The sequence below is a fragment of the Chlamydotis macqueenii genome, chromosome 16, assembly GCF_036417535.1.
Source record: "Chlamydotis macqueenii isolate bChlMac1 chromosome 16, bChlMac1.mat, whole genome shotgun sequence".
Lineage (NCBI taxonomy): Eukaryota > Metazoa > Chordata > Aves > Otidiformes > Otididae > Chlamydotis > Chlamydotis macqueenii.
The window spans coordinates 9,517,929-9,637,673 of record NC_141571.1 but is presented as its reverse complement, the minus strand read 5'-3'; the positions used below and the strand labels follow the sequence as shown (position 1 = coordinate 9,637,673).

Here is a 119,745-nt window from a genome sequence, read left to right as displayed (position 1 = left end):
GGGACTGTACAGGATAGAGCTTGATAATGAGCTGTGGAGTGTTATGTACAGTTCTTGTTAGCGCACAGGGAAATTATTATAGCCTCAAGCTTTTCAACAGGCTGGCTTGGAAAGAGCTGGTTTCCAGTTTGTGGCTATCGTATAGGACCTCGGGGAACAACAGTCATGGCTGAACTGGTCCTGTAAGCTCAGAGTTGAAGACCTTTGAGAAGTCAGCTTAAGGGAAAGGAAACGTGCTTAGTCCTTATCAAATTACTGAGGTAATGAATTAAACTGAGAAGTCTGATGGCAGTTTGTAATAAGGCTAGCAATAGCACTTAAAAATTAGGATAGTTAGAGAAGTATACTTTCCCTAATGTTATTCACTTCCTTAGTAAGAGGGAAATAAGGACAAAGGAACATAGCAGCAGTTTTTCCTCGTGCCCGCGCAGTACTTTGATTTGTACACTTGCATTACTGTGCCTGCCACGTACTCTGCTCATACCCGTGGAGTTCCATGCCTCCAACTCCCACCTTAGCCATTATCACAGCTTTATTGTAAAACCTGAGTGGTCTTTTATTGCATGAAAGGCCTTATCCGTAAATGGAATCACTGGAATCCTATGGGTTCTGCCACGACTGAATGATGATTATCCTAACAGGATAGTTATTTCATCAGATGAGTAAAATAAAATATATGTTTCGAACAACCACAAGAAATAAGGATCCTAAACACTTCAAAGAGGTCTATTTCTTGTGGAGGTTTCAATACTTGTATGTAAAGGTTAAAGCTGCCACTGCCCTGCGTGCAATACGGTATGTTAGATACTGTGGTCTCTAGTGTATTTTTCCCATGATGCAGTTTCAAGTACAGGTTTATATATATAACCATGAATGATTATTTTTATTTTTTTACATTCTGAAATGATACATGTTCTTAGCATTTGGGTTTTTGTTTGTTTTCCTCTGCTGTTATACTCAGACATGTAATTGTAGCCATATTACAATGTGTAAAGCGATTTCTGTGTTATCTGAGTCTTTCTAGTCAATTTGGTAATAGTCAATTTTGTAATAAAATAAAGATTTTTATTTTTTTTTCTGTAAATAGTCTTTCATAGTTTACTGTAAAGTGTTTGTAGCATTACAAAAATCTTGTCTTTCATGGAAACTTCTTGCAAAATTTGGTGCGATACTTTCATCCCTCTGCTGAATATCCTCATTGAGCTTGAACTTGAAATTCTACAAAACCAAGTTACTGTAATTCAACACTGAATAAGTTCTGCCTTATGATACCCTCAGCTTGCTTGATTGTGTGGGATTGCTGGGAACACGCAAAGCCCAGCTCCTGGCAGGAGGGTACGGCGGGCAGTGCCTGGCGCAGGACCAGGCCGGTGAGGTGGATCGGGTTAGTAAGTGCAGGGGAGTTAAGCCCTGCAGCACAGAGTTTTGATGCCAAACTCCTTTTCTGCTATTAATCTCGTCATTCCTTCAACCCAGGCTAGCCCTAGTATTCAGGAATGTGTTAAACCCACGCCTACAGTCCCTTTCCCTCTGTACACTCCCATCAGACCTCAGTGGATGCTGATGTTAGGAGGCTTTCTGCATCCATTGCACAGTCAGAACACGTTCCCCCGCACCATGCACAGCACTGAGGTCTCCAGGGATGGGATTGTTACATTTCTCTGCCGTTATGACAAGATAAAATCAATATGAAGTTTTGAGGAAGGATGAAAATAGTTTGAACCTTCACAGGATCAAAAGAAATGATGTATATTTAAAAAAAAAAAGCCATCCGCCCAGCACTGTGACTGACAGCCTGATGGTTACGCGAAGAGCAAATCTGACAGTTATCAAAACCGTGCTGTCCTTGCCAAGTCCAGGCTGCCTCAGGCTGAGTGAATGATGGTGTAAGAAAAATCGTACAGCACTATGTGAGGATGTCGCTTTTCTGAAAATCATATTGCAGTGTGTGCTTTGGAGCGGCTGTCGTTTGTGCTGCTGAGATTGATCCCACAGCTGGGAGCAATGGGTCCCAGTGCCCAGGGAGGGTGGGCTGGGAGACCGTAGGAGCTGAACGGATCCCCGGCGAGCTTTGGCAGCTCACGCTGAGGTGCAAGACTGTGTGGGGAGATCTACCCAAACTGCTACAACAATAACATACACTAAGTCTCTTCTTATAGTATTGTAAACTGATATTACTCCGCTAGAGCCAATGGAGTTGTGCCAACGTCAAACAAGTGTTAGCAGAACGTCAGGACTATCGTTCAATTCCAGGCAAATCACGCTGCTCACAAATGTTCAATGATTTAACTTTTAAAGACAACCAAAGAGAAGAGGTGTTATCTAGCTGAACTGACCTTGACAGCCTAGTTATCAGCTATTTCAAAATCCTTTATTGCTTCTGTGTAGTAAATCACAGGTTCGTGCTTTCTGGACTGCTTATTATTTTCCCTGTTTAAATTTAGTGCACTCAAAGATCTATACAAGTGTTGCTCTGAGTAAGGTTTTGACCAAGTCTATACACGCTGAGGTACAAATGTGTGCTGTCTGCTGGATTTGTAAAAGTACAATAACCACTGACCTGGAAAATTTTGTTCCGGAAGCTTTGTAGATTTTCAAGTTCCTGAAGTTTTCAAAGAACTTCATTAATCTGCTACCTCAAAGTAAATGTCCAAAACAATTTACTTAGGAAATAGGTAATTATCAAACTACACAGATAACGAATGACCAAGCCAGCCTTTCACATTAAGAAACCCATAGGGCTTTCTTTTTCTCATATTTCAGAAGTATGAAAACCAGCATGGTGCTTCTGAGATTAATAAATGTCTATGAAACCTTTCGCCTATTGTCAGCTGGATAAATTCAGTTCAGGTTTTTGCTTCTTTGAAACGATTTACTCATTGAGAATTACTTATTAAAAAGACAATGACAACACAACTTCCCTGTTATCATTTCCTACAGTTACTCCTCGGAGGAAGATAGTTGGATGGTAAAATGACTTGAACTAATTGGCTGCCACATTAACTTTCTCAACAAGGAAGTGAACAAGGTTTACCCATCCAAAAGGAAATTAATTCTGTTCAGGCTTTAGGCATGTTAGTGGGAATGATACAGACAAAGTTGGAGCCAACTAATCTGTGGGTTTTTTATGAATAAAGAATGCCAGTTTTCGGGACTGACAATCTGGCATTTTTCATATATGTTCTGTTCTTTATAAGCTGGCTGTTACATGGTATGCTCTGAGTCAGTCTCTGCATACGCCTTTCAGTGCCCTGATTAGATGACAGATAATGTGTCTTCTTCCATGCTGAGAAGGATCTTTGTTCTCAACAGCTAGAGGTAGAATTCACAGCTGTGTCAATGCTGACTTTAACTGATGGGGCAAAATAACTCAGGCTCTGAAAAATTAATTCTGCAAAATGTTCATAGCTAACGTTCATTTCAGAACAAATTTTAGGAGAACAACTCAGCACATGCTTAATTTCAAATACGTGAAAATCATATCGACCTCAGTGGGACTGCATGTGCATGTGTGGGGTTTTCAATGAATGATCACTTTTTATAAAAGGAGAAAGTTTAACAATTTCCAGCATGTCATTTGTGGCACAGATATTCAACATTCATGTAAGGGCTGTAACTTTAAAAGAAAAAGCTGCCTTTTTACTTCAGGTAATTGAAACAAAGGGCCTATTGAGATTGAAATTGCAAGCAGTTTCATTAATCTGTTACCCTGGATGTGTGTGTTGTTCTGATAACTCGTGGATTGATATACCATAGTGTGGGTGGCTGCATTCAAATTTTTTGGATGTGTCCTTCCAGGCATGGCTTGGGAAAAAGTACGAATATGATATTACGAAACTGAGCATTATGTTTATTCACTTACATTTATTCTTGTGTATTTCTCAGTATCAGCTTTCAAGAGAGTAAAAAACAAAATTGTTTTGTCACAGAAAGAGCACACGACCAGACCTTTCTGCTGATACCTCCGACTCTCCCCTCTCTGTGCTGTCGCTCAGGGCTGCGGTCCCACTGCCTTAAATCCCGTTGGTACACAGAGGTGTAAACCAGGAATACATGTGTTGACATTGGAAAATGTAAACTAACATTAAACTGGTATGAGCCACTGTGCTGAGAATCGGTACAATCCTTTGGGCAGGGAGGTGTAACTGGTATGGATGAAGACCACACTTAGGATCTGGTTCAATGTTACAGTGCACTTTTTCCAAGACAGCCCAACTCTCTGTGTGAATATTACTGTTGACTTCTTTCTTGTGTGTTTAACCAGAAGTGCATTAACACCTCGTACAATACCTATCTGAACCTTATCTTCTATATTCCCATATTCTTCTTCGCTAGCAGAAGGAGGACTACATTGACTTTCAACCCTTGTCCATAGTTTTTGTCTCAGCTGTATGATCAGCAGCCTGTGGCTTTGGAACAACATAAAAAAAAAAAGTTAAACTTAAGCTCTAGTATTTGGAACCAGAAGGAGTTTTAGAAATCTTTACATTGCGGGGTTTGGATGGCACTGGGCACTTATGGAGCAATCCTCCTCCTGACAAGGAAAGCAACAATGAGACTTCTTTATGAGACAAAATATTTTTCTCCAAGGGACAATGTCAAAACAAGTGTGGAATGGAATGCATTTTATAATCAGGGTAAATTACACTTTGCTTTCTTGGGCATGTTCCTCTCGACAAGTTCAAACTTTTTGCCTGTAATTGTTGAGTGCGTTGAACGAACTCCAGGTGCTGCATGTCAGAGGAGAAGGGAAGGCAGCGGAGGCAGCCGCTGGCAAGGAGCACAACAAGGCAATAAAGGGGAACTCTGCGTACAAGAGTTACCCCTTGGTCTTCCCAAATTGGTATGCATGTTTATGATACTTTACACTCTGCTATCAACTTAGGTGCCCAGAAACTTGACAGTAAATCACACAAATCACATCTGATTCGTCCCGCTATTGAGCTGTGTTCTGCATAAAAACAGGAGATAGGAGACAAGCAGGGGAATGCGGCAGGTCTCGCTTACCTTGAACTAAAGAGTATCCTCAATGTCAGGTGGACTTCCAGCAGCACAGAGTTGGCTCAGGATGAAGAAAGGAAAAATGTTCTCTAAATTTAATGGAAATAATGGAAGGAAGTCTTGGAAAAACTCATACCTCAGGCAGTATGAATTGCACTTACCTAAACTTTCAAGTTCCCACGAAAAAAACCCTTATTGTTGTCTCAGTTACACCAATGGGAATCACAAATAGTTTTGCAGATGAAGTCAATGCCTGAATCAAGCTCAGTCTCGCTTGGTTCAGGGCAAAGGTACCCACATATCTGATCAGGGATTGAGCCAACTCGATCCATGGGCAAAGGCCATCCTCTGTCCTAAAACTGGGAGCTGCTTTGGTGGCTTCACAGGAACATTCATCCACAAGTTGCAGATACCCAACTGCACTTTGACAACACACTCATTTAGTTGAGGTTGCAAGTTGATAGGATTGAACTGGCTGTCCTCTATAAAGGACAGGAGAAGGCCTCAGCTAGGATCCAAATTTTAATAATTTTAAAGAGGACCTGCAGAGCACAGGTAGAACAAGGAAGACTTTGGAAGCAAAACTCTGAGCAGAAAGACATGAAGACAGCTGAGTTCATACACATCTTTTGCTTAGTTCAGGAGATGACAAGTTTTTGTACTCTAAAACAATCCTGTCTTCCCTCTGGCTGTGTTTGAAAGTCAGAGCAATAGAAAAGAAAAGCTTTAAATATACATTACTTCTTGTGACACACATTCAGTGTCTCATTTCAATGCAAGTGAAAAGCTTCAAAGCACACTCCACTAAAAAAAAATAAATAAAAAAAACCAACAACAACAACAACACCAAAGACAGCAAAACAGGAGATATCTTGTACGCGGTCACTGAGCACACTGATATAAATTTCTCAAGTAATTGGACACCCTGGACATATTATTAAATTCTTATTGGGAGCTTCCACTATAGTTTCTCTCTTTTAATAAGTGTACAAGAGGTTGGAATGCCACAGAAAGGTAGTTTGAATCATTAAAGACTAAACCCCGGAGCATCTTGGATTTTCTACCTGGTGGAAGCAGGTTCTACAGCTTGTAGAACTGCGAAATCTTTAAATAACTTCAAAGAAGACAAAATTAACTGCTACTTTTTTTTAAAAAAAGTGACTGCACATACTTGAATTGCTAATGACATCTCATCCACACCAATATAGCTTTCCTATATCAAGTAGTATGGTAATTCTGGGTGCTAACTGTAATTTCTAGCTTTGAAAAGTTTGAAGATTTTCTGCTTTAAAATTAAATTTAAACCAATGCTCTGTTTAAATATTTTTGCAGGATTAATCAGACATATTTTCTCATAACAGTGTTTCACTGATGACACTTTTTCAAAAATCACAGTGAATGAAGCATTTGTGTATGTGCTTATTAAAAAATTCAGAAGCCTATAATGAAGCATGGATAACATCTCTAAACATAGTTAGTAAAAACTCAGGGTATTTTCTAAGCAAGGCTAGTTACCAAATAAAATTCTTTATGAAATGGAGTTTCTGATAAAAAAAAAAATCACTATTACATTTTAGTACAAATCTGTCTTCAGTAAGTGAGGAAGTGAGGAAGAGATTATTTGTGAGGTGATAAGTAAAGGAATTTGGGGGTGTTTGTTTCTAGTAAGTACATTGTCAGTACAATGGTGTCTGACATTTAGCTTTGAAGAACAAAGACAAATCATTGAAGGAACAGAAATGTGCTGGGTTGTCATTAAGGAAGCTGTTAAAAAGTCACATTTTGATACAGGTCAAAAGTATACCTCCCTGAAGAGAAGCCTTAGAATAAACATTGGACTTTTACAATGAAAAAGATAATTTCTGAATGACGGATTTAGTGAAAAGGTGTTACTATTCTAAACAACAAGGATCCAAGTACACCTTGCTATTAATGGCAACCAACTCAACTCAAAAGAGTACTCTCTACAAATGTTCAATAAACATGATGTATCCATTCCAAAGTTTGAATAAAATAAATAAATATTAATTAGACTAAGAATAACTATATTATTTTTTCTCACCAACTCCTAGAAAAGAGGCAAATTGAAAGATACGTTACTCAAGACATGATGGGAATTCGGCTCCGTAAGATATCAGACATTTGCTCTTCCTAAGGAAATTTAATATTTTGAAGTTCACATCTAAGCTCTTTCTCTTGAAAGCACTGATAAAAAGTGCAGACTGAGAGAAATACTTGCAGTGAAGTAAAATATTGCTTTATCAGCTTTATTAAATCCAGAAGCAGTGCTGCATCTTTGTGGAGGCTTCTGCTCAGCCTACCTGTCTATGAAATACCTATTTACACCCAGATTGAAAAAGACTTTTCAGGGAGAGAACGTGCCACAGAGTTACAAGAAGAATGCAGACCCATAACTGTAAGGATTTTTTCTTTTTTTCTTGAGGCCTCTTTATAAATGATGCTTTCACCATTGACTTAGACATCCAGGGCTTCAATTACATTAACCAGTTGTCAATGAGAGTTAAACTCTGCAATCTCTTGGAAGGGACTTGTCTCTAGAAGCCATTCACATCAATTCGAAAGAACAGATAGGGTAGTTGTGTGAATTTTTTTAGGTGTGGTTAGCTAGCCTGCAATAAAAGCCTTGCGGAGATTGCACCCCACGGGAGCTTTGTGGGTTCACAGACCAATTATGGGCTGTTGTCCTCCACCCCTCTCATGACCGTGTATCCTCATGTCTCTCAACCGTGAGACTTTGATTCAAACAAAACCCTTTTTTGCAGGGTTGGTTTTAGTAGGATCAGAGAGCTGCTCTGACTCACCTCTTGGCTAAAAAATTGCTGGAGTCAACAGTAGGAAGGTAGGATGAATATGTATCTGGGGAGTGACACCACAAAGCTGGAAAGGGCAAGACCACTCTTTCTGAGCTGCAGCATGGCTTTGTATTGGTCAAAGGAACCACGAACCTGTAGTTGCACAGATCCACCTGGGGAGTGTTTCCCAAGATCACTGTCAAGAGAAATATGGGTGCAAATCATTTAGTTTGAGATGCAGACTCTCAGGTTCTTAAATATTTAGGTGAAATTAAGCCTTCTAAATCCAGGAGGATTTTTTTTTTCTAAATGCAAAGTTTCACTTTGGATATGCAAGAACTGAAGGGAACTTTCCTTCTGTTTTGAACAAATCAGAAAATAAGAATTGCAAAAGATGTCCTTGTTGCTGAACCGTGGCAAAACAAATTCCAGCAAAGCAGCACACTCAGAGGGAAGTCTGGCAACTAAAGCATGGGAAGATGTGCTTGAGGACATTTTCCAGGAAGCAAGGTAGCTTCAAATACAGTTGATTCATAACTCTTGCAAAGTTTTTCTTGCCCAAAGGTAGAATTGAAAGAAAAACTAGACCAGTTCATTGCTTGAGGAATCAAAGAGTGAGCCGTGAGTCAACAGTGTGCAGATATTCACCATTCACTGTGAGGCGAGGGGAAGTTTTATTTATGTGTAGATACAAATTAATGCAACAAGTACATAAAAATAGCATATTATTCTACCTGCAGGTGGAGATGTGCGGGAGGGATATGGCTGATGCCAAATATTTGATCTCTGCTTTGCTCCAACAACAGGGTTCTGGCAGGTGCCCTTAGAAAAACAGAGCACACATTTTTCTGCATACTGAATAGCCCCTCGGGAAGCCACTGTTTCCTCAGAGCCCCTCTTGGGTTGTGATTGGCACCCACTGCACTTCACTGGAAAAGCCAACAGATTTTTGAGGGTGTGAAGAGCATTGTGCTATATATAGAAGTCAATGGGACCCAGGGAAAAACAATAGAAGGAGCAACTGCTAGTTCTGGTGAAAATCAGAGCTTCTGGGCCAATAAACAAAGGTGTGAATTCTGCGTAATGGAAATAACATGCTCACAAGGGCTGTTAAAGTAGAGGGTGTTCAGACAGATCACACAGCAATCACGAACATGCCTGTCTCAACAGCCAGAGACCAGGTACAGGAACGATGGAGATTGTGAAAGGAAACGGATATTGTGTTTGGCTGCCTGAGCGCTCGTGTTGGGGCAGAGCCGGCGAGCGGGGCAGCCTCAGCCGGGCTCTGCGCTCCCACAGCTCCCTATCACCCAGCAGCGGCACGTCCGGGGGCAGGACGCCCCGGGAAAGGGACACGGGTGCAGGATCTGCACAGCACAAACACGCAGGGGCAGTTAAACTGCCGAGAAACGTGCTTGTACGGTCATAATGAAATGCACTATTCAAAGCATGAACATCTGCTTTCTTCTCAGCCCTTCCCTAACGAACTCATGGGATGCTCAAAATTTTACAACAAAGTGGCCGTGCAGCCCTGTGAAGCCACATGCCTAACGCTGGCCACGCTCACACTCCTTCACTTGTTATTCTTCTTTCTGAAGGGATGTTGTGCTTCTGTGCAATGTGTCTTGAAGCTGACACCTCCTGTTCTTTACACCTTGCATAGGGCTGGTGCCTTTTATTGCAGCTGAAGGAGAATGGGAACTAGGTTTGCTTTTTTTTGGACAATCTTGACATTCCAAATTTTTTTTTTTGTTCAGAAAATAAAAAGAAATGAAATGGAATTAAATAAAATGCAATTAAATTAACTTTAAAGTTTGGGAGAGAGAAAATACTTTGGGGTGAATGCAAGAATTATGCTTTGAGAAAAGGAATCTTTTAGAAAACTTGGAATTGTTTTTAAGCAATAACAAAGCTGTTAGAAGAAATTATGCCAGGATAAAGATTTTTCTTTCAGTGAAGCTCCTAACTGGTAGGTTTCAACATTATTATGTCAGCAACTCTTAATTTTCATTTTGAAAGAGTATTTCATGAAAGCTGCCTTAATCTCATGGCATATTTTGATTTTAAGAAAGCAGTTTCCTCTTCAAACACCTTCAGGCACAGCACCATCAGGCACAATTCAGCAACATCAAATTGTGTAAAGTTGCTCTGGGTACAAAGTGTCCAAGAAACACTTGAGTCTGCTTTTAAAACAAACCCTTTCCCCCAAAGACTTATAAATCTTTGCAAGCTGTATGGTAAGCACTCCTTTACTCCTTGCTTAATGACTGCAGCATGAGTGATAGCCATCTAAAATTTTACAGATGCTGATTAAACTATGAATATTTTGTGTGTGAAAAGACCAGGTACGTTATACACCTCCACAGATATGTTCTTGGTGTACTTCGTTCCTTCTGCACCAAACTTCTGATTGACTGAATAGGCAACTTGTCTCATGAAACCTTTCTCAGTTCGTACAGTGGAGAAGATCCTAGTGAAACACAGTCTGTGATCAGATGCAGAAAAGTTTGTTAACCATGCTTGTCAGATGTATGCAAGGCTTCACACAAACACTGAGTTAGCAGGAAAAAAATATTCATTGACTTGAGCAATGGTACTCGTCAGAAAACTTTACACTGGACTGCTGTTGAAGGTTGCATCTTTTTTTGGTGTGTGGATAACACTTAAGTCTTCAGAAATATGCAGCCATTGCTCCTTTTCCTACGTGCATCTTCACACAGAATCAACTAGTTTATTTTCAGTTGCTAATCCAGAGCTCCAGTTTTGCTTATATGATACCTGGCATGCAGGACCGTACTTTAGTTAGGCAGTGACATTCACAGAGGAAACTTGTCCTCCAAACCATCCCTGAGCTTGTCTACAACTTCGCAGTATTCTTAGCTTGCATAGAAATCATAGGTATTATATTATTAGTGACTTAAAGCAGGTAGGTATTTTCAAAGCCCAGGTAACTGCATTTGACTCAAAGTCTGTACTTGTTCAGAAGCAGGCAGACTCCGTCTCCTTTGATTCCTCCCAAAGTCCTGTCCCCTCATTTCCTGCTGCACCTTCCCAGATTTATCTCTCGCAATTGGATAGAAATGTAGGATCCATCAATTCTCACCCTCAGAGCTTATCTCAGCCTGTCAGACACCTTTCTCCTTTGCCCCTGGGTAATCCCCACACGCGTGTTTTGCCTAACTACCCACTTTCCAGCATTCCCCGGGCTGTTTTCTCAGCCTGCACCATATCTTCCTTGAGACAAGATGAGCAAAACCAGACAGCGCAACGAAGATAACACATTCAGCCCATGCCCGTGACTGGACCATCAAATTATGGCCAGAAGGCTCGTTTTAGCACAGTTATTGCCCCAACAAGCCTGTGTAGAGAGAGACTGCAAAAGAATATGAACCTGTTGCTATTGATGAATGACATCCTGTAACTGGGTTAAAAAAAAAAAATAAAATAAAAAAGGGAATGTGCCACATAGCATCTCTTTTGATCTTTTTCAAGGAGAGGAAAAATTTGTAGAATATGTCTAGACAAAGTGATGACTCATAATCTCTGCACTGTCCTGCAACTGCTGGGGCACACAGAGTATAGCCAGTATGACTCCTTTCTTCTGGGCCCTCTCTGCTTTTTGTTTTTGTCACTGTTTCTTCCTTCCTGTGGAAGGGCATGGAGAAAAATTAGTCAGGAGGGATCTGGAACAGCTCTTATGCCAAATATTTGTGCTATTGAGCACATCCCAGAAAGAGATTTAACTACTTCACTGTTAATCCCTGAAAGTTCAGACAATAATGAATCAGTTGTACGAGAACTATTACTAATGTAGCCTGTTTCTCAATGGATTTGGGTCCCATGCTTGACTGAGTTTTAAAAGAGAGGCATGATTCAAAGTGTAAGTACTGCCATTGAGATGAAATACCTTCGGGTGGCCTGCAACTGAATAAACACAGAAGGTGCTGTAGTGGCATTAACTTTTGGGTGAAAGTCTAACTATCACAGATTCTTATTTACAGGAGATAAGGGCTGCCGACTGGAAAGCCAGACAATGACCTGTGCATCTCAGCTGCATGGAGAAGTCATGAGACTTTATACTGGATTTTCAATGTATTTTTAATGTTGAGCTTATTGTGATGTTGCTAGCGCTCGTAGCTCCTTTAAAATTCCCATGTGAGAAGGCTAGGTTGAATGAGCTGGGGTGGTGTACATTTCCTCTCCAGCAAAAATGCCCACATTTGTTAGGTCTTCTTCACTAAACTGGTTTGACTTGTGCTAAATGTTTTCCTAAAATAACACGTGACGCTACTTAGTGTCACCTGCTGAATTCTTTTGTCCTAAGAGGCTTATTTCAAAACTCTTATACTGAGTGAGTCAACCTCGGAGTCAACTGTGAAGGAAGACCTGAAGGAAGATATGCCTGCCAATGGCATCTCTGGAACATTTCCTGCAGCTGCTTTCAGCTCCAGCTGGAGGAAGTCTTTTTCTCATGTCAACAATTTGCTGCTTAGTTGTGCTTTGCTAATTGGCCTGAGAGTTTTATGGCAATTTCTCTTTCATTTATCTGATGTTGTTTCCCCTGTGCTGATGGCAAGCAGTTCTTCAGGCATGGAGAACAACTTTTTGGTTAGTGTTTATATACTGCAGTGTTCAATCCTGTCTTTCTTGAATGCTGAAAATATTTGTCAACTTTCTTGTAAGTTGGGAAGTGTCCAAAAAATGTATGTTTGAGTCCTAAGTGGAATATCTTCTGGAAAACAGGTAGGTTCTCAGATACATCAGCACATGCCAAACTAGGGATTACTGCAGTCACAGGATTAATACTGGCACCTTCATAACATAAAAATTGAAATATAATACTCTTTTTTTTTTGGTGTAGAATTGACTTAAGAGTTGCTTTGTATTCATTTTGACTATAGTTAATTAAATGCAGTAAAACATCCTTGAACTTCATTTCAATTAATAAGCTGAAAAGTAGAAAAAAAAAACTTTACTATATATTAATTTGGAAATATTACCAAAAGAGAGATTACAGATAGAGTAGATGATGCTCACCTGCTTTTTTAACACAAGGTTTATTCTATAGCATCTGAGGAGCTAGCAAGTGAGTATCAGGGATCAGTGCCTCCAAGGCTCACAGAGTTAGTATAGTATGTGTTTTTTACTAAAAGAATTAAAGTTTTATCAGGATTGGACTTTTGTGTGCCTATTTTTGGCATCCTTCAGCTGAAAAATGCACTGACTGAACTTGCACTCTTGATGGTGTTTTACTATTAATAGAAAAAGAGTTTAATAAGTAACCAGTCTCACAGTGCGTGATAATACATTCCTACATTCCCACTTCTTTGCAATCCGCTTCTGTGAACTTTATGACTTGATGCCCACTTAAAAAACAATCGAAGGCTCTGCCAGGATGCCTGAGCAAGACGGAGCAGGTGCCTGCAGCACTGCTGGCAGCACCGCGATGACTCAGCCGTGCCGCGTACGGGAGCGCAGCCCGGGCTGGCTGCTCTCGCGGTGGCAAACTTCCCCCTGGCCGGTGACCGAGCGGCCACAGCCCGAATATTCAGAACTGTGGCCAAATTGCCACAAGCTTCCTGCCTCAACTTGCCTGTTGATGCAGGAGAGGAGCAGCACAGGGCTGCTGAGAGGATTTCTCCCAGGGACCGGGGTTGCAGGGGCAAGTGGCAGATACAGGATCAAAAGTCCCAGCTGCACAATTCTTCCAGACTCCCTAATATTAGCATGTTAGGAGCTGGTTTGAGTTTGAAAAGCAGGTAAGAGTCATAATTTAAGAGGAAATAAAGGATCCAGATCATTTTAAGCTGCCTTGCTGCACAAAGAATGTGGGTCATGCTCATAAACCAAAGATGCTACCAGGAGTTACAGTGCAGCAAGTGGGAGTCAGTGCACAGGTAGCCCTCTGACCTCGGAAGAAAGGAAGAAAAATAGTAGGAAAACCAGGCCAGGAGAGCTGCATTTCTTTCAGAGCAATATATGACACTCTCATGTCTAATGGTATTTTTACTTGAAAGGTTAAGTGAGAAACAAGAATGGAGTGTTTGCTACTCTGTTCCAAGAACAATATTTGAACTAATCCAGCAACTTTGATCATCTGACTACACATTATGTTTATTTGTAAAAATGTTAACATTTTTCAAGACCCATGCGGATTTCCCCTCCTTTTGATCTCTCTACATCCCCAGTTTTCCTGTAAGGTTAGAGGGATTAATCCATATTTATGTTCACATAAGAAATAAAGTATCCTTTGTTTTTTAATTTTCCAAACTGGGCAGGATTAAGACACAAATAATGAAAACATTCAGAATAACTGGTTTCTCTTCCCTGCTCTTACAAGTTAAACATTCCTTCTGACAGGCACTCTCAGAGCAAAACTTCCACTAGCTCTTATCAGGTCAGAGCACACTGACACCATCCCTTGGGTAAAGGTGAAAAGGCTCTCACAGCCAGAAGAGTGGGAGCACAAGATTTGGGGTGTCTGTGTCTCAGGGCTAGGCTGGACCAGAATTAATCGGCTGACAGTATAAAAAGTAAATAGATGTAGATTAGGACTTTCCTTGGCTAGCTCATATGAACTCTGTCTGCAATCAGTTAAGCAGGAGTGGATGTAGCCCTCGCTCAGAGGAGTGATGGACAGCCCCAGCCTGTTCTGAGCCAGCCCAGAGGACCACAACTCTCAGTGGGAAAGTTAGTGCAAGTTATATTTTAGTAAAATGTGAAAAAAAAGGAATGTCGCTACGTGCTGTTCTTTGAAAAGTGTTTTTCAGTAATTTTCTCGGTTTTCCACTTATGGCTTAGTTGATGGTTTATTATTAAAGAAAATTGATCAAGCTCAAGGAAATGTTTGTGGTCATTGTCACTAGCCCCAGCAGAAGGAGGTTTGAGTTACTATATTTGCTCCATATGCTAAAGATTCTTTACATGTACTTTGATTTAAAGCTTCTGTCTCCCTTAATTGTATACCTCCATCTTATCGCAACACTCAGCATCCCGGATGTACAACATTACTTTCTTGGTTTTGATGGTAAAAGGGGTAAAAGGCTGGCTGTGCTGGAAATTATATTTTCTGTTTTCTAGATAGACATTGTTAAAGCTCCATTAGTCTTCACCTCAAGTGTCTTATTCTAGAAGAGTAACTATCATTCATGTCTATGTTAATTGCTTGCTTTTCTCAGCTAGAACTGCTAATAATGACAGTTGTGGACACCTTGTCCAGGGAGGCTTGACTCAAGACAACTTTCTTCCTGCCCAGAGGTCTAACCGGCCACAAAAACATGAAAGTCTTCACAGCCACTGTTTTTCCTTTGCATGCCAATGTTTTGCAGAACTGTTATAAAAATTATCTCCCACAACCATTTATTCATGAATTCCCTACAATTTTACTGAGAATTTTCTGCTAGAACTGGTTCTGTGTCAAACCTTTTTCTCTTTCACTCTCTCTCTCTCTCTCACCCAAAGAAGAAGCACCCTAAATCCTATATCCTAAACTCTGAGCTTGGTTTTGTGTTTTTAATTTTTCTCCCCAACACCCATTCTGTCTACGTGTTGCAGAAAGTCTTCCAAATCCGGGTTTGTTGCAGCCAACAAAAGCATTGGATAGTCAGTGGTGCGGAAAAGTCGAGCTGATGTTTTCTTTAATTATCTTGGGCAATCTGTTAGAAAAAAAAGCTAGTAGAAAATTATGATCTGCTCAAAGGAACTTATTGTAAAAGCTTGTCCCTCCTTCTTACCAGCAATGAACTGCATGATCTGAACTGGAATATACTCATCTCAGAGAATGGATGAGTGAGTTTGCTGGGATTATCAAGCTTGCTTATGAGTAAGAGCACTGTCCTTGCTTTCAGCAATCGTTGATCTAAAGGAAAACAGTTTGCTTCTCATTCTTTATCTTTTATTAGACACTATTAAGGGTGGAAAATTCCATTGGAATTTGAGGCCTCAGGAACCCTGTGCTAGTTCCATGGTAGTGTTACAGCCCATTTTACCAGCTGGGCAGTCCATAAGAGCTGTAAAATTAACTAGCTGATGCAGAACGTACACAAAGAACTATTTTTTTTTCAAGACACGGCTTTTCTAAACAATGTTTTCAGCAGAATTCTCTTTCACAACCAGTCTCAATCTTTAGGTATGCAACTCGGCCTACAACTTGTAGGCAGTATCTAGACCATCAAGACAATTAAAAGAGTACTCAGTCTTGTCTTGGAAACATCTTTTCTTGGGGGCAATTTGGGACCACACAGGGAGCAGGTTGCAGGCTGGCTCAATCGCATGGGCAGAAGCAGCAGCCCAGTCCTGGCTGCTGCCTGCTCAAGCCTTTTCCCAGCATGTCCTTAAGAATTTGCTGAGTGAATTAACTGCACATAGACTGAGAATCCAGTGCTTCCAGGAAAGCATTGAGTTTTGGGAAAACATGAAATATAGTCATGTTATACATGCACAGCAAACCTAGATCACACTGGGTCTACTATGTGCGTGCAGAGCAAATATACAGCATGAATCCCGTATGTGATAAGGGAAAGGCCAAAGAGTGCAGCCTATCCCACACCGACGTGAGTACGTGACCCACTCTGCCCTGCCGGAAAATGTGGGCACTGCTGCTTGAGGTGAAAAACATCCCTGTATTTTTCCTATGAGCTTTAACACCAGTCATCAGCTAAATGACAACAGTTTTTAATTTTTCTTTTTAACTGGAAATTCAGAGAAAAATACATATAATAGAGGTTTGTTCCCCTCTGTAAACTTTCAGGTTAAGTGCTCAATTAAAAGGTCAAATTATCCAAATAGAAAACTGAAGTGTCAGGCAATAATTGTCTACTGGACTCCGTTACCTGAAGAGTTCATTGCACACTGACCTCGTTTAAATATTACACAAACTAGTGGTACGTGTGATACTTCCTACCAGTTATTTATAACTCTTACAAATCCGGAGTTAGGTAAATATCAAGATCACTCTTCCAAAGTGTTTTACATGAAACTGGAGGATCGACAAAGACAATAAAGATGCTCTTAGAACTCCCGACCAAAATTTTCCTAGAATAAGAAAGCTTTCAGTGTCTAGTTGCAGCATTCAATAGCCTTTTGGGTATGTCCAGAAAAAGATATTGGAGCTCATTTTCAAAAATGAAGAAGGAAATATACTTGAAGGTAGTCTACTGACTAAATGTTTCTCCAGTAGAAGTAGCAGTTTTTGTTGGCTACATCTAAACTGCAGGGCAGGCGGTGACTACATTTGCCTGGAACATCCTATGGCTCCTTTTTGTACCATACCCCAGGGAAACTGGGACCAGGGTGAAAAGTGTTGTGCAAAGATCTCATCCTGACATGGACCTGGAATGCACTTGTACATCTAAGCTGGGGCCATTCTTCTTCTCTCTGACATGAATCAGAGTGCCAAGGTTGTGCACACCATCACCTGCAAAACACAACAGTATTTCTGTAACATTCTTGTTATTAATCTTCATGCACATTAAAGGTGGTTTCCAAAGCTTACTAAAGTTGGTGGGTTCCTTTCTGTTGGGTTTGAACAGGCTTAGATGAGGCCTGAAATTATTCTGTCTTTTGCACTCGGCAACCCTGACGGTGCCACATGATACACAGATCCCCTTTCTCTTCTTTCTTGTGTGTCCCCTCTGACTGAAGTCACATGCTAATGGCAAAAACATTAACCACTATGTTCTCTTTAAACCCAGCTCACTATCAGCAGCAGGGAGGCCATAACCTGGTGTTTTCTGGGAGATGTGGTCTATTTCTGATAAGGGCTATCTAATCACTTCACAAAGTTGAAAAGAGATAGTACGGACAAAAAAAAAAACTGTGAAATATGTATTACTTCTCTTTCTTTTAGAAATCCTGGGCACTGTAAGCACACATCATCTAAATACAATGATAAAAAGGTTTCCTGAGTCATCGGTTGGATTTGTTGTGAGACCTGAGTGAGTTAGCACTGACATATGAGTCACATTAAATCATTAACCCCACCTGAAAATGTCAGCATGGACTCTATGACCCCAGGGAACAAATTTAACAACACAAAAACTTGATCTGAAAAAAGCTAACTTTAGAATGAGACTAGTTCAGACCAAACACTGCCAGTTGCGTGGCTTGAAAGACAACCTGAGTCATGTCACGGCTTACACACCGTGGGGCCATGGCTGGACAAGACAGAGAGGTAGATGCATCTTCAGAAATTTTCTCATGCCTAAATTGGACTTTTTGTTCAAAATGAGAAGAAAGGAATCAAGCCAGAATAGGAAATAGTTTGGCTGCCCAAGGAATTCATCATAACAGCTGGCACATTCATGTCATGTCCAGTCTATGCCAAAGACAGAAATTTGATAGTCAGTTAAAGAAATGTTTGTCACTCTTAATTAGCCAATTGTAAAAGAAAAATCTTAGCTTCTCCTGGGTTTTTTGTTGTACTTTTTGATTTAAAAGGCAATTGAAATGATTACGTGCTGTGGGAGAACATAATTTTTTTAGGGTTTTATGTGTATGTCCTTGACCTGATGATACCTAGATGTTATTTTCACAGCTATGACTTATGATTTTACTACAGATGCTAAAAACAGACCCAGCCATGAGTACGTCATGACAAGAACAGCTCTTTTGCAGCCAAACTCTCCGTTCAGTCACCACAGTCACCACAGTTTGCCTATTTTAATAGCGCAAGGGAAACAGTGTGCATTGTAGCAGCATGAAGAAAAACCAGAGTGCTTAAAAAGACGAGTCTTTTTCTGGAGTTAGCAATTAAATAGTAGAAATGTCACTTCCAGTTTGAGTTGTGCAAACGTGCACATACATGTGCAATTAATCAGACAAGTTTGTTCTTCATTGAAGGCAAAAGAAAGCAAATAGGAAATACCTTTGCAGGAGGGAGGAAGTGGCTGGAAGTACAAATGTAGGGTTACAAGACACGAGACTGCATGACATTACCCCATTTTGAGTCACAGAAATGTTCAGAAACTTAAAAATGAGGTTGATTACCTTGTGACACCTGCTGTCGGTGAGGAAAAGGCAAGGCAGGAGATGGCTTGTTTTCTGGCAATGGAAGTTGCAGGACACAGATGTCAGAAACAGCTGTGTAAAGTATGTCCTGAACCTCAGCCCCCTGCTGACACTCGGGTTTGAGGACAGATTAGGCAAACTCAGTTTCAGACTATCCTATACCAGATGCCAAATGAGTCAAAATCCCATGGCAAGGTAGCCTCTGCCAAATTCCCAGGCAGTCCAAGTCTCTGTTTCCAATAATCCTGAGTCTGACATTTCAGACAGCCTTTAGCTTGGTGTCAAGGATAGCATATGGCTGAAAGGTGGTTTCTGTTGGGGAAATTATGCAAATCATACTGGCTTGGAAAAACTTTGGTGGTTTTAACAGGACTTCACTTGAGGCATTGAGTTCTTTCTAATCCAGAATTCATAAACTAACTGCAAAACAATTACACAAAAATAAACAGAGTGGACAGCTACAAACCAGACCAAACAGGATTGCAAAGACAAACTTCCAAAGTCATACCTGCAGGATGAGTTGAAAAAGCCAGAAATCCCCATGCTCAGATTCTAATCACTGTAATGCCCTCCAGGAATTTGAACCTCGATTGGAAGAAAATATCAAATAATGGACAAAATTGAAGCTTGCTGGAATAATGGAACTTTTTAGTGGATACAATACTCTCATTTGGTGGAAATAATACAAAAGAAAATGGCTGCTTGCTAGGAATGCTCTTCTTTACTATAGTCACCTAGATGCCATCTAAATTATTGAACAATCAGACTATTGAATCATCAAAATTACTATTCCAGGTGAGACCTGTGGTCAGTCAATGACCTTGCTGCATCCAGAAGTAATCCAAAACCTTCAAAGCAAGGCAGGTGAAAGATGGTTGTACCCAGGTACCAAACACATTGTTCCTTACTAGGGCTCTCTTAATCTCTAGTAAGAGATAGTCTTAAATCCTAAAATGCTTTGTTTAACTCTATTTCAAGAACACATCAGCAATAACCATTGTTATCCAGGATTTTTTTTTTATATGGCAGCCAATCTCCTTTGAAGGTTTCTCAAACCTTAGCTTCATACGTGCTGTGGTTCAACCTTTGCCATTTGTAATCATCACTATGTTCACAAACACATCAGCATTTGAAAAATGGAGATGCCAAGCCTAAAAGTGTGAGGTGTGAAGTCATGAGGGAGATAGGTGTGGCAGGAGAACAGTGTTTACCAAACTGATAAACTCTACCACTTATCAGAGATATAAAGCATGACACAGCTATGTATATCTGAAGTAGTACTCTAATGATTAAATCCAAAAAAAACCCAAGTTCATAAGAAATGCTAGTTGTGATGGCTCACCTCATGACATGTGTAGCTGACCTTACTGATAAGATTGATGGGGAAAGTGAAATGCAAACCAGACGCAGTGTTCCAGGCACGCCCCACTGAGTCACTGTTGCAGCAGACAACTTCAATGAGAAATGCTGATTGCCAGTTTTCCATTCTTTCCCCAGATATTGCTTCCTTAACATCACCTATTACAAATCTCTCTTATGCAGTTGAACATATGAATGTACTTCTCTGAACAGCTCCTTCCTGCCCATCACCTGCCCGCAGCTCTCACGGTGCCGGTGAAGTGCCACCATGCCACTCAAGTGAGAGCTTGGCCTCCAAGAATCCCCATTTGTAATTCAGAGAGATCATGCTCCTTCCAGCTGCCTACATCGTTCACTTCTAACTAGTGAGGCACATATTTTCCCAAATTCATTTTCAGAATTTGCAGTAGTTGCACTTAATAGCAGCATTGCCAGACCACAGGCTCCCATTGACTCAGGGCATTCTTGTGTAAGTACGAACAAGTGCAAGAGTTACATATCTGTCATTGCAGCAGTCGTAAAGAGAATGACCTTTTGTCTGGCTCAAATGTTTAGGTCTTGCTCTGCAATGTGTGGGCTCAGCCAATTTGTAAACAGATGAATACAAAGTGATTCCAGTAAGGTTACACAGGTGAAAGTGTACTAAGTGTGAGCATCTAGCCAAAATCATCCTATGTTTCATAGGGATTAAGGCAAATTATTTTCAGCAGGTAACTCTTATACTGTCAAATAAAGTGGGAGGGAATTTTTTCTTAGATGTGGATGAAACTACTTACATCCTATGAACAATTTTGGCAGGGAAAAAATAGTAGGGAAAAGTATCCCAATAAATTGAGAGGTTTTGTTTTCATTTTGTAAATTCTTGACATCAGTTTTATTAAAATGAAGTAGAGTGGGTTATGTAATGCAAAGTTTCTGATCAAATAAAATTATCCAGATGACCTGGCTCATTTGAGGATTTCTTTTTCACTTTTTTGAGAAATATTTTCATTTTGAGTCAACTGTGAGTAATTTTTGCACTTGTTGAACTGCAACGTTCCTTGTTAAGTGTTAAGAGATGTTTCACAGATCAGCTGTGAACACATGACAGAACTATGCAGAAAAAGGGATTCTTATCTTTTAGTCTAATGTTCCAAATGAAAAACTTTGCTATCTGAAGGCATTTTGTCTTACTGGGAACATCTGTGACCATCCACAATAGCGCTGAGTGGGTTGAACTGCTCAGATGCGGAAATACGAGCATCTGCAACCCAAAGTATCAGCACCCGGGTGTGGTTTTACCTGTTCAGGAAGGCTGGGGCGGTGAGAGAGCAGTGAAGCTCAGCTCCAAAGCAGATGTCAGACTGTAAAACCTCTCGAGCGGACGCTGCCTTCCGCATCGCCGGGGCTGCTCCGTTGCTGCCTCTCTCGGTCCCAGCCGCCGCGCCGAGCGCGATTGGCGGCTGCCATCTGCCGTAAGGCAGCAGCATCCCTTGGCGCTGGGCCTCCTCTCCCCGCTTTTGCTGTCAGACCGGGGAACATGTTCCCAGCAGGGTGAATTCATCCCCGTTCTTACATTTCAGAATGGCTGCAGTATGGAAGTTGTGGGCTTTTACATATTTTTTGCTTTGTCTTATGCGTTATGCATATAGTCTCATGCATCATCTCCCTAACTGATAATTTAAGAAAAAAAAAAAACAAAAAAAAATCAAACAAACCACACTGCTACAAAAGTAGCATGCATAATTCTGTAATTTGATTATAGTTTACAAACAAAATCTATAGGGTAAATTAGCTCCTATATGTGAATGGATTATGCCAGTAACAGCAGCAGCCTCATCTGTGCCCTTGTTCTATATAACAAAAAAAAAAAAAAAAAAAGAGTCCAGTGTCTCCTTAAAAAATACTGCTTAAAGAAGTTAAAATTTTTAATGTTGTAAGTTTTTCAGACAGCAGTTCTGGACTTGCATTCCCCCGCCCTTTATGCCATATAGACACCAGCCCAACATTGCTTCCTACTGCGTTCAATCTTAGGGACTAAAGGCGATGAAAGAACTGAGCAGAGGGCAATAAAAGGTGTAAAGCAGGCAACAAGCCTCTTATAATTGTTAAAAACATGCCAAAGGTTGTCAGCTTCCATAAGCAAATATTCTTACTACCAGCTGGAGAAGCTTACTAACAGGAAGATGCTGAAGTCTCTGCAGTGGAAGAGGCATTAGTTAGTGAAGAATTAATTTCTTGTCTGTTCCTCAGCAAGAATCCTAGGTGAAAGCTTGTCTCTCTGTCACAGTCTGTAAGTACCCAGAAGTCAAAAAGTAGTGCACCTTGGTGCACAAAGGGCTTTTTTCCTGTTTGTTACAATAGAGCTATAGAAAGCTTGGCTTTAGTGTTAGTTTTGCTTAATTGAGGTGATTTCTTACTGGCCCTGACTCACCTGACAATGACTCACCTTCTTCAAGGTAAACTTTCATTTTATGGAATTAGCAGGAAAAAATGATGTGGAGAACAGCCACCACTCATTGCAGTGCTGTAAAGAGCCTATGAAGAAGCAATTTAGAGGATAAAGAATAGTTCACACTAGGAAAAAAAAAAACAAAACAGACCTAATTAATGCAAAACCCATGCTTTGACTTAGAGAACTATGTAGAGACAACCAATATGAAAAGGCATAAATAGCAAAGACTAACAAATTCATAATTTGACTTATAGCCTAAGCACACAAAAGGCTTTTAAATATATATCAAGCTGCACTCATAAAAACAAGTAAACCTGCTTGGGATCTCTTTGGAATGAAGGTGACAGTTACACATTTAGCCTTTATGCATCATGTCCAAATGAGCAAAGTAGAGAAAGGCCCAGGAATAACACTTGAAATGAACTGGAGCTTGAGCGAAAAATAAATTTTAAAAGAACTTCTCATGTTTAAGCACCAGAGGAAGAGTTGGGTGGTTTGTGGTTATCAGAGGAGGATTAAATTAAAATAAATCATGGAGTGAGAAGACATATCTTGAGTCTTTATTAGAAGAAATAAGAGAAAGTTGTCAATAAAACGATCTCTTACACATCTCTTGCCCTTAAGCTACTCCTATAAAGAGCAGGTTGAGAGAAAAAATTGGTAGATGAGTCAAATATTTGCACTCTGTATCTCATATTTTTAAGATACGTAAGGAAATCCTCTTAATTTAATATCTTAAAGCTGGACTGTCTATTTTCTACCTTATGGTTTCCTCATTTCATAATGAGGAAAATACCAGCAACTTTTTTGAAGGGTTTGGGGTCTCCTGAAAGAACGTGCTGTGCGGGCTGGCTCCTACTGCCACATCCAGGCACGCGTCCCCCATTCCCTTTGTGTACAAATGGAGGCCACCTGGGAGCCAGGACGGACCTCCGGTCTGCGTGGGGACACAGCACAGTGCCACCCAGTTTAGTCACAACCAGAGGCAGGGCTGGACGCTGGTGCAGAACAACTCCTAGCTCTGCAAACAGCCCCATCTGGGAGCAGCCCCAGTAAAAGCTGTGCAACTGTGCGGCCAAGAAATGAGAAACAGACTCTTCTAAATTCAGAATTGCTGTGTTTGCACCACACCATCTCGCAAATCTACCTTTGTATAGTTCCTATTGTGCTGAAGTTCTCTGGCAACAACCCACGCTTTGTTGTTGTGTGTTTTTTTTAAGTACAGTTGCTTCCACGTAGTTATATCTTTACTCACGTAGCCTTAGCTATCAATGGTAGCACTGAGGTGCAGCCAGATACACATCAGGGTTCACGGGAAGGTAGGAGGATGTCCTGTCCTGAGCTCACGTGGACTGATTCATTGTACGTGGTGTTGCTGGCCAAGACATTCTGGCCGTTTCCAGGTATCAGTTCATGTTTATTGCCAGGGAAGGGCTAACTCACCTTGCTTGAAATCAGCTGTGGCTGGATCTGTGCTGCTCACATTTCACCTCCACACTGGAGGACTGAGGTAATGGAGGCATTCACTGTGTACTCCCAACCCGAGCCAGGACTGAAGCTGGCCAGGAGGCACGCTTTTGCACCCAGAAGGCATTCCCTCTGGCACCATTCCCAAAGGCAAAGTGCAATCACTCTGCACTAAAAAGACAGATAGGTGCTTTCACCCAACCTACATTTGCTTCTGGGTTTTGTTTGTCTGATCTATAATTTGCTTACTTTTGTAAGCGTTACTCATTCAGCTATCACTTGGATTGTTTTGTTGTGTTTCCTCAGTGTTGATTTGTAGAGACATGCAAGGCTTTGTGATACTATAGGAACCTTGACAATATTGGCTAGAGATATATAATTGGAGAGAATCTTAAAGTTTAGGATGTTACAGACTCATGAGATGCAAGGGAAGGTCATTTTGGTCATACATCCATATAATGAGCTAGTTCCAAACAGCCTGACCGCAAAAGGTGTGTTTTCTAAATACCACACAGTCCCCTGTTCTGCACTAGAAAAACCTCTGTCACAGTGATACCAGCACCTCTAGTCCAGTTGCTGGTGTACTCCAGAACACATTGACAGATTGACGCAACATCTGAATTCAAAACCCTCTGATGCCTAGCAGGCAATTTGTTTAGCTGCTCTCTTTCTTATGCACAGCTCTCACTTTCACTTTTGAGAATGTACAGTTTTAAATACTAAATTTAGTTATGAAGTTACTATCTGGCAACATTATCATCTTCAAAAATGTATAATATTACTAAATTTGAGTATTACTGATTTTACTGATAATGAGTTACTGTTAGACTTGAAGCCTCTTGAATTGCACTATGAATTCTGAATATTTGATGACTCCTCTTTGCCTCCTTCTTATGTGTTTTTTTTTCACTTTGATAATTACTTTAAAAAACCCAAACATATAAAAATATTTCTAAATGCATTCAAACACAAGAAATTAAAACAAGCACCACTGAATCAATAAAACTATGAAATCCCGACATGCGTGTCCTATTTTTTTTTGTACATGAAACAACTGGTTTCATGAACCAGGAGGATTTACAAGAAGTCCTCCCATGCGGCCTGAAATTCCTGCTTTGTTTCTCCCAGCCCACTTGTGTCATATTCGCTATCTGCTGAGCTCATCTACTGACGCAATGTCAGTGACTTCCCTGGAACTGTGCTGAACAACGGGCTTGCTCTGTTTAAAGCTGGGAGTTATCCTGAAATAAAGCTTGAGCTTGTAGCAATCAAGAACTTGCTGAGCAATACGGCAGGGTCAGAAAGTTTAACTGAAGTGCTGAGGTGATTATTTCAGAAAGCGAAAGGGGCAGCGCAGGAGCTGGCAGAGGTCATATCTGATATGTCAGTGGGAGCTCATCTCTGGTGGTAGCAATAAAATTATGTAATATCCTTTATACTTCACAGCCACTCACTGAAATTAATGTTTCCTTGCATAGCTTAAAGCTTTTACCTCTTCAGTGTACTAAAGGTCGGGCTATCCATGCTTATGTTTTCACTTGACAGAAGTTTAGCAAATAATACTTTTCCAGGAAGCAAAATTGGCTCCAGCTGTCCTATTCCTGCAGTGACCTGAGGGCCCTCTCCTGCGCTGAAGAGGAACATTAACTGCAGACTGTGGCAGCTGTGGGAGCTCACAACTGGAGCGGTGCGTAGAGTTTTCCCAGATAACGCCCTGTGAGCAGGAAGCATCAAAACAAGGTGCTCAAGAGGCCAGTCAATATTGTTTTCTTGGGAGAAGTCCAAAGAGAAGAAAATAAGAGAAGGTTTGGAGATTTTCCTCAGCCCAAAGCCATGAGGGCAGCTGCTGGTGAAGCAGAGGTTTAAAATCCGCACCATGGTAGAAAGGCTGCTGACACTGCTGACACTGCTTCACCTTCATGGCAGTTGGCACCAGGTATTTGCCATGCCAAAACTTGACGGTGGGGCCCTGCCCTCTGCCTGAAAGCCAGCGCTTACCCCCAGGTCAGCCCACCCCATCACCCGCTGGTACCATCCTAACCTCACGCCTCACTCCTCCTCAGGACAGAAAAGCGTCATAGATGTGATCCGTATGGATCAAGCACCCTCTTAAAGATAATTACTTCTCTTACTGCTAATGCTGATGCAGGTTCATGCTGATTGTGACCAGACCAGTTTCTTACTAAAGTGAAGAATGAAATACATGGTCTACAATAAGCCTTTTTTTTTTTCCCTACTCTTTGTTTTTAGTGAGCCAAGCCCCTCGCATTTTATATTTCAGGCTTGGGAAGAGGAAGGGTGATAGACTGATGGGGGGGTGGGGGAGTACAACCAGCAGGCATCAAAGTCAGGACAGCTGGCAGAAGCTGTGACACAGCCCTTGCAGAAGCTATATTAACGAAGTGAAATATTTAACATAGTATTGTTATAATCAGTGCATATTTGATGGAAACATAAAATGCTCATACAGGAGAGTGATTGTGGTTCAAATGCCTGTCCCACCCACTAAGGCACGATGTATACAATAAGTCTCTGTTTCAATCCTGACACAGCAACCTTTTCTAGAAGCTCCCACATGAAGAAATAGCTGGTATATATTTTGCAATTCTCTCATTTTTTAAAAAAATAGTGAGAGCAGAAACCTGTTTTTTGTGATGGGGAAGGAAAGACCATAACAGATTACCAGCTCTTCCTACATCAACACTGTGAACCACAGTCAGTGTCTGGAGAAACTAGAGGTTGCAAGACACAGTTTGAAAAATCATGTTCAGGCTCTCTCTGGTAAGCAGCACGAGCAAATGTTTCTCATTTAGCACAGCGTTTCAGCCGAAGTGCATGAGCCAAACTCTGCTTTCACATTAGCGTGAATCTGGAGGGATTCCGCTGGGTTTGCGGAGTTATTTCAGAGCGCAGCAGCTCGTGGTCGCTGCCGAGAGCTACGGGGAGCATGGTAATAATTACTGATGATTCTGCTTCCCCAGAGCTCCCCGCGCTGAAGCAATTATTCTCTCCTTTTCATTACCCATTCAGACCACATTGGCTAAATACAAGACAGATTCAACAATTAACATGGACTCCGTAAGAGGTAGTGGGGAAAACATACTTGCTGAAAACATAATTCTTCAGTAATCACTAGGAATTGCTAACTGTAAAGGAGCCAGATCCAATAAGGCTTAAAACACAAGCAGAACTTAAGCAGAAACAGTTTTTCCTGTAACTCTGAGTTTCATTTCAGTTTTGGAGGCATATGAGTTCAAATGTGCTTTTCTTTGTCTAGTTCAAAACAGCACCTGCTCTCGAAAGGATGGGGATGTTTGCATTGCTGGTGTGATGTTGACTCCTCCTCTGCACCATCTTTCAAGCCCACATCTGTCCAAAGGATCATGGATTTCATTCCAGGGATCGAGTGTCCAGGAATGTCAGCATCTTATTTTGGGGTACATCAGCTGTTGAAGCCCTGAGTCTGTAACAACATTAATCATTGTGCTGCCTCTGAATTTCTGGAAACCTACTCTATGGTGGGTCAGTGAAGTGATATATTGATCTGATAAATCCGACTCTCAGAGATCTCAGTTGAAGTTTCCTGGAAATGCAAGGTTCCGTCTGAAGAGCTGCTGTGTTTGCCATCTGCCATCTTTTCTGAAGTGTCAGATGGGACAGAGTCTTTCACTTCTGAAATGAATGTCTCAGAGTGCAAAAGCTCTCGCTGCTGGAACAGCCTTCCCTGACACATGGTATTAAATGATCCATTTGGCCAACTTTTTCACTGGGAAAATTCCCACTAGGATATTCAGATGATATTAAATGTGGTTTGGATGTTCTGATGAAGCTGAAACCACAGAACAGGGGAAAGGGAGATGTTTGTGTAGCTCCTGATGAATTTATTGAGTTTCCATGAGAAACAACTCTATGTCACCAACTCCATTTACTCTGGTGTCTGCTTCCTTTGAGGGCTGGCTGGAACCAAATCATCTACTTCACACTTGCAACCCTGCTGGATTCCTTGTACCTCAGGCTGTTTCTCTGACCAAAGAAGGCAGAAATGTACCCAATTTACCCTTTCACCAGTCTTCTTGGACAGGAATGAAACTGAACTCAATGAACTTGGAATTTTTCACTGTACACAAAGCATCTTTTATTTCACAACTCGTCCCTGTTTCTGGCTGTTACTCAGCCATCAGTGCAGGGCAAGCCCTGCAGACCTCAGAGGCCGGTGTGTCACCCCTCGGGCAGTCGGTCCAAACCTGCCTGGGTGCCGAGGGCAGGCGGGTCCGGCCTGTGGCTGGCCTGGCTCAGGGGTTTAGGTAGCCCACACAGCTCTCCCCACCCGGGATCTGGGGTAAATTGAGCTATGCAAGTGTTGTGCTGGTTTTCCCTCATCGAAAGAAGAAGGAAGTCCATGACTCACTTCATCCATCCTCTTGGGAGTGAAATGGGAAAGGCTGACTCAAAGTTTCATTTGTATTTTGTCTGAAACTGCCAGAATTTGACTAGAGTTATGCCTATTTTTTTTTCCTCAGCTCTTCTCCTGCAGTTTCCTTCTCTCAGCTCTCTCTAGTGTTGCTAAGGGTGTATTGCTGCTCATCCCTCCGGCTCTGCTAAATAAACCTTGACGGGAACAGCCGGATGGAAGTCCTCACCTTAAATTAACACACCACCCCCTTTCAAGACTACATACAGCAAAAGGGGATGCAAATATAGACCAATATTAGTCCGCTCTTCAATTGTCAATATTTGAATGGTGTTGGCTCTCATTCTGGCTAATCATATATAATTGTTGGGAGCTCTGTGCCATCAACGAAGAGGAAGTTTTATGCAGCTGTCAGATGCACAAGCTGAGAATTTCCTGCAGCGGAGAAAGATTTATTTGGTGATAGTTTCATTATAGATCTTAGATAGAAAAAAAAATCATTTTGTTCACTGAAAAATCATGAAAGAAAACGTTCAGTTTCCTCTGCTTTGGAAAGGATTCTCGTCTATGGCCATCATCCTCTGTCCACTGCCACCCAGCTAAATAATTCCTGAGCACAAAGTAAAATAAAACTCACGGTGTGCACCTCTGGTCTGTCCTTCATCAACACATGGGATGTCTTTGAAATGGCTGTAAAACAATAATAAAACTGAGCTGAAATGTGCCTCAAAGAACGGACGGATAATTGTCCATTAGGATCGCATAACTGGGAAAAATTAAATTGGTATAAACCTCACTCTGATCTCTCTAATTTAATAAGGTTACACCAGTGTAATCAAGAAGAGTATCTCGGCAACTGCACATCAAATTAGCTCTCAGTATAATTGCACTGATGTTGGAGGAGGCACAGCAGAAAGACATTTCCTCTGATATTTGCTGTGGTTATTTCTGCTGTTGGAAGTGCTGCCAAACCAGGTCAGAGAAGGATGAGCTCTGAGGAGGAGGGGAGGGAGGAACGGCTTTGATCACCACACGAATAGCCTTGATACTGCAGAAAGACACACGGGGACACAGAGAGTATTCACATCTCCTGGTCGCAGGTATCCAACTCCATTGCCAAAATTCAGGGATCAGACTTGAGAGAGACAGGCACTGGGACGGATGTCACAACCACCTCCTGATTTGTCCAGGTGAACACAGATTCACATCGCAGCCTATGTAGCATCCAAAGGAGATTTGTCCCCTCGCTTAAGCACTTATGTTAATGCCCCAAGCTAGGCAGTGACCTTTTCTTTCAAAAGTATCTAAATTATTGCTGCTCAGTTCAAGTCATGAAGGGGAAAAAATGCCTGGATGAATACTGGCAAACACAATTCTGTGGAAAATAAAGTGTACAAACATCCTTCAGTAATACTACCATCTGTTTGGGCTCATTTCTAAGAATAGCCTTTTTTGAGGAAAAGGTATTTTTATTTTTATATTCACAGCACATGCCATAAGGTGAAGTATATGATAGTCCAAATTATTTTTTATGATGCATTTTAAGTTTTTAAGACTGAATTTGATGACTTTTTAAAAGCAAGTAGCTCCACAGAAAGCAAAATATGGTGCAAAGATGTACTGAATCTTGAAGACATTTTCTTAAAGAAATGAAGTATTTCTGGGATGGAATATTTATGTTTTGCATTTCAAAATTATTTCATTATAATAATTAAACCCAAGGAGAAAGATCAAAAAAATACAAAAAACAATGAATGAAAACTAGTCCAGAGTCACTGAATGGGTGACTGGTTTCACAGTCGGGTCGGTGTGTTGTGCCTTAGCCCACAGATAAGTTTTGTTGCCACCACCCCATGTGCCATCCAGAGAATATTCCCAAAATCAAATTCTTTCTTTGGACAGGATTATGAGACTGAACTTGTGCGGTATCATCCGAGCTTGTAAGCAAAGATTTGCAATATCTAAGGTGAGAAAGTAAGGAAAAAATTATAAAGCTGCTTGACCTCATGCTTGAAGACCTGAGGGAGTCAGAACACCCACTCATCCTCCCATGTACTTCTGAGGTGGTGGACGTAATGAGAAGCTCTATTTTCATGCTTACAGTTTTTTTCATCATCCTCTGAAGCATCTCACACCATTCACAGCCAGCACATCACCCTTGTTACAGATCTATTTATTTATCATGGCTAATAACAGAATTATATTTAAAACCGTAAAGCAACACAGAAATAAAAGTGCCACCTGAATGATATGAGCAAGTATATAGGGACAAAGATTGCAGGGATTGCAATTGTATTCCAATTTATTTGAATCTTGAGACACATACTGTGCAGACAACACACTACTTGAAACAAGCTGATTAATATATTTGAACATTTGAAGCTGGCAGTCAAGTGATCTGTGTACACCAGGCTTGGATGAAAGGCAGCCTAAAGAGAGCTTCTGGGAACCCCCGGCCTCGGGATATTTCATTAATAATTAAGGAGAAGCTGACACTGTGCTTTTAGTCTCCTCACCTCACGACAGCGTTAACAGCTGTGCTGGGGAGGAGCCCTGCGGCAGGGGCTCCAGCCGGTCCCCAAACTGGTTTATGGCATTGCCCTGTGTAAGCCTTTCACAAGTCTTTGCTGTCGCTTCCTCAAACTATAAAATAAGGAATTTTTTTTTTTTGGTATTACGACAGTCTGTGAGAACTCCAGTTCCTGAAACCAAGTTTTATAGGCTGAGGTGGTGTGAAAACTCAGAACAAAAAGCCTTTCCCTGCTCCAGACACCCCCAGTCTGAGCGTGGGCTCAGTGACTCACGTAAGGGAGCAGTAAACGGTGACAAAAGTTTCAAAATACAAACACTTAGTCAGTTTACACATTATGGAATATTAAGATGCACTTTGACTACAGCACATAGTCATGTCATAAAATATACTCTGTTTTTTTCTGCCATTGTGAGAAAAATCTGTATTTGGAAGAGGTTTTTAGGTGTTCAGCACAACGTTGCAATTTCCACCAACAAAGGGTCTGTGCTGGGCTGCCCCAAACCCAGAAGGTCAAGTACGCATTTAATCAGGTTTGGGTGGCCAGAGCGCCCAAGAACAGAAAATATTTCAAGCAGGGCTGGGAAGGTGGACTACTCCACCCTTCTGTGTGTTTGCGCCCAGTGTTTGTCAGCACTCCTCGGGCTGATTACGGGAGGCAGGGGCTGGGGCAGAGCCGCCGGGGCTGGGCGAGCAGCACCTCGCCGGGACCAGCTCCGGCTCCAGGGACACCGGGCACCCCGGCCACCCTCCCCAGGTAACTCCTGCTGCTGCTGTTGGTTTGGCTTTTCTTGGGTTTTGCTTTTGCTCTTCCTCTGCTGCCACTTCTGTCCCATGCTTAGGTAGAGTCCTGCACGTGCTAAATGATGTTAGGAGCTCCTGCAAGCGCTTGGCTTACTTTGTTTGGGCTCTGAAGTGCCCGGCATAAATTTTGCCTTTTGGTGCACTGGCTTTTTCTGCAAAAGGACACAAGAATAAAAAGATCAGCTTTCTGACCAGCTAGGTTGGGATTGTTCGCCTTCGTGCCATTGTTGAACTGTTCCCTCCCTGAAAGCCCAGGGTGTGAATGTTTGAGCTATTTTGCTTCTCCCGTTTGGTTACAATGCAGAGTGGCTGAAAGAATTGTACTAAAACCTGGCCCTGGAGCCTTAAGGACTGTAATTCTGCATGTCCTGGATGCACGGCCAGCTGCCAGGTCGCTATTCAAATTGTTCTTGGGTGTTTCTTGTTTGCCCTGGGTGAGTCATCTCAACCCTTCCTTCTCCTGCCCCTTCACTGCTGTCTGTCATGTGTCCATTCCTCCTCCTTAGCCACTGACAGTGCTCAGATGCGTTTGTCCCCTGGTTTCTTCATATCCAACACGTGTCTGAGTTGAGAGCTGCACTGAAGGAAGGTAAGGAGACTTTCTAAACCCCTATCCTATTATGAGCCCTTCCCTGGCTCCACGTCAAGCACAGCAGGAGCTTCTGCCTTTCTAGCTGGACACCAATCGACATGTCCCCATGCTCAGCTCTTTTCCAAGAGGCAGGATAAGGGACAGGGATGTACTAAAAAGGATCTAGTCTTTGCCCTGCGGCCACAAGGCAGGCACGTTTTGCCTGAATTAATGCGTGCTAGGTCCTTCCTCCACCTCTGGAATACACATGAGTTTACTTAAGTCTCTCCCCACCACCTGCAGAGTGGCCATATCTATAATGAAACAAGATGCAAAGAAAACTAAGTAAGGTTGGTTATTTTCTCTGATATTTAAGTACAACATATGGCAAGTTTTAGTGAGGAATTAATTGTGTACTTTTTTATTAATAGGCACTGTGACACAGGTGATTGCAATATTCTAGGTTCTAGGTTGGCCAATACATTAGAAAGGTCAGGCTTATCTGGCTTTAGCCAGAGTACGCAGTAGATCACGGATTTTGTTGTAATTTTCTTTCATAGTTTTCAAAGCTTTTGCCACTCTGCCAAGACCAAAACAATGATTTTTGAGAATGAGAGAAAAAGGAGGATTTTACCAAGCCTGGATCTCATGCTTGGAGCACACTACAGTTCATACAATGTTAAAAAAATATATTAAAAAATACAATTTTCTTTTGGATTATTCTCTGCATTGCAATAGAAACAGTGAAGCATAATTTGGGAAAGGAACTGTTTCGGAGCCGTGTCTGATCTGGAGGCTGGTAGTTCATGTTCCTTTCTAAACCAGTCAGGCTGCATTCCAGCTGGTCTGAATGAGCCCCCTGCGAGGATAATATCCTTGAAACTTAATCAAAAAATCTGTGTCTAGAAAGGAAGCCTAAGGATGGGAATGAGCTTACTCCAGTTTCTCTCGACTTAATCTTATTTTGAAAAAAGTATTCTTGCATCAGGATCATCTCTTTTCCCCTCTCGACCCTCTAAAATTGTCTTGTCTCTGTAAAAGTTCAAACCTCCTTTCACAAAATAGACATCTTGACACCTCCCAGGTTTGGTGGAGGTTTGCTCCATGCTCACAGCTTACTGCAGAGCCCGGCTCTGTGCTTTTCAGACATAGAACAAAGGGCACAAATAGGTCCTGCCTGGTGGTTGTACCACTAATAGATAACCATGATTAATAACCGAAAGAATGAAACCACCCAATGGAGAGACCAAGCCAGCATCACAAGAGACAGCGTAGGGTTCACAGCTGGACCAAGGTCCTCAGTCATTTCTGTGTCTGATTCTGCCCACCAGGAACAGGTGCGTGGCCAGATCCTGACTGCTCCCCAATACTTGCTTTTTTCAGGCAAGTCATGCACACTGGGAGCCTTCAGCATCTTTTGAAAACCCATTTGCTTGTGTGAGGACTTTATCTTTGGGCAGTGCACGTTCAAAGTGATGGTCTTCACAAACTCATTGGTGAAAAAAGGCACCAAATAAGAGCCTCGCAGGAACCCCTTATTTTTCTTAAAACTTTCTCGGCTCCACATTTCATAATTTTAGCTTGAAGAGAAGGTGTTTCAAACGAGACAAAACTTGATGTGTTAGTATAAACTAGAATCCTGAGCACTTTAGGGAAAACTTGACCGTTTCATGTTAATGACTGAGCTGGAGCAGAGCTCATTTATGTAAATCTAGAGGCACATATGGGCGCAGTCAGATGCAATTGCCTCTGCAGCAGCAATTCCTGGATGCAAAGGCAGAAGTGAATAGCTGTGACACTACTTGCTTGACAACTTGAAATTCTGCCAATTTGATACCATTTTGCATTTTCTGCTGATACTCAGTTTTGTCTATAGGTGGCAGTGACCTTTCATTTTTTCTGCAAAATAGGGCAGAAGCAAGCATGTATCTGTATCTTCCTAATTTTACTAAAGGATCTGGGCCAGGACTGTGAGGCTGTGCCATGGATTGAGCTCTGCACCCAGAGGAACGGCCGCAGACTTGTCACTGCTCTTCAGTAGCCACTTTGCCCCAGAGCACACCAAATGTGCGGTTGTAATACCGCTCATACAATGCAAAATCCAATGCAATACAATAATCAATTACTGTTGCAAGGATGGAAGACGTCTGAAGACATATTACATATGTACATGGTGGAGAATTGTGTTCGGTGTTTTGGGATCATATTCTGAGAGGGTTAGGTAGCAAGCTTGGCCCATTTTTGGCAAAAATAGCCTCCAAGTCTTATCTCTTATGAAAGAGAGGGTTCTGGTGAGTGAAAATATTTTAAAATTCCACATGACCACTGTGTGTGTTTTATTTCAGTGAGAATTATAAACTTGATTGTAGAAGATGAGTAATCTCTCCTAGACCAAAATACGCCAGGGATCAGAGCCGGCGATCTCTGCTCTGTATCTGTTAAAGATAACTTACTTGGCATGAGCAGAGCTGCATCAACAGGAAAAAAGAATTGAGGATCAACCTACAAACCATTGTAAAAAAAAAAAAAAGCATTAGCTTCTCTCCCTCCCCGCAGATATGTACTGATTTTACAGCATATGTGAAAAAGGAAGCACACAACCTGCAAATATTCCATCCTCTGCTTAAGTTGTCTCCTGGCATAAACCAGGTGGCCTGGTGAATGGAAAACAAAAGTAAACCCTCCAGATTCAACCAGATACTAAATTTACCATCAAGACTAAGCAGCAGGATTTGAATCTTGTTTTCTCCTCTTCCGATAGGATAATAGTTAAAGTTGCTAGGAAACAGAATTACATAGCAAGGACAAGAGGCCATTGTACATCCGTGGAGAAACGTTGGTTGTTTTCCACCATAAATCAGAAGTTCTGATTTATAGTGGAAATATCAGCTGAGAAGATAAAATCCCTGTGAAATAACTCTGCACTCTGAAATCAAGGCTCATTCCTACAGCCACTGTTTATGCAGCAGTTCTCAGCAGCGCACGACTGCAGTTCATGTTTCAACATCGGTGGAGGCCGTTCGGTGTCCAGCACAGCACTGGGCCCTTAGCAGAGAACAATAACCATCCCTGGAGAGAGGCCCGGCTTGGATTTCGCGCCAGCTAGGATGCAGCATAAAATAGAAACCAGATCTGGACAATTCCTGTAAAGCAAAGGTTTGTAGATTGGGGTTAGCAAAAAACCACAACAGCTTGAGCTCTGTAAACAGTAACTGGAAGCAGGCACTTGGGGCTGTGGGCTGAAAGGAGAGCTGCCCCCACCTCTTGCATTCAAATTCTAGTGCACATGATTTAGCAAAACTACTCTTTTCTTTATTTTCTCCAATAGCTAAGGGTTGTTTAATTAAAACACTACGGAAGTTGCTGTCATCCATACCTCACTGATTCATAGAGGCGTAAACCAGAGCAGTAATAAAACAGAAGGGCCCTTGGTACCCGTGCCGCCGTGCAGGACATCCAACAGGATGAGCGCTGGGGCTGGGGCTGGCTGCACCTCCCCACCCTCCTCTCTTTGGAGACCTTCCTCTTTCAAGGTGTGGCTCCAAATAGTCTCTACTTAGTGTTTATTTGTGTAGCTTTAAGAGTATATATACATTTATATATCCTGAGCCAAAGTCAATAGGAAGCTTCCTCTTGACTTCAGTCTGGTTTGCCCTTCAGCCATGTTGCAGGGAGCATGTTTGGCCCCCAAGAATTTACAGTCATAAAGCATAGTGAGTTCAGAGGGTACATAAATGTATTTTAAATTCAGGGGAAAAGAAAAGAAAAAAAATTAAACAAAATAAAACCCCCAAGCTTTAAGTAAGGAGAAAAGAAAAGAAAAAAAAATAAACAAAATAAAACCCCCAAGTTTTATCTGTAGTTATACACAGGAAAGAGGCTAAAATTGAAACAAACACATTGCTCCTGAGAAAAAGTGTTTAAAGAAATCAGAACAGTTTCACTGACTGTTAAATTATCTGATGTACCAACAGTAATTCAGTAGATAAGATTATGCCTGGATCAAAGTAGGTATGAACATTAGAAAGCCATTTTAAGCTGTCCAGCTTGGGTACCAGTAGTGCTGCACCTGCGGGAACACAAGATGCTCCCAAACGCATCCAGGAGCACAGGTGAACGCCGTGGTGGCTGGTTCGTGGTGTCTCCGACTTGCTGCAGCCACAATCCTGGCAGCGCTTGGACCAGCCATGGAAAGGCAGCTCAGTTACACCTGTGAGCTGTAGTTGAAGCTGTCTGCAGGCCAAATACCTGCACAGCGACAGGAGAGAATTTTCCCCAGGGGATTTGTTGCATGTAACTTCAGGACATGCATGTTCAGAGTTTACATGCATGATTTATTTACAAGCTGCCCCTTTTCTCTCTTCTTTTTTTTTTTTTTAAATTAAAACCAAACAAAAATATGAACCCTCACCAAGCTGCTGTCATTTATTCATATATTCTGGTCTTTTTCGCTTTATTCTGCTCTAACTCCATGTTACAATCTACTGAGCCCTGATAAATGATGCAGGTGTGATTGTATCCAGTTCTCCTCAACAAACAAGAAAAGTTTGTTAGCTTGTACCATTTTTAGGGAGCAGCTGTGAGCCCCTGTGCATACCTGGGTTTGAGTAAGCCCGGCTGGTGCAGGCTGATGACCAGAGCAGGTGCCTTTGGGAAAGCAGGTGGTGATAATAGGAATTTAAACAGCCTGTTGAAGTCTGTCACCATTGGCTGTCTCTTGATTTGAATTAGGCAGCAAATGTGTATTAATGAGAAAGAAAGGGTTATTTGGTTTTTTTTCCCCACTCCTCTATCTTACAGGAGCCATGGGGAATACAGTGAGTGTCCCGGAGGAGGCTGAAGAAGACAACACATGCACAGGGAAGAGCTATCAGGTAACCCAGAGCTGCCCACTCTCGCCTTCCCTGGCTATTGCACATTGCTGCCACTACTTTCCAAATCCCATTATGTACCCGCTTCTAAGAACTGTATTATTTGCTATTTCAGCCTCTATCTGAACCTCCTGATAATATTAAAAATGGATCTGTGGCATTTGTTCGGACTCATTCTCCTGCAGTAAATGGTGAAGGTATGTCCTGGGGAAGGGTGGCATGTTTGCACTTCTTTTGCCTCCAGATAGGCAGAGAGAGGTTTTTGCTGAAACAACAGTAAATGTTGTTATGTGGTCTCAAATTAAAAGATGAACCCGTGTTTCAGCTCTTATTTGTGAATCAGTATATGTGGTTTTTCAGAAGCCTGAAAACTTAAAGATAACAAAGAGAAAAATGGGAAAAATACTGCCAAAGTCCTCTGGAAGCTGTTTGTTTAATTGTTCTAAGAATTTGGTTTTGCATCTTGTCCACAAAATGTGCTTTAGTAGACTGAAGCTTTTGGTTAGCGTGAAGTGTTATAGTGCAGGACTGGGTTGGCACTGGTCCCTCTCAGGATGCTGCACAAACTTCAGGGTGTCCTGTGATAAGCTGCTTCTGCTTGGGCACTGGTGGAAATAGTGCCTCTCACAAGCCTTGGAGGAACAATTGCTGCCCAGAGCACAAATTTGGGCTCTTGAAAAGAGTATAATGCAGGAACAGCACTGATGCAAGGATCTCACCTCTTAGTGAGGTTCTGCATTTGAGGGGACACAATGAAATGTTGTTTTGCAGAATGGAATGGGAGAGCAGTTCATGCGTTGGAAGGAGAGCAAGTTGTCTTTAAATAACGTCATGGCATCTCTGCTGCTAGCAGAGTGTTACCAGGTGATAATGTTGTGCTCAAGTGCCAGACTGAAATACCCACTGGTGTGGAAAGTGAGAGTCTGGAGGGGATGTAGGAGACTGTTAAAAAAATAAAAAAATAAAAAAATAAAAATTAAAAAAAAAACAACAACAAGGGGACTTAATGTATTGAAAACGTATGCAGGCTAGAAACTAAATTTGTTGAGCTTTAAACTATCCCCCAACTACTGTGCAGGAGTAACCTTGTGAGGCAAATGTTTGTGCTGTTGCCAGGCTGCTTTGCTTTGCCAAACCCGTTCTCTGGTCACAGGGAGCACAACTCTGGGACTATACAGAACATGGGCTGTTGTATGGAGAGCTGCTCTGATTTTCTCTTTATATAAGAAATCAACAATGTGCTCTCAACTTAAGGGTCCAAATTGCCTAATAATGTTGCCTAAAGATAAGCTGGTTTCAAAAAATGAAATAACTTTAAAAATAAAATAAAATCTATATCGTGGCTATGTGTTCTCATCCATGAGACTGTAAAGTCTTAGAAACCATCTCTGCACATTTCTTTATAAAACCAGATTTCTGATCCTTTCAGTAGCAATTTTAACAAATGACATGATAGAAATGTGAACGCCTTTTGGTTCATTTAAACATTTCCATCTCGTTTGCTGATTTCTGGTCCTATGTACATTGCTTTGACTTCAATGGTACCCAAAATTATTTGTTAACAATGAAATAAGTATAGCGATATTTTTTCTGTCCTGTTTGTTGTTTAGACAAAGTGATTGGCTGGGAAAAGTACTGTAACGTGGTAGGCATTATACCTGCAGTGATGTTTTTGTAACATGATTGCCTCCGGACCTGAGGTTTTGCAGTGAAATTCCACTTCTGATCCTGAGCTGGGGCCTTTCACGTAGAGAAATCTACATTGCTCTCGTTTTAGAGGTAGCAGACCTTCTTGAAGAGAGCAGAGCACGTCTAATCTGCAGCAAGATCTTAGTAAACAGAATTTAACTGGCAACTGCCTGCGTTTGAGTTCTAGAGGATTTAGGTTATATTACAGTAATTTATAGAGTTAGATAAGTGACAACAGGGAATGCAGCATGGCTGACAACATTATTACCAAGAGGTCAGTCCTATTTACTGGAATTTATTCAAACTGCGTCACAAGGCTGATGTTGCAGCCCTGACCACCTCTCTCCTGTTAGAGGAAGTATTGGATATTACTCAACTACTGCCAGGGCAAGAGGAGCGTGCTGGCAGGGAACGATGGCTTGTTTCTCTATACACTAAAGGAATAAAATAAACTGTGGGTGTTAGTGTAGCAGTTGAGTAGTTGGTGGGGGTATGGGAGATCACTACTCAGTAAGTGCACCCCATTTCTGACCCATTTGGGTGGTGGTTTTCCAGTGATTGCCCCGGGGGAAGGCTGGACCCTGAGCTCCCCATGGAAAGGTGCCTGCCAGCAGCTGAGCCCACTTCAGTGTTGACATCTTGAAAATCTGGTGTGAACTACGTGGCCTGAGCGTTACAAATTTGGTTCCAAATAGTTTTTAAGTTACCTCCACATACCCATGGGCAATTGCTCTCATCCACAGATGTCTCTCTCCTCACCTTTCAGCACCTCATTAATTTTTCCTTCCACCTCTTGTTGGCTTCAGACCCTTTCCAAGCAGCATTCAGTCAGCACTCGTTCGGAGCAGTGTTGCTTCAGTCCACATCTCCGCAGATCTAGCTGTGTTAATGTTATCAGTGTTTTCCTTGCGTTGGACTTCTCTCTGTTTGCAGAATACAATAAAAATCAACGTTTCTCTGCAAGGAAAGAAAATATTCTTTCCTTTTATTAAGAGAACCCTCTCAGCCTGTTACATCCAGTCAAAAAATCTAAGCTTGGACAAAAATAATCAAAGACTGGCATGAAAATATGCAGATGGTACTGATTACAGTTCAGAATCTCTGTTCCACGGCTGATTTCCTAATGCCATCTAGCTACAATATGTCAGTTCAAACGGTTGCCTACTAGAAAATAGAAGCTGTGTGTTTCTGCTTGTGTAAACCAGCGGAGTTCTGGGAAGTAAATAAAAGCCAGATGATTTACACTGCACTGTCAGAAGACCTAGAAAATAAGTGTATGTTTTACTCTTAATATATAAAATGAAGCATATGGCATTCTTTTTCTTAAATGGATTACTTAATTAATGTAATAACTAAATCAGTTTAAGTAGCAAGTTGAAAAATTGGACTGTCCTGTGTTGATATTACTCACATTCTAACTTTATTTATGTTTTAAAAGAGGTTAAAATCATTAACTATTTAGATACCACTGAAATGTCACTGGCTTATGTAATGAAGGTATCAGGGAAATCAAAGTGCAAGTGGTGTTATTCCTATAGAAAATGTAGTTGATAGTATTTCTGAAGTTAAATAATGCAAGAAGTAGTACTGTAATCTATTTTACGGTCATAAAGTGATCACTTCTGGAGATGACAAAAGAGCTGCAAAAAAAGGCAAGTGAAGTATGAGGGTTTTATTAACTGTGTTAGATGTGTATTTGTGGTCTTTGTCTTGTTAGTTTGCATTTCTGTGATTGCCAGCAATCTGACCATGTGCTGTGCATTAAATGGTATCGTTGATAAATGAGTCTATGAAATCTATATCTGCTAATACAATGAAAAAAAAAGAATCCAGAGAGTTAACTTAATATGACCAGAGGAAGTAATGTTATTTGGAAGAGCCCCCTCACCATCTGCTTCACATCTGGGTGAGCAGATTGGTGACTGGTTCCCTACATTTGCTGCTTCTGCTCAAACAGGCTGACAGATGTGTGGGCTTAGGGATTCTTTCCATGACTTGCCTTTCCTGCTGCTATTGATTATCAGGGCTGCAGACACTGCACAGGGTGCTAGCATCCACCTTCTCCTCCTGGAATGCCATTTATATAGCAGTGGTGCCCTTACTGCTACTTAATGACGCGTTGCTTTGCGAGCAAGAGGACAGCAAATGTGATCCTGACTTTTCCTAAAGTTTTGTGCTGGCTTTTTTGAACTTTAAGTAATACAAGTACCTGCTGGACAACAGGTAAAAGGAAGAAGGCCAGAACTAAAAGCTGTGTATCTCAGATTTGCACTACATAGGGCAGAAATGTATCAGGAGCACAAAATGGGAAAAAAAAATGTTTCTATTTGGGTGGCAATTACATGCAGATTGAAACAATGACACACTCAAGAAGAAAGATTACATAAGGAAGAAAGGTTCAGTTAAGATACAACTCCTTTGTTCCAGAGGATAAATCTGATTCAGTAAATTCTGCTACTAGCCAGTATCTAACAGAAATGGGTGCATTGCAATAACTCTGTGTGCTTGTAAGGAGCAGGGACATCTCCAACCAGATCAGGTTGCTCAGAGCACTGTCCAACCTGGCCTTGAGTGTTTCCAGGGATGGGGCATCCACCACCTCCCTGGGCAACATGTGCCAGTGTGCCACCACCTTTAGTGTAAAAAATTTTTTTATGTCCAGTCTGAATCTGCCTCCCTCTATTTAAAAACCATTACATCTTGTTCTATCGCAACAGACTCTGCTAAAGAGTTTCTTCCCATCTTTCTCATAAGCTACCTTTAGGCACTGGAAGGCTGCTACATGGTCTCCCTGGAGCCTTCTCTTCTCCAGGCTGAACAGCCTTGCCTCTCTCAGCCTGTCCTCATAGGAGAGGTGTTCCAGCCCTCTGATCATCTTCGTGGCCTTCTCTGGACCCACTCCAACAGGTCCATGTCCTTCTGATGTTGGGGGCTCCAGAGCTGGATGCAGTACACCTACCGTAGCATTATGATACCAACTCAGTTCTAAATAATGGAAGGAAAAATTAACCTACACAATAGCTCTAAAAATATATCAGAAATGTAAATTGGCAAATTTACTTTGTTGCTAGGTGTTCAGATTTTTAAGCCTGGTATTTGCTGCAGTAATTCATTCAGGGCTATTATAATGCATTGTGCTGGCCTACACTGATGGACATTTTAGTGCCAAATGTTGCCTTGTAGCTCTTCATGGTTCCTTCATGGCCATTAAAATCTATTGTCTCCACAATTATCTGAACTCCAGGGAACAAGACAATGCTGTGGTACTATAATTATATTGCTAAGCAAAATATTTGTTTAACTGGCTTGTATTCAAAATAGTCAAAGATACTAAAACTGTGTTTGTAGCTAATGGCTTGCTTGGTTCATTTTCAAAAAATAGTGACTTTTTTTCTATTGTCAAAAGCAACAACATCAGAAAACATTTCCTCCTAGAATTTATTTTATGGCTTGTTCACATGCTAGTGACCTGCAGGAGGAGATGTCTGTGCTGAAGACCTTGCCAATTCAAGTTGTTCCTCATTCAACAGCTGAGCATTACCTGCACTATGACTGGGTCCTTAGGATAAATGGCAGGAGGTGAGAAGCTGCTAATGCAAGACATCACAGGACCTTATTTTATATGTTCCCTGTTGGTATTAGCCATGAGGGTCCATATAACTGCTGAAACGAGACTAGCGATCAAAGGCTAAGGAAAAAGAGTGCATTTTAAGGAAGTATCTGAAGGATTTACCTTGGGCAAATTGAGCATCAGAAATAGATGCCTACCTAATACATGGCTTAGGCTGCTGCCAGGAATAAAAAGAGCAAACTAAGCTTCAGAGAAAATCGAGTTATAGTAGAGGGGAAAGGCAATCTGGAAGTGCTGGACAGAATTTCTTCTGGTCCCACTTGAGGGAGTTTGGCTGCCATCTGTTATGTGCACCAGGCTGGAGTCTGGTTGTATTCCAACAGATTAGCAAAAGCAAATCAGCTGACAAAAAGCTTGCGCAGCCTTTTCATTTATGTCAGACTGGCAGCTCTGAACTTCCTTTTGTATTAGTTGCAGCCTCAGGATTCCTGTGTGCATCTGTAGTTCCCTCAGGTCGAGTGCTGCATCCTAGTCCCAAACACATGAAATAGGTGCTTCGCTGCAGACACCCTACACTTTCTGAGCTCTGCCGCCTGCCCATGGGGTTTTGGGTACAATAGATCTCATAACGAACAGAAATAATTCCATACCTATATTGTCAGTTTCGCAGCCTGCATGGTCAACTTAAAGCCTATGCTTGCCTTAAGGATTCATCCAGAATAATATTTTATTTGCTGGTTATGTCTAGTAAAACCAAAGTAGTTGCTTTTTAAAATTCAGTGATAATGCTGCAGACTTGGTCCCATTCTGTGTCAGCAAACAACGCTGCCCTTCAGCCTCAGCCTATGGAAGTGCTTAAAATGCTCAAGTCAAGGATACAAAAGGAAGGGGGAGAAAGTCTGTCAGCAATTACTTCTGAGCAGGGAAATTATAATGACACAACATTGCACTAACCATACTCTTCTCTGTACAGTTTTTCTTATAAGTCAAGGAAAATATGTTGGTCTAATCTAGCACATTTCAGAGAAAAAAAAAAATCCTTATTTTTTGTTTGTCTTTTTACAGAAGAGGGACATTGTGTAGCTATAGTATTGTCTTTTTAACATATCCTGATGAAGTGAAGGGAAAGGAAGGGCAAATCTTCTGTAGTGTGACTGTCTTTTGTTAAATACTTGACAGGAAAATGCCTGTGTAGAGGTGGTAGTATGAAATGCAATCTCACAGCAGTGCTGTAAACTGTATCTTGATTTTAATTTCAGAGCAGTTATTAATCCCATTCAGAGTGAGCAGCTTTGATCTACTTGCAGACCTGGCCTCAAATCTGGGAGATTTTCCTTATATTCCTAATTCTGTCTCTGAATTGTGGAATAATTCTTGAAAGAACTGCACTCCTGTATCTTTAAAAACAAAAATATCACACACTTTTCATCCAAATACTGCAATTTCAAAGCCTTTCTCCCTCAGTTTGGTGTGAGCATGGCATGGGTCAGAGTCTCCTGCTCAGCCCACCACAGCAGCATCTCCTCTCCAGTGGTGCGATCTGCTCTGCCTGCTGTCTGCCCAGGCTTTCCCTGAAACAGTTTGAACTGCTTTGACACGAGACATGCTGCAGAGCTCATGCTGGTGATGTTTTCCAGGTCTTTCATTCCTTCCATAATTAGAGATAAAAGGAGCCTGATAGGTTCATGAGCTACTTTTTGGTTGGATGGGTTTCTTAATGATGAGCTTATATTTCTATTTTTATACTAAAGACTGTTTTCCTGTTTCATTTTTATCTGTTACATAAAGCAGAAGTTCAGCATCTATTACAATTATTTTCCAATGGATATTGTTTCTGCTTTCTTTAGCTGGGGAAGGGTTTGCTTTTTGCTTCCTTCCCAAGTTTCCAACTATAATTAGAAGCCAGTGCTTCAGTTTTTTCATAGAGCACTACAGGAGGCTTAGGAAACTCTAGCTGATGCTCAGTGGCCCTGACTGAACAGCTGAAGAGGTGGTTGAGTAGCAGTGATTTCTACCTTTTCTTTGCATGTCAATCTGTTAAAATAGGTGCTCATGAAATACTGCGGAAGAATATTATTGGCAAAGGATTCTTGCTAGTGTGAGTCATTTTCTTACATGAATAGTAACAGAGAGAATCCAGGGAAATAATTTTTTTCTATTAGACCGCCCACAAAGAAATGAAAAATCTATTTACCTGGACAGAACAGGTTGTGCTGAGGCACTCTGGCCCCTCTGCATGCTTGCATATGTCAGAAACACAATAAGAAAGCAAATGTCAGATGAAAAATGTTAGAAGTGGAGAAGGTAGGAGCCAGCTCCCCAGCAGCTGGTAAAATTCTGGCTGCAGTTGTGAATCCTGCCACCGCAGCCCTTTCTTTGTCAGTTGTTGCCTCCACTGCTGGCACGGATTTCGGTAAAGTCACTGGAGATTCTCGCTGGCGTGCCAGCATGCTGTGGCGTTTTTCACCTCTCGGGCTTGTGGAAGCTCCCACCTCCGTCCAGTCGGCACCAACCCTGGACGGTGAAGGCAGAGTCTGGCAGGGAGTCTTGGTCACCCGGTTAAGGCTGTGGGGCAGATGTCGCGGCTGGATGCTGGGGCTCTGTTCTCCTCCTGCATCCGCCCAGGGACACAACCAGGGTCCCTGAGCACTGCACAGGAGGACAGTGTCGCATGGGCACAGACACATCTTACACGCTGCCGGCTTGTGTGGTGTTGTGCCAAATCCTTGGTGGGGTGGGTGGAAAGTTGGGGTAATTTTGCTGTGAAAAGCTAAGGAGTAGTTTTGAAAGCTGTGATTTAAGTGTTCTGCTTTCCTTATCCTGAAGGAATTTAAAAAATGAAACTGAACACTGAAGATCTGTGCTATGGTAGATGGGCATTTTAGTCAGGCTTTGGTATCTGGGGTTTTATTTCTGTTCAAGTAAAACGTGAAGGGCATAATATTGACTAGACTATTATAATTATCACTTGAAATCATTTCAATTTTACACTGAAACTGACAACTTAAAAATTCTAATTTAGCAAGTCAGTTTGAGATTGTCAGCTTTTCACAGTTGTAATTAAGTAGATAGAAATTCATCCTTGAAATCTGTTGCGACGACTGACAGGAAAATCGGATTCGTATTCTAGTCAAAGTAGGGAAGAGAAGCTTGAGCTGAGGGGGAGCTGTAAGGTTTACCTCTGGACAAACCTCCTCCTTTTTACTGGGGTTTCACACCACATAATCTGTGATTCAGTCTCCCATCCACAAAGCAGATACAAGAAAGATTTTCTTTTTTTTTCTTTTGTCTTCTGCAAAGCAAGAGCCTTCTCTTCCTGACTGCATACACAGTATTAGGGATTTTCACCTCTGCTGTATTATCAAAGTAGCACTGCAATATAAAAATCATAAAACAGACTTTTAAGATGGAAATTTTTTTCCACGTCTAAAGTGTGATGGCCATGTGTGTACACAAGGCAGGTGCGTAGAAAGAGTCAGAAACATAAGGAGAAGCAGCCTGGCTCAGATGTGATTTGTAACTACTCAGGCTTAAACCAACATACAGAAAATAGAGGGGAAGTGCAAGGAGAAACTGCACTATGGAGAGCAGGCAGCAAGGCAAGGAACAGCGTTGGAAAAAATGAATGAAATAAGTTCTGGTTGCAAAGCTCTGTGGGGAGTTTGGCAAGCCAGGAAACAAAATCAGTCCTCACAGTTTCCATGCTTTTTTTTTTTTTCCCATTTAGCTCTGACAGAGGAAAGCATAATGTATTAATAAATAAGTTTGTCTCAAGTCTCATTGTTTTTTTGTTTGGTTTTTTGGGGTTTTGTTTTTGTTTTTGTTTTTTTTCATATCACTTCTTGAATTTTAATTGGAAAGTCAAATATCCTCAGCATGTCCACTGGGCTAAGTAGTCAATAACCTGGGCTCTTATCTGACTTTGGCAGCTGAGAGTGGGCTGTGTAAAACATAAAATTTGCCCTGACTTCAATAAGGAACGACAGGAAAGAAAATCAGACAGGCAGGTCTGATAGATGAGCGGCAGCTTGTATTTAGCATGGGAGGACAACAGGGTCTCAAACAAGCTGCACTCTGTGTGGTCCTCCCCAAGGCTCCATGTTTCAGAATTAGTTTATTAAAGAGCGAGGTCAGTGTGATTGATTGTATAACCAGTGTAACTTCTTTGCTGTGCGGGATAATTACTGTTCTATGCTTCTGTTTGTAGTGGATGCAAAGGCAAGTGTTGCACGGGATAATGCGGCCGTTTCTTCCCCGAAGACAATGGAGCAGAGCCCCGTTCCCGACGCGGGCGGGCAGAGTCTCGGGAACAATGCCAGCAGAGCCCTGCCATCTGCTAAATCCCGCTCTGTCTTCGCGTTTTCATGGTCTGTACCAGGGCGTACTGAAGATCCAGCTACAGATTCATCAGTTGGATCGGCGAAACTTGATGTCAGCTCAGAGGCGCCCGGAGCGAACAAAGCACCAAGTGACAGTGTGGAGGTTCCCGCAGCAGCTGTGCTGGAGGAAGGCACACATAAAAACCTGACCCGGGCCCCGCCAGCAGCACCGCTTCATGACATCGATCTCACAGCATCAGTGACGCCTGAGGGAGAGGATGCAGCTGCCTCAAAGCCAAAACAAGTAACTTTCTTTGACAAAATCTTCAAACTGGAGAAAGGAAAGGAACGGAGTAAAGCGCAAACTGATACCCAGGAGGAAAGGCAGACTTCAGAGCTTCCTGACGGGTGCATCTCCACGAAAGAGGCTGCTGGATTACAGAGCACATCACACAGTGTCCCGCAGGGGAAGGCAAGTGCTTCAACAGGAATATCCCTTCCACCCTTAATGAAATCTCTTAGGAATATTAATAGCTCAGGACAATTTGATGTCGTGGTTATATAAACGTATCAGTCTTGCTCTTAAAATTATTGCAGGTAATGCCCCGACACCCCGTAAGGGTGGTTGAACAGAGGTATGTGAGGAGAACCTATGGTGGAGAATAGCTCTGGTGTCTGCTTCATGACTAAATGTAGGCATCTGACCTCGAGTTTAAGTTCATTTGTATTTCTTTGAAAGGTTTGAGCAAATAGCTGTGCTCGTGCTCCAGTTGCCAGGATTATGCACAACAGCCAGCTACAAATAAAACCAAAAACACCTGAAAGTAAAATTTTCTTTTGCTTTAGGAGCTTGGCGTTTGACACTGGATGGTTTTAAAGAAATTCTTTAGTATGTTTTGTGCCACTCTTACGAAACAGTCACTCTTCTTGAGCAATAGCTCTTTGTTGCATACCCTACATACCAGAATAAGCAATGCTATGCAATAGCAATTTTTGCAGTCTTGGCTGTTGTGATTTTCTTTTAGTCAAGGAAATGTCCTTAGAATTGATTTTGCAGGATGTGAATGGGATATAAGAAATCAAGTAACTTACCTGAGAGAGCACACTAATTCAAAGAAAGGAGCTGAAAACAGATGTGAGTTTAGATTTTACATTTCCTACAGAGTTTGATATCAGCAAATATACCATAGGATTAATTTTCAGCTAATTAACTACTGCAAAAGTCCATACCCTGGGTGAAGATAAGTGTCATAACTCTAATTAGTTCCATTGGAGAGGTGCCAGTATAGGCTACCTGGCGATCTAGCTCAAATCCTGTCCAGCTACCTGGTGATCTAGCTCAAATCCTGTCCAGCATCAGAAACAGGAGGGAGAAACTTGCTGCATGGCCCCCTCATCACAATCTCTGTGTAAATGCCATGTTAGTAGTAACTACTATTCTTGGCATACTTCAGGCTTTCAAATAAGACTGCTGTCTGATCACTAATGGTTTGAACGGTGTTGAACATAGTTCACAAGATGCTCAGTGCTTGCACTAATGACATTGCAGGTTGTTCCCAAAGGTCTCTTCTATTTCTCCTCTTCTACCTTGTCTTCCCTGTCTTATGTCTCATCAAATGTGAAGATCACATTTCTTGTATAAACTTATAAATTGTAATATTTTTCTGAAGATTCATTTGTAAGACTAACCAGTTGCGTTTTTTACCATTGTCCTTCAAAAGTGGCACCCATCACTAGCATTTCAGACAGCTACACATGCACATTTAAAGAATCCATAGTCGCAACCTCGCAGAAATTCAAGTCATTCCCTACATAAACAGAACAGGGGGGATAATTCAGAATGAATCATCTATTCAGTGCATACTGGCGCTTCTGTTTGTGGCTTACAAGGCTGAAGCTTTTCAACACTGTAAATTCCTGTAGATATTTTTGACTAATACACATGAAGAATAAGTTTTGCTTGCAGCTTGCAAGAATTGTTACTTTTACAATCAAATGTGAAATTCATACTTTACTATTCTGCTGTGATTGCAAACTGCAGACTGTGAAAGGTCTGCTGTTGAAGTAGTACAGTGTGACAGCATCTCTGTAATGAAATAACAATCTAAAGTAGCTTTAACCAGAAGTCTGATTTAAACGTTTGCTAGTAGCAAACAGTCACGTTGAGAAAGCTCAAGCAAGCAACTTTTTGCAATGAGCAACCATCAGGGGACAGGACAAGATAATGTAAATCTTATTCTGCCAGTTCAAACAGATACTAGAAGCACTGTTGCTTCAGCTCGGGTTTTTTATATCAATAATGCCTAGCTTTCTTACAGATTTGGAGTTCTTTTTCAGCCTTCAGCTCATACCTCTCCACATCCCGAACCTCACTAACGGGAATGACCTGGAAATCCCAGGCACTCCCCAGCTGTAGGTTACGTTTGATATGTGCGTAAGTGTTTGCAGGATCCCAGCCCACAAAACAGCTTTTTGGTGCACAGGGCCCTGCTTGAGGACAGGTCTCCCATTTAACAGCAGTGCCTGTACATCCCTCACACGTGTGCTTAAAGCTGTACGGCTGAAAATGCTTGAGGACTCACAAAACTGGAGTTCCGTTTGCTCAGTGTAAATGAGTGGCAGAACTGCGTTACAGGGGACAGGGACGTTTGAACCTTATCCTTGAATTTCCAGACTATAATTTTTGTCATTCATTCCTCAAATATGGAAAAGGGGTATACATAGGGGCAGAGAGGAGTTAAGGACCTTTTCTGGGAAAAATCCATGCACCAAACACTTCTGATACATCGCCAAACTTACTTTAACTCCATTTCTAAAACAAAGGCTGCAGCTCTTCCTGGCAGCACAGTTGCCCTCTGTTCCCTCTGAGGTTGCTAGTTTTCATGTAGGACAGGAGAATGACCAAGTCTAATTTAATTACTGTTACTGTAGTAACTACAACTGTTACCAAATAATCGTACTGAAAATCCAGATACTGCTGCCAACAGTTTCTTTTTTTTCCCCTTCTTTTTGGTGGATTATGACTTGTAGTATCTGTCAAAGCTAAAAGCGAAGCAAAGTTTCCCTGAACTGAGTGCCAACAGAAAACAAACAGCATTGCTGGTAAGTAAGAGAGAGGCTCCACAGTCAGAGCTTAAGAGCTGCACAAACATTCTGTGTTTGGTGAACCACTCTTTATTTTTGTGGTCTACAAAACTACATTGAGAACACAGCATAATTAAAACAAGGACAGAATTCATGAATTCATGAAGCATTTACTATGTAAGCCAAAGAAAAGATAAATTATATGCCTGAAATGTTTCACTGAGCCATGATTCATACAAACAAAAGTGCTGGCAGGAATATATTCTTTTGATATGTTTTTCTAATGACTGAACTGAAACTACAGTATAAGTATTTAAGGTTTTTATTACCCCCAAATTTGACTCCCCAAAGAAATGAATTGAACATTTACACAGTATCTGACTTTTTCCCTACTATTTCTAGAGTTTTCTTTCATTATTATTTGCCTCCAGGGCTCTTTGCAGCGTATTATGAGTGAGCTGCTACAGAGCTTTTGTGGTTATTTGGCTGCAGCTCTGAAAATGTGATATTGTAGGATTCCACATTATCTCTCCCCGATTTATGCTGATGGCCTGAGTCTGTGCTCCTTCCTGCAGCAGTATTCCCACAAAACTGCAAGATGGATCACAGCATCTATCAAAGTCCAGGTTTGAGTTGTCTCTCGGTAGCTAACACAGCCTTGGCTTGGGAATCCTGACATAGTGCTCCTCGTGCAGCAGTGGGTCGTTATGGGGACAATTTGACCTCCGCAAGTCGGAGTTCAGGGGTTTTGGGATGGTGGTGTGCCTCAGGATTTGCACAGTCTGCAATAGCTTTCACATCTGCTGGGCAGAGCGTGGCTTTAGCAGGGAGATACCACCCCTGGCAGCAGTTGCTGTCCCAGGGTACCTGCCACCTCTGCCGTTGTCCCGGCTGGCATCTGCTGCTGATGACAGCTGCGTTCACTCCATGCTTAGCAAAAAGATCCCTTCCTCTGAAAGAGTGCAGCCCAACACCAGGGCTTGGGCTTGGGTATGTAAAAATAAAGTTTGCTTATTTTTGTTTGGTAACATCAAGTAGTGAAGAGTTTGGTAGCATCAAGTACTTCAGTAAGGGAGCCAGTTTTGTTTAGTAACATATCTTCTGCCTCCTGCTCCTTTGTTCTCTTGCCTCACGCCTTTGTTGCCCCTTTAATATCTGAAACAGAGCCAGCATTTTTCATATGACCAGAGCTCTTCAGATGGCATCCCTGGGAGCAGGACTGCCAAAGCTGGCATGGCCACGCGTGTTCTGCTTGGGACATATTGTTCTTGGAGCTGCTCTGGCCCCGAGCTGGCAGCTGGACAAAGTGGTGTGTTAGACCCTTGTAAGAAACTTCTAAATTGCCGGTTGGAGCACTCTGAGCTACTGTGCTGTGTTTTTTCCTGGGTAAACTTGGAAAACAGAGGGTGGAGAATTAGAAGTCTGTTCTTGCAAGTAAAACCTTGCGTATTTTAACTCCTTAAATGCTGCATGGAGAGTGGCCACCCTGTGGTCGCCTTTTCTGATGCCAAGTTAGCTCTCAGGCTTTAACTCATTTATGCACACCTACTCTCCTTCCCTTAGTGACCTACAGGTCCTCTGCAAATCCTGTACAACTATTGTGTATTTTTTTAATCCCTCAGTTACAGGGAAAAGTTTTCAAGAGTACAATTTTATTTTAACTTTTCCTATTAAAAATGATGCTGAACAACTATGTCTAACTGGCAGGTTATGAAAAAACCCTTGGTGTCATGGACTTCCAGGCAGTCTTTGAAAGCAGTGATTCAAAGATGCTATCTGCTGGAGACACCTGAACAGGCTCAATGGTTTTATTTCTTGTCCTGTTTTTTTTTCCTCTGGAGTAATCTAGACATCTAGTAACCTCACAACTGCTTCTCTAGTCGCTGCTTCCTAAGTGACTGGATGTGTACTGCTGGTCTAAATAGCTGGGGATGGTAACTTCTGCTGAGGAATTATGGCACTGCTATGGTTGTCCATTCAATAATGCCTCAAATCCCCTGCCAAAGCCAAGGACACTATTGTGCTAGGCACAGTTTACTTCAATAATTATTGAAGTAAATTGACAGATCCAGCCCTGCACTTGCAATGTAGACAAAAGGGAGGAGGATTATTGGTAACACTCAGCCATTAATAGCCAGATGTAGTACTCTTAAGTATTAAAAAAGGGAAATGCTGAATGGGACACAAGGGCTTCTCTCAAGCTGCGGTCTCCCGCACAACTTTTGCGTTGGCTCAAGGCAAAAGTGGCCAGAATGGCAGGCAAACTCAGTGTAAGAGGGTGCCAAGCTCTCCAAAATGGGTCCAGGAAGAGTTTTTTTTTAAAAATTAGACCCTTGTTTAGGTGTCAAAACAGAAACTGAGCAACTAAATATTACATACTTGTGAGTGCTTGAGCACTGGAAAACTATTTCTGGGCTCTGGGAACTGTAATTCCAGATAGAGAGGAGGCAGCTCCATCTGGCTCAGAAGAATTACTTGGAGTTGTTGCTTTTTTCCTCCTTTTAATCTGTACCATGTTTGTGTTTGCCAGATAAAAATTATTTCTGGAATTGCAGAATACAGAGTATCGGAAGCAATATTTGTATGGTACAATCAGACACTGAGTTGTCAAAGGCCAAAATCTCAGCATTTTGTTCCTATTCACAAGTTCAGCCTTGAGAAGAGAAAAGCCGTGTTGTTTGGGATGCCATGTGCAATTTTACTTGTGTTTGTTATACTTGGTAGCCGAGAACAATGTTCCTCCAACCAACAGCAAATGCTGAATATATTAGAAAAGCGGGGAAAGAGATGTATAAATGCTCAATTGTTCTAAATACGTAGGCTGGAGAAGTATGGTTGGAATTAGGGTCGTGACTCTCAGACCAACATAATGCAAGTCACAAATGTTACTTTGCATTCCACTGGTTAAGCAAGCTCGGACTGAGGAAACTCTGCCCGTATTTTTTTTTTAAGGAGATAGATGACTGCAACCAAAAAGATCTACGGCAGGACTCAGCAGGTGTCAACGGTCTTTCTGCTGAGCAACCCGAAAAGGCAGAGGTAAAACAAGACACTCCCCAACCTGTTGCTGCTGTAGACAACTCCGTCATGAGTTTTCTTAAAACACTGGTAAGTTTTTTGCCTTGCTTTTTCATCTCTAGGCTATGCTTTAAAATGCTTATAAAAATCCCACATGGACGTGTCAAACTAAATGTAACAAGTTTGCTGTCATGAGCACTGAGAAGTAATGGAGCCAAAGGGATGCCTTAGAGAACGACTCGAGAGTGATGGATAGATGTGTTAGGTACAGTGCAGTTAAGATCAAATAATGATAATCTGGAAATATCCTCTTCTGCACACATACTTGTAGACCTGGAGGTATTTAGCTGTCTTAAAGTTTTATCATGCAGAAAATCCTTATTTTGTAATGTCTCAAAGTTCATTTTTAGGTATTAATTGGATGAATAATATATCTTTGGTCTAGATATTTTTCATTTTAGCCATTGACTTTAAGTTCTTCTTGAGAAACATTTCTATTATAATTTCTTCCACATGGAGAGAAAGCAATATTTGTACTCTTTTCACCTTTGTGCTAGAAAAAAAAATGCTGGTTTCAAATATATGATCTTTCAGATCTTCTGAAAGACTGAGTTTGGTGTGACTTTGTTTTTTCTCAAATATATTTAAGGTCTCCCCAAGCAAAGCTGAAGCCAAAAGTGATTCCGAAGACAAGGTAGGTAGATTCCTTATTCTGTCGCTAGTCACTAGATGTTTTTGACACAGGTATTTGCTCTTTATTATGTTGCTTTTTTCCCAATTGATATTACCATTTGAAGCAATTAAAAGTATTTTCCCCTGTATAAATTTGGAAGGAAGAAGTGCATAAACAGTGCAATTCTTAATATATGTTCCAATCAAGATCTGAACTGTAGCATTTTCTGTAAGGTTGATGATGATCTGGTAACACTTTTGGTTGTTATTCTGATTTGTCCCAGACCTGAAACTATAGGTCCCAGCATTGAAATGTTCCTGAGTCCACAGAAAACCCCATTTGCTCACAGAGCTGTGCAAAGTTGCTGGTTTTTCACTGCCAGTTGGGTGGATGTTTGTCTCCTTTATCTTTCTTCACGCTGCTGGAGCTGCCACGTCCTGGTGGGGAGGAGACAGAAGGCTCCCCTGCCTCTGGAGCTCTGTGGGCAGGAGCCTGCTCCCCTCCTCCTGCCCTGCGGTGCCCCCACAGCTGCCGCTGGGTCCTGCCTCGGGGGGTGCAGGAGGACGGGCAGGGACCAGCTTCCCACTGAAATCAGTAAAAAGCAGAAGGAGATCCAATGTTTCCTCTCTGGGACTCTGCTGGCTGAAGCACCCCTGCACGGGGTGCTGGGAGGCTTGTCCTTCCCTGGCTGCTCAGGATGCTTCCCATCACACGCAGAGATGAGGATCAGGTTTTTAAGTGGGGTGAATTGAATGCTCAGGCTGCTGTAAAGCATCACGCCAGGCTGAGTGCAAGTGTACGTGTTCCCCTGGAGCTGAAATCCCGGTTGGCTGGGCAGGTACAGAACCAGTCTGAGAAACTCTCCGTGTAATGGGCTGATGTGGACCCTTTCCTGTTAACAAACCATTTGTTCTCAGCTTCCCCTGGCAAGAGAACTTGATTTTAGTATCCATGTGCAGAGATGGTCCTTTATACATGAATTTATAAAATTTCATTATTATGTCTCTTATTTGTTACTAGAGATATTGAAAACATCAGATTGATCCAATGTATTTGCCAAACTTAAAAAAAAAAAAATAAAACGCCACTGGGGGAAAAATTTAAACTGTAAAAACTTGATGTTGAAAACATAATATTTTAAAATGGAAAAATGTAAAGGTTCAAAAACTTCTCCTTTTCCCTTCTTTCCTGTTAAGTTGGTACCAGCGCTTACAATAATTTCAAAAGAAGGGGAGCTGAAATTATTTTTTTAAGCTGCCTTCTATCTTCTGGTGTTTCAGTGGACTACAGGAATATCACTGTCTGAATAACTGGGAACTTCCAGATTAAATGTCCTTACACATCATTATGACTATAATAACTAAAGCTTTTCTTGTGGTGCCTGTGATAAAATGTAATGCATACAGAGTAAAAATCTAAAAAAAAAAAAAAAAATATCTTTCCATGCAGCTATTAGATAACCAAAATGCCTATTGGCATCAACATTTTTGTTTTCACCCCTTTTTTAAATTCCTTTTGTCCAATTCCATTTTTATATAGCTGGGTACTAAAATGGTGAAGTCAGTCTTTCTAGAAAGCTTGATGAGTTCCTGGGGGATACACTGATTATAGCTCAGCAATTCTGGAAATTGTCAATCAGGGTTGAGGTCTACGACACCCAGAGAAGGCAGCTATCAAATCACACTGTTTCAGTGAGACTTGTAGCGCTTTCAACAGCTCCTGAAAAATCCAGTTGTTCAGTCCTGTTTGCATACCTTACTTTATCGAACACGCCCATGTGCTTCTTCAGCAGGTGACTGGTGCAGGCAAACTGTAATTTGGAAACAAATATGCTGTTTGGGTTTGGTTTGCTATCACACCTGCCAGGGTAAACAAATCCAGATGACTAGCAGGATACGTGAACTCATTATACTGAGGTCAAATGGGACTTGGTTTTTTTTTTTATGAAGAATTCCTTTATCTTCACTAGTGTTTTCGTGATACAAGGAATGACATTTTCACCATATTAAAGGAAAATTATGTTAAAAAGGTTAACTTGGCAATTGCCATATAGACAAGCTGCAGATATAGAGAATTAACTAATGGCCGTTTTTGCCCTGAGAAATCACTTGTGCCTTAGTGGTAAAGATGTTTTCTGACGTGAGGCGTTCCCCTTTGCGCAGCCGGAGCCTCTCCCGAGTGCCGTGGGGCTTTCATGCAGCTTGGCTGGCACAGGGGCCCCTGTGTCTCCAACTCCTGGTCGCACTCTTATTTTGGCTGCTCATGCACCTCCTTTGCAGGGAGGAGCTGGGTTTCATCACACAAGGGCTGGTATGTTCCCAGTGTCTCTCAGCAGTGCTGTCCTGTGGCTGAGAGGACAGACAAGCTTTCTCATAAATCCGAGAAACGGCTGCAGCCCACTTCATCTTCACGCAGCAACGCGCGGCAGCGTACTCCCTCCCACTGATGGGCAGAGGTGTGTGGCATCAGTGAAGCTGAACTGGGTGTTTCTGTAGCAATATGCTGTTGTCAGCGATGCCTCTGGCTCTCTTCAGCTGGCTGAAGACGTGTATGCTTTCAGCAGCCCGGGCACACCCTTAATGGCTGTCATTTCATCTGTGTAAACGCAAGAGTTTAATGCAGGTTGAATCATACTTCCTTAGATTAATTGATCCTTTGCAAGTTTATACTAACCAACACGGCGTTCGGATCAGATCTGCCGCGGATCATGTGTGACCCTTCTGTAGCAGGTCCTGACTCGTTCCTGCATCACCACATGTTTGGGAATACTGGGAATGGTACAGAGTATGGGGAAAACGGCCAATTTTGATGGCACTGGCCACAGCCTCTTCAAAGTACAAAGCACTTTGTAGGAAGCGTGTAATTACACTGGATTAAACAATCTTGAGACCACAATCTCAACCCAACGTGCCCATACGTGTTCCTTCGTATTGTCTGGACCTTTCCTCCTACCCTATTAGTTGTGGTCAACCACAGCGCTTTGTACTTCACATTGTAAATACTGTAGGCTGATTGTTTCTTTGGTGTTTGGGTCTCTTTGTGTTTCCACAGTTCCTGGAAAATTTTGTCAGCTCACTTTGAAGCCTTTTACTAAGTTGGAAGCTTTTATTTTTGTCTTGTTCAAGCATAAAAGAAAAAAAGACTGAAGCTTGTAAAGGAACAAGCTAATTACCCAGAGGGTGAACACTTGAGTCATTCTTCATTGAAAAATGACTTTAAAAATTTGTATTTCTTCACTATATATTGGCCTGATTCTTAATTAAATCAGGAACTAAATTGCATAAGGGAGATCAGAATGAAGTCCAGGACGCTAGCAAGTAGTAACTGAAAGAAATGCTACATCCTCCTTTGTACTAGGTAATCAAGGGCATCTTACTGCTTTAAAACCTGACACTGAAGTGTGAGGAATGCTGTTTGTGATTATTCATGTGTTATGGGCACATGTACGGTGCAGCTACCATAGAACAGAGTCTTGCATTAACTTGTTTGTATGTTGGAGATCAATTGAGCAACCTTGGAAACTTGTGGGTTTTTGTCTCTTTTCTTTTTTTTTTTTGTTATTGAAAAGGTGAGGAAGGAAAAAAAAGCTCTATTGTTCATAACATGAAAAAATCCAGAGGTTTGTGTTGAAGATTGCTGGGAGGGTGAGGGGGGAGGCAAAAACAGTGACTGGAGTGAAGTTTTGAGGAGGTACTTGAATTATTATTAAAAAAAAAAAAAATTCCAATGCTGTGAAAATGTTAAATGGAACATTTTAGCAAATGTTACTCACGTTTTTCCAAGACTTGTAGAAAAGTCATGTATTTGAATAGGCCTACCTCTACCCTGTGCAGGATAACTTAGTCTGCACTGAGCTGCCGGCAGTCTGCTACCACTTTTTAAAAATAGCCCGATACTGCATTTTTCCCATATAGACACTTATCAATGTCTCTTTATATCATAGCCCTTCCTAGAGACTTTTCAATGCACTGCCTGGTTTTTTAGAGATCCAGTGTCAACATCAGTGGGTGATGATTCCCCAAACAAGTGCCTCCTGCAGATATTTAGACTGGAATGAAAAGGAAGCAGTGCTCATTCAACACTTTTAGTATCACTCTATCATTCTTCTTTTTCTGACACTTTCATTTCTAACTAATTTCTTGAACATTAGTGCAAACTTGAAATATTTTATGTAGCATATATCATGAATATTCATACTACCTTTTTCCTAAATAATATATTACACAAAACATTTTGAAGTCCCTGTAATACTGCAATAAAAATTCAGGTATTTTCAAAGTTTTATACATATGCCAATTTTAAACTTATAAATTCCAAATTCAGTTGATTACTCATTAATATAAACAGAAGAATCTCAGTCTTTGGGGATTTGGGTCTCAATTAATGGGAGAAATTGTGGTTTAATTTTGAGTCAATGGGATTGCCCTAGCTTTTATATTTATTTCACTACTCATGTGAAAGAAAGTCTAAGGAGAACTTGAGTAATTAGAAGAAAACAATTTGGTGCCCAGGGCAAAAAGGAAATGTTTGTTTTTAATACTACATTGAATGTTTTTAATGAACTAAATAAGAACTTTGCAATAAGTACTCAACTTCAAATGCTGTTACAAAAGGGATCGAAAGCGGAAAAAGGCCATGGTGGGCAACCTGCTCCGAAGACAGCGGCAGAATCCCACACTAAAGGAGCCAAGAAGAAGAAGGCAGAGAGTCCCAAGCTAGGACACAGTACATTTAGTAAACTCTTTAGGCATAAGGTCTGTATGAAACCCCAGCTCAAGCAGAACCCTGAGCAGTAACAGATGGCTCCTCTCACAGAGTGGAGTTATTTAATTGGGAACTGAAATCAGCATCTGGCCAGCTGTGCAGTGCTCTGAAAACTCCCGGCATGAGCATTTCTGTGCCATGCGTTACAAAAACAATCTTCATGTGCAACTTTTCACTCATTATCCCATCTGTGAATTCAGGATTCTGAAACAATTCCTCTAATCTTCCCCACTATGTGCTTCCCAGTGACGCTTACTAACGCTAACTAAACTTCCGTTGCCACTTAAAATAAAAATAAAAGAAAAGATACTGACAAATAATAAATTATGTAGATATGACCAGTGCCTGCAATTGTAGGACAGGTTTAAGAGCTCAGTCCAACTACAGTTAAGGCTTTATGATCCACATACATTTAATATGCACTGCCACGTGGTTAAAACTGGTGATTCGGTGAACTGGGGCATCTGATGTGGCACAGAGAAGGCTGGAACACAATTTTATTCGGAAACAGTTACTTTGCACTCTAAACAAGAAAAGTCATTTTTTGACTGAATTCTAAGTTTAGTTTGGATGGAAAAAGTTTGGTTTTCAAGGATACTTTAAAGTTGTTCAAAATGCACCCTTTTCATGCAAATGTTTTGGTTTTTTTTTTTAAGAGGATGTTAGCTTTTATCTTTAAAAAAAAAAAAGTCACCAAAAACTTTTCTTAGGCTTTGGTCTCAAGGTCCATATCCATACTTGAGCACTTCTGCATTCCCTGAAGAAGATAATCTGCCATGATGTTCTGTGTTGGGGAAATGGAGAATTGTAGCTTTTTAGCCCAAAGAATGTAGAAGCAGGGACCCTTCCACTGGAGGAGGAAAGTAATTAAAATTTAATACTCACTCAAAACACCCACATGGAATTTCTGGTGTAGGGGGCTTTATAATCAAGGGCACAAGGCAAAGGGAGTTCTTTAAAATATCTTTAAAACAAAAATGTTCTTTCCACTGTCTCATTGTTGAGATAAAAATGTCACCTGCATGTTACTGAAGGAATAATAATCTTCCTAATGGTTTTAAGTCTACAGTTCTTGCCAACAGCTTAAAGCTAAGATCTCATCTTGCGTTTACTACATGGATATCTAATACTTTCAATATTTAATACAATTCAAATGTAAATTACTAGTTCATAATGAATTAGGCCTTCCTGGTAACAAACATACCAGCTAGCGTTTGTTAAGGTGCTATGTCTCTTCCACAATAGTTGAGAATCTCACAATGAGTTGTTGGGAGAGATTATTGGTTTTCTTTAGGCTATTTGATAGAATTTTAAATACGCTGTCTGCAATGAAAGCAGTTATGTTGAAGGAACACAACAGCGCTAAATTTTTACAGTAATAATAAAATTTGTCTTATAAAATGCCATTACTTTTTAAATAGTTTTTTTCTTGTTTAAGTTTATTTTCACAGCTTGCTTTCCACATACAAAATACTGAAGCATTAAGTGGGGTATAATTTATGACACATTAAGAATCAAAAAAGATGGATTTAAATGGTGCCAACAGTTTGCTTGTAAGGCTGATTGAACATGGAAGTTCAAATCAGAGCACTGATGTGACAGGCAAGCCCTGAAGTTATTACCTCTAGTAAAAAAAAAAAAAAAAGTTCTGTTTTTCTTTTCATTTGAAATGCCTTAGCATGATGTGTCAACTAGATGAATAGGTAATAGATTCCTTTATTTGAAATTATCACTTTAATATATGTTGTCATATTCAATTTTAAGCACTCCACTCTCTCCTCCGAAAGTTCTGTCTCTGCAAAAGTCTTTCAAAACTCACTTCTCAGTACCTCAGTTAAGAAAATATTTACCATTATGTTAACAAACATTGTTTTTCGGTGTCCTATGTTTACATAAATACTAACTTTAAAGTAACTTGTGAATGTTATTTACAAACAGCAATGTCCATCCTAATATAAACCCGAAACATAAGCTGATGGAATGGGATTTGGCCATTTGACCTCAAACGCTAAGTTTGGATGGCATTTGACAGCTGAGTCCCTCTCAGCTCTTTTATTCCCATGCATGTGTATTTGCCTTGCATTGCATGCCAGTTTTGTAGTATAACTGTATGTATCTAGTTTTTACCTGGAAGGGTTAATCACTTATTTTCAGCATTAGTACCGAAGCCAGCTCACGGCGTTACGCTACTATTCGCCACTTGCTCTGGATCTTGCTCATTAGAGCTAACCACAACCAGAGGTTCTTGGCTCTTGCAAAATAACTATCACCTATTCTTTCAAGAAATCTGCAAATGTGTGGCAGGCTGCCTACACCCGGGGGTGCTGGGTTCACATTTACTGAAGTTTGTGGCTTGTTGTTCCTCTTTTTGTATAGCTTGGATATTCATCTTCAGTGCAAACTATGCTGGATGTTATGGTCAATAGATACTGACATAGACCACTGGCCAGAAAGGAGTTTAACAAACTGGATCCCTCCTGGCTTCCTGTATTTAGAAGAAACCAGGAGATCATGACTGTGAATGATTTTTTTTACAAAAAAAAAAGTAAATCCCACCTAATGCACAAAAGTGTGGGTGGATGGAATAAACCTAAGTCGCAACTCCTGCTTCTGAGTTATAAAGCCACTGTGGTTCTGTGCCCTTTGTTTCCAGTCAGTCATCTGCCTACGTTATTAACCCAGAAAGCAAAGATTTGAAGGTGCCATTAGCTGGTCCCTGACTAACACCCAGTTCCCCCTGCGGAAAGACGCAGCTCTGGCTTGTACCTGTGCACTGAAAGCTGCAGCAAAGACCCAGCTCAGAAGAAAATCTCTGCTAATGTCTTAAAACGCTGTGTAATGTCTCACCTGAAGAAGTCGGGAATGCATATGCAAACGCACGTATTTTGAAAGAACGAGTTGAGGGCTGAAAGCACAGCAGCGTGAGTGCAAAGCAATTCAACACAAGGCTGCTGCAGGTAGAAGGACGGGAGCTGGCAGTCCCTTCAGGCAGCCTCGCCTCTGCCAGAGATCGGTTTCCATGGTTGCAGGAGCCAAGGCTTTCATAAACATTCACTAAAAATAAAATAATTTGTGACACAGACAATTCCTGAACTGTGTAACTGTGAGCACTGACATTGCCAGAGACAGACTTGTCTTTGTGTTTTGTTTCCCTTCAGGCTGCAAAAGAGACCCAACAGACAACTAACACCAAAGTGAGTAGGATGATTCAAGTTATCTGTATGAATAATGCAGTCAAAGGGTAATTATTCTCACTGTTATTTTCAGTCTCAAAGACACTTTTAATTTCTTAATCAACTAATCATCCCTGTTATGAAGGGCGGGTTGCTATGTAATTTGCTTCCTCTGTTCAAGACATTACTTCATTTGCAAGGACAGGGCAAAGCAGCTCATGGGCTGCACCTTGTTGCCTGCTGTGTCCCAGGCAATGGCGGTGCACCGCACGCTTACCTCTTCTATCAGGTGATGCTGCTGTGAGGATCTTGTCCTTCACATGTGTCCATGTTTCTTTCTAGAGCACTGAACAGCAGCCCGTTACCTCTGTAAAATCAGACAAAAATGTCCCTTCCTCTCAAGAGCCGCAGACAACCAAGCAGAATATAAAAGCCCCCGAGCCTGCACCCCAACAGCAGGCAGCGGCCGCTGAAGCCCCCAAAGAGGTGACGAAGGAGAAAGCATCATCCACTCCCATGCCACTGAGCAAGCTCTTTTGGAAAAAGGTATGTCTGGATTTTGGAGATGGTCCTTCCCATAGCTCCATCTTCACACAGCGTCTAGCCTTACTGCTAAGCACACAGTTACAGTAAAGCAGTCAAATCTGCGAAGCTGAGCATGTCCCACACGCTAAATGCATGTAGGGCGTAAGTGATACAGGTCATTACAAACACGTATGTGAGCTTTGGGCAGTCACATATGCACATGGCTCATAATGGTAGTTAGACTCCTGCAGAAGAATCGTATATAATTGTAGTCTTTTAAACTTGTCGGTACTATTTTTGAATGATATTATGGAAGAAGGAATATTATTCTGTTCAACATCCTTGTTAAAAATGATACATAGAATATAGTATTGCTTACCAAATTATATCACTAATAGAGATATGGCTGTAAAAACACATTTATTTTTTTATGAGACCTGTTTGATTTAGTTCTAAATGTCTGAAAATCTGGAATTGGGTGTGTTTGTTCTTATTCAACAGAAAAAGTTTCATATCAGAGTGGATCAGTTTTTAGGTTTGGGGATTGAGGTCGATTGCTTGGGAAAACATATTTTTCCTCAGGTTAAATAACAATTTTAACCAAAATTAGAACTAACTTTGAAAACCTGCTTCCTGTTTCCATGATCCTCAGTGGTTTATAAGCTGAAGGCTTATTCTTTTCTCATTTAATTTAAGAGAAGAGCTGTATTAAACTTCACTGAATTACTGTATGTTGGATAACTGCTTTCCTGGGCTTCTGTTCAAGTTCAAATCCCAGAAATGAAATGCTTCCAAGCACACAGATGCTGACTGAGTAGCTAGCCCTGCAGCTTCTTTAGCTGTATTTTCCCTACTGGGCAGTGATACTGGAGATACAGTTTGGTTATGTTACTTACATTAAAAAAAACCAAAGGTGTTCAGATGTTTACAGAGTAAATATGCTTCAAAATAGCCTAAGCTTGAAACATTTGTTACTTGGGACTTGATTCCTTGTGGAACTGGGTGAATCAGGTACCTAGAATAAGAGCAAAGTTGTGAAGAAGAGGGAGAAGGTTTTTTTACATAGTTGTTATTGCTACGGAAACCTCCTCCTCTGAGTAGTCTGGCTTATTTGAAAACAGAGATGGGAAGCAGGATGTGTGCTGAATGTCAGGGCAAAATAAGAAAAAGAGAGGCCTTCTGGCAGATGGTTGTATGCAGTTTCAGAGTAAAACAGAGTAATAAATCTGGTCTGAAGTTCAGTATTTTCATAATGAAGTAACAAAGCATTTTGTGTATTTGAGAAAGAAAGAAAAAGCATGTAAGAAGGGAAAGTTTTCTTGCAGAAAAATAGTGAAAAATCACCCCTGGAGGGGAGTGACTGGTGACAATGCTTGGTTTAAAAAATATATATATATATATATTACTCTGATAAGGTTTTGGTAAGATTTAAAAATCTTGTTTTGAAAGATTAACCCAAACTAATGTAGCTATGGCCATTTACTGCTCTGTATAACGTAGGTTCTGCCCACAGCGAACACCAGCTCCCCATGTCATATCACAGCTAAGCTAAACTAGCTCTAGGTAACTGCCCTCCGTCTTTTAACCTTACAGCCATCTTCACGTGAAGTTCTGGGATCTCAGACATCTCAAGGGTATAAACCTTGTACCAAAATTCTGTCTTTCACTCCTGTTTGTTCAAAATGCTGGGTTTAATTTACCCTACATCATCATTAAAATAAAGCTGCTTGCATGAGTGAATGGGAAGTATAGTGAACTCTACAACTCTGAGGAGGTTTTGGTTGCTACTAAAAATATCAGGGGTTAGGTAAATCATTTACTCAAATGTGCTGAACAACAACAGTACATGAAGTCTGACTTTTAACTTTGTAAAATGAGGCCATTTCTGCTTAGTTAGAACTTCTTGGGTCTGGAATCGTCCCAAAACCAAATGTTTTTGCAAGTTTTCTGGAGTAAATTTCTGCAGTAGAGAACTAAATTCGGTCCTATAGATATTAAAAAAAAAAAAATCTGCCTGCTTGAATGTGGAATCCTTACCTATAAAAGGCTGAGGCTGCTCTACTGGATTTTCTTGACAGAGAATAATGTATTTCCTTTGATGAAAGACCTTGGTGACCCAGTCAGCTTGAAGCTGGGAAAAAAAAAAGAGGATAGATGTTAAAAAAAAAGTCCTTAGACTACAGGTTAGCCTCAAACTCAGCTTGGTTTGAGGATTCTGTCTTTCTTTTTTTTTTTTTTTTTTCTTTTTCCTTTCCTGTAGTGATTTTATCTTTCTTTCTGGCAGCCTTAATGTACTGCCCTTTTGCTAGGATACAGAATCGAAGCTAGCAACTGTTCCAAATAGGAACACTAACATATAATTGTCATGTGTAGTTCTTACTTTTGAACTAGCAAATAGCAACCACAACACTCAATAGATCCGGGATTCAGATCCAACTTCTCTCTTTCCAGGCAGTCTCTCAAATATCTATCTTCTGATGAGCTTTCACTTCAAAGTAAAGCTAATGAAGTGCCTGTCAACACATTGCAGTTAATGCTGCTGCTCTGACTACAGACGAATAAATATGTAAAAGAAATAAAATCTGTATTCAACTCCTCAGAATGAAACCACTTCAACTGTATTTGCCCCCTTTCCTGATCAGTCTGCACAAGAATTTTCATAGCTGTTACTCCAATGTTTGTCATGCAAGCATTTTTTTCAAAGACTAAGGAATATTAATAGAAAATTACAGTTAGTAATTTCACATATTTGTGTTGGAAACCTGGTTTTCAAGACCTTGTAGATATCTGATCAGGGCAGAGAAACACGACGCTTCGTTTCTATCTGATCAAAGCATGTCAGTAAGTGATGGAGGAAAGTGATTGAGGGAGGATTCTTTACACTGCTCTGTGAATTACCTTTAAAAGCGGACATGTTTTTTTAAAAAATAGAGTTTTAAGCTGCTGCAATTCTGTTGCCTTACAACGCAGAAAAATCATGCCCTTTTTACTGAGAGGTATTTGTGCACTGATAATACAAACAGCAAACCGGTTAGCTATTAAGGGAAGCAGAAAAACACCTTTTATTGCTGAGCCTGCAACCATACTCTACCATAGGAAAGCTAAGGTAAATATTTGGGTGGAGTGTGCAAGACAAATGTTAAAGTTACCCAGGACTTATCAAGTTCCTGTATATTCCACAATGGAAGCAGGTAAACTGCCCCCAGCCTGGAATATGCCACCTACCAGCAAGCAGAGAAGGAGATTCTGGCTATTTTTGATGGGTAAATGAATGAAGAATCTTGGAAAAGAATTCCCCCTGGTTAAGGGAGAGAGGACAATAAGCAATGGGCTTCTGGGGGCCGATTCACAACCTGACTGCAGGCACAGCAGCTGTCCTGGCAGCAGGGAGGGGCCTTAACCTCAGAGAAGAAATCCAAGAGAACTTGTGAGTCAGAACCACGCTTCTGGGCTGTTTACAGATCAGTGTGGTTTCAACCATGAGCAGACTTGTTAATGCTAACTGGTGAACAGTCTGAGCTGCGGTGGCTCGGGATCTGCTGAGTGGCACCTTCAGGCTGCAGGTCACCGGGGGCTTCGGGGTGGAGGTCTGAGGGCACGCTGATGGCTAAAGCTGAGCCGCCTTAGGTGCAGCAACCTCTGTCGTCGTTGCCTTGGCAAAGGAGGGCAGCAAGGTGGGTTACGGTCTCTCGAACCCTCTCTGCTTCCTGCCTGGGAGTCTGTGAGTGGCAGGAACAGATCTCAAGCATGACTGCTCTTTTAAGTGGAAATTTCTTGAGCAAAAGGTCATCTCTCATCTATGTTGTTAAGATAAGAGAAAAGTTGCTTCATAAAGAAGGTATGACCCAGGAAAAACAGAGGAACTGCTCCCAGAGTCTAATGAAATGCAGTGGAGAGTGCCACTTTAGACTCCAGCACAAGATCAAAGCAGGATAAAGCATTTACCTCAATTTTGAGGAAAGATGTAGCAAGCAAAAGGAAAAAGCCCATCAAAGTTATCCCTGTCACAAAATAAGTTACACACTCATAAGGCAACAATTTGCATGTGCAGGAACCTAGATAATAAAATGGTGTATTAATAGTTCTCCAAAACAATAGGAGAGTTTGTGAGAACCAGAAACAAGACTCGAAGGGAAGAGACCAACTTTCTACCATAACTGTGTTAAGCAAACTTATTACTAGAAGAAAATTAGGTACACTATCATTTAAGAGATGGGAGAATGCTTCCAAACACAGTGAAACAGAGAGCCTAGGAAAATCCTCGTCTTTACTAGTTGTGTTTTATAAATTAAAATATTATTTTGAAAAAGAAAATAAAAGTAGTTCTGTAAAAGGAAGAACAAGGGATGGTACTCATCTTCAAACAAATATATCTTGAAAAGTTTTCTGAGCCTGGCAGAGTGCCTTTGAAAAAAAAAAAAAGAAAATAACCCAATAGCACTTCTGTCTCTGTAATGCATAAGAGCAGTAGCGGCTGACTTAGGCTGAATTTATTACAATTTGTTTCTAAAGAAGCTGAAGGCAGAATTTGGACTCGTGAATCCAGCAGCCTCAGTTGATGCAATTTATAAGTATAAGGTGATAATTTACATTTATGAGAACACTTATGCATTAAAGACTCATAAAACTGATAGAGCTAGGCTGTTTACAGATTATTATAGAAAAACTGCAGTTTCCTCCTAAAACTAGTCACAAAACTTGATATATATTTTTTTGTTTGTTTTTCTCCCAGGTGAAGTAAAGAAACTAAGCCCATTGCTCTAGAGAACAGTTTAGCTTTATGTAACATCATTCAAAGTTTATTGACTTCATCTTTGTCAGGCTCTTTCTATTATACTTTCAGTTCCTGCCAGAAACACCTTGGCGATCCTCTTGAATGCACAAATGGAAACTTTTCTTCTAGTTTCCTAGGGGAAACAGGAACAAAATTTACAAACTGTTCTCAAAAGTACATCAGAAAACCTTCTTAGCTGGAAGGGGTTTTCCCCTCTACTGAAAGACCATGCACCAGCCCTCTCTGCATCTCTGAAGTACACAATATACCACGGTCACGTGTCGTCAGTCTCCAAGAATGTGCCACCTTGGTCAGTCTTATTTGAGATGATTTTGTGATGTCTCTAGAGCTTCCGTTTGTTGCAGCATATCTGAATACTCTGATTTGATTGCATGGAAGTTGTGGAATCTCCAGCCCTGCAAATACTGGAAGCTCAACCTGATAAGTTTCTCAGCAACTTGATGCAACTCCTGCTTTGAGCAGGAGTTTAGCCTAGGCCTCCAGAGATATCTTTGAGATCATAAAAGAAAATCATCCTTGGTTAATTCAGTCTTACAGAGGGAGATGGGTATACAAAAATGATTCCTGGAAATAATTACAATAAAATTATCTTTTTTTTTTTTTTAATAGCAAGCCTAAGATCTCAAACAAGATAACCTGTAGCTTCTGCAACAACTTTGATATGCCTAAAAGGGTACCAAATTTAAGTAACTGCATAGGTACATTGGATAGCTAAGTTAAAAAAAAAAAAAATTTGATATACTAAAACAGAAATTAAACTTTCCTAGAGCCTCCTATGAAATCCATCAAGAAATGTACAAAAAGTACTGATTACTTTAAACAAATCAATCTCTCTGAATAGCTGATGGCCGTTTAGCTCTTTTCTTTATTTAAACAGACAGTGCTTTTCAGAGTTTAGCATTTCGCTCCAGGATGCATTTGTTATCAGTAGCGACACCAGCGCCACTGCACAGACAGAGCTTGAGAGACAAAACTCATTTGGGTTGCAGCTGTAACAGCGCAGCAGTAATACGATCCCAAACTGTAATCTTTGAATGATGAGCTCCCAGAAGCCAGGCTGCTGCTTTATTGAGCCACTGTTTCAACTCCTGCAATGAATGATTTCATTCAAGCAAGTAGATGGTGAATTGATTATATGTATGGGTGAATAGGCAGAAATATAGATTAAAATTATTATAGATTGATTATCTCCAAAATGTTCATAAATATAAATTAAATCTACAGTTCTGTGGGGAAGTGGGCTGCGCTGCAGTCATCTCAGGCAGCAGGGGACAGGGAATATTTATTCCCTCATCATTCTTCTCCCCTCCACCCCGCCCCCAAAATGTTTGTTTCTTCCACAAAAGAGGAGTAAAGAACAAAGCAAGATCTCTCATGCTGCTGTAGACATTCGTGCTGAGTCCCCATCTTGTATGTGGGATATCCCAACCCAAAAATAATATGATAGAACTAAAAGGCATAATATTGAGAGAAAAATGTATAGGTATATTAAATGGCTTGTGTATTAAGAACTACATAGGTTAGGATTAATTTTTTTTTGGCTCAGAAAGGAAGATGACAGCAGGATACAGAATGACTACTGTAACATAAAAGGTGAATGGGAAAGATCAGTCCCAAAAAAAAAAAAAAAGCAGTAGAGTATCAAATAAAATTATTTGGCAAACAAAATCCAGTACTTTTCCGAAAAGAAAGCATATTTAGCTGTAGAGTTCTTTGCCACAGGATGCTGCTGGATTTCAGAAATTTATATCCACTTAGAAAATGTTTAGCTAAATTTCTGTAGGAAAAATATCCATCAAGGGCTATTAAACTAAAGATACTACATAGGACTCACGGAGTTGAAAACAATTGGAAAAGCATATGTGGGCAGTAGTCCTGTAAGCTGCTGCTGGAGGAGGAAACCATTTTTTACCACTCTGAGTCAGGATATGGGGCTACGGTGAATATTTGCTATTATCTTTTAAATTGTTCTCATGTTCATGTGGCTAAAATTAATGTGGTCAAAATAATTGAGTATGAATTAATGTGAGTTCCTGTAACTACATGTAAAAATTGTGTAGTATCATTCTGAGATGTATTTTCAGCAGTTCTTTCCTATAGTAACCACAGTATACATTTCAGCTGTAACTGTGCTGTATTTTCAAGCAGCAGTATGTGTTGAAATGCCAATACCGATGGTAACTGCTTCCATTTGATTCAGTATTGGAGGCTGAGGCTGCAACATATTCTGCTTTTATAATGTTCTGTACCTTTCAGAATAGGCTGATAAAGGGCTTGCTTCAGGTCAAATTACCTGGTTATTAGCATAATAGCTGCTTTTTATGGCAGAAAGAAAGATACTTCTTCATACAGTTAGTGGGATGGGAATTAATTAGCAGTTCTTGAGGGCACAGAGAATGTTGTTTACCAGGGCAGAGGAGCCAGCTAAGGAAACGCGTGCTCAGCCTCCCGCCCAGCCCCATCTCCACCTCCCACAGCAGAATGTGCCTGCTGCTCATCTCCTCTGCTCCGCAGAGTCCGTGGTTGCCTGTATCACACTGAGCATTCCCAGGATAGCCTTGAGAAAGCTGCAGAATGAGACATGCAGGAGACTTATCAATAAATCTTACAGGGATACCTATTTCAGAGGAATTTACAAACCGCATGCCTCTGGTTGAAGTACTATTGTAATGGAAGGAACTTTCCAGTAACTCACAAAAGCTCAGTGGGACCCTGAATCCTTTGATAAAGGAAACGTTGCTGAGTACCCAGCAGCTTTTCTTGAAGTCAAATGAGGGTCAGCACTATCAAAGAGGGGACTGTGACCCATGGGATGAGGTGAAGTAATGGATGAGCTACTTAACTACCTTGTACCTCAAGCAGTCATTTATATCTTTGCAACTGGGAAGAGGAGCTGGCGTTGTGAATGTGCCCGGCCTGAGAACGCTGTGACTGGGCCATTGCACGTCCGTATTTCACTAAGAAGGGTGCTAAACAGCATTTTAACAATTAGTAATGTCCACAGTGTGTTTTAATCCTATTCCTGCTTTTGTGTGCAAACTCCTGGATGTGATCTTTCTCACTTTTACTGGTTTTACCTGTCATCTACTCAGGGCACATATTACTGTACGTAATTTCTTTTAACCTTTCATTTTAAATTGTAATCAAGGATAAATGATTGTGTTTGGGAACTGGTACTGCAATTCAAGAAAGGCTATTTCTTCAGTTTAAACAAGTGCTTAAAATCCTAGCAGCTTATATATTTTTATTTGAGTTAGGATGAATCAAATTCTGGAGAATTCCTGAGAATTCTTTCATGCCACTGTTGTTCCTGATGTACCAACTCACTGCACTGCAGAAGCACTTTGATTGTAACCTCTTTAAAACAAAACAAAACAAAACAAACTAAAAAAAAAAAACTAAAAAAAAAAAACCCACCTCACTGATTAAGTCTGAATGTTTTTTCTACTTTCTTAATATTTACCAAAAATAACTCCAGAACGCATCGGAAGAAGCAGAGATTGTAAGCCATGAAAAAGCAGATGCCTCTTTAGAAGCGGTGGCTCCTGACAAAGACGAGAGGAAGAGCCCCGAAGTCGCAGAAGTGAAACCTAGAAGAGAGGAAAGTAAAACCCCCAAAGCGAACCTGAGGAAGTTTTTTAAGCTGGTAAGCAAGACACTGTGGTTCAAGAGCTGGGAGCGATGTGTTATTGCGAAGCTGGGGGTGGTAATTCTCGGGGGGAAAAAAAAAAAAATCTTTGGACAATAACTGGCTGCAGGGGTGCGGGTGTGACTGGCCCCGCATCCCCGCGCATTCCGCGTCCTGCATCTCCCTCTCGCGGCCCCTGCGGGAACAGCCCCGCTGAGGTGGCTCGGGGTCAGTTTGGGGGTTTCGGTCCAGCGTTCGCCGTTGCCACCTAGGCAGCCTCCGGCCTCAGGAACCGCTCCTGCTGCGGGGTCCCAGAGCCGCGCAGAAGCCGCCCGCTACCGGCCACGGCGGCAGCAGAGCCGCCCGCCCTGCTGGGACGCGCTGTGCCTGCTGCGGGGAGGCACCTTTTCAGGAGTGGAACTTTTTTGGGGCGGCTTATGCTAGGTTAGCTGAACTACCATGTAATCTAGAAAAACTGGCCAAGGAGAAAATAATCTATGTCTAAAACAAACGCTTCTCTGATTAAAAGTGTATCAAGCCTTGAGGTTTGTATTGCAATTGATCTATTTTGGCAAATGTATATGAAAGAATGCGGGTTTATTTTCAGGCAGCTATGTGGTGCAGGTGTCAGAGCAGCCTACACATTAAAATGTGCAAAACGTAGTTTCTTACAACGTGATGTAATAAATAGCTCAGGTAGTTTGAACGGTCTGCTCTCAGGTACATGCTGGTGTGTACAGCTGTGAACAGTTAGACATTTCTGAGTCAGACCCCAGAAGGTACATGCAACAACCCAAATCCTGATTTATTTTTTATTTCCAAAAGATTGGTGCTTCTTTTATTTTCAGTTATTTGTTAGCCTCAGCACCACCCATGATGGGTGCGTTTACTTTTTGTTCTTCAGAGTTACTTTACTGCATAGCCACTCTGGTGTATCTGAGGATCTAAGCTGAAAGTCTTAATATCAGTGAAGGAGTTTGGCACCCAAAGTGCCTTTAATTCCACATAAGATTTTACGAAATCAGTCAGTTTGGGAAAATCTCAGCCTTATTCCTCAATCCGAGGGGATTTGTGGTCATCCTGCGTATAGGCTTCTCACGATGGCCTGTGTGAGGCGTGCCGAGGGTGACTTAGGAGCAATGCATATCAAGCAGTGATGTCTGTGGCAACCATGACTTCAAATCATGTCACTCTACCAAAAAAAAAAAAAAGTAGCACCGATTAAAAAATAAAGCTATGCTACACACCCTTCTTAGTCACCATGGAAGAAAACACGAGATGTTTTAAAAGTGGTGGATGTAACGCTGCCCTAATCCGAGCAGGGGTGTAATTCAGATTTTGGCCTGGAAAGACAGAACCAGTGTATAGACCGACATCTACCCACACGGGAAACAGAACTGTATTAATTGTGCAACTGGTTTTGCAGCTTCGTGAAACCTTTAGTATTCATCTGCTTTACTTTTGGCTACCCATTTCCAAACAAATCCTGGATTATTTTAACGTATTTATTGTCCTTGAAGTATGTCCTAGGCTGTTTCCTCTGAATAACTTTTGGATTACTGGATCACTGCCATGCTATGTAGCTGCCACACAGCTTTGTGCCAGCTGGTCACCTCTCATTAGGTAGTATTTCTGATTCCTAAGACTAACAGAAGGATTTTAAGCCACTGCTAAACAACTGGCTTCTGTAAAGCTCTTGAGCTAGTGATGAGTGCTGAAAATGCACAAAATGTTTAAGACTCCAAAACTCTGAAATGTTTTAAGTGTTGGCTTCTCCATTTACACCTTCATCTCCCTTCACACAGGCTCAATTTCCTCACGAGGAAAAGGAGGAAAACCTCCAGTGCTGTGGGGCCGAGAGCTGAGATGAGTACTGCAGAGATGTCTAACAGGGCCCTTTTGCTCAGAATAGCTATACTGGCAGACTGCATACTGGAAGGTATAATTTCCACTCAGAAAAGGTCCATATCCACTGTCGTTTTCTCTTGAGGTCTGGCTACTCTACAGTAACAGCCATAAAGTGGAGGAATTCCCGAGCCAGCTTTGCAGTAGCTAGCTCGCATCCTGCTAGCAGCATAATTCTGGCACCATGGAGCTCAGAGCAGAGTAATTTGCACATTTTGGGGGGCTGCCATTTGCAGCCTCCCCAGTCCTCATGCTGATGTCATTAGTCTGCTGTTCATACTAATGCTAGTTAATTTAAAGCTAACTCTGCCACATGAGAGTTTACACTGCAGCTCTGGCCACAGCACATTTGAGGAGCACATAAAGGGCCTGACATCAGACCATCCCCTCATGCTTTTTACCTCCGTGAGGAGCTCAATCCTTAGCACCTCTTACCTGAAACAGTGGGGATAAAATGATGTCTTCATGTGGTTGCATCTGTTCAACTTCTTTCACTTGCAAATCTGGACAAACCTCAGCCAATGCCTAAGTGTACCTTGTGGTGTTCCACCTCCCACAGGTGACACTGGGGCAGGAGGCTCCTGGAGGTGTGGGAAATGCCTTGAAGTGGCATCGGAGCCTGTACAAACCGTGTCATCCATGGGTGCAGGTCACTGACTCATCTGGCAGGACCTCTTAGAGCCCTCTTCCTGCCTTGCTGCAGGTGGAACAGGCCATGAATTCTTGTAAGATAGGATCTTCACAAGCACAGGTACTTGCGGTCTCTGAAACAAGCTGTGCTTGTCGGTGAGAAGGAATGTGGCAGGACTTCTTTGATAAAACCGAGGCTCCTGTTTACTGATACACTTTATTGTTTAGTCTCCATTCTGGCAATAGATGGATTATTGCTCTGGCTGCTGAAAGAGACCGACTTATAATATGATTGTTTACTGGGTTTCTTTTCTGCCTGCAGAAGATGATTCCAAGGTATTCTGATAACATCCACAGTTATGTTACCCAGGTCAGCCACTCAGGTGCTTAAGAAAAGGTCGCTTATCTTCTTCTTAGGACTCAAGACTTGGACTCAGAAATTAAGTTTAATTCTACTTCAGTCTATCCCAAGCCTCAGACAGGCAAGTCAGTTATTCTCCATGTGCCTCAGTTTTGACATATTCTGCTCGGACAGCACAAGCATAGCGTGATAGGAAGTAGACATTTAGATCCATAGCACTACAGTGAACACTGTTGACACAAGGATAGCCACTGAGAGAACTAGAAGTAATTTACTTTGGAAAAGGCAGTGTGTGTCTTGAAGACTGCCTGCTGACTTGCTCAGTACAGATGTCCCTTCTTATTTGTGATTAATTGTTTGCAATTGCAAAGGTCACAAAAGTCACTGCTGTGATTAAAATGGGAGAAGGTTAACTAATGCTATAAAAGCTATTGGGAATTTATAGAAAGATCTAAAGTGTTATTCTAAAGGCTTGTGATTCAATAAGAGATGAAGAAATACCACTGCTCTTTTATCTGACTAAGCCACACCTCCATGAATTTGAAATCCTGTGCTCCCAGTTGAAAGTCGCTCATGCCTCAGTAATCAAAATCAAACAGCTATCTTATCTACAAAGTGGGATACATCAGACCCAATGCAGATGTCTTGATAGAAATGGCTACACCTGACCTAGTCACTCCAGGTCTCCTTTAAAGGCACTGAGTAGAGGGGAGCAGGTCTGAGAGCCCCTTGGGATCTAGGTCATGTCAGATGATGTGAGCCCTGAAAGTTCCTGCTTTTCTCCACAGAATATACACAAATGCAAAGCTAGGTAAGATAAGTCTTTTCAAAATGTCTGGTTTTACATATTTTGTGGAGATAAGAAAGATGTAAAATGTCATTTTTTAATTAGAATGAGCAGAATTACCAACTGTAGACTGAGGCTGTAGCTTTTTGTCCTCAGCTGGGAAGTTGACTGGCAGCATGGTTGGTCAGGAATAGCACTGAGTATGGTCTCTGCAAATAAAATGTCCTGTTTCTGGATTAATGAAGATGCTCCCAAGGAGAATATATCTTTCTGGAATAATAAAAAAGATTTTATTTCCAAATTGTCTGCAGTGTCTCTGCTGGCCTATTTCCCTACGTAAATAAACTTCTAAGTGCTAAACAGCATTTGGAATCAAGAATAACTATTTTATGCTGTCCTACCTTAATTTTCCTTCATTATTCATCAAAATGTAGCAAGTCTAATGCCTGTCCCCACACTCCTCCAAGTAAAGATATGCTGATCCACCTTTATTGCTGCAGAAAGCAGAAAACCCTTTCAGAAAGCTTTTCAGCAGCAGCAATCCTAAATGACCAAGGCAAGAATAAGAGGTTGGCAGTGCTCTAGAGGGAAATCCTTGTGATCATTACGTAGACGTTTCACTGAAGACAAGAGGGAACTTTGTCTAGGCAAAGACCTCAAGGTCTTTATTCTGTTATTTGTGTTCTGGAAAAAAAAAAAAAACCCACAATAAAAAAAAATGTGGCTTTATAAAGGTTGGCTAAAGCAGGGTGCTTTTTTTGTTGTTGTTTTTTTCTTTTCTTTTTTTTTTTTTTTTTAAGAAAGGTAGCAAAGTGATTGCTGTTATAGCACAAACTTTTTTTTTTCTGGAGGCGTTTAAAGCCTTACTGAAACAGAAATGCAGACTAGATCTTATCACACTACATCTTCATACACTCTGGACTGAGTTTCTATCCTGCAAGGTTCAGACAGACCACGCTGTGCTTCCTCCCCTCCATTTCTGCAACCTCTTAGGCAGATAAAGAGTCATGAGCCTAAGCATGCAAGAGACTGAGCAGCAGCATGTTCCAGAAGGAGAATTTTTCCCACAGTTTGTGACAAGTAATGAATTGTCATGGAGTGGTTTAGTTTTCTGTCATGCTGCTGCTCTACATATTGATTTTCTGTGGTTTTACAGGAAAATCAGAGACTGGAATAGGTCCTTGAAACATCACCATACATAGGATCAAGCTGATACTGTTGTGCTTCAAGTAACAAATCTACAAGCTGCAGAAAACCACAAATCCGCCTGATCTATCTTTAGAACAAAAGTCACATCCTTTCATTGTTTTCATTGAACTCATGCAATGAAAAATAACATTTAAATTTGGGCACTTTGAAATTCTGGAGTTTATTTTATGCTTTACTGCTAAGCTCTGTGGTTTATATAGTACTCAGGAGAACACCACATTGAGCCCTCTAACATGCTTTTTAATTAAACATGTATATGTCCCGTTGTTTCTTTTCTGTTACTAATTGTAACTAAACCTCAATCTAATTGTCACAAATCTTGCATTTTTTTTTCTCATTGAGCTAGTTTTGTCAAACTGGTTTTCCTCATTTTTAAATCTAGATAGAAGCAGGGCATCATACCTTAAAAACATGTATGGGAGTCAAGGTTTTTTGTGAATGACCTGCCAGCGCTGCAGCCTCAGAACCTGCTCTGATTGTCCTGGCTGGGAAGAGTGGGCACCAGGAAGGGCCGTTACTGAGATGTGTATGGAGAGAAGGCATCAACTGGAAAGCAAAAATTGTGAAAAAATGGATGCTGATGATAAAATATAAAAATATATCCATAAAGCTGAGTGGGTTTTAATTATTCACGTGCTATGCACTTAGTATGATCGTTAAATAGAAAGGAAGTCCCACTAGATCTTATAAGACAGATTTGCCTCTGAAAAGCAAGCAAAAGCTGTTTCCTAGAAAACTACAGCGGCAGGGCTGATAGCACTGTCTGGTTTACTGGCTGATATGATCTCTGGTCCACTGAGACCTCATTCATATTTCTCAGGCCTTAATGGGAATATTGACTTTCAGGAGAGAATCACTTCACTGAGAAAAGAACTAGCAAAAATCTGCAGTGGAGATGTGGGTGTTTCAAAACTGCTGGGAGAGTTTCTGAAATGTCTGGCTTTGTTTTGGTCTTGTAAAGGGTATCCTTAAATCAAACCGTGCATTTTTTTTTTTCATGTGTGTTTTAATATTGACTCAGTGCCTCAAACAGGAACCCAGTTAGAAGTTCTATAATCCTTTGTTATTTTAGTCAGTCAAGGGTGATGGAGGGACAACCAGCTCAGAAGAGGTAAATGGCCTGAGCCCCAGTCACCAAGTAAGTGCCTGGATTTTTTCATGTTTTGGTGATGGGTTGTTGTCACCAACTTCCATAAAACTCTAGATTTGAAATGTCAAAATCACTGAAAGAAAAGTGCTACATGCTCACTGCGCTTCATATATTTACATATTTCCTTACTTATTTTTTTTGTTTTACCTATTCATACTATTAAACGAGATTTTGAAGGGTCACTGCTTTTTTTCCAGCTGTGTTCCTTTTCTCAGAATAATTAGTGGGTTTATGTTCAATTTATTCCTATCTCTCTTGCTATTATTTTGCTTTCTGCATGTACCTTGGCTTAGGCACTGAAACTAAATACACACAGCTAGAATAGTTTTTACTTTGTCAATTTACTTGTCTGCTGAGGAAAGAATCACTTAGGTGCAAACTCTATAGAAGAAAAATGAAAGTGAGAATGAAAACCATTCACTGCAATTTAACAAAAGCCGTTAAAATATTTTTTCTTATTCTGTTTTTGTTTCTTTCATTCTATGTTTATAAAAGCTAAACCAAAACTTTGGATGTGACATTTACCTAATATTTTTATGGATTTAAAATGCTTCAGAAGAATCACATTTTCATTAGAAATACAAATGCTGTTACCTTTTCTCAGAGTCAAACCGTCACCTGTTGCAAGTCAAGCTATCCAGAATAACTACATTCAGTAATGAGATAAAACACAGATTCTGTGTACAGACATAGGGTTTCCTTTAACCTGAGCAAAACTGAAGTTGCATTGAAAACTGACCTTTCAGAATTTCCTTTGTTTTCTTTTTGAAATTAATAGTAAAATTATTTTCTCTCTCTTCCTTTTTTCATTATGTCCTGTGATACTAAGGTTAATCTTTATTATTTCTTTAAAAGCATCCCAAATATACAGGTTTTGTCTTGTGTTATTTACTCTTTATTTCATACAGCAGCTTTGTGAAATGATCTGGGTAAGTGAGTAAAAGTTACAGTCCTGGATCTCCTTTTTATTATTTTAATTAGAAGCCAGTTTCCTTCCATTTTTTTTTAATCAACTTATTAGTCTTCCTTCTTCTCTTGCTTGCACTGGTGTAAATCAGCACAATTTGATTACACAGAAGAGCTCAAGGAAGACAGTATCTGCTGTTGACTTTTTTCCTTTTTTAGAATTTCTGTGAAATGATCTCCTTAAATTACGCTTTCACATCTCTGGAATGCTGTGATTCTTCTTTGCTTTTCATCACTGCCATTGTGTGTGCTACAGAAATGCATTACAACACTGATCCAAAAATCTGGGGAAATTTAGGGTTTTGTCTTCTGCACTTAAAAAACAAGGATCAAGGTCTCATGTAACATGATGGGGGAAAATACTATCCTGTTAATCTTCTTTTTTTTTTTTTTTTCCCCCCTCCTCCTCCTTCCATTGGCATTGTTAATGTTGAGAGACTAAAAGCAATCTGTCAGGTGCAGATCACCCTTTAGAATAAGAAACATTAACATGTTTCATTATTCATAGGCTTCACTTTGTATTTCCTGAGCTGCTCCCATCAATATAAAATATGCCAATTTCCTGCCTTTCAAGGTTAATATGAAACACCTCAAAGAGATTATCTGATTGAAAATTTTTTTCTTATTTTGCCTGGAAGATGTCTTATGAATATATTTTTTAAGTGTTTTGTTTGACTAACATCAAAGGCCCCAACCTGCTCACAGAAATAGTCCCGTTGCATCCAGTTGAGATTTGGCTGCGCTGCTGTAACGATGAGGCACCTACACAGTCAAACACGTGTGGTGAGGAAGACTCGACTCTAATTTTACACCCGCAGAACAAACCCACAGATTTCACAGAGTGTTAATAAAGGTTAGAAGTTGTTCTGGCACCTTTGAACTCAGATGTATCTAGTCTCATAGCTGTGTTTGGGGTGCTGTGGTTATTTTTGAACTGAATGTGCATGTTTGCAATTGTACCAAAGAGAAACATTTCAAAAGCGGGCAAGGCAAAATAAGAGTAAGAAGGATCTTGTTAAACTAACCGATGGGTTCAGAAAGCGAGAGCTTCCCGTCTGATAGTTAAAATGAGTCAGAAAGAAAGAGACAAAATTAAATTTGGGGCTATGAAGTTCTGTTTGTCCTTGTGCTGGGAGAGCTCCTGCATCGCTTAGAAGTGCATCCAAATGGATATCTCTCCTCAAGTGAGGTGAATAAGATGCAGGTAGTGGGTGGTGTCTGTGCAGCCCCAGATGACAGTTCTGTACTCTGAGAATATTGAATTTACTTTAATGAATTAGTGACCCTCAGATGATGCCTGCCTGTGGTGCATGGGGCTACTGATCACCTGCATCTGCAGATTTCATGTGCTGTCTTCACGTATCTCCTGCAGAACTAGAGCAAAGACTAGCTTCATGGCAGTATTTTTAAGTCTAAAAGCAGACAAATCCAGATGTAAGCAAATATATACACACGTGTGTGTGTCCTTTGGAAAAGGAATAGCTAAATACAACCACATATTCTGTTGAGGACTTAAGCTAACAGGTCAAGACTGAATGTATTAAATGGTTGCAGGTTCTATAATTTAAATGTGGGGTCTTTTAAGATTAGGTGGGGAAGAAAGGTGAATCAAGTGAAAAAGGCCAGTGGTAGTATTGCTACCCCCTCTCATTCTTGTTTCCCCAAAATTACAGTGGTTTGAGGGCTTTTTTTTAATAGATATGAGAGGTGTATTTGCATTTTGTTTCTCTAGAGTTTCTGCTTTCAGGTTTTTCTCTGAAATCACGATGTCTAAAAATGTATTTGTTTTTAATGAAAGCTAAGCTTGTCATGTAAGTGTATAACCTGAAGCATTTAGAAGAATGCCAAATATTTCAAGACTATTGGTAAAATTCCCAAGGTTGGAAAAATGACACAGCATTAAGCTCTGGGCTGTGCCCTGAGGGCAGATGTAAGATTTCCAGCTTTTCAACATGACAAACTTTTGTGTTATTTTAATTATTATGTTAATAAATAAGGCAATATGATTTTTTTGCATAAGAAAAAAGAAAATCCCCATCAGATCATGGTCATTTGTTACCCTGCAAACAGCGACAGTTTCATTGTCTTACCCTTTGTTTGCCAGATCTGATTTTTCTCCTGTGAACTTCAAACATATTCCGTACTTCTGAGTTTCAGAATCTTTTCCTTTACTATAAATAAGTGCTCTGTCCTTGTGTTTGTCTTTGGAATATTTGCTCTCTTATCTTTTTGCACTTGTACTTGAAAATTTCAATGGTGCTTTGGCCTTCGATAGCCAAATCCTATGTTGTTAATTTTTGGTGGAGTGTTGCAGTTTTATAGCAGAGTTATTTTTATCCTTTGCTTTACGGTGTCTTTTACTTCTTTCCTCTGCCAAATATTTCCCTTGCACTTTTTGGGTGCTTTTACACCCAAGATGCAAAAGCTGGGGGAGTTGGCAATGCATGCATTTCTTCATGCATGCTTTCTGCTTTAGCGTAGACATATACATAAATAAAGCAAGTCTATGCAGGGATGGTTTGATCTTGCAGTCTTTCCTCATGTAAGTAATTCTATCGGCTCCCTGGGAGTCCTTCCCTAAGTCAAGGCTGCAGGAGTTCATCCCAAACTCTGTAAATGAAAACCTGTTGGACAGCAGGATTTCTCCCTGCCAGGTGGCCTTTCATTTTTTAATATATTTATGGATCGCCTTCCAAAATGTTTATGTTTCACACTAAAAATAACCATTGTTTGAAACTGCTTTAGACATTAAACTCCACAGAGAGGCCAGTTGCCCCAGCTGAAAGTGAACCTTTGGGCCAAAAGAGCAAAGAGAGTTCAAAAGACAAGAAGTCTACAGTGGAGCTGAGCAAGCAGAAAGGCAGCAAACAGGAAACCAGAGAGCAGCCAGACTCCAGGGAGCAGCAAGCAGCCGAGACCGACTCCATCCAGAACGGAGGAGACGCTTCCAAGGAACCCTCCTTCAAGAAGACCGAGAAGAGGCAGTCACTCGGAGGGTTTTTTAAGGGCCTTGTACGTTAACTTGATCTTATCTTTTTAGTCATTTTTCAGCTGATTTAAGCACCCAGCCTGCAAGCTGTTAACCACGTGAGATGTGTGCTCGGATGGAGTGAAACTTCACAAGCAGCTTGCAGGAATAAGGCCAAACAACCGCAAGTTTTTGGGCAAAGGCAAGGAAACTTGGGCCTCAGGGTACTGATTCACAGGCAGGTATGGTTTACTACGGGAGAGCTATAATTGTTCCCACACCCCTGTTTTAGAGGTTCATGCCTTGGCTACCGGGATGACTCAACTGCTCCTGTAGCAGGTACAGAACCATCTACAAATTAGTGTGTTTATTAAGGAAAAGTGGAGGTGGTGCTGGTTTACCAGAATAACTTGCTTGCCATGATGGTGGTTCAGCTGCTGCTTCAGAGCAGCTGGGGCATCCCTGCAAGGCAGGAAATCCCTGCAAGGAAAAAAAATCAAGGTAGACCACTGGGTGGGTGGGAACCAGCATAGTGGTCACAAGATAAATGCCTCGTGTTAGCAACCAGTTATAGACTAGTTAAAGCACATACAAAAAAAAATACACATGGTATTTTTTTCTTCCTGCTTTATGTTGTTAAATCTTAACCTGAACTTGCTATGCCCCCTTCACTGAAACTGGAAATGTGGAAATAACAGAATTTAACATACTAAAAATCTGGGTTTCTATAAGGCTTGATGTTACTGATGTTTTTCTGTAAGGCTTGGTGGTTCCTCGAAGCATTAAATAAATGGAAACCATTTTTTTTTCCTCCCTTGTCCATACTCAGGGGCCAATGTGGAAATAAAAGCACAGGTTAGACCTGGGGCTGCCTCTCGAGTCTCTGCAAGAGGGCAGATTTCCATTGCTTTTTATAAATCAATTGGAAGGATGCAGTTTGCTCCTCTTCCCTCATACTGTCACAAGAGCAATGAATCCAGAGAGCTATGGGGTCATTTTTAGCATCTTTTGGAAACCTGGTGTGTAAACTGACTTCGTCACAAATTTCAAGTGATATAACCTAAACAGAGTTGACAACGATTCCTGGTGAATCTGCCCCCCTGAGAGACACACAGCTTTTCTTCCTTCCTCCCTACCCTGCTCCTAAGGCTGTCAAGAGAGAAAAAGACAGCTAGGCAATCGTCCCTGAAAGAAGGGAAGTCAAGCAATATAGATTGTAATGGTAATGCAGATTTGAAAATTAGCCCTGTTAGGACACCAGCTTATGAAGTTAGGCTGCCGTGCAGACCAGTATGACTCATTCAGAGGCAGATGTTTTGCCACATCATAAGAAGTGTTTAATTTGCACTTATTTCACAGAATTACTATGTATCCTGCAGAGGGCGATTTGCATTACCAAAATAATCACACATTAGAAGAGGAATTAAGAACAAAGGAAAAATACCTTTCTGCAATATTGATTAGCAAGAGTTCAGCCACTTCTGCTTTCTGTCTCACCCCATTGTTCTAGGGTAAAATCCTGGTCCACCTCAAAATCAGTGGGATTCTCCTGAAGTTTCAATGGAGCAAGGAAGTCCTGGAACTCACCTGGAGTTACTTCCAAGTTGCATTGACTTCCACTCATCTTGGCTCACTGTGAAGTCAAGAGGAGAAATCTTTTTGCTTAGCACAATGTGAAAAAGACAGGATATTATTTTATATGTATTTGTGAATTATACTAGCTAATTGTTGTGTCCTGCTGTGGGTATGGGCAACCTCCCCCCAGCAGTGAAATCAGGAGTTCTGTTAAACCACTTAGATGATGGTAACAGATCTCTTATGTTAACTGAGGGGGAGGAACACCCACATTTTTCTGGCAGAGGTTATCTAGGAATGGGGCAAGTGTTAGCTACTTCTGTTATTTCTGGAGGTAATTGAGATTTGTTTCTCTGGTTTGGAGGTTTGTTGAAATTAAGCACTGGCAGCCCTCCTTTGCCAAAATTCTCACTGTAGCCACTGTGTGAGAAAGGGTTTGTCTGTTGACAAAAGCACTTTATTTTTGTATGGTGTCATTCATCCAAGCTGTATCCAAAAATCTTTGATAGAGTTTAACAATAGATACAAATTCAAAATTATTCCAGAAAGGGAGGTATGAGGAAGCGCAAGCTAGCAGGGAGAGAGTCTTCAAGTGCAAGTTCATGAAAGAGAGAGGCAGAAAAAGTGTGTCTGATTCTAAGTGTAAGAAAAAACTTTTTCTTCAAGAGAGAAGATTGTGATGAGGTAAAAAGATCCTTTAGGAAAAAAATGCAGAATAAAGGTAGAGGAAGTAGAGATTTTTGATTGCTCGAGTAGTATGCCAGACAGTTTGGCTGCATAACCCCTTATCTTCTGTTGCAGTTAGAGAGGCCAGTAGTATTCCTACAGCTTCCCTCTGCCGTTAACAAAAGATGGCATTTAAAAAAAACAGTAAAGTTTTTGATAACCGTATAGCTGATTTGGTCAGTTTATTTGTGCTTTTGAACTGGGGGTAAAAAAAAAACCCAAGCCCAAGACAATGAGACCTGTGTATGGAAAATATCTCTCAGAAAATGACAACCTCTTTTCAAATATCCCCAATAAGATTAGCCACACCTAAGTAACCTGGTTCTGCAATGCTTCTAAAAAATAATCTACACATCTCCTAGGTGATCATACTAAGTCCCAGAAAGGTGTAATCATTAATCTAAAAGTATTAGATCACACACAAACCAATGCCAGAATTTCCCTTTTAAGGTAACAGCTCGAATATCTGGTAACAACTCAGCAGAAATATTAAGCTTTATGCTGATAAAATAAAAGAGGAGATATTTAAGAGGGGATTCAGCAGGCCTTATTGGTAATGTAATTTGTGTCCACCAAGCTCCTTCTAAATTCTGGCGAGCTATTTCAATAGCGGCTATTTTAACATCACTCTCTCCTGGATCCGTCAGTTCCTCTGGGAAAGGGCACAGAGTAAGAGGATGTCATAGTGCAGGAATGCAGCTGATGAGAACACTTCAGTTCAAGCATCTGCTCCCAGTTGGGGTAACAAATACTGAAACTTTTGATAGAAATGGAGCCACTTATGCAAGCAAACAGTGTTACAGCCTGGCTGCGTGGTTTTAGCACAGACGATAAGGCCCAGTGGCTGATCCTATGGTAAAAGAGATGAATTTATAAGCTATATAAAATGCAAAGGTATTTACTGAGTCTTAAAAAGTTTAGTAGAAAGAAGAAAAAAAAAACACAGAAGATTAATGATATTGTTTTCTGAGCTGGAATAACTCATACTGAAGTTGTCAGAGGCTGGGCGTGCTTAGCATGCGGAAACTATTCTGACCTATTCTGATCAGAGTATCTGGTATATGGACACAAACTTCTGAGCGCAAGCTGGAAAAAAAATATACTCCAATACCATGACATTCTTGTGTGTGCACTTTAAAGTGCTCTGCCCAAAATAACATGTTCCAGCTTAGCTGTCACAAATGCAGGCAACTTCCACTGCACTGGAAGGGGTTATGCAAAGTAACTGAGAGCAAGACATGAGCCAGCGATACCCGTGCTTCTGAGTCTGACAGCAGAGCTGGAATTTGTCCGTTAAAAGGGCAGGAACAAAGTTCTTTATTTCAGACTGGGCTTGGAAATTCCAGTTTAACAAGAATCATCAGCCAGTCTCCCTCAAAGCTTCCTGCTTTAATCAGCAACCATCTTGAAAACGGGTGCAGCAGGGAGGCTGTAGTGTAAGCAAATAACCTATGACACTTCTGCAAATGTGCTAAATGAGTCAAAAAGGGGATTATCTCAAATGAGCTTCCTCTCCTCTGCTCCTTCCTCCACCCATTTACAGGAAGAATGGCAAATAGTATCATCTTGTTTCCTAGATCAGCCTAGAAATGGCTTGATATCTTCATGCATCACAGAGGAACAGCTACAGTTGACAGACTCCGTTACTCTTGTAATGTGGGAAATCTTTTAACTGATGTGTGGGTTTTCAGGGTTGCTGGATAAATTTGGAATTACTAGATTGCTTGACAGATATTAGAACCTATTACATTTTTTTATGTGTCTTCCATTTGCTGCTACATATGAGTGGTAAAAAAAAAATATTCTGTTCTAGAGCATCTTCCAAACTCAACAGCAGGGTAAGCAGAAGCAAACCCATTGTAGCTGGCTGAGCTGCACGAGATTACTGCTAGTTTAAGAGAGAGGATTCTTTCAGTTCATTGTGATTCTTGTCTGCTCTTTTTTATACTTAGATTTTCAAAGGTGAAAAGTTTAAAGAGTATCAGTGAGGTGAAGTCTAATTATTATAAAAACCCACTGTTTTTACTTCCCTGAAAGAGATGAGGAACTTGAGATCTTTCACTCTCCCAGTCTGACACAGAATAGCCCTATGGTGACCTGAAGTGATGAGTCAGATTTCCAATGTCAAACGTACTGTGTGAAAGGACAAATCACATATGATTTTGCACAGTTCCTATTGTAGGGAAAGCACATAGCAGTCACCTTTAGCTTTGTCATGCTGCTTTTCTGTTTAGCATGTAATAGTTTAGGCATCTGGCTACAAATAGGATTGCCATCCTACACAATGTTAACAGTGACCTCTCAAACAGTGTTTGTGGATCCATTTTGCTGTCATGTTCTGAAGTTTCAATGGCTTCAAGGCCAGTAAAATGAGGTCAAGGCATCTTAAACTAAAGCCAAGTTTTTATCAATTACTGGTCAAAAATTCAGTTGGTATAGCTAGTTCTATGTATTTCCTTCATCTAAGCCGGATTAGTGTCTTGAACTGGTTCCAAACCCAGAATTATATTTGTAGTGTAGAAAAGCTTTATTACTCTAACATTGTCAAATACCTGTCATGCATGAAAGTATTTAATGTTCCTTTAACTTAGAGCAGACCAAGGCTGGCTATAATACACTATTTATCATGCCTGAAGGACTCTTAGCGTGGTTTCAGTGAACCATTTAGGCCAGGGAAATTTCAGAGAAAGTTATGCCAGAACTTCAGTACTACAAATACACAGCAACATGTCTCTGGTACATTACTCCAGTTTCTGAAGACAATTGCTTTCCATATTGACTGGGAAAATTATATTAAAATAACCAACACATGTAGGCAAAGTCACAGGCAGTAGCTTTCTGGGGTTATCATTATGCAGATGGTGCTCAAATACTCATGTATATTAAATAAAAGGCAAATTAAGAAAAGCAGAGAGGTGAAATGAGTGGAAAATATCTGCTAGAAAAACTCTAACACATAATCCCAACCTTAACTGTTATGAAATACTGAACATTTTTATAAATTTCTATATCTTCTTCCACAGGGCTCTAAAAGGATGTCTGATGCGGAAGTGCAAACAGATCCAGTGTCTATCCTGCCTGCTGGGAAATCCAAGTAACGAACACACGTGGCTGCTGAAGGATCAGCAGCTCTCTGCAAGCTCCCTTGCAGAAGAGATGACTCATTGTTTTCCTTTACATGGCTGTCATCAAATGCCTGAAGCTAAAGCAAACATTGGTGTATCATTTAAGGTATATCATTTACAGGGTTTGTTCATTAGATGTTAGAAAGCAACTCTAAAGATCATCAAGCAGTGTGTAGTATATTTAAAGAAAGGTCATGTGGATGATTTTAAGTCTATAGAGGGTGGAGTATGTAAGGTAAGAAAGTGGCAGTGAATTAAATAAACGGCAGAAAAAAAATGCATGTGACAAAGGAATGCAGTTTGTGCAGCAAGGCATGAGCAACAAATCCTCAGCTTTAGAGAGCTTTAAAGCAGCCAGAAAAAAAAAAAAAAACCTTCTTTGATAAATGTTATACTTAAATGTAAAAACAACCAAGTCACCTTTTGTGGCTTTCAATAGAGCTGAAATTAGCAAGAAGTCTGCAGTATAATAGAATCAGTGGTTATAAAGTTATGCTTCATGTTGGTTATTAATGTAAATTAAAACGTTAAAATGCAAAGGCTTTACATGATTGAGAAATCTTCTCTCTTGTCTTGATGAGGTGGGATAACAAATTAAAAACTATTTAAGGTTCTAACAGGAACACAAGGGGGCACCTGCGTCCCCACCATAGTCTTAACTCCGAGGCTGTACCTACAATCCTGTTATTAATGTTTTGCAGATGATAGGAAACTTAGATGTTTCATCAGATATTTGTTTATATCCGTACTTGTAATTAATCCTAATAAAAACCAAAATCAAGGCTGTCCAGGCACCTCCCTGCTTCACAAGACTCCTGTAATAACTGTAGTTAATAAATTTTACAGAAAATAAAGATTTATGTGGTTTATTCAACCCTGGGCTAACCTGGACAGGGAACCATGGGCCTGACATTTTAATCCACACTAGCATCTGAGTGATACAGTACTGTATATTTTGACCTCCTTGTGATTAAATAAACGAATACTTATCCTTTCAGAAAAATAATTTGCTGCTTTAATCTTAAAACAAAGTTTATTTACATCCCTGTTTTCTGATGATTGATAAGGCATAGATCAACACATATAAACCCTGCCTGCAGAGCGAATGGCTGTCATTCTTTCTTTATTTGAGTAAAGATTATAACTGGAAATCAAGGGAGAATTCTGTAAAATCTGCAGAACTGCATTTCTAACTAGTCATAGAAGACAGAGGTAAGAGAGCTTTGTTTCTCCACATGAGCCATTGTAGGTAGGTGGTATTTTTGTAACGGCCTCTGCAAACCTGTGGATTTGCAGTGGACAACCAAAACTTGTCACTGGTTCTATGAGCAGAGAGCACAGACAAAAGGTCCTTTAGCTATAAGAGTACTTTCTGTTCTCCTCCCTAGCACAATGGGCTTTTGATGTCGTATAAAGTGATATCAATCAAGAGTGACTGCTTAGAGATTTCAAACATGATTCCTAACGACCTACTTCTACGTCTGTGCAGGATCGGTGACTTCTGTGCATCTCCGGTTATGGTAGCATGACAGAAGAATTTGGCTTGTTATATCCAGCTTTGCTCTACAAAAAAAAAAGTCTTAATCTTTGTCTACACTTCAAGAGTATACAGCTTTAATTAAGTCAATGCATATAAAGCTACAAACAGTGAGACAACCACTATGGCAATATGCTGGTATGAAAGTGCCAGATGTCAGCGTAGTGTTATCAGAAAAGAGGAATAAGCTATCGTGCTATTTGGTGACTTCATACTGCTGTAATTACCTCTGTATTAGAATAGTAATTAAGTGATTTTCAAATTAAAAAATGCTCTGGTTAATTAATTATATTACAGACTACATAGATATTATTGTATTACAGATAGTGTAGATACTATTATTGTATTATGGATAGATCAGGCCTTCTGTGGAAGAGAAAAACTCTTCCTTAGTCCATGCTTTAGCAGCAGGTCTGCATCGATCGAATTCTGCATTTCCAAGGCAATTAGGACTGCTGACCATGTGATTTGACCGTATCACTTGGCAATGGAGCTAATTTAAGGAATCAGGAAATCCTCTTGGCAGAAAAACAAGAAAAACAGTAAGTTTGCCTGTGGATGCCCCTTATGCCACTGTGCTATTATTGCAGATGAAATAATGGTTAGTGCTGGCACTGCCTCCAACGTAGAAACTCCCCCTTTTGTTTGATTCCTCTCTGATAAGAGGAACAACACGAGCTTTGAAGAAGCAAGTCAGCCTTCTGGTAAAGCAGCAACACATGGAGCCCCAAGAGGAAGAAAGGTCTTAGGAGATACATCCACAGCTAAGATGAGCTTCCGCATTCCACTTGCCATATAAGAAACATAACAGTACAACTTTTATGTTCTGGCCCAGTAAAGCTTAACAAGTCATTTGGAAATCAAAGCTTTGGAAGAGGCTGCAACCCAAGACAAAGGAAAAGAGCAGCCAAAGCAATACATTGCATTTAGACTCCATTGTCAACAAATAAGCTCTCGTTTTACACATAGGATCTTTTGAGGGGAACTGAAGCAAATCACACTGCTTCAAGGATCTTAAGGTGTGTTTCATGTAGGCATTTCAGAGTAATTTCAAGAAGCTAGTGCAATCTCATACATATAAACATCTCAGGGAATGGATTAAAATTGCTATTTTTTGTGTAAGAAATGCTTCCCTCCAACAAAGAGATGTTTAGCCTCTCCATCCATAAAAAAGCGCGTTCCTGGTGATTTTCAGAGCTCTGCCACACATATCCCACTCGCTCCAGGACGAGCCCTTGGTGAGCCAAGCTCACCATCGCAACACGGAGAAGCGAGCAGCTTCGCAGCAGGCTGGGTGCCACAGGTTTTCATAACCTGAAAGCAAATTATCTCCCATGAAAGTGTATCTGAGCTCAATTGTTCTTCTCTGGAAGCTGTCCAGATGTTTAAGTTCATTGCACTTCAAGAAGGCTTTTACAGATAACTCCTGGCAAAACTGCCCTGCGCTGACTCTCACAATGCGCAGCTGGAGAAGAACAATGTGATTTCTGTTGTTAAACAGTTCACCCATTAATTGTGCGCATAACCAGCAGCTAATTACCAGCACACACAAAACAGGTAATTGCACTTTAGCAGCTATTATTTATTTGGTGTAAGCATTGTTTGAAGACCCTTGCCTAAATAAAACCCAAAAGCCTGGTGGTTTTCCAGCCTGCCCTGTCCCCTGGCTGTCTTATGTGTGTCTCGGAGCGGGTGTCTTTGAGGGGGCTCCGTTGGAGGCCATGGCCAGGGTAGCTGCAGCAAGGCCTGGCCAAGCCCATGTCCGTGGCCAGGCCCATCTCCACATCCAGCTGACCACCTGGCTTGAAGTGACCTGTCCCTGTCCACAGGTTGGGGAGGGGGACTGACAGAGTTGTCACTCTTTCTCCCACATTTCAGGGGGCAGATGGAAACTGAGGCAGTGCTCAGGGCCAGGCCTGACCGATGTCCGTGCTCAGGGACAGTAGGTTTGTGATGGCTGCCGTGACCCTGCCTGGCTTTTCTCTGGTGGGAGTGCTGAGAAGGGGCCTCCTGGCATCTGCAAAATGGCCATAAAATGTAAGGAGCCACTTGGTGGGTCACAGAAATAAAGAGACCTCACTGCATGTGAGAGCTGAAATGTTGCTTTAAAGGCTGGTGCCAGAGCAGTGCCGGCTGTTTGTGTGGGCAGGCACCACACCTCGGTGCCCCACAACCGTCTCCGCAGGCTTTTGGGTCCCCTCGGCCTCCTCTGCCAGCCACTCTGGCCCTGGCCAAAGCGGGGGAACCGCCAAGGAGTTTCTGCGGGTCCCAATTCCTACAGAATATATGCCTGAAAATATCATAATTACACTCTTGTTCCTGTTTAAGAAGATCTTCAGAAGTTGCTGTTGGGCTACCTGTCTGCTGAAAGCATTTGTTCTGTTGAAATGTGTGCATCCATCGACCATGCTGTATTTGCATTCCCAGGGAGGTTTGCAAAGCGATAACACTTTTGAGAGTATCTAGAAAGTACAGACTTTTCTCTCTGTTGACCATGCCAGACCTGTATCTACCCTCAGCCTGGTGGTGTTAAGCTGGACCAGCTTTCTTCACTTTAGGAGACAAGGGATCGGTCTGCTCACACTGAGACCAGGATCTGACGTCAAAGTGAGTAACAAAGCTGCTTCCAGGGTTTCTGTGTTTCACATTGCTAATTCTGCACCCAGAGCTTAAAACATGTTTTAAGACTACCTTAATACCTTTTTATACGTAAATGTTTACAGCTGGCTTTCACGCAACTTATGCAACAAAATCCGTAGTTTCATACATAGAAAAGATAGCACGACAGAAGATAAACAGAAAGGGCTAATGCCCAGGTGAGTTGTGGCTGTGGGAACTGACCCCATTTGTGAGGTTAGGGATGGAATAGTTCTAACTTCAGTATACTCATTTGAGAATATCAGTGAAGAATCTGGATTTGCTATAGGCTCCACCTCTTCTGGATAACACACCCAGGTCTTTACTGGCAACTTCAGCAGTTTAGCAGTTCTGAGAACACAAAAACAGGAAATTCTGCAGCAGCCTTGACGGAGGCTGAAGATGAGTATAAATTCCTTAAAGATTGTATTATTTTCTAAAAACAAATTATCAAAAGCCTTGAAGAAGAATAAAACCCTTATCAACACTCTTTGCTTTTACTTAATCATTTCCTATTAAATTTATCACCTACTAAACTGCATAGGAAATCAGCCTCCTGCACAGGAAGCATTAGCGATTTGACTTCAAACCGGAAAGGTACAAAGTCCAAATTCCTTCTTTATCACATCTCGCTGTAAGCAGGTGATGCTTACTACCCCTTCACCTACCTTTACACAAAGTAGGAGTAAGGTCCTTTATGTTTATCACAATGCGTGAGGAATGATAAAGACGGACCCTGAACACAATCTTCAGAACATTTAAAACATGATTAGAATTTTGCAGACTCATCTTTGTTGCAGTACTTCACAAATTTTAAGGATATTTGTGATTAGTTCATTAGAGTTGTTTGGAAAACATAAAGGAAGTGAGGATTAAGTTGCAGAGTTTTCACTTTTTTTTTCCGTCAGCAGTTTCTAGTCAATTGGAGAAATAGATCCTTAGTTGGCATAAACTGAAATTGTATTACCTGAGTAAATGAGATTGAAGTAACCCAGTATGTTGAGGCACTGTCATCACAGGAAGCTTTCTCTTTGCAGCTTTTGAGCACTGGCTGTGGCTGTCATAGGTGGAGGGAAAAAAAACTGCCTGTGAAAAATTTGCTTGTAAAATTGAGCTTGCCTCTGACGCAATCTTTTTTTAATCTTTTTTTTTTTAACCACAAATTTGCAGTACTGGAAAAGCATATAATTATCAAATGCCCTATTCCTACACAAATAGATTGTATAACCTCGATAAGCAAAAGGCTGATAGAAATAAGAACATATGTCTGTCTGGTAGTACTGAAAATGTTCCTATCGCTCATTCACTTTAGAAGGCCCAGATCAAAACACTGCTGTCATGATTCCTCTGCAGACAGGTTGTCAGAGTGCTGCATTCAGGGAGTGCCTTGCTTCAAGGGCACAGAGGGTTTGGAAGAAAGCGTGGGATTTTGCCAGCAGCTGGCTTCAGCCTCCACCTGTGTGGGCTGGGAGGGAGCGTGAGTTAACAGGGCAGTGGGCAGCGCTGTTAACTGCTGCTGCAAAGCAAGGCTTGCAGGAACAGCAAGAGTTTAGCTTGCAGATGTCCTGCTGCCTGCTTCTGATCCCGTATCTGTTCCTTCTCAAAGCCTTCTCACTCAGCCTCTCTGTAGGAGACCATAAATTCCTATCCCTGCATAGTTTACACTATTTCTAGTAAATATAAGAAGATAAGTGCTTGTTGCTACCCCTCTGGAGGTGATACCATGTTATGTATGAATGCACATCATGCTGCTTTGCTGAAGAGGTTCATACAAACATCTAGATAAATAGATAGCTGGTGAGTTCCTAAAGCCTGGTGATTCTCTCTGGACGTACTATAGGAGACCTGTAGAAGTAAAACCGTGCTGTGAAAGTATTTCATAGCCTTAGGTACTCTTCTCTGTAAACTAAAATCCCTGGGTGTGACCCGAGATGACTGAAAAGTGTCCTCTTGCTCAGGTGCCAGAAGAATAGGAGAGCAAGTAGGTGGAGACAGTAACCTCTTAAATTTCTGCAGCACAGATCAGCTGGCATCCTTCATCAAATTCAGTAATCAAGGCTAGATAACTCTATTAACACTTACTTACTGACACAAAATGACTGTATCTATATGCAAATCCCCAATCATTGAGGAGAACCTGGTCTTAGATGTTATAGAAACAATTCCCTGTACCCAGAGAACCCACCACTGGTGCATACTAGAAGCATTTTGGTGATTGCAGCTAAGTGCTGGCAGCTGAGCTAGAGCACCCCTGCCAGACATGAGTTACACAAACTGAATTCCAGTGTGACTAAATCTATGCTAAGGTTTTTATTGATGTTGTGACTATAATTTTTGACTCTCTTCTTCCATCCTTTCACCTCCATGCAATCCTGCCAGCAAAACTGACAAGTAAAAACTATTTTTTTTTCTCCATCAAATCTGCTGTTGTGGTGGGGTCTGCAGGTCCCACAGAGACCTAACAAGGGTTAATTACTGCTGTGGGGTGAGTCAGCTCAGCTGGTTTTCATATATGAGCTTCTGAGAAGGTTTAAGCTCCTTTGAAAGGGATTGGGAAGGAAGCCAGAGCTAGCACATTAGCTGCTAGAAGAAAGGCCAGGTTTGGACAGGACCAGGTAGGAGCTTTTCCTTATTGAACCATGCCTCAGGCAGATGGGCCATGGTGGGATCGTTTTGTTATCTGTTTTAATGTGGAGTATGTGCTCAACCTTTTACATGTAGTCCGTTGATGACCTCCCAAGGAGACACCAGTCCTTGATAAACTTTTCTGGGTTTATCCTTCTCTGGAGTTTGTGGTGTGATTTGTCTGGAAGCGCTGTGGCAATGCCTTAGCTCAAGCTCTCATTAAAAACCAACCCTTCAGAAGTGCTACACACCTGTAATGCAGTGAAGTGATACGCTCTCCCGCCTTTCTGGTTAGAAGCCTAAATGTGGACTTCACCTAACTTCAACCCTGAAAACATAAACAACTTTGACCTCCATCAATATTTATTTAAAGGTGAATGGCAATGCTAAAATGTAAATATACTGAAGCCCAGAAGTACATAGGAACATTCATCACAGAAATAACAAGCTTACTTTTTAAGGTTACCTTTCCCCGTAAAATGTGCTAGTGTTTCGGAAGTGGGGATGTGTCAGTTTAAAGCCTCACTGCGAGACCTGAGCAGGGCTTGTATGGAGCATCTTTATGTGAGAGAATGATGGTGAATTTTGGCATGTCAGCATCAGAAAGCCTGCCTGTGCCAGACAGCATGAAATATTGTTTCTTGGTGTGTGCTTTATAGTAAATACTTCTTTAGTCTGTTTTTATTGGGTTAATCTTAGAGGGCTTTGTTTGGTTTTTTGTTTGGTTTTGGTTTTGTTTTTTTTCTTTCTCAGCAAGCAAAGATCTCTACATATCTTAAGTTTGTAGTCTACCTTGATTGTTGCAAAGAGATTTAGAAGGAGTGCAAAAGGAACCTGAAGTCTATGGTGCGTTCAGAGCGTACAGGAGATGTGGCACGGCGAGGGTTAAGGCAAATCTGCCTTCTTTCATTGTCCCATGTCACAGTGTCAGTCATGATAGCTGACCTGCAGTGATGTAATAGAATATGGACACTGAGGCTTTTAACAAATGTCACTTTGAAACAAAGCATGTGCTTTTAGAGAAAGTTGTTTGTTTTAACTGAACCCAAAATTAAGCATTCATCATCTTGTCTCCTGTAAAGCATATTGTTCTATCTTGGAGAAAACTGAAACTAAACCATATGCTGAAAGTGGAAGAATTTAGAAAAAAACTTCTATCTTTCCATCAAGTCTGTGGCTCATTTTTCTAGCTTCAAGGGAAAAAAAATGTAATTACTGTAGACAGGGTAAAGATGGTAGTTACTATTCCTAGTCCATTACACAAGAGTAGGTACTCTTGTTTCAAGTACTTGGAAACAAACATTGTACTAAAATTACTACTGGTTACTGGCAGAATTACTTGTAAATGTCTGTATTCTAGGATGGAAATAGTATTTAGGGTTTTGCAGAAAGTGTTCCTTAAGCTTTTTGTTCACAGATGTATCTTTGTTCTTATGTACGCACGTTTGCCAGGAATTTCCTAAGCAACTAATGATTATGGATGCTTCAATTTTGGGGTATTTGGCTTGTAACTTCTTAAAGAACTTAACTTTTTTATGAATGCTGATTCTTTGGCAATGAGATATTGTAAAAGTCACCCCAAACCGACATTATTAGCATGCTTTCAACCTTCTTATTTATTTTTAATTTAGTCCCCCAAATTGACTCTTCTTGAGACTGTAGTGTTAGTTCCTATAAAAGCTGAAAAATGTGATGTTAATCTGGAACTGGATTTGTAAGTTTGGGAACAATTTACTATCTGTTTCTGAGAAATATTTTCTAAGTCTTCAGGATGAAAAATTGTGAGACTTCCTGCATTGATTGCATTTATCTCAGTACTTTTTTATATCTGACCTCTTAATACATTTAGTTGATATCTGCTAACAAGAGAACATGAAGTACTTAAATATTTCTGAAAGATCTCAATTTGCAATCTGACAGGAAAATTTAAAATTAATGTGAGTAACCAAGTTGTTATCACCAACAAACATCTCAGATATTTAAAGTGAGATCTTTATTCCAGTTGTTAGTCTGAATTTGGATCTTGCTGTTGACTGCTCAGCAATAACAAATCACCTCTGTATTATCAACACCGTTTTCAGCAGAAAACCAAAACATAGCCACATATTAGCTACTACCAAGAAAATTAACTCTATCCCAGCCAAAACCAGCACAAGAGGGGAAAAAAAAATTGCTCTCTCTCTGGAAAGATCAGGTTTTGGAAGTTAATGCAACATCTACCTTCAAAATAGACACCTCCAGTAAGATAATACATTATTGTTCATAGACTTACTTGTACTTCATAGATGTAATTGGGCTTCCTTACATTAAAGCCAGAGATAAGAGATGGCTGTTTTCCTCACAGTCCTCTCAAAGTGCAGTTCAAGACAGATGGCCTTACACCACCTCTTGCAAAGGGGCCAAAATGGGGCTGTGGGGCTTGCTTGTCCTCTGCTGCTCGTGGGAGCTCACAGAACCTGGGACTTCCATGCCAATGGAAGACCCTGAACCATGCAAGGACAAGCCAGGCTCTTCCCAGAACAGTGTGCAAGGAGCATGTGAAAAGATAGCGACATACATGTGTTTAATTTCACTTTTCCCAGTGTATATTACACCTGAGGCATTTATGCAGAAGACAGGTTTGATAACTGTCTCCAGGGGACAATGTTTCCGCTCGTACCATAGCCCTGATTCACACGTGGTTGTTCAAGTGAGGTACGTCCGCACTTAGGCAAGATAGACTTTTTTTTTTTCTTTTTTTTCTTTTTTTTTTCTGTTGCATTTGGTGAGATATTTAACTTTCATTATCAGAACTAGTCGTGAGCTGTGTATGATTTAATATCCGGCTCACAAGGAGGTTTAGGCTTGGGCCGGATGATGAACACCATATAGAAGCTAATGTTGCTGCACTGTATAAAGAATCAGCTTAGGTGGAAAAGGGAAGGTGTGAAAAGGGAGGTGTTCACAATGAAATATACTGCAAACAAGCTGCTGCAGAACCATATGTACAACCTGTTCTCAGCAATGAAATATTAAAGATGAAGCAGATAAAACAATCCTTGGTATTGAGAATAAGATTACCACTTTCACGCACATGTATTAGCACTGCAGCCCTTTCCACAGATGGACACTATTAAAGGGCGTAATCAAATACTAACATGTGTTTCATACAGAAAAAGACCCTAAGCTAACTGGCTAGCAGGAGAATTTTTGTATTTATTTATTTTTACATTAGAATGCTGACCAAGATTTTAAGCCTTTTTAGGCTGATACTCTGTGGCTGATCTGGTGGTGGTTACTGGGAACTTGATGTGATTCTCACCTCAAGTTCCAATCTAACAAATGCATAAAACATGTTTTTTTAAGAAAAAGTATAATGCACGAACCTGATTTCACACAAGATCTTGTTGCCATTTCTGGTAGGTTTCAACATGTGCTAGGATAATTTAGATGTCAGAAATTGATTTGCTGTACTGTAATTAAGTGGGCATACATCAGGATTACCTAAACAGAATTTAGTAGAATCGCAGAGTGCCGAACAGATGCAGCGCTACAGATCTTGAGTGGTGCTCATCCTCTCCCACTATGATAAGTATTGCAGCTACTTACTGAATTACTTAGCATATGACATTTCTGAAATTGATTTTGGACATAGCAGAGGAAAAAGGACACCATACACAGATTTATAATCATCATACACGGATTTATAATTGTCATGTCAATCTTCCAGTGAGTAGTCGCAATCCCCTACAGTTCTATTCAGACTGTACAGAGCAGTCTCCTCCCCTGCCTTCCTGGCAGAAAAACAGACAAAATTGTCACTTCCCCAAGCTGCTTCCTCATGCAGCAGCTGAATCCCATCTCCGTCCAGCTCTCCTGTTCTGGGCTTCACTTCCCCAGTGCCTTTGTGTCTTGTGAATGCTGTGTGACTCTCCATTCTTGACATGGTCTCTTCAGTAAATCTGAAAAAAGTTGCTGCTGTTATTACAGGAATTGAAAAGTACTTTCCCAGAATTACGTATCTTTTTAACCACCAGGCTATCAAAGTTTGTTTGAATTTCTGTTAAATTCTCTTTTTCTTACATAGCCCTGCTGTCTCACTGCAGTTAATCTGTTTATCTGCAATAATGTTAGGTTTGTTTTAACTTTTATTGAGGCAGTCAATAAGATCCTGTGGATTACTGAACTCAGTAAATTCTGTATGCCCTACGATTGTACACAGGACTTCTTGATCTTCCAAACTCACAAAATGTCAGTGGTACCAATAAAATCATACACACTGCTTTTCTAACAGGGCAAGAATGAGTTGTTCTGTCCAAAAATGACTCTGAAACAGATTTTCCATGAACTGTTCTGTCAGTGTGTGTGCGTGCATGTACACACATACAATCCCGGCATTCCTGGGACCTCATGGATTAAGTTCCCATAAGCACACACATGATATAATTTCTTCCAGGACCAGATTCATGTGGTAATGTCATTGTTGCACAACTGCTTTTCTCAACTTCAAAATGAAGACATTAAGTACTAAATAATCAAGTTTTCCTCCTTACCTCCCTCACTAATTTTTTCCAATGTGACATTTAAAACCAGAATTTAAAAAAAAAAAAAATATATATATATATAAAAAAATATAAATAAAGGGGGGGGGGATCTTCTGTATCAAAAGTACAGACATTACATTAAAGAGTTTCATTATCTCCCCTTCCCCACCTCCAACCTCCAAAACAGTTGTTTCAACATCCTGGCTTGTTACTGCTTTCGTCCCAGCAATGTGCTTTTTGGCATGTACTGTACGTTACACTAACAACCCAGCCTGCCAACAATGTAATAGTTGTGCTATGTGATTATAGTTTTCAGGCCATACCCACTTTATTGACACAGTTTCCTTTCGCTATTGCTCAATATCACTTCCCTCCTCTCTCTGCCACCCCCTCCCCTCCCCACCCCCGTTATCCAGCCGCATCTTTCTCTCCAGTGCCGGTAGAGGGCACTTGGACTGTTTCTTGGATGTTTCAGTCGCTAAAACTGTTCACACAGTAGCACTTGCAGGGTTTGGGTTGTTTTTTTGTTTTTTTTTTTCCTGTCGTCCCATTCATAGAAACCTGGACACAAAAAAAAAAAAAAAAAAAAAAACAAACCACCCAAACAAAACAAACACCACCAACAAAAACAAATAATGATCAAAAAATAAAAACAAACCAACCAAAACCCCAAACATACATGATTTAAATTTACGCAGAGATCAGGGAGGGGGGAGTGGTCCCTGTAGGTGCTGGTGTGCCAGGCGTGGGGATGTCACTGCAAGGGAAGGCGCTGGGGGACACCGTTTTAGTGAACTCCAAGTCATCTGTTTTCTTTAGGAGGATCTTTCGGATCGTGGAGGGAGGCTAATGAAAGGGTCCTCCAAAATGTTTTCAGAAGAATTTCTTCACAGCGGTGCCCTGGGTAAATAACGCTTCTGCAGCCTCAGCAAAATGGTGGCTTATCCTAACCATAGCTTAGCGCTGAGCATGGGACAACAGTGCACACCTCCCTGCTTCTTCCCCTGTTTACTCTTTGATTTTTTTTTTTTTTTTTTTTTTTCCCCAGAATTTACAGCTCAAGCTGTCCAGTACTCTCTGTTCAGGTTTCCTCTTAATCCTCCCCTCCTTCACAAAGAATAAAGCAATGCCACTGTGTGGTTTAATTCCTAATATTTGGCTCGGGAGAGCTCCCGCTCAGCACTGTTCAGGGTGTCACTGGAGATGGGGGTTCATTTGGTACCTTTTCTGGGATCCCACTCATTAAAAGGTGATGTGGCATGTGTGACTGTGGGAGCGGGGCAGACAAAAGTGAAGGAGTGTCACTGGAGGGGAAAGGGGTGATGATAAAGGGGAAATGAGAGCTCTGGCTTCTTCATCTGCTGCCTTGCAAAAACTAATGTACTTAGGACAGAAAAAAAAAATAACGTGCCTAAAAATGTATCTATGCACAGTGTGACATGCATGTTAAGCAAGTGCCACAGAAGTGCTTTTAAATTAAAAAGAGAGCGGATAAATGAGAGTAAGTGCCTTATGTATATGAAAAGACATATTCCCCACTCCATTCTCTCTTTGTCTTTCAAATGCAGAAGAAACAAAAAGGTCAAGAGATCATGGTCGACACCATAACACGGAAGTCACATTTAGTGCTATTGTGGATGTGTTATTGTTCTCTTACTGCCTTGTTCATATTAAGAATGAAATAAAAACAATGCTAATGACAAGAGAGTGACAAAGCCTTGCTGGGACAGATGGCTGTTTGCAAGGAAATGTGCTTACCTGTGTACTTTATCACACTGACTTGAAGAAAAAACTGGGCTGTTTACTCTCACCACCTCCTTCTCAGAAAGCTACTTTCAATTTTCTACTTGAGACCTATGAAATCTCTTACTGTAAACCTTTCCTTCCTAGCACTAACATCCAATTGGGAGAGCTGTTACCTAACAGAAGTAACTGAAGCATGTCTGGTACAAAATATGAATAGAGTTGATGGCTGACAACTGCACACAGTTAAGCAAAGACAAGTGATTTGTGATTTACACCTGTCATAGTGTATATACAGTTGTACAGCCTGTTCTGTGCTTTCAGTTCATGTACGAGTCAGATAACTGTATAATTGCTTAGTGAGATACATAATTGCCTAGTTACGTACATAATTAATTAAATACTGTATGCAGTTGTAACTGCATGAGTAAAATAGGAGTGCAGTCATACCTGTCACAATAGGCTGAGCTTGAACAGACAGCTGAGTTATCAATGAGAAAGCCTTGCGTATACTGGGACAACTGGGATCCTTAACTTGTCATCTGTGTGACCTCAGCAGAATAGCTGCCGCAGAACCAGTTGCTTTTAAAAGGAAGTGTTCTTATCCTGCAGTCTGCACCGGTCCAAAGTATCCACGGTCCCTGCCCTACGCTGAAGCTGAGAAAAAAAGTTGCCAGCATTTCCGGTATTATTTCTAGTACAAATTCATCTGGGTTGAACAGAACACTCAGCAGGGCCTAGATAGAGTTTGCATTATCAGTTTTGTCCTTTCAGCATAAAGGAAAATTTTTAATTTCCTACTTCCGTTATAAATCGGAGAAAGCATTGTCTTTGTGAAGTATCTGGGTCTTTTTGTACAATAGTTCACACAATGGGGTTCTCGTCTGCGGCTGCAGCTCTTAGGAACTCTGGTGTTTCCTGAGACTGAAAATGGTGAAACTATTCTAAAACTGACTAATACATGTTTTCAGTTTAATAATGGAAAAAGCATATTCTGAACTCTCTCTTTAAAGATAAAGGATGGTTCCTACTCAACGTGGTGTCTGAAGTTCCCGGTATTTGGTGTCAGCATTCTGGTTCAGGCAGATATGAGTCACGGATCCAGATCAAATTTTTATGTAAATGAGGCAAATGTTGAGGTTCTTCAGTCGGTTCTGACAGGCACATCACTGCACTGAGATTTCTTTGGTGATAAGAATAAGTATTTAAGCCTGTTGGCTGAAGAAATTAGCAGTTTACCCTTTAATCAGAACTTGCAGGTTAAAAGAGAAGTTATTGGAAGGAGGCAGGCACTTAGATAACAGGAAAAAACCCTAAATTTAATTTGAGGTCCTTGTGCTTACAACTGCTGTGCTTTCATCCCTGGGAAGTTTGGTATATATTTCTAACTCTCCATGTATTTGAATCCTGATGGCTGATGAACAAAGGCTTATTTACCAGAGCCAGAAAGACTTTTATTTATAATTTTTAACATAGTTAGGAAGGAGAAGAAGAAAAATAATTTGTCAGTTGGCCTAGTAAAGAGCATTACATTTCCCTATAGCTTTCCCTGGTGTAAGGAAGGGTGATATAACCTGCTAAGGTGTTCCTGTTGCGTTTCTCTCAAGCAAGTGTTATTAGTAGTGCCATTACTAGTAAGTCAGTCTAGGAAGGGAAGAGGAGGTACAGGCTGGAGCTCCGAGGTTTTCAGGTGCTTGGGGACTATGGAGCAGTGCCCAGGATGGACCCAGGCTTCTGCTTCTGCTGCAGGGTGACGTATACCCATGTGCAAGGGCCAACGGATGCAGGCATTCTCCGAGCTGAGGCTGAAGAGTTGCTGCCCCCTGCCCAGTCTGGGGGCCAAGTTGCTTGTGGGATTGGTCCTAAGCCCACTGTGAGCAAAAGGAGCCAGGTTGGCAGAAACCTCCTCGCTTTTGTGTTCACGTTCATTGATTTCAGGCCAAATGAGCCAGAGGCAGCCACAAAAAGCAGATTGCCAGCAAATTCTGAGATGGCAGCAACGAGCAGCTGAGTCGGGACAGAGACCTGCCTGGTGGTTTAAGATTCAGTGATAAGGTACTTCCAGATTTTCCTGCACAGGGAGGTATTGATTTATTATATAAAACGGGGAGTGTCACCAGGGTGAGTCTGGGCAACCAGCATAAATCTAGTTTATATGCTTCCCTCTCAGCGTTCATGTACCTGCGTAGCAGAAGCAGATACAGTAAAAGTTGTGGTGAATAAGACAGTAAGAAGCATAGTGAGGAAGGGCATGCCTTCAGAGAGCGCTTTTCTGACTGTAACCCCACCATAGTGAATGAAAGCTTGAAATCAACAGCACCAAAAAAATTGCACATTGTACACTGATACACAGTATTTGGTCAAATGTTTGTTTGCAGGCTGTCAGAACTTGCTAGGCATTAAAAAAACAAACAAACAAACAAAACCAAACAAACAAAAAAAAAAAACCACCCACCACACCACATCTGCCACTGCCTGACAAACTACATAGTGTTTCCTTGCTTCTAATAAAGATCACACAGCAGCTAATACTCTATCAAAGCTTAAAGACCAAATAAATGCAGTGCTTACCTCCAAGGGCCTGTGCCCTGGTTTTATTGGCGTGCACAACAGAGGCAGTGTCATGAGAGGCTTGTGAAATGCAACTTCCCACGTGCAGCAATGCTTTTTTAACATCCTGGTGCAGATTTGCTTAAGAGATATCTGTGTTCTTAGAAAGAGCATGTCTGTGCTCTGAGAAATCACATGGCGATAAAACTCTGGAGAGAGAGAGAGGGAGAAAGAGAGTACTGGAAGAAGAACGATCTACCAAGTACAGCTAAGAATACAGTTTGCAAGGTACAGAGTGGTTTATTGGAACCAAGCAATCAATATTTCGCAGGGTGATTTATTCTGTGAAGCAGGAACAGCAGTTCATTCTTCAAAGCCTACCAAATGACAATGGAATTGAGCCAGAAACCCTAATTCTGGAACCTGATACATCCAGGAAGATTTGGGGAACTATACCCAGTCCGTGTGCAGCAACTGATAACCTATCCGAAAGCTCCTGCCTGTTTGTGCCAGAAGCCGTTGGTGCTATCTATGTCAGAGATGGTTATAGAAAGAGAAACTGTTTGTTGTTTCCATACAGAAGATGTTTGAATATTAGTGTGCTTAAAAAGGAAAAAAAAAAAATACTTATAGTATCTGAAGTAGGGCAAGTGACATTTATAATGTCAGTGAGAGTCAAGTTTGGGTTTGGAATAAGCAGACCAGGCTGAATAAAATAAGTGACCCAAACCTGAACTGCAAGACGCTCAAAACTTTCTTCTTCTTCACTGAAAATATTGCTCAGTGTGGCTCACTTCATCATGACAGACTTAAATGCCTTAAACTTAGGCACTGGGTAATCTGTTTAGACAAAAAATGATGTTTTGTGGCATGAGATATAATAAGCCACTTAGATTTGATCCCAGTCATCACAAATAATCTAATTTAACCCTTTTTTTTTTTGTTTTAAATCACCTGATTCAAGTCTATTTGTTCACAATGATTCATCAAATAGCTTGTGCAAACAAACCGTGTCCTGTGATTTTTCCGTAGACAGTCCAGGAGGACGTTCGTGTTGTGCGGTTCTTTGTCACGTGACTGCACACGAGTCACATTCTGTTATTTCTGTTTCCTGTTTGATGACAGAAATAAGAGACGGCAGGTCTTGCAAACTATATCTGATCTATTATGCAAATAAAACCCCAGCTTTTGAGAATTGTCCCAGGAACACTTTTTCTTCTGACTGTTCAACCCAATATGTGTTTTGCATCAGTACTCATGATTGACCTGCTTTTCCTCAGTAGTCTGGAGAACAAAGACGCAAAAAATTTATTCTCTGCATATGTACACCTTGCTTTATTTCTTTGGTAATGCTTTATGCATCTTCAGTTTACAATCTGTATCGAAACTTTGAAGCAGGACAGTTTTTTCATTTGATGCATTGACATGGGCCACTTTCTTCATCTCCCTGCACAAAGGCAGTTTGAGGATTTCATACAAAGACTGTGTAGCTATAGGCACAAGTGGCTATGTATTGCCACACTGGCACAAATGTAATTTAAATAAGACACAAAACTGTGCAAAGGCCACGGAAGCATTGCAGGCCTGTCAGACCACACAAAAATAGCACCTTTCAGTTGCAGTGGGCATGCTGTTATGGCCCTGGCATTATCTGCTATTAGTAATTGAACCAAAAAAGAAAAAAAAAAAAAAAAGTAGTACAAATGAATGATGGCTGAGGAAGAGATTTAAAGCAATCCCACATTTGTTTCCTGTAGCCTAAATAACGATTCTTTTAATAATCTCAGACGCATCGTTTAACATTGGTTTAAACGAAAATGAAAGACCACAAGATAAGATCACACAAAAAAAAAAAGGTCACTAAACTAATTCTGTGGCTGCTAATAACAGACATTTTTTATAAAGGTACTTGTAGTAAGAAGATACTTGGGGGGAAAAAGCAAATATTCAAGCAGTGACTGTCAGCAAACTCGCAGTCATTTGACAAAATCGTACTTACTGATCGTAGTTCACTTTCAGTTACCTTTGAAAATTAAGGTGGCTGAAGGAGAGGGAGGAGACATGTACATAAAGCACAACCCATCATATAGAACAGATATCAAGTTGTAAGAATAATATATCTTCGATTTCTCTGTTAAAAATCTACGAATTATCAAACAGTAAATAAGGCCAGGCAACGTAGCAAGTACTCTATCACTTACCCCGCAGCAAGGGGTGTTCCTGGAGGTGGCAGAGTCTGGCTGCATCTGCAAATTGGATAATTCACCTCTAGGAAATCAGGAGCTGATCATATGCAGGACTCTTGGATTTAAAGTGCTGTATGGAATCACATCAATGTAACCAGAATTCTGTTCAGGTGAAAATTGGAGAGGTTTGACCAAGTTACATGTCAACAGATTTTAGGAGAAAACCTGAGTATTTGGTTTTGACTGTTTATATTATGGTTTAGACTACAGTTCTGTCTATTCTAAAAAGAAAAATAAACAACTTTCAATTCTAAAAATCTGATACTTTTTAAGCATTTTGGAATAAATCCAGTAATTCATTATCTCTCAACCCAAAGTCAAGTCAAACTTTCTGGAGAACTGCAGTTTTACTTTCAGGTTGTAGGTGTATCTGGGCAGGGGAAGGGGCTAAATTAATTTTGTTATAATTAGATTAGAACAGAATAGTACCACGTACAACTAACAGGTATAAAATAAATGCTTACAATTGTTAGGTGAATTTGCTAGGACATGAGAAGTATTGATTGCACAAATTCAAGCCTGTTAACTGGCTGTGGTCACTACTGTTAGAGCAGGGTGGGCTTTCCTGGAAGTGCACCAGGAGCAGCTCTGTCTCAATAAGACAATAAGAACGACAACTGTCTGTTTCCAAATTCCCATTTGCTTTCAGATGAAAGTGAATTTCATAGTTATGAAACTGGTCATGGGTGATGTCCAGACACAATTAGTTTGGATGAAGAAAGGGGATTTCTGTTGTTAGAGCTTTTAGTTTCGTGGAGCCTGTTTGGAGCAGTCACTTTCATTTTGATCATTTAAACAGAGAGAGTGCTACCTGAAGTATATAAACATCACAAGTCATCACAGCAAACTGTACTGATTACGTGAAGCTTTGGTGACTAGATTGGATTTATACAACATATATATAATAAAATAATGCTAGCAAACTTTGATTTTGTGACATATATGTAGACTGTGACTGTAAATCAGTATATGCCTCAGTTTATCTCAATTCAATACCTTGACTTTAAATAGCAGTTTCTACTGGGCAGACTGTATATGCAATTTTTAAAATCACATTTTAAAATAAAAAATAAAATAAGTTCAGGCAAATGGTCCACTTACTTCCCTGTCATTTCAGGATTCTTCCATGCTCTGGACCTGTGAGGTTATTTAGATGAGAAAATAAACTGTTAGAAAAATATGTCTTTAATAATTTTGCTGGAATAACTCTTCTTTAGGATTAAGGAGTTTTATTCAGAGGTCAGTATGTGGGCACCACTGCACAGAAGGAGAGTCTGTACTGGACTTCACAGAGCCTTGGTCATTTCTGCGTTTCAGGATCCAAGTTCTTCTGAGATAAGATCTTTACTTATAGAGAAGTTTGGTTGGTGGTGTGTTTGGGTTTTGTTTTCCTGTTTCTTTACTTCATTTCAGTCAGTTGGTTGCACTTTCAGAGTAGAAGGGACTATCAATATTGTGCTTGTCTCCTACTGGAGACACTTTTTAAGGGAGACAGTTTTGCAGCGTATCCTAAAGATGCTCAGCCTCTGGATTTGCCTGATCTCTTCGTGGAAGACTGCTGTGTAGCCAGCTCCCCTTGACAGAGAAAGCTTTGTCTCTGGCTCTCATGTGCTTCATCCTGAGCTTTGTGATCCGCATTTTCCCAGCGGGGCACAGCTGTCACGGTGACTCATAGACTGAAAATCACCCTTTGATGTAGCTGTGTCTCTAACCATGTAGTATGTTCTCCAGTTCCTTGTCCAGTCTAGTTTTAAGTGATTCAAACACCACTCCTGTTAGCAAAATATTCCATAGTCTAGGAGACTGTGTTGCTACTCAGCCTAATTTCATTTCAGCCCACACTATTTCATACCAGTCTTTAATGTTTACACACGTCAAATATATTAGGCTGTTATCATATCCTTCCTTAGTCATAATTTTACCAAATTACAGGCATTCAACCTTTCTGTTGTCATCTTTTTTTCTCTTTTTAAAAAATAAATTAATGTACCCAGAAGCCTAGTTATTTTTCTATTCCCTGAGTTAGCAATAGAACCATATAAACAGATGGACGTTGTGGGGGGGAGAAGGGGGAATGTTTTAAAATCAAAGTGAGTTCATACAGAAATATTAAAATATACTCAGCAATGTAACAAACTTTTTTTAATTGAAAGGATTAAGGGGTTTTTTTTTTAGATAGAAGACTCTCTGTAAAGATTACAACACTTGTGCAAATTAAGTCTGGGTTTTTTTTTGTTGTTGGGTTTTTTTGGTCGTGGTTTTTTTTTTTTACCAATCCCCTCCCTGTCAGTTCAGAGCTTCTTTCAGTGGTTAAATTGTATGATTCTAAAATTAGTTGGTGACTTATGTTATTTTTTTCCAGGGCCTTCAATGGTGATTTAATTTAGCACATTTATGATTTATGTGAAATTATTCATTATGCAGTTGACCTGATGTGAGACAATAAATTACTCCTTTCAAACAATTGACTGGCTTTCAGAGTGTAGTTAAGGCGGAAAGAGGAGTAAGCAGATAATACCGAAGAGACTGCTTGGAATTTTAAACTGATATTAGGATGGTCTTGGAGTAGGCAGGGAGGCTGGTGCAGGCTGCCCCGCGTTTCCTCTGTGGCTGCAAGACTAAGCGTTCAAGTGCGGTAATGGTACTTCCCGACAGTGGGAATTGTCTAACAGCTGATCCCTTTGTAAAGTGGCAGGGCAGGGAAAGGGACTGAAATAGCTGGGAATAGGAAATTCCTGCAGGATAGAGAAGTAAAACCCTAAAAGGCCTCAAAAGCAAGTGATGGGGGAAGATGGAGCTGCAGTAGCTGGAGGGAGTGGCTTCGCTCACTTTTCAATTTGCTCAGTTCGCTCGACTCGCACGGGTGGGAGTGATACGATCACGAATGTAGACACCATGATGCAGAGTTACACATCACGTGTCCAACGCCAACAACAACAAAAAAGTGATGCATTCTTTTTCCCCACAAAGCCTGCCTTTTTAATTTTTTTTCTATTTTTCAAGCATCTAATTGTCAATTTAAAATTGCAGTATTTTTTTTCACATGGTTGGGGAAATGCTATTTTCCAGTGGGATATGAGAAGAAAACTTTACAAGCTGGGGGAGGGGAGTAACAACAAAGCACTTATTCTTCCCTGTCCCCTCCCCCAGAAGAGGGAGGAAGCAGAGGAGTGGTGGTAGAAGTAGGAAGAAGAAAGGAATTTAAAAGTAAAGAAAACTTGAAAGTGGAGTAAGGAAAGGAATTTAAAGGGGAACTGTACACTTTTTAGTAAATCTTTGGAAACAGGGCTAAATTCTGTGAGGTAATGAAAACTCTGGATTTTGAAAGCCGTTTGCTTGAATTTTCAGCATGCGCATTGCCCTGCTGCTATCAGTTTAGTTACTCTGATTTATTCCAACAGAAGGTGTGGCCTGAAGGTTTAGGGTAAAGCACAGTTGAGAATATTTGTGTAACATCCTCACTGTTCATATATTAAGGGAGAGGTAAGTAACTCGGACAGTTTCACTCAAGAGGTTTCATAACCTTTAAGCTGGGTGTGTGCTGATTCAGTGTGGTTAAAGCAGTATTCAAAATGAGTTAAGCTTTGTGTGTTGCTTGCTTTTTTCTGAGGATTAGTCCAACCACCTGTTACTAAAACATGAAACTCAGTCAGAAAAACAATTACATACCTTTCCAGATGCATACAGAAAGGTGCACCTTGGGTGAAATAATTGCAGAGCCAAGAAAATTTTTGTAGGGAACACATCAGCTTTTGTCTTTCAACATGAAATGTTTCCAGCAGCTCATGCTGTATGCCAGCTTTGCATTTCTGTGATTTTTATACTCTGACTTCATGCACACACATGTGCGCACACACATGTGCATGCACACACTCAGACAAAACCTTCTGCTCGCTGAATCCGCTGTTTGATCACAGTTGCGCTGTTCTGACTGTAGATAAGCGAAGATATGCAAAGTGTACGTTATGCGCTTGAAACCACATGCTTTTCTAGTGGTAGATATTTACACAACATAGGCAAAGGATATATAATATTGACCAGCATGCTGACCACGGAAAGAATCTTTCCTGACCGATTCTCCTCTTTTAAATCCTGGTTTCAAATACAGGGATCTTGTTTTGTTTTAATTACTCTTGAATACAGCTGGCTTCAAAAGCAGGGTTTCCAGTTTGCAAGGATTTCTTTCCTTTTTTTTTTTTTTTTTTTGTTTCCTTGCTCATTTTCAACTTGCTCTGGGTACTGGGGCGATGAAGTTTTCTGACGCTGCTGCAATCTGGGCCCCCCTGGGCTCCACGGCCCGCCAGAAAAATTGACAAGAACAGCAGTGAAACCGCCAAGGAAGCTAGACTGGCCCAGCAGCTGCCCCGGCCCGGCTTGGCTGGGCTGGACGCTGCCCCAGCCTCGGTGGCTGTTCATCAAACCCCAGGATGTTTTAAATAGCATGTTTCAGGCTTAGCAAATTGTGATTATCCAACAAAACCTCGCTTTGTCAGAAAGTTTCTGACCAGCTTTACTTTTGAGCAACTTGCTACATCTGACCCAAGAGAGTAAAAGCCTCAGCTTTCTTGGGGCAGGGAGTATATAAATAACTGATAATGCATGCCCAAAGTTCTCCCACTGGGATTAATAATAGTACATAAATATTTATAACAAAAGTGAGATGTCCTTGAATTAGATCTGGAGACACCATTCAGTTTTGAATGGAATTGAGCCTGCTGATACCAGATTTGTGTTTGGGCCTGAATTTCTGTTCTGGGAACTATTAAAGTGGAGGCTGTTTGGCCTCCTATGAATGCAGCTCAGTAACGACACTTCTGAAAACTAAAACTGGAAAAGTTCCTCATTCCTTGTTCCTCATTGCAGGGCAGAACACTTAGTTTTTGACAATAACCTGTACAAGCGTAACTGCCTGTTTGCTAGCGGTGTTGGAAAACAGCTTTGGAGCCTTGGTTCATTTGCTTAGCAGCTGTAACAATAGATAGGTGTGTGAGAAAGCAGCCGCTCCGCGCTCTTCCTCATTCACTCGCCGCGCCGGCAGCGCTGCATCAGCTCTGCAGAAGACGACGGTTTGCAACACCAGGTCGCTATTGGCTGTGTGGCAGTAGTTTTGCTCTTTTCTATTTCCTTAACAGAGAGGGTTTGGGTTAAAAGAGGAAACAAAAATGTGAGGCTATTCCTGTCTGAAAACCAGACCTTAGCTCCCGGTGGTTCTTTTCTTTTCCTTTCAAAACATGAGCAAGATTAAAAATAAAGAAGTGTCAGTGTGCTAATGTTTCAGTTTCTAATCAGTTCACAAATGGCAGGAAATTAACTGGCTTTTCATGAACATCTGTTCCACTTCTGGCTTGAAAGGTTGGAGGCAAATGCTATCTGTCAAATTTAATAGCGAGCATCAGTAATAAATATACTTTTCATTTTTCACACACGTACCCTCCCCCATTTCTCTATTACCCATTCAAAATTTTAGCCAAATGCACTGTTTTATTTTCCTGTTCTATTTGAGGGTGGGGGGTAATATATGCTGTTAATTAAAAGGATGATAGACTGTCCCAGAGCAAGGATCGGGGACAAAGCTGTGATTACAGTACTGCAGTGCTATACACCTGCTGCACGTGTCATGAGTGAGTATAACAACACTCATCCTGAGTTCTTCTTGGGTGAAATTTTCTTTTTTGAAAACTTCATAATGGCTTGGGAAGCAAAGTCTCTTTTTACTCATATTATTTATTTTTAAGTGAGTTGAGGAACTAAAGGTCTTGTTGCTGTAGCAACAGTCTCTATGGGGATGTCACATCAAAATAACTTTATTTAATTCACCTTTTTGTGCCCAGTGTTCCCATACAGCCAGGTTCTTCAGGCTAAAGTGATAGTACTCCACAAGACAGGTGTAACTCAGATTGCTCTGAGCTTATTTTTTTAAGGTTGATAGGAATTAATGAATATCTAACCACTCTGGTAGGTAGTTTGTCCCCCAGGAAGGACTTTGCTACCACTCCCTTGCCTCACACTGGGACTGGAATGCCTGCACATTATACTCTTTTCATTGCTGTTGATATTGTGTACTAGGTGTTGTCTCTTCATTTAAAAAAAAATGACAAGCATCCAGGATTTCTTGTTCGCTGCTTTGGGGTGATAGGGAATTCACAAGCCCAGAATCATATGGAGTTTGTAACAGCAGTGCTTTTCTTGGTTCTTTGCACATGCAGGACTTGAAATCCTTGATTGAAAAGACATTGAGATTTCTACATTATAGTCTTGTAACAGTGATTACTCCTGAAGTTGGCTTCAGTACCAATTCAAATAAGAGTTGCTCTGGAGAACAGAGAAGCTAAGTAAAACCTCAAGCAATGCACAGAGCAGACTGCTGGGTTTAGCGCAATCCACAGCTGAAATAGAGAATGACAGCCCAGATAATGAAACAAATGGCCAAAAAAGCACCAAAAGCTTCCCAGATTTCCTCATGGGGTCCAAAGAGGAGGACATTAATCAGGACAGACAGAGGAATCTGTAACCAAACAGGTTTGGCCATTACACAAGAATACCATGCAAACATGAATCTAGAGGAAAAGATCTTTATCAGCACCGAGCATGCAAAAACATACAGAAGGGAAACTCAAACAGTGTTACGTGCTGCGGTACTGTGATACAACTGCAGATGGATGTGTTAGCTTGTTTTCCCTCATTACTGGCAGTAATTACTGGCACCACATCGAACATTCAGTAAAAGTACTTGCCTGGGTCTGCTTGCTCAGCATCTGAAGTGCTTTTCCCGCTACTCTGCTTAACTTGTAGTAAAACTAGGGGTTTATGGGGCAAACAGGCCAAATTGAATCAAAGGACTTCAGAATGAATACATTTGCTTTAGGAAGAACTGTAAGATTTTAGAAAAATTGGTCTTTAATCATACAGAGCAGTTAATGTTAATCTGCAGTGCCACAAGGAGAGATCTAACAAGGGGAGAAGGCTCTTTGGATATTTCAAGGTGCGGCAGGTCCCTTAAATTACTTGTATAGCTGATGTTTGTTTCTGTTCCTGCGCCAGCGAGAGGCACGCGGTGCTGATATCATCCATGAGAGTGCCTTCTTTATTTGCTTATTGCCTTTTTGTGACATGGGGCTTATTCAGCTGAGGAAAAATTCATAAGGAAATCCTTATGAAAGGTGGAAAGGAACGCCACTGGCAAAAGGCACACCAAAATGATGGTCACTGCTGTAGCTGTTTTTCTGGTACCAAAAGGCCAATGGGACTACAGACCCACCAGGCTCATCCCATCATTCTGGCCATATTATCATGCCTTATCACTGCTCATTGTCCTCAATACTGCCTGACAGAAGTTTAAAAAGAGTGTAAGTCATTTACTGTCATTCATCTCCAAAGCTTCCTACAAAGCTGGAGAAGAATTGTCCTTGTTTGACATGTGGGAAACTGAAGCGGAGCAGATGTGCTGAGAGATAGAGCCTTGCTCATGCTACCATGAACAGCAAGCTGTAACTAGGAGTCAGATTTCTTTAGCTCATTGAATAGTAAGGGCCAGGTTCACATTGTTCCTTTCTTAACAGTTAAAAAAAAAAAAAACAAACCAACAACTATGTACTGCATGGTTGATGACTTATATATCCTTATTCAAACAGATGCACAAATCTGGTTTAATGAAAAGAAAAGCAATATTGTCTATTAATGAACTCTGAATAATTATATTATGCTCTAAGCATTGAGTACAACAATTCTCACTAGGGGGGAAAAATCATTGGGCAAGAAAAATAATTGTCTCGCTAGCAATTACCATTAGAGTATTAAAGAAACTGATGTACTTATCATTAAATAGTCTCTCTGGAAGCTTTTGTTTCCTAATAAAGTGCTCATCTCGTGAAGTATCATCAGGAGTACAGTAATTTGATTCTGATTATGAGCCTTTACCTGCTTACTAGAGAATTGCTTGTAAATATTAATAATGGATTCGCACCGTGGGAAAAGAAGGTACAACTGACATTCCTAAATTATGAAAAATAAATCATTAATGTCGTAGCTGCCCTCCTCATCCTGTTTGTTATGCCTTCATGGCATCAAAAGCACATGAGACCCTGGTGACAAATCATGAAAGAGTTCTACCACTTTTCTTCAGCCCCCAGTTGCACCACACCATTTGATTAGCCCAGCAGCAATGGGGGTGAATTCCACCCCTGTGCTGCAGGGTGTCTATGACTGTCAGTGGTATTTAGTTTGGGGATTGATTTGCAGGAACTCTTCACAGGTTTACTTTCACTCTGTTAAGAATGGCAAATGAAACGCTTTAAAAGAGAAGGTAGGAGAAGGACGTAGGCAGACAGCACAGAATTCCCTGTTCTGGAGCTGTTTTTCAAAAGAGTGTTATAAGATGCTGTTTTTCCTTGAGATTGCACAGTTTAGCCCTCTGAAATTGTGCTTTTTGATTTGCTTTTTCTTATCAAGATGAACTATCTTCCTCTGCAATCTAGTGTTTATGTTGGTGATTCTTTTCCCCCTCTCCTTACCTTTAGTTCTTTTACTTGCAGGTAGAGGCTCTTCCAACACACTATATAATATCACCATAATGTTCCTGGTATATTGGGTGGATGGGGAAAACCCCCACCAGTAAATAGTTTGGGTTTTAGTTTTGCTTTGGCCCAAAATACAACATAAAGTTACGGTTTCCACCGTTACACTCCCATTTCAGAAATCCTAAGTGCTTCAAGAAAAAGTACAAAGACATTTATGTATATCAAAATGCCGGTAGGTGTCTACAGCCATTTTCCGAAACAGCAAGGCACTTACTCCACTTTCTAAACGTATCTTGAATTTCTGATGTGCTCCAGCACAACCTGTTAGTTCTTGAAAAACTGCCAAAAAACTAGGATTAATCTTTAGTTTCATTTTTAAATACAGAAGGTTGTAAATCTGCAGAATGAGACATGAATGCCCTAAGAGGAATCCTCATAAGGAGAATTAAAGGTGGGGGTTTTTTTACTAACTGTTCTTAATATATGAAAAGTTTTGTCTGAAAGGCAGATGACACATCCCCTGCCTCTGCACACCTCTGTTGCCCTTTGGCTATCCAGGTCTTGTGCCTTTCATTTTCCTTAGACACTAACACTTTGGCATTGATAGGATCAGCGCTTCACAACAGAAGCCTTTATCCCTGCCATTAATCATTTTGCTAAGTTACTTTATTGCAGTTGGTGGCAGTAAATGTGGAATAAGATGCTACATTTGTCCCTAAATTATGTGGATTTATGATTTCATATTGTAGGGTCAGAGTCTACTGGTCTGTCTTGTTCTGTGCTGAGTGTGGCCCTGTGAAGCCCTGAATGCCTACGTTGTGCTTTCTTTGAAAACCCTTACCTGAGAACGCATGGAACAGCAATCAGAGACACACTCTGATGATGGTGGTTATTACGCTGTCAGCCATTTTAAAAAGCTTTTTAGAGGAAAATAGCTTATTGAAAAATAGGTGAAAACAGTATTTGTCTGTTTTTTTGGGGGTGAGAATTTCTAATGAGGCTTCCAGATTTTTTTTAATATGTCTCTTCTGTAGATTTTATTTCCCCATCTCTTGCCTGTGTTTTTTGCATAATGTTAACTCTAACCTTTGAGTCACCCACATCCTGGTATGCATCACCACATTTTCTGTATGAAACAGAAGAGAATCTTTACATATTATCAGACACACACACAGAGTAATAATGTGTATTTTTCTCCTTTTTCCTTCTGAAAAGGGCAGTAAAAAAAGGGCAGTACTCAAAAAGTCTTACAGAAAAACTTTTCTGAAAAAGTATTGTCTATGGAACGTGGTGTGCTCTTCAGCCCATTTAGTTTGTGTGCTGTTCAGATACAATTGTTCTTTAAAAAAAAAAAAGTCATATTTCTCCAAGTTCTTTATTTTCTTACCTACTGTAACTGCTATAGAAGCCAAACAACCTCTGCCATGCTGTCCTCCTCCCCACCCTGCGCCCCACATGAGTGTTGCAAACTATTGCTATCTTTCAAGCTGCATGGTTTTCATGACTTTTGTACTATTTCATTAAGCTCTTTGTATTTCATTTAAAGCGAGCCTGCCAGGGCTGAGACATATTTTTGTTTCTTGGTTTGGTTTTTCGTGTCTGTGTGTTGTTTATGTATGTTTCTGGTATTGCAGAGCTGAAAGGAAAACTTAAAAACATGAAGCCAGGATATGGAATACACTCAGAGTGTGATGTATTTTTCCCACACTGTGGAACTTGGTCAGCTCTGGGTTTTTTCAAGCATCTCAGCAGCTTAGATGTCTATTCCCCCTCATCTCAGTTGGAAGATCAGTTTGCCTGGGAATACTGGGAATAGTTAATTTATTTAGATTTCTTCATTTTCCTGAATCGTTACCTATAAGCTTTCTCCAGTTTGGATTACTTTAGGCTAAGATAGCTAAGCCTTTTAAGCATTGGAGCAGTAGAAACTAAGTCTACATTTATGCCAGAGTGAAAGAAAAATAATATTATAGTATATACTAGCTGTTACTGGTTTTGATTCAGGTGACACAGGTAAACAACAGCCATGTGAAGAACCAGCGGAAAGATTAAGTACTCTAATTGTATTCAGGATAGTCTAAGGCATTCCTCCTTCTCCTTTACACGCTCAAACCTCTTCTTCCATTTGTGTCCATCAAGCTCCATTTCCAGCAGGAACCCCCAGACCCAAGGAAAGAGTCAGGTAAGGCCAGGAGGATGTTAAGTGCCCAACCATGGGATCTGTTCAGATGAGCTGAGTGGAAGCTTGCCTAACGACTCACAGCCTGGGAAGTAGAATCATAGAATGGTTTGGGTTGGAAGGGACATCCACCACTTCTCTGGGCAACCTGTGCCAGTGTTCCACCACCCTCAGTGTAAAAAATTTTTTCCATATATCTAGGCTGAATCTACCTCCCTCTGTTTTCTCTGAATCTACCTCCAGCCCTCTGATCATCTTCGTGGCCTTCTCTGGATTCTCTCCAACTGGTCCATGTCCTTCTTATGTTGAGGGCTCCAGAACTGGATGCAGTACTGCAGATGGGGAATCACGAGAGCAGAGTAGAGCAGGAGAATCACCTCCCTCAACCTGCTGGCCACACTCCTTTTGATGCAGTCCAGGATGCAGCTGGCTTTCTGGGCTGCAAGCACGCATTGCCAGCTCATGTTGAGCTTCTCATCAACCAACACCCCCAAGTCCTTCTCTTCAGGGTTGCTCTCAATCCATTCTCCACCCAGCCTGTATTTGTGCCTAGGATTGCCCCAACTCATGTGCAGGACCTTGCACTTGGCCTTATCGAACTTCATGAGGTTCTCATGGGCCCAGCTCTCCAGCCTGACAAGGTGCCTCTGGATGATATCCGAAGTAGATCAAAATATAAATGCCTAGGTATCTTTTGAGGATCTGTATTGAAGCTTTCCATCTGTAAAATGGAGACAGTAGAACTTATTTGACATTAACACACTTAGGCAGAAGAGGTGTAAAAGTACTTTATGGAAGTCTGCAGTTGTGTAATTACAGCTACTCTAGCCATCTTTTTAAAAAACTTTAAAAAAAAGTTTTAAAGGCTTAAAAAAAATGAAGCTACTAAATATAAGGATTCTACAAAAATGTTACAACCCACTATGGAATTTCAGAAATTTCATTTTATCCAGAAAACAAACAAGATAGGGAGTGGAATATAAAGCACACAGTTTTTATCTCCACAGTCCTCCTTTATGTGAAGGGGGAGGTTTACAGCAAAAACAAAACCCAGTCCCTTTACACTCACAAATTGCTTATGTAGAAACCTTAAACTCTCATTTGTAAACCTTTTAATGTTTTGGAAAAGAGTGTTCCAGTAGTGTTTTCACACTAAATTCTGCATCTGCCCACAAAATAGATATGCATTCAGTCCAAGCCGGTGAAAGGCAATCACAAAATGAGCACCTAAGACAGTAAAATGAACTCATTCTGTCTGAGCTGGGATAAATCCCTTGGGTGTTGCAGCTCTCCTAAGAACCCCAAAGCTTTTTGTCAGTAATTCAGCACATACCTGACCAAAAAAAAAAAAAAAAAAAAAAAAGTTGTCTGACTGGTTTTGTTGTTTCAGCTGTGCTGAAGCAGGGGAAGCAAACAAAGCTTTAGCATTTCAATTAAGTTTCAACTCTGAGGATATTTTCAAGTAAATATTTATCAACGTTGATGCCCTTCGAGTAGCTCAGTTATAGCGTTTTATATTTAACAAATCGTTTGTTGCCATCAGAAAAAAATAACGTGGGTATTTCTCACAAGAAGGAAAAATGTCATCCCAGGCTTCCCTCTCTTAGTGCTTAACACGTTCTGGTGGCAAGGAAAAGAAATGTTTTCTTGTGTCCTGTGCTGGAATTTGTAACTGAAAAGGGGAAGTCTCACATCGATCTTTTAACACTTGACCAGATCAATGACTTGTGATATCAGAGCTTCACGGTCTCAATACAATTTGCAGTAAATGTAGGTGGTGGTTTTTTGTTGTTTTTTTTTTTTTCTGCCTTCAGGAAGTGGGCTGCCAAGCGCTGAGATTCTTTCTGCTCCAATGATATAAACAAGCACCGAAGGAAGTCAGGTCAAACTCTCATCTCTTCCTTTCCACTCCACGTTGTCATTAAGACAAATAAATTTTAATTCGTTTTGCTGCAGGTTTCAAGCTGAATTTAGCAGGAAAAAAAAATAAACTAGTATCTTAATCTTTTCTTTTCAATGTTTTCAAAAGATCTCCCAATTAACTGGTAGTAATCCCAAACGTAGCATTCGCACGAAGCCGCGGGTTTTATTGTGACTTGGCAACTTCAAAGCCCCGGCAGCCGTGCGATTATCCGATTGCTGTTCCTGGCAGCAGCTGTTAAATCCTCAATTGCTGAAACATTATCTCTGCTGCAGTATGACAGAGCCTAGCAGAATTGTACGTAAACATACGTGGACAAATTTGAAACTTGCATCCTCTCATACTTTGGTAAAACTAAAAGAAGTTAACTAAACTGGGAAAGGGCCTTAGGAAAGCAGCCATCACCAGACAGCATGGAGACAGCTTATCTCTTTGATCAAAAGATACTGGGTTTAAATCACAGGTAAACAGGCGTTTGAAGTACACCAGGCTATTTAATCTGTAACCACCAACATAAATTATTTCTTACCCGTTTTAATCGGGAAAAGTGAACATTTCAGGTTAGAGAGAAAGTGTCTTTAGCAAAGTGACCAGGTTATCCTGCGAGATCACGCTGTGTTTACCGCACCCACCCTAGCAGGGCACTGAGCAGACTGTTAAATAACTGGAAAAGAACTGCCTGCATAGAAGACCTTTTACAGGCGTGCCTGCCAAATCTAGGAGTGGCTTTGATTGGTATTCATCAACCCAGTTATTCAGTTGTGATTAACGCATGTGCGGATGGATGGTTTTGCGTTTCCCTATACTGGTTTGAAATCTACTGTTTCTGCAGAAGCTGGTAATCTTTTGGTGAGAGACTGGCCTTACAGAACTGGGAGGCAACATGTGATGCTTCCTATCTCTTTGAGTAAATTTGCCTCTTGGTATCTCTCCCTGTGCATCCCTTTTGGAAACATGACTGTTAAAAGCAACAAGCAATTGCTGGAAGAAAGAAAAGCTAAATGTGATTAAAGTTTCAACTGGCCTTTTATTTGTATGCATATAGCACCGCTGAAACTTCTTTTGCTCAGGTTTTTTTTTTTTTTTTTTTGTTTCTTCCTCTAAATCTATGTATATAGAAGTCAAATTTCTTCTAACAACTTAGGGGAAGATGAATTTGATTTCTTGGAGGACTAGGGAGGTTTTTTATAAATGCATGTCTCCTCATTCAGTTACTCAAGTTGAGGTCAGATTGGATGGGGTGCAGTCAGAATTTGTCTGTGGTGATGAACTTTCATTATCTTAATATCCCAAGCAAGGTACCTGCTAGCAACAAAACCACTTCCTTTGTATCACTGGGTAAAAAAAAAAAATACCTGAGTCTGTGTATTATTATCTGCCAAGCTTTAAAAATCTGTACTTCCTGAAGAAAAAGTAGCAGAACAGCCAAAACTATAAGCTCAGTGCTCAGCTGGCTAAGGAGCTGAATATTTGGCAGGTTAATCTCTCATTATATTTGGTAAACCTCTCAAAAGTTAAATAACTTAATTCCTTTTATCTGGGTTTAGCGGGCTACACTTCAGAAAAAAAAAAAAGTGGAAGAAAAGAGCAAAAAGTAAATATAACAAATTGTCAGGCAAGCAGACTGCAGCTAGAAGACTGGTCTGATGTTAAGGAAGTACTTTGGAGAAAGACTTTTAGGTCTGCAATGTGTGTAATCATTGCAAAACCTTTTTTTCTCACAGTGAATTGAATCACATTGATCTGATTCTTCTAAAGTCAAAAGAAGGCAAAAGTTATTTTTACCTCAGAACATTTTTACATCCCTGAAAATGAGCTTTTACTAGTTTAAGGACATTTTACTACTTAGATGACGAGGTAAGAGGAGGAACAACCATTCTTTTGACCCTGTGTTAAGATCCTTGTAGTTATGTTTTGACTACAGCAATTAAATATAGAGCTGCTCATACTGAAAATGTTATTAAGGATAAGAAGTGGGGAGAAAGTGAGAGATTTTTGAAGGTTAACCATAAAAGCTCTATCTAAAGGCATACCACAGCAAAATTCTTCCATCCAAGGCTATGTGGAATATCTGATTCCCCTTGCAGTTCCCACTGCCTTCTGCGAAGACTGAGCAGTAGAAGGTGAATTTGGAGTGAAAAAGTAAGATCTGAGAACTTTGCCCTGTAGATTCAAGTGTATCTCAGAACAAAAATAGACACTGAGCTGTCGTTACAGGGTTTTTTCTGCCCACTGATGTGGTATACACTGTCAAGTCATCTGTAAAGCAATTAAAAGCTTTTTGTTCTAGCTTAGAATAAGAGAAATTTCTCCATGTATTTTTAATGTTGAAATAGATCCATTAGATCCCTGATGTGGACAGACACTAACTTCCAGCAGCATCTTGATATTGATTCAATATCAAACCGGTTATTATTTGTGACTGAGCCTCACCTGAGGAGCACAAAACATTTCAGGCAAACAGCTCTTGTGAGTGACATCTGTACAGATAAAACTGCTTCACCGCACTTCTTAGACAGTACAGTACAACATGTCTGCGATGAGATGTTGTAATATACCCATCTCCCAAGTATTTGAATTAAAATCATAAGCACAACTATGTTAAAGCTGCACTGTTCCTTTTTCTGAGCTATACAATTACAGAAGTAAAATATACAGCTTGGTAAATAGATGCATGCACTTCTGCAAATGCTCTATTTCATTTTGTGTGCAAGGATGTGCATATGTGTATTTACATGCACTTTCATTTACAAAGAAGGTGTTGATTTCATGTAGGGATGTCAATGATGAGGCACAGCTGGAGGATCTGTGACTTTAAATGTGCTTAATTGGGGAAAAAGTGTGGAAATCTTCAAACATGTACGTGGGTGGTGTCTGAAAGAAGAGCAAATGTCTTGCAAGGTTTCACTGTGCAAACAGTGATCTCTTTCACTAGCTGTTTTGGATTATTTTGACCAGATTAGCTGCCACAAAGTAATGAGAAGCACCTAGCCGAGTGTTCAGATAAGCAATGTACTTCTGATCTTTTTGTTTTCCTCCTGTTCCCTTCCTCCCGTCCCCTCCCCCAGCCCCATGTGTCCCGAGCCGAGGAAGAAGCGAGGGGGCATGGCAGAGGTTCATTAGGCTGCTGCAATTAAATCCTTCAGTGGCTTCGAGGAACCCCTGAGATGCTGGTGATGGCCCGAGCCGTCCCTGGGACGCAGAATTCAAACGGTCCCGGTGCAGTCGCGGGTCCAGCACAGGAAAAACCTTTTTATTTCTGGCTCTGACAACCTCTGCCAGTTCGTGTGTCCTGGGAACCTGGGCACTGCCGAGCTTACAGCCACTTTAAAAGAAAAAAGAAAAAAAAAAGAAGAAGA

At 40.8% G+C, this 119,745-nt stretch overlaps 1 protein-coding gene across 1 annotated transcript; it reads left to right on the top strand.

Annotated features, from left to right (window-relative positions):
- Positions 1-31,673: 31,673 nt before the first annotated feature.
- Positions 31,674-86,763, top strand: BCAS1 (brain enriched myelin associated protein 1). The gene is made up of 13 exons (XM_086761045.1): positions 31,674-31,779; positions 37,198-37,271; positions 37,384-37,465; positions 46,736-47,319; positions 52,884-53,039; positions 53,599-53,643; positions 58,236-58,376; positions 61,545-61,580; positions 61,902-62,105; positions 70,358-70,525; positions 76,472-76,537; positions 80,261-80,527; positions 85,808-86,763. The coding sequence occupies exons 2-13, from the start codon at positions 37,203-37,205 to the stop codon at positions 85,880-85,882; spliced, it is 1,893 nt and encodes a 630-aa protein (XP_086617171.1). The 5' UTR covers positions 31,674-31,779; positions 37,198-37,202; the 3' UTR covers positions 85,883-86,763.
- The last annotated feature ends 32,982 nt before the right edge of the window (positions 86,764-119,745 follow it).

Coding starts and splice junctions, on each gene's coding strand:
- BCAS1 (XM_086761045.1), top strand. CDS start 37,203: ATGGGGAATACAGTGAGTGTCCCGGAGGAGGCTGAAGAAGACAACACA. Junction 53,644..58,235: donor AAAGTGATTCCGAAGACAAG/GTAGGTAGATTC, acceptor CTGTTACAAAAG/GGATCGAAAGCGGAAAAAGG. Junction 62,106..70,357: donor GCAAGCTCTTTTGGAAAAAG/GTATGTCTGGAT, acceptor AAATAACTCCAG/AACGCATCGGAAGAAGCAGA.